The sequence below is a fragment of the Heterocephalus glaber genome, unplaced genomic scaffold (assembly GCF_053883595.1).
Source record: "Heterocephalus glaber isolate CG9 unplaced genomic scaffold, H.glaber_assembly_v1.0 deba00001461, whole genome shotgun sequence".
NCBI lineage: Eukaryota > Metazoa > Chordata > Mammalia > Rodentia > Bathyergidae > Heterocephalus > Heterocephalus glaber.
In genome coordinates, this window is record NW_028258308.1 from 30032103 (window position 1) to 30176281 (window position 144179).

The window sequence follows — 144179 nt, forward strand, 5'->3', positions numbered from 1 at the left end:
GTGCTATTTTAATTTGCAATTCTCTAATGCCAGTGATATTGAGTGTTTCTTCATGTATTTATTATCCATTTCTACTTACTCTTCTGTGAAGTGTCTATTCATTTCACCCACCTATTTTTTGATTGGCTTTTTTATTTGGGGGAGGGGTCTAATTTTCTTTGAGTTCTTCATACATTCTAGTTCTTAGTGCTCTCTCTGAGGAGTAGCTGGCAAAATTTTATCCCATTCTGTAGGTGGTCTTTGTACTCATTGGTTGTTTCTTTTGCTCTGCAGAAGCTTTCTAATTTCATATGATCCCATTTGTTGATTCTTGGTACTGTTTCCTATACAACCAGGGTTCTGTCCAGAAAGTTCTTGCCTACACCTATGACTTCAAGCCTTTTACTTGTTTTGTTTTCCAGCAGATTGTTTCTATTGCCTCTGTTTCTACCAAGGATTCTATGGAGCTCAGTGGTTTAAAAAATGATTTGTACATAAACTGCTGAGCTTATAGTTTCCTAGACTACATAGATAAATTTGAATTATCACCCAAGTAAGACATTGGCCTAGTGCTCCTATATTTTGGGGGAAGCTTTACTTCTCTACCATGAGTCTAGCCAGAAACAGAACTTTCTTACATCACCTTGGTATCAATGGGGCAATCTTTTTACCCTATTTTTAAACTGCAGAGGCAGCTCATTAAGATCCCAAGTTAATGCAGGAATTCCAGTTCATAGCTACACATGTCTATCAGGATCAAAGCCTTGTTGAGGTCCACTTGCAGCCTGCTTATGACCCAGTGCTGCCTAGATCTGTGTAGCCCCTAAACCAATAGCAGCAGCTGCTGCTGCATCTTGGTGGTTGTTACAATACAGACTCCCAGTCCCCCTTCTCTCACCAGATCTGCAGAATCAGAATTTCCATCTTAACAAGATCCCCAGGAGATTCATGCCCACATTAAATTTTCAAAAGTCTTGCCCTAAATTACATACTTAAAATGTTCATTCTTCTAAGCTCTCCCCAAGAGATGTTACAGCATCAGCTCATGTTTCTCCTAGGTTTTAAAAAAAATTTTCTTCTGCATTTTTTTTGGATCTGAGGATGTACTTTTCTGTCTTAGGATATCATCTATGAATTTTAAAACATTTTTGTTAAAATCTTATTGGTTGACTATATCAATTTGAAATGCCAGTCCTATTCATTCTTCAAAGTTAAGCTTTTGGTGTGTAGCTGTGTCATATGCCAGCCCCTAGCTTTGTGCATTGTGTTACAGACACTCATTAATTGTTTGTAGCTTTTATGTTCAAAAAATGAATTAAAAATGGTCTTTGGAAGTTGCATGGTTAAGTGTTACAGCTATACTTAGTCTCCGCCCCCCCCACCATGTTTGTTGTTGTTTTTCACCCAAACACCCTCTGCTCCTATCGTATACTTTAAAAAAAGCTGAGTCTAGCTCCTGGCTGGACTTCCTTCTTTCTTGTGCCATAGAATTCTGTAGTGAGATAGGAGAAATCAGTTGTGCCTTCAGAGTTACAGACACTGAACAACACAGCAGGGGCTGGCATACTGAGGGTTGCTTCCTTCCGAGTTCCTGTACTACAGTTGGTTATCTCAACCCACGCAGGGTTGGCCTGCACATGGAGCCCTTGGTAGGGAAAACTGCTATGGAAACTGCTGTCCCCAAATGCATTCAGTAGGCACTAACTGTACACTCATTCATACTGAATTTCAGTGTCCTGAACTTTAAGAGCACCTAAAAGGGAAGAGGAAGTGGCCTCTGCTTTGGGGAGCCGATAAGCATGTGTTACTGGGGCACCTCCAGCCAAAGGAAGAAAACCCCAAGATGTTGAATAAACAAGTGCCTCACATAGAGGTAAAGATTGTGCACAAAATTCCCAAGGAAAATCAAGGACAAAGCATGATCTCCACTGTGTGGGATGCAAAAACATCATTCTTTCAGTTTCACTAAATCTCCATCCCTGCCTGCTTCTGTGTTGGGACAAACCATTCTTCTTTTTTCTAGGGAAGGAAAGAGCTCCTCTGCTCTCCCCTGCCTGGGAAATCCATCATACCAACCACAGAGAACTTGGCTTTTTATGCCATTGTGGGGACTCTGCTTGGCATAAAAAAACATATCTTCCCCGTGTGAGGTGAGGAGGGTTTTCTGCTTTCTTCTCACCTCCTGTAGGGTACATCTGGCCCACAGTCCCTGATTACAGTTTGCAAAGCTTTAATTCAAATGTGTACATTGTTTTCTGAATGGTGAAGGACTTAGCCAACAATAACCTTAGGTCTTTCTCTGCTCTGTTCATCTGGAGGGCAAGGTTTTATATGAAGCTCCTCTCCAGCCAGTCTGCTTTGCTCTTTGTTTCCTGGGAAGCCAAGATCATTGCCTTTGAACCTTTGATCCCAGCACACCCACTCCTGGAATCCCTTACCACATTCCTTTCCAAACCCTACCCATTCTTAAATGTCCTCTTTCCCTAGTGACTTTGTATCTGAAATAATTATCTGAAACTTCACTTGTGCCCTTTATTTTTAGAAATTGTTTTCTTAATGTATTTCTGACTTATCTCCCCAGGTTTAAGTCCTTTGAAGGTACAAGGCTTATAGCACAAAGGTAGGGATATATGTATAGCACACCATGGTAGGGATAGAGCAACCTCTCACAGATGTGAAGACAGTCTGTTGGGTCTACATTCATATTATTATTAATTACTATGCAATTATGCACCTGCTTCAATGAAGGATTTCTCCATGATACCCAGAATGGTATAGAAATCACATCAAGGAGTGTCCAAGGATCTCGGGCTAGCTTGTTCATAAAGCTTATAAGAAACGAACCAGGCTTTCCTTTGTGAGGAAAGGTGAAAAGCTTCAAAACTGTACATGATATGGTGCATCCTTCTACCTGCTACCAGCACTCTACTTCCTGCCACCTTCTCACTCATGTAGAATAATCAAACATCACATACAACTTCCTAATTTTATGTTTTTGAAAGCTCTGTTATTAGGTGCATGCATATTTATGACTTTCTGATATGTTGATACAGTTAGCATTATAAAATGTCCTTTCTTCAAATTTCTGATAAGATTTCTAGTGTTGAAATCAACTTCACTGCCCCTGTAGCACCCGAGGGCCAGAGTCCCTGTGGAGGTAGAAGATGTGCACTTGTCTGAGTGTCAAGGAATCTGGCTCCAGGTGCTTATTTTTGTTAAGCCCCCATGTGATCTGGGGCCAGTCATGGTGCCTTTCTTGATCTCTACTTACTCATCAGTAAGTCAGGATGAACTTTGAGGTCTTTTCCTAAAATTACTTCACTTAATTCTAAGGTTTATTCTGGCCACCAAGAACTAGAAAGAAGTCTTTTGGCAAAATTTTGCTTATGGACAATGAATTTAACAGTATCTATGGTTTCATTGGTATCTTTCACCCTGGATCTTTCCAGTAATCAAACTCAAATAATTAACCTAGAATCTCTAGTTCTTAGCTTGGTATTCTTCCAATCTCTGACTCTAAAGCCCTTTCTCCTGTCCCTGGGTCGACACGTCCAGTCAGTTACTGGCCTGCCTGTGATTTCTTCAGCATGCCTCAATCCTGGCAGGGGTCACTTCTTTTGTTTGTAAGAGCACTATTTCCAATAAAGGGAGGAAACTTGAAGGTACAGTGGCCATTTATCATGGTAACTTGTCCTCTGGGGTTACTGGCTGACCTTCTCCATCTACAGAAAGAATCTACCTGCTAAATCTTCTGTCCAAGGCAGGAGAAAATGGTGTTCACATTTTTGATTCCCTGGCAGAACTCAGATTCCATGCATTTGTTCCAGTCACTGTGCTCAGCTTCAGACTCACAGCACAGTAGCTTGAATGCATGGCCCTTTCTCTAAATATTCATTGATCCACAAGTGAGCATTAGGTAAATGAAAGAATTAAAGTTCTGACTAATGCTTTCCTCATGCCAAAATCTTGTCAGTTTCTGGAATCTCCAAGGTCTACCTCTCCCCTTCTTTCCTCACTCCTACCTTGCATTTATTTTTGATTTTAAAAATAATTGTGCTGGAAAATCATCCTGCTTAGAAAAAAGGGAAAAGTACAGAAGGGGCATGGGGCCAGCTCAAGGTGCTGCAGCAACCTGGTTGAGAATGACAGACACCTTGGGCCTCTGCCAGGAGAAGACTTCACTTTCCTGATCTTCCCAGACATGGCTTTAGTATGAGCATAAACTACACTTTCCTTTTTATGTGCTGTGTTAGCATTGGGAAATGAATTTAACCCTTCTGTGGCCCAAGTGTGAATGATAGATGCCAAGGGGTTGTCTCCCATAATTTTGTGACAAGAACTCTGGAAATATTAGGAGACTCTTGAAAAAATAAAGTGACCTTGCAAAGGTGACACTTCTGGCCACTGTAAAAACTATAACAATATTTAAGATGGAGCTTTCTTTTTGGTCATAAATTTATGTCCTCAATTTATGCCGAAATTGAGCTCTTCGGTTAGTTCTGAGGATCTCTAAACTCTTGACTTCTTACAGTCTGTGCACTGGTGATGACAGGAGCCCAGTTTTCACACACAGGAAGATAGGTAGTCCCATCTTTGCTTCTGACTTCCATTTGCCCTCCTTCTCCTCACACTTTTCCTGTTGCTTGCAAGAATGGATCCACATTTGCTAATGTAGACTTTGTAAGAGTTAGTCACCAAATATGAAGAGAAGGCCCTTAGCTTGGCAAAACTTTGAAGTTTCCACTTTCTTATCTAAAGGGGGGAAATATTTATGCTTTGGAATAAAAATTCAAGTTTTCCCAGAAGTGTGGAAGTAAACACCAATGGAGAATAAAAAATCATCAGATTCTCAAAACAAGAATGTTCCAGAAGGGCAACAGGCAGTGGATGTCATGTTCATGACATAATTGAGCCTTGGTTTGCTCATATGTAAACTAAGGCAGCAGGAGTCCAAGGTGCTTTCCTGTTTTAACTGTCTGAGAATTTATTCTATTATTATTGTACGCAATTATTATAATAATCAAAGGCTATTATTGCCTGAAGTTATTCATTTTGGTTTTCTTATGAATAAAATAATTTCTGAGCTCTTCCTTTCAACCTCCTCATTTTACACAGTACCAAAAGCTCACGATTCTGTCATGCTGTAGCCCAGCAAAAGACAGGAAAGTTTTATAATCCCATAGATCCATTTCATTCTCATCAGTGGCTTGGATTTTCTCAGGTGTACAGAGCATCTTGGGAAGGTTTTGTTCTATTTTATGTTTCCACTTATCTATAGGGAATTTTCACTTGGGGAAATATCTCACCTTAGTCAACAGATATTTATGAGGAGATATTGTATGCTCAACATTATGGGTCATCGGGAAAAGTATTGGACATCACCCCAATCCTTAAGGACTTCAAATTGGAACTTGGGAGGAAAAAACTAATATGCATTCAGCCAACAAACACTTGCTGAGGGTACATTTGTGTGAGATGCCATAAAACCTGATAGAAAATGTAGCTATTGATTCCAATTGGCTAGAAGCTGTCCTATTTATGTCTATTGCATTGGCATAATTATTAATATCCATCCCTCTACCCTTTAAAAACATCCTAGTTTGGAGGTTGCCTTGGTGATAGAGACTAGAAGGGACTTTATATGCTCATCTAAGGGATTGAAGTCAACAGAGAAAATTATCAGAGCAACTAAGAATCATAACATATGCACAAAAAGATATTGTCATACCCTTGGTATAGTTCAATTTGGATGAGGAAATTCCTTCCATTACATGAGAGGTTTGTATGGGCTATACTTGTATTATTGGTTAATTTAATGTAAACAGTTCTTTTTCTCTAGGTTCAGATTTTGATCTCTGGGGTAGGCTTAGCCTATTCTGAGACATGTCAAATCTTTCATGTACAGAGAATGGATCAAGGAGCAGCCCATAAGGAATGAACAAAAAGCAAACTTTAGAGACTTGTGTAGTTCACAGGAGGAAAAGGAGCTCAATATCAGCTCGGGTCAACAACGAGGCCTGGGCATCTCTATTCCATTCTGGGCACTGAGCCTTTAGTCAACAGGGCAGAAGGAATTTTATGAGCATCAATCAGAGGTAAGAAGTATATAAAGTATAGAGCCCACCAAGCAATTTGACACTGGTGGAAACACACAAGGGTGAGCCAGTGGATGGCAGGAGATGTGACTGTGAGTCATAGACATCATGTTTTTTGTGTTTGGAAATGAAATGGTACCTCAGATGTAGCAGCATCTCGAGGTCTCTGATTGCCTGGCAGCCACCACATTTACCACAAGATGACCTGTTTTTCAGGGTCCTGCTGATCTCTGAAATCCTCTCTGCTCCTGCCAGTGCTCTTTCCAGATGAGACTATTCCTATTATCAGACTTAGCTGTGTTGATGAGACAGACTGTGGAGATCTAGTACAAACAGGGCCAGCTGGAAGAACCAGCCTTGGGTAGATAGCCCCATAATTATTGCTACCTCTAGGTGCTGCAGAAGAACTGAGGTAGCAAGGACAACTGATTCATGTAGGTCAAGGTTAGGCAGTTTGTGTTCTTCCCTCATGTGTGGCAGTTGCAGACAGTGCTGGGCTGGCACTCCCCACCCTGCGGTTCCTCCTGCCGGTGTGGACTTGGCTGCTCCTAAAGGTCATGGAACCTATGTTGGAGTGCCACCACCATGACACTGAATCTTGAGTCCCCGCCATTTTAGACTGCAATCCACAAAGCAGGTTATCTTATTTACCTTGGCTGTACAAGTTCTTGGCAACAGCAATAGAGCACTTTGAAATGAACAAATAGAGTCACCCCAAAAGGCAAAATGTAAAACTAGCAGGAAGAACTGTCTCCAGTCATGTGAGAAAGACATGCCAGCAAAGATTGTTTTCAAAGAAGAGAATTATTAAGAAATAGATGACTAAGAACTTTGAAAATCAAGTGCAGGTGTTTGTTTTCCAGTTTGCTAGACACAAGTGCTAAGCGTGATATCTGCAAGAAACATCTCCTTTAGGCCCAAGGGAAGTTTTTCTTAAAGTTGTGTGAAAATTTCCCCTTCACTGACTTATTTAAATGTGTTTCTTAAATTCTTACTTTTTTCTTCTCTCTTTCAAGAGTCTGAGCAGTGTTTATTTGGTGAAGAATCAGGAGAGTATCATGAGGCATTCTCCTCTTCTGATGACTGTAGAGACAGAGACTGTATTGGCCAAAAGACCATGAGGTTGCATCTCCTGTGCTGACTCAGATAGACATGAAACCCACCTCTTTCATCCAGTGTCTCAATGACTATGTGCTGGACTGGGCACTTGGAGGCCATACAATTTCAAATATCTTTAACTGTGACTCTCCCAGGAGACAACTTTCTCTTTCACTTCATATTTCTTTGGGATTTAAATGAGGGCTACTTTAAGTGTTGGTCTCTGATGACTTGAGTGATTTGGTCCAGAATGTAGATCAACACACTGCTTCTTTCATGGAGAAAGTCGGGGTCTGACAAACCTGCCAGCCAAACCACAGTGTGCTCAGGGAGGTGGTTCACATACAATGTGGGGTAAAGTCCCTCTCTTGAGGCAGTATGGTAACCATTGCCAACAGCCATCTGTCTGCAGGCTGCATTTTGAGAACCACTGACATACACATGACTGCCGCATATCTAATCCTTACAATCTGTATAACTATAATAATCTATCTTAATGTTAAAAAAGATTTATTTTGAGACAGTTCAAATTTATAGAAAAATGACAAGAATGGGACAAAGGACTCCTGTATGCCTTTCATTTAGAACCCTTTCAAGTTCTACCTGTAAGGTGCTTGCTGCCAAAGAGTTTAATTCATGATCATATTATCTAGTCTCTCTCCATCTGGAACTTTCTTGGAGTTTCACGCCCTTGACTTTTATGGAGATTGCACTTTGTAGAAGGACTCTTCACTTGGGCTAGCCCTATGCTTTCTCATGCTTAGACAGACCCAGTTCATGTATTTTGGGCAAGAATATCACAGAAATGATGCTCTGGTTCCCTCACTGCACCCCATCAAGTGCCCCCTGATGTCAATTTGTCCCATTACCCGTGATGTTAACTTTGATCCTGTAAGATAGTGTCTGCCCCCATCTCTGCTATCAAGTCATTCTTTTATTTTGCACTTAATGCTACTTGTTTTAGTGCAACCATTGATGGTTCTTGCTGGAATTATCATTGTGATGTTTACCAAATGGTAATTTTCTAATTATATCATTCTCTGCATATTTATTAGTTGTCTTTGTCTTGTAAAGGGGAATTTTCCTATCTTCCATTTAAAAACTTATTTGTTTAGAAACAATTCATTATAAACTATTATTTGATGGATTATAATCCTTTACTATCATGAATTATTTTGATGATCAAATTGACTCAGATTTTGACAGGTGGAGTCCTGTGAAGATAGCTTCCATGTCCGTTTAACATGTGGCTGTCATTCTTTGAGCAATTTCTTCACAAATCATCCCAAGCTCTTTTATATTTTTCCTCCCCTGGTTCTGGGCCAGCCTGTTATATAAGGGGCTTTGTTTCCCTTTTATAGAGAACAATATTTAGAAGCCAAGAACTGGTTCAAAGTGTGCTTCACCTGGAACTGTCAGTGCACAGAGCTAGGAAAATATATATTTACACGCATACATAGATGCACACTCACACAGGAATGCACAGGCACATACCTCTGATTCCATATTTCTGCCTGTTTCTCTGGGTCCCATTTTCTTTAGTATGCTTATTGGCTCAATCCTCTGTATGTAGCCATTCTCTAGACTACATGGGGCTGCCTAATGCCTATCAGGCCGAATTAGGATAGAGAGGAAGTAAGCAAAACTGTTGTTTCTTAATTAGAAGAAAAAGTCAGCAAAGGCTAAATTAGGATTACTTGCAAGAATTACTCATTTATTCACAGGTGTACTTCAGGATTTAAACTATGAGACAGCCTACCCACCAGTATGGTATGAATCTTAAAAGAAAATGGTCTTAAGTACTTCTAAGACTACTATAGGACTGTAATCATGGCCAAGAGGGTAGGAGGAGGGGGTACTTGTGCATTCTGCAATGCACTTCAGTCTTGGCTCTAGCAGGGCTGCCAGTGCTGGTTTTAACACTGCTAAGTCAGCAAACGCTTGTCAACTGGTCTAGACAGGCATCATGCCTAGTGAAAGAATAAGAAACCAACAAACAATTGAGCTTTCAGTTGTATCAAGAAGTTGCAATTCACTCCATCATACAAGACAGTCTTGCTTGGCTTGTCCCACTCAAATGCCCACGGAGGCCCCCTCCCCCATACAAATAGGTTTATCCACAGGGTTCAGTTTGTGATGCATTGATGTCATTATCACCATCATATTTGTAAAGGACCATATTCTCCAGTCTTCACACATGAAAGCAAAATAACTCTAACTCCCAGAAAGAGAAGTGGTTATGGCAGCTACTTCCACATCTTCTGGATGTCCGTTGTGTGCAGTCCCGAGAGAAACCCCAAGCCCAGGACCGACCCAGTGCTAGTGGGCATCACCACATTGTGATTAAATGCAAGGGAACAAGGGACCTTGCTTTGATCTATACTAAATGTAGCACCAGAAATATAAATGGGTTCCTATTGTCAGGCTGAGTTACCTAATCTTGAGCTCACATTTCCTGTCATATGGTCACCAAGTATTTGGTATTCCTTCCCAATCAAGTGCAAGCTGCTTGAAGGCAAGGGGCAAGATGGCACAGTTATGTAATCACCCACAGTAACTTGCATTAATAGTTGAGTAATAGCTGATGACTCAAGGTTTGTCTTTTTCCAGGTAGACCTTGAACTATAACTCTGGGTAAGGACTCCTGTCTATTTTCTAGGGTTTCAGTCAACTACTTTTATTTACATTTTAGCTAGGACTCAAATGTAGCAAGGGCAAAGAGGAAGGGCAAAGAAAGGGCAAAGAGGAAGTAGAGCCTATTTCTATTTCATCTTCTCTCCCTCTGTCCTTCCTTGACTCCTCCCTTGCCTCTAACTTACAGGCTGGCAGAAGGTGGTGCAAGAATGATCCTGATCTTGGTGCAAAATGAGCTTGATGCTGAACTGTGCTGCTTGAAGCTTGGAGCTGAGAAGCAGGCATTCAGATTCATGATCATAATCAGGCAAAGGTCAGCTTCTGGTGTGAATTTTCTGTTCAACTTTTTGCAAGTCCCCTAAAATCTCCGTTGTTTACATCTATAAAATGGGAAGCTAGGGTTCATGATTTCTTACCATCTGTGGTTTTACAGTTGTGCTACTTGGACCTTATGAAATGGTACAAATCACAGTCATATCCTAAATGAGAGGACAAAGGTAGCAAAGGAAACCTATGAAAGGAAAACAGCAAAAGCCCGTCCTGTGATAAGCATTCTCTGGATACTAAAATTCAAGCTTCCTTTTAGCCTTGGGTTTTAAAAATTTTAATTGCAGAAAAAGCAGGAGAAAGCACTGTGATAGCTGCTGCTTTCCTAACTAGGAGGATGAATCACACTGAGACTCTGATGGTGGAAGAGCTGGGCTGCTTATCTTTGTTTCACTTCTAGACCATGGAGGCTGGGGATGTAGCTCAGCAGCACCACACCTACCTGGTAGGTGCAAGGTCCTGAGTTTGATCCCCAGTACAGAAAAAAAAAAAGCAACTTCTAGACCATGGAAGTCCCACAATGACCCAAGACCCTTTTCTTTCCCCCATGAAGACCTGCAATAGTCTGACACTTCTACCCTCTCAACAACCTTTATTCTTTCAGATTCTGGTCTCCTTTACTTTTCTATTCCCATTCCTGGGAAATAGAAAAGCATTTTCTCCATGATTTTTCATGTGTCTTTTTTGCCTTAAAATTTTCTGCATGTGTTATAAACTTTTTAAAATCCTCTTTGGAAGTGCTGTCAGTGTTAATAGGCTTTGTGTTAGAGTCAAGGAAAAAGCAAGGGTCAAGGAGCCATAGCAGTATAGAATGCCCGAATTAGAATGGACAAGAGAGACTGTGTAAATGAACGTTTTTCAAATTGCAGTTGGAATACCTTAGTTGGTCCAGAAATGAATTTAATGAGTAATAACCCATATTTTAAAAAATAATATGGAATAGAATAGAAAATAACATAGTACCTTATACCTCATAAAGGTTTATTTAATGAAAGTTTTGTTTAGGCAAGTTCTTACATGCTTAAAATATCAAAGCTATTAAGCTATGAAAATAACAACTGTGCACAGAAGACAAGAGCATTATACTATACTAAGCAGGATTCTGTGTGATTGTTTACAGTGATGTCCTATTTAATCTAGAGGTAGACTTTGGAAAATCTACTGAGAAAATAATTTATTAAATATTTATTGAGTTCCTCAAATATGTAAGGGGAATGCAAGAATAGTTAAAGTATTAGTTATTAGGCCCTATAACCATTAAAGATATTCAAAATTTAAAATAACCTTAAAAAGAAATATCTAGACCCAGAAGGTTTTAATGGTGAATTTCACAAAACATTTTAAAGAAGAAATAACAAAAATTTTACATGATTCTTTTTTCTGAAAAGAGAAAGGGGGGGAAAATATATCATTTCCTTTCATGAGGCAGTACTAACATGGTACCCAAATCAGACCAATATGGCTAATGACTTTAAACACAAAAACCTTCAACAAGGTATTAGCAAATAAAATGTAGCAATGCATGAAAAGAATTGCTGGATGTGGTGGCACACATGCATAATCCCAGCCTCCGGAGTCTGAGGAAAGAAGTTTGCTGTGAGTTTGAGGACAGCCAGGGCTACATAGTGAATTCAAGCCCAGCCTGAACTACACAGAGAGAGGCCTTGTCTCAAAAACAAAGAAACAAACAACAAACAATATAAGCCAACATAAAGAAGAAAAATCACATGACCATATCAGTTGATAACAAAAAAGCATTTGACAAAATCCAATTCTCACTCATGACAAAAAACCAAAAATCAAAACAAACAAAAAACCAAAAAAAACCAAACAAATTTCAGCAAACCAGGACTAAAAGAAGTTTTTGATGAAAATTGATGAAGACTGGCTATAAAAAGTCTACAGGGAACCTTATATTTAATGGTGATAAAAGACTGTTTTCTTTTGAGATCAGGAACAAGGCAAAGATGATCGCTCTGAGCACTCACATTCAACATGGTACTAGAAATTCTAGGTACTATAAGAATGCAAGAAAAATAAATAATGGGCAAATAGTTTGGAAACGAAGAAATTAAACTTCCCTGTGACATAATTGTCTTCATTGACAATCCCAGGTGACCTACCAAAAAAACTCCTAGAACTAAGTGAGCTCAGCAAGTTTGAAGGGTAAAAGATTAATAGGCAAAAATCAGTTGCAGCTTTTTACATAAACAATGAACATGCAGAAACCAAGATTTAGAACACAATTCAATTTAAACTCACTCCAAAAAATAAAATACTTACATGTATGATCACTGTGCTAAAAATAACAATACTGAGGAAAGAAATCAAAATATACCTAGATAAAGAAATATACTATATTTATGGTCTAGAAGACTGAACATAGTAAAGATATCAATTCTTTCTAAATTGATTAATAGATTTAAGGAAATTTTGATCAAAATCCTAACAAGAATTTTTATAGACAAAGATTATTCTATGGTTTGTATGAAAAGATACAAATCCTAGAATAACAAAAAAAATTGAAATAGATTAAAATGCAAATAATTACTTATCTCATATTGGATCTTACTATATAGCCCAGTAATCAAAATAATGTGATCTTGTTCAGGGAGAGGCATGTACATTAATGGAACAAAATCAACCCAAGTAAGTATGTCCAACTGCTTCTTGACAGAGATGCAAATTCATGGAGGACAGACTTTTCAACAAATGGTGCTGAAGTAAGTGGACATCTGTAGGCAAATAGACCAAACCCCAACATAACCCTCTCAATTTATAAAAAATTAACTCAAAAGAATATATATATTTAAAATGTTACACTAAAAAGTTTTTTTAAAAAAGATGTGTGGGATTTATACCTAGGCAAAAAGTTCTTATACTTGACATGTTCTTATAAAAGGAAATTTTAATAAACAGTAAAAATGTTAACTCTAAGAAAGTCCATCCATGGAGGATAAAAATACAATACAGATGAAAAAAAATATTTTCAAACAAAACAGTGACAAAGGACTAGTACCTAGAATATATAAAGAACTCCCAAAACTCAACAGCGAAAAGCACTCCCCAAATAATCCAGTAAGAAAATTAATAAAAGACATGAAAAGACATTTCATCAAAGATTTATAGGTGGCAAATAAGCACATGAAAAAATGTTCAACATAATTAACTATTGGGGTAATAGAAATTAAAAACACAGTAAGAGTTTGCTACACACCTGTTGGAATTGCCAAAATAAAGATTAAGGATAATACCAAAATCTAACAAGGATGAAGAACAACTGAATACATTACTGATGGTATGGTAAAATTATATAATCACTCTGGAAAAGAGTTTGACAGTTTTTTATAAAACTAACTATGTGATTACCATATGACCGAGCAATTTCACCCTTGGAAATTCATTCCAGAGAAATGAAAACATTGCAGCAGCGCCCAGGAGGAGGCTCCCAGCCACCATTCCACCGCTCCTAGGGCAGAGGAGGTGAGTCACAAGGGCTCCAGCAGCACCACCCCTCCCCTGCAGAAATGAGAAGACACATAAATAAGCCTCAAAAACAGACTTCCAGATCACCTATATCAACCCCAAAAGGAAATGAGAAGGAACAATCTAATACTCAACCACCTGGACTCCCTGAACTGGCAACAAAAGAGGATCTGGAAAAAATGAAATCAGAAATAATTTCTCAGATAACAGCAAAGATTGTGCCCATAGTGTAAGACATGATTAATAAATCTAGAGAGGACACAGATAAAATAATAGAGGATCTAAGGAGCATGATGGAATCCCAACATAGGAAACAAATGGAATCCATAAAACAGATGCAAACAGATTTCCAGAAGATTAAAAACTCCACTGAAAGTCTACACAGCAGAACGAACCAATGTGAGGACAGAATTTCAGATATAGAAGATAAGATTACAATTAGTGACCAGGAAAAGAAAAAGTGCTTCAAAATTGTAAGGGACCATGAGAAATCAATCCAGCAGCTACTATATGATGCAAACAACAATAACATAAGACTGATTGGAGTCAATGAAGAAGCAAGAGAGAGTGCAGATGACATAAAAATCTGTTCACAGAAGTGATGGCAGAAAACTTCCCAAGGAGGGGAAAAGAACTTGACATACACATAAGTGAGGCATATAGGACTCCAACTAGCCTTGATCAAAAAAAAAATCTACACATAGGCATATAATAGTTAGGATTCCAGAAACCCAACAGAAGAGCAAAATTCTATAAGCAGTGAGAGAAAAGAAGCAAATCACATATAAGAAAGCCCATCAGAATCACAGCAGATTTCTCAGCACAAACCCTCAAGGCAAAAAGAGCTTGGAGTGATGTATTTCAAGCCCTAGAGGAAAACAGACTCCAACCCAGATTGATGTATCCTGCAAAACTATCTTTCAAAATTGATGGAGAAATAAGATACTTTCATGATAAAGAGCACCTCAGGAACTTCATGAATACCAAACCAGCACTCCAAAAAATTTTAGACAACATCCTAGGAAAAGACAATGAGGATCACACCCCAGGAAGCCCAGCAGAATGAATCTCTTGGGTGTGACAAATTAAACTCAAAGGGGGAGAATCCAACAAAAAGCAAAAGTCATGACAAGACTTTTAAAACTTTTAACTTCATCTCCCTAATAAGTGTACAATTCAATCTTGTTATTGTACTGATTAGTATTTTTCTGATTCTAGTGTTGCACACCATTCCTGGTGCTGTACTCGCTATTTATTATCTTCTTGTGTCTACTTTTTAATTAGGTTGTCTATTAATGAGCTGTAAGAGTTCTTTATATATTCTGGTCATAGGTTATATGCATTGTAACTATGGTCTGTTTAAGGACTACTTTTCATCATTTTCTTCTTTTTCTTTTTTTTTTTTTTTTCCATACTGGGGATCAAATGCAGGACCTTGTGCTTGCGAGGCCGGCACCGGAACCACTGAGCTAAATCCCCAGCAACTTTTCATTTTCTTAATGATGTCATTTAAAGTTCTAAATTTTGATGGAATCTCATTTGTCAATTTTTTTCTTTTATACATCATGTCTTTTGTATCCTAGGAAGTTCTTACCTACCCTAAATTCATAAACATTTTCCATTATAATTCCTTCTTAAAGTTTTATAGTTTTAGTCTTTCATATTTAGGTTCATAGATCCTTTCAAGTTATTTCTATGTATGGAAATAAAGGGTGGAGGTTAATTTTTTATATATGGATACCAGGTGTTCTAGTGCCATTTGCTGAAAACACTATCTTTTCCTCAGCTCTTGAATTGAGTTTATAGTCTATAAAATGTTAATGTTAAATAATCTTTCAAAACTCAGTGGACTAAATATGTGTGGCTCTATTTCTAGATTCTCTGTTTTATTCCAATGATCTATATGTCTTTCCTTACACTAACACTGCTTTGATTACTGTAGCTTTAGAAGAAGTTTTAAAATTAGATACTAAATGTCTTTCAACACTGTTCTTTTTTTTTCTTTTTACTTTTCTAGGTCCTTTGTACTCCTACATAACTTTTAAATTTCAATACCCAATTCTTTATTTATAGCAAGTATACATAGACCTGAATTTTTATATATACCTTGTGTTTTCTAATCCTGATAAGTTCAAATACAAGTTCTAGGGGCTTCTAGAGATTTCTTAGTATTTTCTCTGTAGATGATCATTTCATCTACATATAAAGATTTTGCTTCTACCTTGCCAATTCTATCCCAATTATGTCATTTTATTGCCAGACTATTTTGGTTTAGGCCCATGTTTCAAAGCTTAATAGACAGATGAAGAGTAGATATATCTGCCCTTATTCCCCACCTTAGGGAGAAAGCATTGTATCTTCTCCATTCATATAAGCCATTTTTGCTGAAAGTATGGAGTACGTGTTTTTAATCTGTTGAGAAGGTTCTGTTCTACTTCTAGTCTTCTGATAGCCTTTACCATGAAGAGTTGTGGAATTTAGTCCAATACTTTTTCTCCAACTAGTGACAGGATCATGTGGCTTTTTCCTTTCTTCTGTTAAAATGATGACTTTTGGGGGTGGATCTTCCAATGCTGAACCAACACTGCCATCCCTATAATAAAACCACTTTCTACATACTGCCAGATCTGACTTCTAATAGTTTGTTTTGTTAAACAATTTTTTATCCATGTTCATACTTTTTTTTCTATTATCTTTATCCTGTTTTGGTATTAGCACAATGGTGATTTCCTAAAATGAGGGGAGAAGTGTTCCTTCTTTTTTCTACTTTAAATGTTTGATATAATTTATCAGTTAAAATGTATACAAGCCTGTTGTTGTCATATAGGTAGGCTTTCAAGCTAGGAATATACTTTCTTTAATAGGTGCTATTCAAATTTTATATTTCCTCCAGAGTTAGTTTCATTAATTTGTCTTCCAAGGTACTTCTTAGAAGTTGTCAAATTTATTTCAAAACAGATTTTTGTAATATGCTTTCTATATTCTTTTAAAATCTGTAAAATGTGTGGTAATGTCTCCTAGATCTTGATAGTTTAAAAATGTATAATTGATATTGTGTAATAGGAAGAAAAGGTCTAAAGGAGCAGGGGAAGTGGGAGGGGTAGGGGAAAGGAAAGAAGGGAAAAGAAAAAATATGAGAAAAAGAAAAAAATGGAAACAAAGTCTTTGCAAATAGGGAAGGGTGGAGGGGGTGAAGGGAGGGCAGGGGAAGGAGAAAAAATAAGAACCAAGATGCTCATGTAATGGTACAAGATCCCAATGATGTATGTAACTGTATTTTATACCTAAAATATACCAATAAACTTAATGGGGGGAAAAGAAATGAAAACATTTGCAAAAAAATCTGTACATGAATATGAATAATAATATTATTCATAATAGTCCCAAAGTAGAAACAACTCAAATATCCTTTAGTATGTTACTTGTTAAACAAACTGGAACAACTATGCAGTAGCATAGTTCTCAACAATGAAAGGAACCAACCACTGATAGATGGAACAATGGGTAAATCTCTAGGAAAGCATGTTGACAGAAAATAGTGCCCTAAAATTGTACTCAGTATGATTCCATTCATAGAATGTTCTTGAAATGAAAAAATTATAAAGATGGAGAGCAGACTAGTGGTTGCTGAGAATCAGGAGCCATGCTGGGGGCTGGGGACTGGGGATGGGGAAGGAAAGAATGGATGAGGAGAGGTGGAGTGGTTACAAAAGGCCAGCATGGAAATGTTGTATATCTTGGGTGAATTAATGTCACATCCTGGTGGTGACATTACAGCTCTCATAGACGTAACTATTGGGGAAAACTGGGTAAATGGTAGTGCCTGGAGTCTCTCTGTATTATTTCTTACAATTGCGTGTAAGTCTATTATTATCTCAAAATCTCAATTTTGTTTAAAAAGAAATAGGAAGACTTTCTTTTTGGGATTAATTTGATGCAAGCAAGTGGAATAAAAATGTATAATTTTGAAAAAGAGTAAAATAACAATTGGAGGATTCTTAATAGCTCAATGATAGTGATATGTCTTTCTTTTTTGGGGGGGGGTACTGTGGACTGAAACACAGACTCGCACATGCTAGGGAAGCACTTTATGACTGACACATTCCTAGGCCTTTTTACTTTAAGACAAGGTCTTAGTAGGTTGCCCAGGCTGGGTTGAAACTTGCAATCCTCCTGCTTTAGCCCCTCCCTAAGTAGCCACAAATGTCTTTCTATATTCCCTTTAACAGTTGGCTAATAATAACCTAGTGCATAGAAGCACTCAATAATATATTTTTATGTGTCTTTATTAGTTACATTCACCAGAAGTTGCTTGTTAAGGAGTTTAACTTATAAATGTAAATGTAAGTCATACATGTACCACTACAGACAACTCAAATGCGATTCTGTGAAACATTTTTTGTGAAAGGAAGTGATAATTATCCTTGATAGCATAACTAAAACATAGGTGGAGACCTTTTTTGCATAATACAGTTAAATAGTTGTGTTTCCTCCCATGGCAGTTTTGCTTTTGTCTTATTTTCAGGATTTCCTTCAACTGCACTCGTGAACTTAGGAAGCAGGAGCTGTGTAACATGTGTGTTCTAAGAAAGATGCTCTTGCCCATATTTCTGAAGCTCAGGAAGTGCATCAGGGGTCTGAGGATGTGGTTTTTTGCTTCCTGCCATGTCCACTTTGGACAGTTCCTTTTTTGTGTGCTGGAGGTTGATCTTAGGGCCTTGCTCATGTGCTCTACCATTGGGCTTCCTCTCCATGGTCCAGAAGCTCCTTCTCTCTTTTGCACGTTTGTTCATGTATGGTTCGGTTTAAGTACGGATTCCAGCCACTCCAGTCGGAGTTCACTGTTGCTCAGGGCTGAGGTTTCAGCTGGGGTCATGCATCGGTGCAGTCCCTGTCTGGGGAGACAGTGGAGAGGCTGATAAGGGGAGTAGCAGTAGACAAGGTTCTGTGTCATGGTCTCCTGCTCCAGCCACTGCCAGCGCAATGTCACCCATTCACCATTCTTCCCTGGTAAGGACAATATGTGTGCTGCCTACAGAAGCTCTGAAGGAAAAAATGCCATTTTGAGGTAGAAAATGAACAAATAGAGAGGGACTTTGAGGAGGAAATACTTTTTCTTTGGTTTTTCTCCTCAGTGTCTCTTCTCTCCCTGTGCAATATAATGCATGAGTATTATAAGAGGTGAGGGTTCAAGGTGGTGATGTGATTGATCATTTAATGAGAAAATCACCTGCAGAATTCAAATTAACACAGGCTTATTGCATGAGTAAGTACACAAATCTGTTTCAAAGAACTTATGAAAATATATGGGTGATATCTCAATGTTTGGTGCAAGTCTATAATTGACTAATGGTAAATAAGAAATCAGTTCTTAATAAAATGTTGTTATGGTTATAAAATCAGTGAAATTTCCACCTGGCCAGTTTCCTAAAATGTCCCCTTAAAGTCAGTCAAGTAGATGGCTCCAGAAATGAGCCCAGTGGAAGCAGTAACCAATTTTACTTTGTCACTAACCAAGCAGTGAAGATTATGACATGCGGTGTTTCTAGTTTTTCTCAAAGAACTGAATGAGTGCTGTAATACTAGCCCTTCCTTGGTGGTGCAGAATTCTTCTTTGATACGTTGGTCTCTATACAAACTTTTGCAAGATCCCTCAGCACTAACATTGGAGTTCTCCCCACATGACAGATTCACCTTCAGCCCTGGATAATGATATTAAATACCTGCAGGAGGAAGTGACAGAGCACAAAAGATAGCACACATGGCCCACTATTCATGGTGGTCACTGCCAAGGGAGAAGGTGTTCTCAAGGCCAAGATCCAGAGCTATTTGGGATAAACTCCAATCTCCTTGCTCTGCTATGATGCTTCAGTATTCTTGAACTTGTTGGGCCAGAGAAAGAGGAGCTAAGACCCAGCAGTTGGCAAAATTCCCAGGGGCACTTGAGGGCTACTTCTTGGAGACTTGGGTTTGGCATACTGCTGGATTCAGCACAGTGTCTCTGTCCACAATGAGCATTGCCTACTTGTTGGGCATAAGGCTTGGGTGGGTGGGGGAAAAGGTAGTGGTAGGAAATAAGCCCAAACCAGTAATAACCCCTTTCCTTCTAAACAAACTACTGTTGAGAGTGAATGGACTATAATTTCCAGAGGGCTTTTGGCCATCAGAACTACAATTAGGGAACAGAAAACTCAACCAATAAAAACACATCTAAACCACAGACAAAATCACCACTCTGTTATAATCTACCCTTCCCAAAAGGCACTATTCAGCCAGAAATGATTACTGCATGAGACCATTCTGGGCTTTTTGAGCTCTCCAAAGGTCTAGGAAGATCTCAAAGGACTGATGGGGAATAGGTGAGTACTGGCAAGGTTCTAGCAGTTGGGTTTGCCCAGGTTACTCCTAGACACACTGAGAGCTCCAAGTAATTAATGATAGTAGCCTTATTCATTCCCCAAAGTGTCCCAGTTTTGACCGTATATTATATGGTCATTTAAAAATAGCAACTGAAAATAACCTCCTGCCTCCAAACCTCTGGAAGTTGCTTCTCAAGTCTCCTCCTAGATGACTTTTCATTTGGACAAACTACAGCTGGCAGGACAAATCAGCTCAGTCCTGTTCCTGTATGGGCCATGAGTGAAGAATGGTCTTTATATTTTCAAGCAAAATGAAGAATGAAAAGACTCCATGTAGCCCACAAAACATAAAATATTTACTATCCAATTCTTGGAGAAAAAAATTGCCAACCCCTGTTCTGGCTCTTTGGTCTTGTAGCTTTGGGGGAGGAGGATCAAAATGTACGATCATTACTGCTGCCTTTGGTGCCAAAGGAAGGTGACAGCTCTGTACCCCTGCCCTACCTTTGTTAAATGCAAGACCCAGCACCAGGCTGATGCTAGGAGGTATACCAGTGCCTGGGGAATGGCATCAACTCAGGTGTGGCACTTGACAGAGAGACCCTGAGGACAGCAAGCACATTTGCTGAGACATTCCTTCTCCCTTGCTCCCTCCGAGGGATGGTGACCAGAAGAATGAGGAATGAGGTTTGGTTAAAGCTGTCCTGTGCTGCACTACAACAGGGGTTCTATTTTGAGGAAGGGAATTCTCAGAGGCCAAGTACTCTGCCCCTTTCCGGGAACCCTTGTAACTTGTAGGAAATGGTTTCCTCCTGTCACACCCTGAGCTCCAGGGAGTCCCCAGAGACCCACCCCATTTCCTTCTGACTTTATGCTTACATGATCCTTGAACATGCTGAGGAAGCCCTTGGAAGGATCTGCCTTTCCTTACATAGTGATGACCCTGTCCTCCTGCCCTAGGAACTTTGTTGCTGCAGCATTAAATGGCTGCTTTTCAGAATCGCCTTTTTGGTCTCTCAGATCTGGAGAATGGATGCTGGTTCACGAGAACAGTTCTTGGAAAAACAAAACAAGATCTGTGTTGTCCTTCTGATGGGCCCCATGACTAGCAGAAACTCTCTCAGGACTGTCATCTCTTTCTCCATGAAAGTGAGCTCTCTCTCTTTAATATTCCATTCAGCACAAACACTGGCAATTCTAATGAAGTCCAAGTGATTGGAATGTTGTTCCGTCCTGTGACTCTCAGAAAGAATGCACATAGTACTCATGGAACTTTTTGTAGGCGTTTATGTTTAGAAGACTTTTAAAGATGTTGGCCAATCTCAGAAATACTCAGGGTTCCTACCATAAAGGATCCTATCTTTTCATTCCTGCTCAACATACTCAGGTCCCTTCAGGAAGGCATTTGTCAGGGAACATGGAGCTACAGTAGTCAGTGGCAGAGGGAAGGGTAAAGCACAGACTTCCCAGTGTTCTGTGCCTTTCTGCAGCTTCCACACTCACCAGGGGACCCCTGAAAATAGAGCTGGGTGGAAACAGCACGAGCCCCTCCCGACATGGTCAGTGAGCAGCAAGTGTGCAGCTGAGTGGTACAGAGCCAATCATTTGCCATTCTGGAGACACTGATCTAGGAAAATAGTTTGCATTTTCTTTTGATTTCTTACTCTAGCCCTCTCAGAGATCAGGTGATGACGTTACAGTCATGTGATGAGTATGAAAACTGTACTGAATCTTAGACATTGATAGAAGCCAGTGACATTTTCCCCCTACCCATTTGTATGAAGTGGGCAAACATTGTGGTCAGTGTTTAAAAATTTTGAGAAAGTTGTGTATGGCACTCACTTCTGCACCTGCACACCGGCTGCTAAGTGTCGGTGCACTCTGCACATCCACTACAGTGTGACGTGACACTCACCTTCCCAGGGTGGCAGGGGCTGAGGAATGCAACATGCCTCCACCCCTTCTCTAAACTTTGAAATACAAATCTTCCATAGGGTGAATGACTGGAAATCTCCCTTAGGGGAAAAGGGAGGTCCTGCCAGAAGCAGGTTCATTTTGGTGCTTAAGGTTTGATCACTGCAAAGCTATGCCAGTCACTGATAGTTTCCCCATATTCCCCTGAGTACATTTGTCTGCACTACACTTGAAGAGCAGGCAAGAGGGTAGGAAGACCAACGACCTCGGGTACAGAACACCCATGGCTCCACCTCCTCCCTGTACCTAGCTTTCCAGCTGTGCCCAGCTGTCACTGTGGAACAGTTTAAAAAGCCATGACTGCCTTCCCTCCTGCTGTCAGCTTTGGCTTTACTGCAGACACTGACTGGGATCGAAACCTTTAAAAACCCAAGATCTGTATGTGGAAAGATTGATTTAAAATATGGCTCCTTTTCCTCTGGCTCTAAGAATAGAAGGACAGTTTTGTTTTTTCTATCTTTTATTACTTGTTGCTTTTGGGATAGATACAAAAAAAATCACTCTCTTGTACCACACACAAAAAACCCAGCCATTCTTGTGATTTTTAAAGTGCATTTCCCCTTTAACTTTGTTTATAAAAATATTTATTTTTAAAAAACATGCAGAAATTTCTTGACAAGGCACTTTTAGGCATAAAATGAAGATGAGTCCCCAATTCTACATTCACATTGAGGTAAAAATGAAACATCATCACAGCTGCATTCCTCAAGGCCCCACACACCCAGCTATCTCTCCGAACCGATCAACACAACTGTAAAAACATTCACAACTTTGCAACTTACAACCATGCCCAGTATAAACTGCTTGTCCCTGATGTGTTGTCCCACTTCAGGAAAGTAAGATAAGCTGCCAAACAGTCTTCGGGTAACCCTGTGAGATCCCATGATAGGTAAGATCCCATTGTATCTGTAACTTCTTACCTCCAATTTCAGTAATCTTGTAGGGAGAGACAATTAGCTACAGCCCCCGCCCCCAGCAAAGAGCCACTGGGCCTGCATCCAGTGGAGGAATTTAAAAAGACAACCAAGGTTTACAATCACTGTCCTTTGGAAGAGAAGACCCACAAGATGGGTACCTCTGAAAAAGGGAGCACATAAAATCCATTCGTATCCAAATGACCACAAGTTATATTTGTTTTTAAAAAGCAAATGATATGTAAAGATCAAACACTACAAAGCAGTTCAAAACTTACATCTTTAAAAAAATATCATTTTTATCACCATTAAAATTAAATCTTAGAGATAAATTTCATCGACTCAGCTTAATTTCTGGAGAATTACATAGTGCCATTATTTCTCATTAGATCTCCTATAACAAGAATAGCTTTTTAAAAGCCTACCCTCATACTTCCAAGAAACATCTTTCAAGAAACATTGAAAGCTTATTTATTACATATTTTATATAGTTCAGCTTATTTATTGCACCCAATTTGCAAAAGTGCCCCAGGACATTTTGGGAAATAAATATGAAACAAAAGCAGAGTTGCTTCCCCACTCTCAAACCACAGCATTACTGCACAGTGACAGGAAGTTGGGACTTTTGGGCAAGTGAAAAGGACGTGAAGACTGGGGATTATCGTCATAACCAGGAGTGATGTGAAGTCAAAGGTACAGGTCAGGCTGCGGTCAGGACTCTAATTAGGGAGCCTGGCAGCCTCTGAAGTGTGGAGGCCTAGACAGACAGTGAACTAGGAACAAAGAAGAGGAGTCTATCAATGTGTCTCTCGAGGTCATCTGAGAGAATCACAGGCAGACTGGGCTGAACGGAGAAGGGGTGTCAGGGGCAGGGATAAACAGCAGAAAGGCAAGGTCTTTAGATCGCCAACAAGGGACAGTCTTCATCACTGAAGTCAGGCAAGTAGGTCCTTTCAAGGGTAAGCAGGATCTCTGCATGCAGGTGAGGACTTGCCTTCTGAATATGAGGGGCAGGGTGCTTACCCCAGGTGTGTTAGCTGGGGGTTTGCAACCAGTGCCCCCGGCAAAAAGGGTGGGGTGAGTTAGGAGAAGGAAGGGGGGAGGGCTCATGGTTGCTTTAGGAGAGATACTTATCACTGAATTACCATATTTCAAATTTTGACAGGGGAATGTCTCAGGATCATTCTTACACAAAACCAAAAGACTTTATTTTCAAGTCACTTGAGGACCTCTTCTTTGGAACACAGAAACATCCTTACTCTGGCAACTTGTAAATAACAGCACACCTTGTTCCTTTCTTTCACTGGAAGGGGGGCACTTCTTAACCCAAATAAAACTCATAACCTGTATGAGATCAATTTTGCCTCCATTTGATTTGGATTTATGTTATTAATAGTTATCTAACATTTAAAGTATCATCTGTGTACCTGGTGCTTGGATAAAACAGTCTTGCCCAATTTCAGCATAAAATACAAATGTGAATTCCCCATAAATTACATTATCATGTAATCCCAAAGTGCTACCCACTTGAGGTACAGAAAATAAAGCCCTAGATTGTGGACTAGTAACAGCCAGTTTTAGGAACGAAAATTACATCAAATACCACTTAGCATTTAAACAGTTAAAACTGAAAATATTCAAAATGAAAATAAAAGTTCAAAAATGAAAATGAAAAGAAAAATAATCCCCAGCTACCAAAGTCCAGGAGCCAAGGCACTCGATATCTGTCCGACACTGATGTCCAAAGCCACAGAAAGCAGATCTCTTGAATTAATCTGGAAAATTCAAGCACAAGACTCTGCTTGACAAGTCCAGCAGCTGTGCCTCCAAATTCAGGCAATGATGCATTCCTTCTCGCGCATGCCTAAGAAAACCTCACTTTTAGTAAGATCAGGCAAATACAGCCTTAAATAGTTCAACTAAACTCCAAAAACAAACAAGAAAAAAATCAAAATTTCTATGAATACACATGTAAAAATATTTTTCAAATACCCCTAAGTAAAAACCAATCTTGCTCAAGAAAAATCACAGGTTTGGAGGATCCATACAGGAGTCTCACAACAGTATTCTATTTTAGTCCAATATGGTTAAGAACAATTAACCACTGATATTTCAGAGTTGGCAAATATTTAAACACAAGAGAATGTGATGAGGGTCAGCTCCCCATCCTTTTACATACTAGCACACCATAAATAAGAACACCCAAGTAATGTCCCTGGGTGCTTGTAAAGTGTCCTGCATACTGCAGGCAAAATAAAACCAGACATGTTTTGAGGGCTTCATGAATCTGCTGGATCTGCAAATCAAATGTCCTAAACACAGAATCAAGATGACTTTCTGGGAAGAATGATCTATAATTCTTTGCTAAAGAATGAGGCTTGTGAACCAGCCAAGGAGGTGAAAACAAATTATGTCATTGAGCCTTCTAGTGATTCTGGTGATGGTGAGTTCTTAGAATACACTTCCAAAAAGGCAAGAGGTAAAGCTAAAAGAGTCCTCTACGCCGACTGCCCTGCCTCAACATGGCCCTGCAATCTGTGACCCCATACAGGATTTTCCATCAGCAGCCTGTGGGATCAGGAAGAGGGAGAGGAAATGCCTCTCTCAGTCACAGGCTATTTATTTGCCTTTATTGTCTTCTTCTGAACATCGAATGTGAAAAAAATGAATGGCAAAAAACAAAAATAAAAACAAAAACAAAACTTGCAGAGAAAGGAGCTGATTGTGTCTGTCCCCTGTAGCTGGGTCAGAAAGGGATCACAGCAATGGTCACATCACAGTACAGAGTTAAAGGTGGCCTGAGTAGCAGGAAAGGCCTGGGTAGTGGAGACCACCAAAGGTGGATGGATGAAGGGGTCCTAGGGGGCTGCAGAGGACTGAGCGGCATTCAGGTAATTGACTTTGTGCATCTGAATCTGAATGCAGGCTCCTCTGGGCTTGCCGGCACTGCCCACAGGCTTGGTTCCTTTCCACACCCTTCATGGCACCATCCTGTTCATTCTTGTGGCAGCTCCAGATGTCACAAGGGACCAGCGTGTCACCTCTGAGTGAGAAACCAGTTCTGTGAGCTAAACCTGGCTGGATTTGCTGGTTTCAGAAAAAAGTGAACAGGATCCTTTCTTTTCACAAACAGTGCCTAACGGCAGTTCAGCTTTGCTCTTCTCTTGGCTTCTCCAACCCAGAGTGACCAGAGCCACAACCTGTCAACTGCAGTCACTAATAATAAGGTCCTAGCTTTTCATATCCTAAGTAACTTGGCCACTCTGGAAACAGACCATAGGAACACCGAGGGCTTCCAAACTGGTCAAAGGATATTCCAAAATCTGGTCCATTTTGTGGCTCGACCTGAGTGGACTTTAATTCGGCCTGGATGATCCGGTAGTTTTTGCCTTTGTTGCTGTCCCAGTATGTCTGGCCATTGCACTCATAGCACACAGCAAACTCCATCTTTTCATAAGACTGGATCTTTTCAGGTAAGCTAATGTCAAAGGAGAATGTGTCCCTGTCTGAACCTGCATAAGTGTCCTTCACGTACCAGCAAGGAAAGTCTGTGAAGCTCTTCCAAGTGTCAAATGTCATTCTGATTTTCACGATCTTCTCAAATGCGAGGTTCTGAACCTTCACGGTGCCTGTGATGGCTTTGTCCTTTAGCACACAGTTTTCAAGGCAGACATGGTTGGCCTGAAGTCGATTTCTAAAGTCTAAGTAATCTGTGGAGGGTTGTGAAAAGTCCAAGACAAAGCTCTCGCTCTCTGCTGTCGTCAGACTCACAATGTTGTCTAGGAGCTCGGTGATGTTAAACGGAATATCTAATGGGTCATCAAATTCTGAGAACACTTTGACCATTGTCAGGGCCAGCCCTTGGTTGTCTGCGAAGGACACCCGCTTTTTCACCTTTTTCTCCTGGACCGCGGGGGCCACCATCCCACTGGCTTCATTCTTGCTGCCCAGCTGAATGCAAGGCCTCAGTGGCTTGCTTGGCTTTGGTGAGGCCTTGAAGGTGAACCGCTCTCGGCGCAAGGAGGGGGCCATGCAGTTGTATCTGTACTCAATGTCTACTGCCATCGCGGAGTGGGAGGAATAGGCCAGCACCCTGGTAGAAGGGAAAAAGACAGAAAATGGGAAGAAGATCAGATAGATGTTTAAATGCCTCATTCCAGCAGAGACGGCTGAACAATATCTCCTTTCACCTGGGCCCACATGGGTCAGTGTTAACTACAGGGTGGTCTCACAGGATGTGGGTTTCAGTGAAGAGGAAGTGTGTGTGTGTGTGTGTGTGTGTGTGTGTGTGTGTTGGAAGAAGAGTGTTGGAAGTTGAAAACACAGGAAAATATGAAACCCACTCATTTTAAAGCTATGTTCATAGGTTTTTCTGTCAGGATGTCTTGAGCCCTTCAGTATGCTAATGACTACTGTGACTAAAGAAAAAGCCACACTGTTTGCAGAATCTGTCAGACTCATTTGACTAAAGAGCCCCTTTTTGGGTAGGGTATATTCCACAGCTGTCCAGAGGAGCATAGTTTGGTAAAGACTATTTTGATTTATTAATTAGCAAGCAGTATTGTATATATTTATGATATATAATACAGTGTAGTGGCAAATAAACTATTAACATATGCATTATCTCACATATCATTGTGTGTGTGTTGATAACACTTAAAATATACCCTCTTGGCAATTTTCAAGTACAGTATATGTTTTTATTAACTCTAGTCACTCTGATATACAGTAGCTCTCTTGAATTTACTACTCCTATTGAAACAAGATTTTGTGTCCTTTGGTTAAGATTTCCCCAGTTCCCTCAATGGCCAGGCCCTGGTAAATAGCATTCTACTCTATTTCTGTTTTAGATTCCACATGTAAGTGAGAACATGTGGTATTTATCTTTCTGTGCCTGGCTTTTTGCATTTTATGCCCTCCAGGCTCATCCACCTTGCTTCAAATGAAAGGATTTCATTCTTTTTGTTTGTTTGTTTGTTTTGGTATGGGGGATTGAACTCAGGACCTTGTGCTTGTGAGACAGGTGGCAGCACGATTGAGCTAAATCCCTAGCAGGATTTCATTCTTTTTTATTCATATATATATATATATATATATATTCCACCATATATGTATATATATGGTATATAAATATGGTATATAAATATGGTATATATATGGTATATAAATATATATTTTTTATTCTGCCATATATATATATTCCACTATATATATATATATATGGCTTGATTCCATACCTTGGCTATTATGAAGGTGTGGTATGTCTCTTCAACATATTTATTTCATCTCCTTTGAATCTACCCCCTGTAATGGGAATGCTGGGCCATCTGGTAATTTTAGGTTTTGAGGAGACCCCATGCTGTTTTCTGTAATGGCTGTACTGACATCCCACCAACTGTACAGGGTGCCCTCTTCTCCACATCATCTTCGACTCTGTTATCTTTCATCTTTTTGATAGCAACCATTCTAAGAGATGTGAGGTAGCATCTCATTGTAGTTTTAAGAATCAATAATGGTTTTTATTTAATAAAAAGAAATGGATTCCTCATACAAATATTGATTTGGTGTTACTGTATGTCAAGCATTATGCTACACACTGGGATTGAATTGTGAAGACACACAAATTTCTTTTCATGAAAGTAATGGTAGGCTTTTATATTACAACATACTTAAAAAAAAAGAATGAGCAATTTAATATTTTTAAACTTTTCATATAGGTGAACTTTCACCTTTTATATAGGTGAAAATAGCTGCTATGAGAACAAAAAGCAAAGAGAATCATGCTAAAAGAGATTAAATCTGACTTCATAAAATTTCATTTTTCTATAATTAACAAACACCCATAAAATCCAAAAGATTAAATATAAACTGGAAAAATATTTTACAAAAAGCATGGCAGCAGTTAGTACCTTAATATACAAAAAGCTCTTACAAAGCAATGACAAAATCAAATACTCCACATAGAAAAATGAGCAAAAGTATGAATAAAAAATTCTTGGAAGAAATTTAAAAGTGGCCCACAAATATGCAATGTCTAACCTTAAAATTAGAAATTTAGATTAGAAAAGATGCCCATTTCTAACAATTGAATTTGGAAAGAACTTTAAAAGATAGCAAAAATGTTATTATTCTTAATTGATACAACCTTTTAAAATGTTATTGTTTTTGTTCCAGTATCACATACAAGTATTCATCTTAAGTAAATAGTTAAAAATGAGTGGCAGTAGGGCCGGGGATTTAGCTCAGTGGTTCCTCTGCCTGCTTTGTAAGTGCAAGGTCCAGGGTTCTATTCCCAGTACCCGCTCCCCCCAAAAAAGAGTGGAAGTAAATGTACTAAAATGTTCAGTGCAACATTATGGGGAAGAAAGAATGATAAAAAGAGTGAGCACTAACAGGTACTTAGTTAAATCAGCTGTGCTGCATCTATGCTATTTAATTTTATACCATCACTGAACTCATTTATAGAGATGATTTAAATGGTATGGGAAATATTATAATATATTGTTAATGTGAAAATCAGAGAAGATAAAGTTGTACATGAAGACCAGACATGCAGGGAGAAAATGTTACATAGGTATATGCAAAAACAATCAGCAATACAGTGTTCCCTTATTCTGTGCTTTTGCATTCCATGGTTTCAGTTCCCTGTGCTCAGCTATGGTACAAAAATATTACATGGACAACTCCAGAAGTAAACAATTCACATATTTTTAATTGTGTGCCATTGTGAATAGTGTGAAGAAATCTGTAGCATCCTGCTTAGTCCCATTTCTTCCTGGGACGTGAGCAAGCTTTGGTCCTGTGTGTCCACCATATATAAATACTATCTGCCCTTTAGTGACTTAGTCACCTTCCAGGGTATCAGCTAGACTGTTGCAGTGTCACAGTGCTTGTGTTCAATTTACATGTATTTTACTTAATGGTGGCCCCAAAGCACTAGAGTAGTGATGCAAACGGGGCACCTGGGCGTCTAACATGGAAGGGCATGTTAACTCTGGTCCTTTGCAGTCGTGCTATAGGACATAGAGGAAAAACACGGCACATGTAGAGGCCAGTTTTGGAATGTGTTCCCTGTGGAGGAGGAGGCACTAAGTATACTTAAAATTGTCAGAATATTCAGGTGACAGGATTTCAGAAAAGCTTTTTTTCTCTGTATTTTCTTATATCTTCTAAAATAATATTGTTTCTACAATCAGAAAAAAACCTTAAAAAAAGAAATTGCAAATATTTTAGTTTGCCAAATCTCATCCTGACACTATTACTTCACTAAACTTATAATTCTGATTATACATAGCAGATTTATATTCTGATTCAACAGTCACAGTGGGCTAAATTAAAGATGTCAGTAACAAAACCAGGATTACAATGTCAAATCTGAGAGTTACAGAATGCAGGAGCTGCATTAATTCCCCCACATACATCTCTTTCTTATGGCAAAGGCATAGTAGGTAGTGGTATGTGGGATACCTGTCCTCAGGTGTCCACCACTGCCCATGAAACATGACAGGCAAAATGGAGAATGGTCCCCAGCTCTCTTGACAAGAAGTGGGGTACAACTGGTTTGGCTCAATAAATAACATCTTATTTTCACCTTCTGATTTGAATTAGCACAAACACCCAATGAAAAAGAAAAAGGACAAAGACATATCAGGAGTGATTCCATTTTTTGAAAAGTATAGCACTTTCCTAGGCTGCGAGAACAGCACTTAGCCATGACCAACTGGAGAAACACAAATTCAGAGACAAAACAGAATAATTTATGACCATAATGCAGGTATGAAACATTCATTTTAAAGGATATTTGTCTTACTGTTTCCTCTGTAACCAGTCAATTTTGGGAGGAGAAATTTGCCTGCTATTTTTTTTTTTTTTTTTTTTTTTTTGAGACAGGGGTTTGCTATGCAGTTCAGGCTGGCCTTGAACACACTATTTGGCCCTGGCAGGCCTCAAACTCATTGCGATCCTCCAGCCTCAGCCTCCTAAATTCTGGGATCACAGGCATGTGCCACCATGCCTGGCTATTATCTGTTCTTATATCCATGCAATTTTTCTGGAAAGGAAAGTTCTTACTAAATTGGGGCAAGGTGTCTTTACAGAGAATCAATGGGGTGACTAGTATGTTAAAAAAGAAAAAGACCCTATTCTTATAAATTACTTGAATTTTAGTTTTTCCCCTGGATTCTAAAATTTTTACGTTAGAATATATTGGAAATACATCTTCAGCTCTAACTTTATCTATTTTTTTACTTTTTTTATTTATGGACAGGGTCTCACTATTGCAGGCTGGCCTTGAACTTGCAGCAGTCCTCCTGCCTTAGCCTCCTGGGTGCTGAAATTACAGATATGCGCCACCATGCCTAGCTTTACCTCTAATATAACACAGGCATTTCCTGTTTTGCTTTCAAATATGCATTAAAACCAGATAATTAACCACACAACAGCCACACCTTGCATCCCATTGAAGCATCCCACTTAGCCCACCCATGAAGTCCTGGGTGTGGACAGGGGAGCCTTCCCCAGGTAGTCTCTTCCTCCTGGTGTCAGTCAGCACAGGGTCAACTGCAAGTTCTCTCTGGGCTTCCAATAAACCAACCTCAGCTGTGCCTTCCTGCACACCTTTGAAGACATTCATTAGAAAAAGATGGAGAAACTCTCAAGATACTATGAAAACAGAACTGCAAAGTAAAGGAATCCAGACTGAACACTTCCAGCTCACTAACAGGTCTCCCAAGTGCCGAGGGCACGTGGCGCACACTCCAGAAACTGGGAGACCTTGGTCAGGTTGTACTGTTGGGGCCTAGTGGTGTACACTTGCTCCCAGGATCCCTCTTATCACCAAGCTGTAAGAACAAGCAGGACTGGAGGTGGGGAGGATAGACTGGTCAGAGCCAGAGCTGACTAAACATTCCACTGGCATTTTCAAGAGCCAAACTGTTCTTGCAAGATTCTTCCATGAAAGGCAAAAGTAAGGCTTTGATGGCCCAAAAGTCACCACTGGCAGGACTACTGCTCAGGGAATTGCACAAGCAACCCTGGCCTGGAGTCTCTTTGCTTTTTCAGTGTGTCACCACGACTGCAGGTGAGACCCCCCCCCCCCCCCCCCCGCCGCCATGGTCTTCAGTCCTCTGCCTTGCCTGACCTTGCGGTGGTTTCTGGCTTTCACTGACCTATCCTGCAAGAATGGGTGCAAGAAAGGTTCTGGTTTGGGGTAGGGTTTTCTGACCATTCTGCCCAGGAAGTCCCCAGTAGATTATGCAGGGATGGCAGCCACCCAGAATTACGAACAACTGAAATGTCCAAAGTAATACTTTCTTAAGTCTCTGAAAGGAAGACACCTGGACAGGTGCTTCATGTGCAAATGGCATGAAAATGATCAGTTGCCAGGCAGGATGTTCCAGGATGTACCTCAGGCCTCCTTTCCTGCAGACTCTCTGGCTGCTCCAGGCAGGGCCCTTTCCTAGGGTAAAAACCAGAACCAGAATATGGACACATACTGGAATCGGCAAAGCATGACATGGGATCCCGACACCAGTTGCAGCGCTGGAACACTGGAGCTGAAGTATTTGCTCCCCAGGCCAATAGGGATCTCATCCACTTTGTGTCTATACTGAAGCCTCAGAGGTCCACTGTGCTGGCTGAGGGACTGGGCTGGGCTGAGAGAAAGGTCAGTGTTCCTGGCCCACACTGCACAAACTCTGTCATTCCTAAAAGCCAGAGAGCACAAGGATGGTTTTGCAGAAATGCCCTTTCTGTTCCACTAGCAACAACACACTTCCTCAAGACAGCTAGTTAGTCTTAGACCTCATGGTGGGTTTTTTTATGAAAATACCAGACCTGTTCAGAAAATAATCCCATGACCTTTCCAGTTTAAGGCACCTGAGCTAATGACTTTTGTCTGTCCTTTTATAGAACCCAAATCTTTTGTTTGTTTGTTTGTTTGTATTGGGGCCAAGGACTTCTCCTCCATTCTTCTGATAAGACAGGAAAATCAGATGTACAAACAACCTGCCAGCAACACTGAAAACCACCACAGTATATTGGAAAAATGTTCATAACCAGTTTATAAGACATGGCCATCAACTCCCCTGTAGCAATTCTTTATTCCCTCACCAAAGGTTCTGCTGATACATTATAAAGTTGACATCTTTTCCTGTTTGTACTCAGACTGTGGGAACTTTATTTACAGCCTTAAAAGTTATTTGTACCCTTCAATCCTGTCATCAGCATCCAAAGCATCTTGGAGATAAATATTTGTGAATAAGTTTAAGTGGTACAGCCCCTTGCCATCTGAACTGTCCCAGGGTAAACAGAGGCCTAGCCTAAGAACAATACCTCCACCGAGCTCTGCTCCTGGGCTCAAGTTCTCCCCGCTCCAGGATTCTTCCCGAGGTTCCTGCAAGCTCTGTAACTCTGTGTTCATAACAATACTTCATGGTTCTCTCTGCACTCATTTTTCCTAAATATCTCAACTACTTTTGTGGTGAGTCCTCGAGCTGCCTTCACTTTAGCCTTGGCTCCTGAACAACTCTGCCAAGGGAACCATTTCCTCTCCTCTTCCCCCAGCCCGAAGCCCTGAGTTCCTTCTCAGACCAGAGTCTCTGGCCACCCACCCAGCCCACAGGCTCCGCCAACTTCCAGCAACTCTCCAGTTCCCACTTTGTCCTCTTCTTCAGGCAACAATACCCTTCCAGGCCCAAATCTTCTCCTGTTTCATTCTGGGATCTCACCCCCTCTTTTAAGCTACTGTCCCGTCCACACCCCTTTCTCCGAGTTCCAAAGAGCGTCTGGGGCAGGCGGGTGCACCCAGGCTGGGGATCCCACCCGTCCGTCCCCTCGTCCCCTCGACCCTGCCCCGGTCCCTCTAGCCGGCAGGGCCGCACCGCCCCTTCTTCCCCGGAGCCGCCCGCGCCCTGCGCCAGACCCACCTCTCGGGCCGCGGAGAAGCCCCCGCCCCGGCTCGCTCGCCTCATCGGAGAGCCGCTGCCACCCGACTACGTGAGCTTCAGTGTGTCCCGAGTCCGGGAGGCGGGACGTGGGGAAGGTTCCCGGGGCGAAAAGGAGGAGCCCAAGTTATCGCCTCAGGAGGGAGAGGGGGCGGGGCGGGGCGGGGCGGGGCGGGGGAGCTGGGGATCCGAGCTCAGTGGCGCGGCTCGAGCACCCCCGCGCGGGCCACCGCCCCCAAGTCCCCTAGCCCTCGCCCGAGTGACTACCAAGCGTGTGATTAAAAGGTGATCTGAACCAGACTGGAAAGGAGTTGGGACAAGCAAGCAAATACAACTTCATAGCAATAGGGTTTGGAATCTCTCTCCCCTTCCCTCCCTCCTTCCCTTCTCTCTCTCTCTCTCTCTCTCTCTCTCTCTCTCTCTCTCTCTCTCTCTCTCTCTCTCTCTCTCTCTGTCTCTCTCTCTCTGTCTCTCTCTCTCTCTCTCTGTCTCTCTCTCTCTCTCTCTCTCTCTCTCTCTCTCTCTCTCTCTCTCTCTCTCTCTCTCTCATTAAACATAGAAGTTTTGCACTAACCGATATTCAACTGCTTTTTCAATGTCTTTATTTTGTGACAGGTTCTCGCTAAATTGCTAAATTGCCCAGGCTGGGCTTGAATTTGCCCCACTCCTACCTCAGCTTCCCAAAGTGCTGGGATTACAAGCCACAAGCCCCACCCCGAAGCTCTGGAAGCAGGGCTGTTTTTTTTTTTTTTTCTTCCACTTTTTAATTAGGAAACCAAGGCAGAAAGATGAGAGACAGAGAGACAGAGACAGAGACAAAGACAGACAGACAGAGACAGAGACAGAGACAGAGACAGAGACAGAGACAGAGACAGAGAGATCGAGAGAACGCTTGTCCTTGTGCTGCAGACCCCACCACTCAATTCCAGGGCATCCGCAAGTGTGAGGTCCCAGGCTGGAAACCGGTGCCAGTCTGAACCGGGGACCACGGGGCTTAAGGTTATCTGGGGTCCCAGCCCCAGCCCCGGGGCAGCTGGCGGGAACACGTGGGTCCGGTCAGGCTCGGTCCCACTGGGGTCCCTGGACTGTCCTCTCCTTGCGTTCGAACTTTCGAATTCCTGCACGGTGTGGCGACACCGCGTGCCACAGCAAGTTCGATGGCGAATGCGAGGGCGGCAGGAACCCGGGGGCTTCTGGTGCGCCCCTCGCCTGCCGGGACTCGAGGCTGGGGTCAGGGGTACATACCGGGCACCGTCGCGAGTCCCGAGGGCGGCCGCGCTGGGTCCGGGTTCAGCCGTGGCATCCACGCGCGACTCGGGCTCTCGCAGCCGCGCTGCCCCCTTTAACTTTCCGGCCACCACTCGGAACGGCAGCCCAGACCCTTTTTCACGTGAACGCCCCCCGTACCCGCCGACCAATAGCGGCGGCCGCGGGGAGCAGTGCTCCGCCTCGTGCTAGGCAGCGTGCCTGGAGTGACAGGGCTGCAGTCCAGGGGCATAGGCAGGGTGACTCCTTCCTGGAGGACGTCCCGTTACCCCGAAAGGACCGGCTGCCGGCAGCGTGCAAAGTTCTCCAGCCTAAGCGAGGTTCTAGCCAGCCAAGGCGTTGGGAAAGACGGGGCAATTGTGCACTCCCTGCCTTCCTGAGACTCTAGCCTAGCCCGGGGCTTACAGGTGACAGTTACCTCCCCAGCACGTGCAGAGCTGAAGGGTCCTTGAGATAACAGCAGGTACGTTTCGCTGGGCTTCAGGAGAGTCAGCCCCTACGACAGTGCCCAGAGTCACGTGCCCATCATGCTCAGGTGTTAGCTATGGAAATTAGAGTAACGTGTTTTACAGTACATAGAGTTAGTATTCGGGAGAGGACCGCCGCCCACCGCACACAGCACGACGGTTTCTCAGGTAGGTATATTTCCGAGATTTGCTGACTTGAACCTGTTATACTAATAACCAGCCAGGTCTGCAGGGCCTCTCTGTTCCCTCTGAACCACCTGGAGGTCAATAGAGAATGAAGACTTTAGTAGTCTTTCAACCAGAGGCTCCGCCTCTCATGAGATCAATTTACCTATCAGCCATCTGAGCTACCCACTTTGGGGAAGGGCTCTCAGGTTCCTAGTTTTAATGACCAGTAAAATTTTAGAATGTTGTTAATTGATACAGGAATGCCAACTGTCTTAGTCACTTTCTGGACCTTTGCTGGGACAAATTACCCAACACCCACAACTTAAAGGGGGAGAAGTTTATTTTGGTTCAAGGCCTCAGGCCATGGTTGGCTGGCTCCAAGGCAGAAATGGCTTGGTGGAAGGGCCTGGGCAGAGGACAGCAGCCCATTCCATGGCCGCCAGGAAGCAGAGAGAAAGGAGGAGTCTGGGAGGGAACCCTTCCAGGTCGCCCACAGTGACCTGCCTCCAGCTAGGCCCACCTCATACCAGCACACTTAGCTGTGAACTCCTCCCTGGAGGGATCCACTACTGAGTAGAGTCTCACGATCCAGTCACCTTTCACACACATGAAAATACATCTAAAACATAACGCCAACTTTTTATTTTTATTTGTACATGTTTGCAGTTCATAATGTCTATATTTCTTGTGTAAAGTTGGTACACATACATAACATATTTTAATTCCTGTTAATATCTCCTTTTTCTGTCTTCCCTCTCTCTCCCTCCATCTCTTCATCCCCTCCCATTTGAGAAAGATCTCTCTTCCTACCTCCTATTATATATCTTTTATTTTTCTCTTTATAATTTGGGTTTCTCACATAAGAGAAACCATGCCATATTTAAGCTTACATGACACCAACTTCTTAAAGTGTCAAGACATTAAAATAAACCCTACCATCATTTTAAAAAGTACTCTCTAACAACAGTAACAACAAAAGTGCAGGAAGGGCATATTAGTCCTTGACATGGGATATATTTAACATTATGAAAATTTATTATATTGAATATGGCATCTGGGGATTTCTACTTTAAGGGATATAGGAGCAGCTTCCAATTTTACTAGTCATGCAAAACTGAAACATTAATCCATTACAATAATCCAAGCAATCTTTCAGTTCTACAGAGAGATTCCCCAGATGCAGTTTCCTGGTCTGAAGGGTAAATGGTGATTAGTACTCTTCCTTCTCTTCTGATGGGCAAATTGGATAAAGGATCACCTGGAAAATCTGCTCTTAGTGGGTGGTTGTCATACTCCCTTTGCCAACTCTTAGTTCCCCTTTTGTTAGCTGATGAGTAGGCTGAAGATTTATTAAGCCAAGTGCTGGCCATGTCTCTCAAGCGTAGTGAGTGTGTAAGAGGAGTGAGCAAAGATAAAGAGTCAACAGGTATTGCAAAATGTATGCAAAAGGGTGATCTGATCCAAATCGGGAAGGAGTTAGGACAAGTAAATACAGCTTTATAGCATTTGAAAGCACATTTCTTACATAGATCTAGGAAATGAGGGGTAATAATTTCCCCTGTGGTTGAGATGACTATTTCAGACCCTGAAAGTGGGGCTAAACTTAGTTGTGGCACACCACAGTCTTGGTAGGTAGGAGTGTGGCATCTGTGAGTTTGAAAAGAGTGCAGGTTTTTTTTTTCTTTCAATCAGAAGACAGCCAGGATGCGAACTCAGCAGGCCCAGAGCCGCAGAACCTGAGAGCTGGACCCATCTTTGGACATGATCTTGTCCCACTCTCTCTCTGAAAGACAAAAAAGAGGGAAATTGAACATGGAAAATTTCAACCCTCAGTCAATGCACACCAAGTGCCTTTTATAATAGCTGGCATTGAATTCTAGTCTTAATTTCATTTATTAAAAACCACTCCCTAAGAAAAATAAACCAAAAAACTTAGCAGCAGCTAACCATAGCTAATTATTATTCTTCTGTAAACTGTTTGTTACATTTTTTCCAAGACCGTCAGTGGTAGCATTGTTTTATTTCTTCCTTAAACTAAGGCTCATCTGATTGCATCAGTCCTCATTCATTCATTCATTTACTCATTCAGCAACATGTTATCGAGCAGTTGCTGTAAGCCAGGATGCTGGAAATAGAAAAATGAATAACATATAAAATTATCCCCCCCATACACACACAAGACTCATAGGACAGTAAATAATGGTGTGGAACAAATGGATGGAGGGTGAGTCTCTGTGTTTGGGAAGCTGAGAGGAAGCCTCCTGTGTGTGTGCATGCATGTGTGTGTGTGCGTGTGTGTGTGTGTGTGTGGCAGCAGAGGGGTGGGAGTGGAGAAGGCCGGAGAAGGCTCCCTGAGAAGTCACACCTGGCAGGATTTTGAGGGAGGAGGTGGAGTTGAGTAATTGGGAGGGAGCATGGCAGGAATTGGCAAAAGCACAGAATTCTATATTTCCCACCAGAATTTCCACCCTGTTGATTACCCATTAGGTCCCCCATCTGGTTAAAGATTAGACTACAGTATGTTCCTTTTATGCATGTGTTGGCATTGCTTTCTGCTCATGCAGAAAGTTTTAAGAAATATTGTTGATGCTTTATCTCCTCAACTAATGCATTTAACAAATCTCATCTAAGATTTTGGAAGAGAAATCTATTTTTTTTGTTCTGATATGCTTCACTTTGAATGAAAATTATTACAAAAGGAATTCAAATAAAAGTAACCAGCATCAAGAATCAGTACTAAGGGAGAGAACATACTTTTGCTTGATCAGAATAGACAGTGGGGAAAGACTGTTTCCAAACTGCCCAAGTCTATATTTAGATGAGTGGAGTTATTTGCACCTGTCAGAGCTGCAGATGTGTTCTGGGGGCATTATGTTACCTGGGGCCCTCTGTCCCTTGTTCAGGTTCCACTGACACTGACTTTCGAGGTCATGTTTTGTGGGGACAGGCAGATGAATATTATGCTATAAGCCTCTGTCTGTGGAGAATGTGTCCTTTGCCTGTGAGAAGACCTAGAGTGGATTGCATACTGAGTCTTCTAGAGTTGGTTAGAACATTTTCCTCACTCTTGAGGGGTAATATTGGTATAGGGGTGGCTTTTTAAAATGCTACATGGCTGCAGAACTACTTATAGCTCACATCTTCATCCCTTGTGCCAGTGCTTTGCATGAGTTTCATATCATTTCTTTAATTTGTATCACTGTTATTTAAAATCAGGATCATAGTGTGTGTGTATGCATAGCTTTTTAAATTCCTGACTACTAATTTTGAGTATATTAGTATTATAATTTTTCTCTTATGACATACTCTTAAAGTGAAAATTATTAGTGCATATTCATTGTGTAATTGTGACATTTACATACATGGATACATGCATGGTGCTTTGTTCCTGTCCACCTTCCCTTCTGACATATATTTTTCAGTGGTAATAAAATATTCTTTCATATAATTTATTCAACTCTCTTATTGTGAGACACTTATTTTTTCAAATTTTCTCTGTTCTAAATACACTTGGAGAAGCATTTTCATATTTAAATCTTTGTCCATGTCCATTCCCTATTTACCACAGAGTAGACATTTTTCATACTTGATTCATTTTGCCAAATTGTTTTGAGAAAAGATTAGTATTGACTTTTCAATTGCCACTAGGGAAAAGTAAGTTAAATGATTCTAATAAGGTCTTGGTTTGTAGACTTTGGGCAAATTATACTTCATTTTACAAAAAAAGGAATTTTTACTAATGAATCCTATGCTCTGCATGTGGGTGAAAATAGCTGCACACCTCATCTTTTGCTGTAGCTTTGACTCTCAAAGTGCATAGCCAACTTGTGCTCTGAATGGAGACTTCACAACCCACATTATTGACTTAAATGGCATTAAGTAGTGGCTGGTCAGGGAGAAGGTGGAGAGGCTGGGAACCAGGGAGTACCACCTTTCCACAGACTTATAAAGCATCGGCCAAAACCCAGTATATATTTATATCTTTGCTCATTCATCCCCTGGTCATGACTGTTGTGATCATAAATTATATTTGAGCATATAATTCTGTATACACATGGTACAACATAGAGCAGAACTACATCGAGAGTTTCATGACAAGTGGCATGCATTTTTGTGAGGAGAAAAATGTGCCAAGCTGCTTTTAGGACTATCAGGCCACTTGGCTATTGCGTGCCTTGCACCTTAGATCTGGGATGTTTCTGTTGCATGCCTCCAGAGTCAAATGACTCAGATAGTGAGAGCAGTCAGATTTTGTATAAGCAATGACATTTCAGCAGGTTCAGCCTGGAATTTACAAGATCACCTGGATCCCACTGTTGGGAACATGCAATGAGATATACTGATATTAAGAAACAATGACTCACTTGAGAGATGAAGGCAAACAGACTAAGTATTTCTGTACAATGATCCCTCAATGTGCACCATGTTTTCCAGCAGGCTTTAATTTTCTATCACTCCTTTTTCTTTCAAATTTAGTTAGAAGTGAATGGACTTCATGGTGTTCCTCATGATTATTTGATATCCTCCAGAGAATTGCAGCTTAAAGACTGCATTTTCCCCTCTTGAATCCTGTGCTAAAGGTTTCTCTGGACAGAACCACAGGCTATTTTGGAACTAGAAATGGAATAGTTGAAACTAGGACATCACATGTGTTGAGACTGCTTTCCCCCTGCCACTTGACCTGGTCGTGCTCCAGAGGAAGCAGGAATCTCAGTCTCAGGGCCAGAGGAGAAGCCATGATGGTCTAACAAGGTTATTTCACCTACCATATAATAAAATGCAGAGGACAATAGCACACTTGTTATAGAGGCTACTTAAATTTCTTTTAAAATTACACTTCACCAAAAACAACACAATAACAATTAGTATGAGTCTTTTTTGGTGAATAGCCAAGATTATAAAATATACAAAACCAAACTTTACCATTGTTTCCATCTAAACCTTTGAGGTTGCTACAACAATATATTAAACCTTAACAAAAATATTTGGCATTATTCCCATTTTCCTTCTGTTAATTCCTTGGTCATTTTCAAATGCAAAGTCTTCCCAAATATAGGGTTCTTTGTGTCTTATTTTTCTCATTGCTTAATTGCTCTGAAAAGGCCAATAACTTATCCTTTCATCCCTGATTTTGAGTTTTCTTCTCCCTCTCCCCTTCCTCCTCATTCTCTTACTTTTCCTCCTCCTCCTCTTTCTTTTCATATTGCTTCTTAGTTTACAAAAATTTAGAAGTTCTCTTTCCGAAGAATAGGAAACCAATTCTGTTTCTTTTGCCCCCTTATAACATCAGCGTCATCCATCAACTTTTAGGACCTATCCCAAGACATAGTTTATGAGAAGAAGAAACATTATAAAACATGTGAGAAAGTTTAAATTCCTGCTAAAATTCCAGGGAAGATAGATAAAAAGATGAAGACTCATAAACCTCTGTTCCAGTGAGCTGTGGACCTTGGGAAAATGACTTATCAACATTGTACCTCTGTTTCCTGACCTGTAAAATAGAAGTAATTGTTTTCCTGGTAGGGCTATTCTGAGGATTTCCTGGAATACTTCATATCATAACCACATGGCTTGTTAAAAAAAACACCCAAATGCAAGAAAAGTTACATTTCTTGATTATTCTAAATACAGCAAAATCTGGATCTGAAGCCTCCACTTACTAAAGCTAAAAAGAACCTTGATCTCAATTGGCTTATTTCACTCACAAAAATTGGGAACAGGACCTTTATTCTTAGACCATGGTCACTCCCCTTAATACTGCTCTTCTGCATCCTGGTCTCTCTGGAGGTGACATCCTTGTTGTTCACTGGGGCTGCTGCTCAGAGTGGGCTTCGGTGATGCCCTTTGCATGTCTCATGTGAAGCTCATGTACCCCAGATCTAAGACCCTCCCAGGATGCTGCACTTGGACAAGGTGTTAATTTTTACCACCCAAAGTACAAACTTTGTTCCCACAGTTCAGTAGCAGTGAAGTATCATCTATTCTTAGAAAGTTCTGAACTCTCTTGAAAGGACCTCAAATTCCCAAAGTCTTGTGGGAGGTAACTTTTCAAAGGCTCCCTGAAGGAGCTATTCTAGAACCTCCTTGGGGATAAAAAAAAGCCAAGACTGTAGAAAACAAAGACTTGGCTTTCCCTCCAGTGTAAGGTGTTGGAGTGTATTAGAAAAAGGCACAGATTTATATGTTGACATATTGGTAAATGATTACAGGCAAGTTAAATATTCTGAGGGCATCACTAGTTTGCCAAATATGCCTTCTTTGAGGGTGGGTGAACAGAAACAATTAAGATATAGCTCATTTCAAAAGGAAAAAGGATCTTTCTAAAGACTTGAAAAAGAGTAGACCAGTGAAACAGGTTTACTACAGGAAGCAAAAGAGAAATTTTAAAAAAACAGATTGCAAGATGACATGGTCAGTGAATTATAAAAACTATACACAGAGAAGAAACTTAGATGAAAAATTGGGAAGATGAGATATGAAGAGAGATGGGATAAGAATGGATGACAAAAATTCAATCAAAGAATTAAAATCCATCATGGAGAGAGAAATAAGCAAAAATGGCAGTGTAGTAAATAGAATCATTGATTTTGAAGTATGGGAAAAGAATATAGAGTTAGAAATAAAATATTTACTGAGAAAAATGATAGATGGTCCCACTCTGCTAGAACTCACCTAGCTAATGACCTTATCAATATATTGGTAAATATATTGGTTCATGAATTTCTTTTGTTTTGTAACTCTTAAAGTCCATGTGACCTCTTCCACAGTGGAGAACATTATTCAGGTGAGCTGAATCCTATGTTCCCAGGCCATGGTCACTCATATTTGGTTGAGAACAACTATTTTCTAATTTTCTTAAAAAAGATGCTGATAGATAAAGAGAAGAATCCAATTTAAGAATTATAGTATTGCTAATGAAGAAACCAGAATTAAAACAATTGTAAAAATTGTAAAAAAGAAAACATCTCCAAGTGGAAAAAGGCAAAAGTACAATAAATTTAGTGTGCTCACATCTCTTAGGTACTGTGCTAGTTTTTCGTGATGGTGGCAAAATTCCCGAGAAAATCAACTTGAGAAAAGGATTATTTTGGCTCATGGTTTCAGAGGTTTCAGTCTTTGGTTATTGCTTGGGGCCTGAGGTAAGGCAGAGCATCCTGGCAGAAGGGGAAGGGCATGGTGGAGCAAAGCTGCTCACTGCATGGCTGCTAGAAAGCAGAGAAGGAATAAAAGAGCCAGAGGAAGGGGCTGGGGATCATACATAGTTCCCAGGGTTGCACTGGCATGGTCCACTTTCTTCCATGAAGCCCCACCTCCTGTTTCCATCACCTCCATTAATCCCTTCAATTATAAACTCATCAATGGATTAATCCATTGGTAAAGTTAATCCATTGATAAAACCCATCAACCTTCCTTTGGGGGACAGTTCAGAACCAGACCATAATGATCACTTTAAAAAGACCCACATTTAGTTACATGCTGATATGGGCTGGGGATTTAGCTCAGTGGTTTCGCCGCCTGCTGTGCAAGCACAAGGACCTGAGTTCAATCTCTGGTACCAAAAAAAAAAAAATTAGTTACATGCTGACAATATTTTTGAATTACAAACACACGCAGACATGCACACGCATGCACACACAAGTGCTACAAGTATACAGGCAGACAATAACTGTCCCTCACCCAAAATAATCTATTGATGAGAGAACAAATCTAGACTGACTTCTGACCTCTATAGTGTAGAACTAATTATCAGCAAATCATGGAGAAGCAGCTAAATGAATTTTATGTTCAGCCAAGTTGATTTTCTTGTGTACATGACCTTGCTTCCTGACATTTCCCAACTTTCTTACCCCGTATTTCTCCATGTTATGAAATATAGCAGTGAGACTGCTTAGTGCTATAATAGTCATGAAGTCTTATCCACCATGGTGATTTAGTTCCCTGATAAGGTTCTAAAGTTGCATGTCAAAGCCTATTTTATGGCTCACCCTTTCTCCGTGTTGAACACCTTGGTTTTAACAATCCTCTAAACTGGCAGTGGGAGGATGATTTGCTGCTGAGAAAAGAGCCCTCCCTCCCCATGGCTTCCTTAACCTCATCTCTTCCACTCTTGGGGTGGTCCTATTGTTTACCTTACCAATGGGAATTTGTACTTTGTGGGCGTAGTGTTTGCTCAGGTGGAGAAGCTCAACACATCAGGTCTTTGCTCCTTAATTTCACTCCACATGCCAAGAATTTAGTTTATAAATCATATTTGAAAAAATCATAAATTAATAGAGTTTAAAGACCTCTGTGTCTTCTCGTCTAGCATCCTCTATGTACAGGTAAGGAAACTGGATGGAGAAAAGTGTCATCACCTGTTCAGAGTCACAGATTTAGATACAGTAGTCCCCCTCTTATCTGTGGTTTCACTTTCCATGGTTTCTGTTACCTACATTTAGGAGAAAGAAAGGTGAATACAGTATAGTAAGATATTTTGACAGAGATGGGAGAAAGAATACATTCACAAAATTTTTGTAATAGTATATCAATATAATGGTCCTAATCTATTATTAGTTATTATTAATTTCTTACTGTAATTAATAAATTGAATCTATCATAGATCCATAAGTATAGAAAATATAGCATATATAAGGTTTAGTACTGTATAGAGTTTTAGGCATACAATCAGGGCCATTGGAATGTATTCCCAGAGATAAGGAGGGACTGCTCTGCTATTGGAAGTGGGACCTAACTAGGCTCCCAGTTTATCTGCATCCACCACCAGGCCAACACTAACAGGCGATATCTGTTGACAGGCCCAGGGGAGCCTGTTTCTATCTTGAGGAAGAGGCTCATAAGTGTCAGTGCCTAGAACCCATTTCAAAATCAAATGCAAAGCTAATTCTTCCTAACCCAACGGTCAACCAATTTCCAACAAGAGGTGAAGACACACTTCAGCATGGCCTGACCCTCAAAACAACTGAAAACTCAAGGTATTTATTCATTATCAAAGAGCCCAAGCACATAGTAGATATATCTCTAGCCTGTTCTTCAGAGTTCTTTAAGATTTGAAAGTTATAGGACCCTAGTAACAAATATATTTCTTTCTAAGTGAGCAGACTTGACTGGTGGTACCTGGCAGCCTTCCATCAATATTGACCTAAATTCAGGAATCAAGGTCACCTCCTACATTTGCAGCTCCCATAGCTTTTCCTCTTGGTTCTAGGGGTGTCTGCCACCCCAACTAGCTCCATCAAACCATAAAGAAAAATGAATGGGTTCATAACCAATACTAGGGTGGCAGGGGCTGGATTTGTATTAGGATTAACTTCTTCACCTTGCAAGGAATATAGTTGCTCCCTTCTGTGCATCAACATCAACCCCACTTAGAGCAGAGAAGCGAAGGTATGGTCACCTATTGACAGAAGACAGAATACCCAGGAGGGACACCAATGGACTAATAATGGTGGTCATGGAGATGACCCAGAATGCCTTCATGCTCACCTCTGTTTTATTTTTTTATCCCCAGATTATAAAAGAGGGCTGAAAATGGACACAACAGATATAAACAACATCCCCATTATCTGTAGTAGGTTTCAGTTAGTGTGTAGTTTGCTCGGTTCCTATGGTTTCTGCCACCTTGAATTTCCAAGAAGAGAGAAAAGAAATTAATAATTCCCCCATTTTGCCTTCCCCATGGCCATCACCTTGCTCACCTCTGGAAAGGACAGGATGCTCTCTAGCCTGCCTCCTACTCAGGACTGACTGCTGTACAGCACAAGTACTTAGGAAGCTGGAGAATAAGTAGCTGAGAGCCCCCAGTGCTTTGTGGAGGATCTCCTTTCTCACAGAGCCTCTTCCAAGAGACTTGGTGTCTCTTTCTTCTACCCCTAGATAAGAGTCACTAGCAGGGAGGCAGGATGGTGTATGCAGGGCTTAGAGAACAGGTTCACTTGGTACTAGGCCAGACATTTACCATGAGGTCGTAACAGAGGAGGAGGACATGCCTAAGTCCAAGTCTCCAGATGGCAACTCAGTTGGGTGGGCAGTAGGCACACGAATCGACCTCAGAAAATGCAGCTGTGTGCTATGTTGGCCACCCAAGTTGGACCTTCAGTCCATCATCACCCAGCTGGCTGGTGCAACTTAGGAGCAAACTGGGAGCTGTGACATCAGTGCCTTATTACTGTTTTTGTTTTCCACAGGCACAATCTAAACACTAAGGATGATCATTTATCAAGCATTTACTCTGTACCCAGCATTTTACATATTCTATACCAATATTTGGAAAGGTAGCTATTTTTACTAGCTCCCCTTTTTATAGGCAAGGAAACAGAGTCTCGGAGAAGTTTCAGCAACTCAGCTAAGATCACACAGCAGCAAATGGCAGTCTTGTTTCAAAGTTAAATCTATGTAACCCCAGAGCCCAGGCTATTTCCACCATACCAGGCTGCAGCTCCCAGCAACCAGATGAAAAAGGGCGATAGTCCCACTTCAGGGACTCCTTATCTTGTTTCCCTAGTCTGCTAAATTGAATTTGGGGCCTTTGCTAGGGCCCCAGCAGAATAAATTTTGAATTTTGCAAACATAAGCCCTAATTCGATTTGACTGCTGGGACAACCACCTCATTCACAGGCAGGCCACACTGAAAGGATAATTAGGTTATTTGGGTGTAGATCCAAGGAGGAGAGGCCTGCAGCCTCCCTGGCTGGCTACAGCAGAGTGGGCAGGAAGGAAGTCAGAGGAGGTGGAGAAGAAGCCTAGGGCCAGAGGCAGGGGAGGAAGGTAGGGGATTCTCAGGGGAGGCAGGTGTCTGAGCCCTGTTACAAGTAAAGGGAAAGGCCGCACAGTTGAGGGACAGATACCAAATGCCTCTGTTTTCAGGAGGAATCCAGACATGGAAAAAAGTCCTCCTGCCTTAAACAATTCTCAAATATACCCCACATCATTGAGACAGCATAAAAAAATAAATGAACAAAACAAATCTGGCATGGGGCAGGAAATTCTATAGGTATTCATTTGATTCCAAATTGCTTTGGGAAAGTTGTTCAGGGTGGGGAATACCTGGAGGCCAGGGCAGCTGGAAGTTGCTGGTGTCTGGCTTTGTCACATCCTGGGGGCACACAGATGAGATGTGCAGAAGGTGTGCCACACACACAAGGACGTGTGGTTTTTGTGAGGAGAGGAGGCTACTGGGTGGCTGAGCCCCATTCTCTTATCTCTGAGCCTTTCTTCATGTGCCCCAAGAGGCGTTATACTTGTCACATGGCACATGAAGCGACTTGCAGTTAGTTGGGGGGGTCATCATGGATGGAAATCCTGGGTCCCACTTGCATTTGTACCTCGAAGACTCCAGAGATCTTTAAGTACATTTTCTCCAAGGTGCATAGCATTCTAAAATTTATCCTGCCAAAACAAAAATTAACTTTAATTCCAATTTGCTGCAATTTAAAATATGTATATATGCCATCTGGTAATTTTATAAGTAAGAAGTTATGTTAAAGGAGCAAGCAGTAAAGATTTCAAGGCTCCAAAATCCACTGGAAGGTCATAGGTTTAGAATTATAAGCATTTGATAAAAATTCTTAATGAAATGGGCTTCTAGTGATTTTTGAGGTCACAACTAGTTATACAGCAATGACTCTATGTCTATGCTGCCTGCTGCCAGGGAAAGCCACCTCACCTTTTTCTGAGGAAGGCAAACATGGGCTGTGACCCCCCACTTTATAGAAGAACTCAGGGGCCCTGCAAGTCTTGCTCTGTATGCTAAAACCTTTTTTATTCGCCCTTGCTCCCCAATACTGGGGATTGAACTCAGGGCCATTGCATTGAGCTATATCCCCAGACATTTTTGTATTTTTTATATTGTATTTTTATAGATTTTTTATATTTAGTGTTTAGTTATATTTTGTATTTGTATATTGCATTTTTATATTTGCATTTATATTATATAGTGACTTACTTGTGCTCTTCCTGCCACTGCCTCTCAGAATGCTGGGAATACAGGTACATGCTACCATGCCCATCTTAGAGACCTTTTAAAGATATATTTAACATCTATTGGTTTAAACTAGTCCTTTGGATTAAGGGACAGCCAAAATTGGATAAAGAAAAAACCCCAGCAAATCATCTTGTATTTATAGAAACATTGGAAAAAAGATGTGATCATTCAAAGAAACAAGGAACTATAACAAATGAACAGTATGCTATTGTTTTCCCAAAGTACCCTGGGTAGAACACTAGTCCAAGAGAAGTCCATCATTAAAAAGTTTTCGGGATCAAATTCATCTGGGGACTCTGGCATACTGTATCTGCATTTGAAGAGTCACGGTGGTGAGGTGTATTTAATCCAACACTACCCAAGCTGACCCAAGGACTGTTTCCAGTACTGCTGTGTTTTACCATATGGAAAGGAGAACAAAGTGAGTACATATTTTAGTTCCTTCAGGCTGCTATAATAAAATACCACAAACTGCATGGCTAATAAACAATGCACATTTATTTCTGGCAGTTCTGGAGGCTGAAAAATCCAAGAACCAGGTGCTAGTAGACCCAATGTCAGGTGAGAGCTTGCTCCCTCTTGCTGCATCCTCAGACAGTGGAAAGGGAAAGGGTTCTCTCAGCTTCTTTCATAAGGACAGTAACTCCATTCTGAGAGTTCTGCCATCTCTTGATCTAATCACCTCCCAGTGGCTCCACCTTCTAACATCATCATCCAGGGTTAGGATGACAACACAGGAATTTGGTGGAGGGGAGGGATACAATCATTCAGACCATAGCTATGAGCACAACTAAAATTTTAGAACAGAACTTCTAACAGAATGAGGAAATACATCATGCAATTCTTAATTCTGTGCAATTTTAAACATCAACAAAGCACAAGTAAGGCCATAATTCCAACAGATTATATGCACTTAGACATATTTCTACAACCAGGCAATCAGAATCAAGTCACAGTGGAAGAAATAGAACCAAAAGAATGAGATTAAACTGATCAGTTTAAAGTTTATCAGTAAGGAGCAAAAACACACAAAAATAGTCAATCCTTGTCCAAACACAGACACATAAGAATAAGACACAAGTGCTTAACTTAACCAGCCTTAGTACTAGAAATAGACACATTTACAGAAACAATTTTTGAAGAGTTTAAAGAGGAAAATTCTTACTTTTAAAAATGCAGTTTTTAATCATTGTAGAATCAGTATTTCTTCTTTCATTGATTTAATACAATCCAATACAATTTGTTAATTGTACAGATGTGTCAGATGCTCTGTCAAGGCAAAAAATGCACGAGGACAACTGAGGATAGCTATAGTGTTGGTGATCATCCTCCACTGGATGGAGGAGCCATTGTAAATAAATAACTACTGGGAAACAAGATAGAATCTTTAGTGATAGAGTGACTAGAATCCCTGGACCAAACCCCAAATGCAGTTGCCCAAATGTACCATATTCATTTTGATCTGGAGAGCAATTAAACTGTGCTTTCTCAGTTGCTGAATCATAGCAACAGCTGGTTGTTTAATTGCTTGTTAACTAAACTACTGGGCTTGGCAATATATCTCCTCCTGACACTTCTTAAAGCAGATATCAGGCAAAACTTTGGAAGACACCAAAAACCATCAAAAGATGAAGAGTAAAAATTCAGAGTTTAACTCTGCCACAGACCTGCTTTCTAACTTCTGTCAAACACTAGAGATAGGAGGAGAATTTATGTATTTTACAGCAGTACTGGCTGCAGGGACTAATGGCTTTCAGTCACCTTTGATATAAGTGGTGGAATAGAAGATTGCTCATGAAATTTCTTTCTAAGTAATGAAGAGTCAATGTTAAGTTACAAAATTGGCCAAAGATAAGTTTAGGAACTTTGACCTCTTCATAAAAGGAATATGTAGTCCTTCTTCTTGGACACATTCTAATGTTGCTCTCAATTTTAACTTATGAGGCTTCAGACTCTATAAATGCTGTCCATTTTGATATAATGTTAGTTGAAGTCATGGGCAGGGCACTTATGTCTTTAGTATTCACGTCACATCAATAGTCTTAATCCTGAAAATAGACTACAAGTTATTACCAAACCATAAAATTTGCAAACTGGTTATGCTGAACTGACCTCCAGACAATGAGAAGCAGCCCAAGAGTCACCAAACATGCCTTACTGTCCAGCTGTCACCAGCATTCTCCAAGATCCCAGCTTCAAAGGTCACTATGTCCATCCACCAACCTCTTGTCAGTGCTGCTGTTGATAACCAAGGGGGCTGGACGCTCAGCCTGTTTCTGAATGATCCAGCTTAAAGGTTTTATTGTAGTTTTAGCAAGGTATCTTCTGATGAATATTGTGAACAGAGCCTTGGCCACTTTCCTTACCCTTTCCATGTGAAACAAAGCCCACTGAAGTCTCTGTCTTTGACCAGCCTCTTGTCCTCCTGGGTTCACGTCAATGTCACTTGCTCAGAGAGGTCCTCTGACCACCTTCACTAATTTAGGTCCCTTTTATTTCTTTCCTTTATACCAGTTTCACAGTCTATGATCATTGTATTTTCTGCTGTGGTTTGTCCACCCAACTAGAATGTAAGCTTCAGGAGGGAAGCAACAATGTTTGCTTGCTTCATCTCTGTACATTCATCCCTCTTGTGTCCATGAATCCGACCAATTGCAGGGTGAAAAATGTTAGATAAAAATTATGTCTGTACTGAACATATACAGACTTTTCCTTGTCATTATTCCCTAAACATAGCATTTGCATTAGGTATTATAATAAATCTAGAGATGATTTTAAAGTACACAGGAGGACTGTGTAAGTTTTATGTAAATATTTTGCCACTTCAAACAAGGGACTTGAGCATCTGCAGATTTGGTATCTATGGAGAATACTGGAACCAATCTCCCTCAAATACCAAATGATGGCTATATTCTCCAATACCCAGAGAGAGCCTGTTGATTGAATAAAAGAAGAACGATATAATAAAAACATCAGAGACAATGAAAAACAAAGGAAGATTGTACATGATGGTTCAAAACAGACTAAAGAGTAATAAAGACTAAAGACGAGCAAAGGAGACCAGTGGGAGAAGGGAGCGGGGAGGGAGAGAGAGAGAGAGAGAGTCTCACAATTCCCTTCAAGAACATGCCCCAAATGACCTAAGACCTCCCATTAGGCCTTGTCTCTTAAGGGTTCTACCTCTCTTCAATAGCACCATGGGCTGGAGACCAGCATTCCAGATTTAAACTATAGCAATAGTTAAGGTCTTAAAACTGAAAATGTCCATTTGGCCATATTTAGCCAAAGGTGTATCTAGGTAGGAGTCATATCAGTGGAAGACAGAGAATCCACAGCTACTGATGAGCAAATACTTAAATACCTTAAGAAAAACTGCAAGTTGAGGAAATTAGATTAACATCTATCTATCTATCCATCCCTCATTTAACTATTTATCCAGTTGGCATATTGTAATGGAGGTCCAGGCTACCATGATTAACTCTTGGATACAGAAGAAAAAACAAAACTCAACACCGCTTCTCAGGAGTTAGTAGTGCACAATTGGGAGGAGCTGCAGGCATCTAAACAGATAAATACAACACAGTGATCTCTGCTTCCTGTAAGGGAATCTGTTCTCTCCCAAGATAGAGTTCAAATGAGCCTTGAAGGAGAACAAGGAGTTTTCCAGATGGAGAAAGTAAGGTGGACCAGTTTAGACAAAGAAATGGAAACAGAGAAATGTGAGCGAACCTGGAAAGTTAGGAGATTGTGATGATTTTATGTGTCAACCTGATTGGGTTAAGAAATGACTGGATAGCTAGTAAAACATTATTTCCAGATGTGTCTGTGAAGCTGATTCCAAAAAGAGCTGAATCAGTAGACTGAGTAAAGATTCACTCTCACCAGCGTGGATAGACATTATCCAATGTATTGAGACCTGAATATGACAAAATATAGAAAGATGTATTTCCATGCCTCCTCCCATGATTGGGACCTTGGGATATTTGTTTCTTTCTGCCTTTGGACATCAGAGCTCCTGGTTCTTGGCTTTTAGACTCCAAGACTTACACCAGCAACCACACTACCCCTCCCTATCCTCAGGCCTTAGCCTTGGACTGAAAGCTACAGGATCAGCTCCCCTGGTATCTGGGCTTTTGAACTAGGACAGAATTATACCACTGGCTTTTCTGGTTCTCCAGGATCACATGGCATGTCATAGAAGTTGTTTCCATAATTGTGAGAGCCAATTTCTATAGTAAATCTGTTATATCTAAGTATCTATTAGCTCTGTTCCTCTGCAGAGCCTTGACTAATACAGGGATCGCAGACATTTTCACGTAGATGCAATCTGAGGGATGCAGAGAGCTGTGGGAGGCTGAAAGAGGATTTACCAGATAGTTGGGGTCCTTGTTTACATTTTCAAGTGGCTCAAACCTGATCTTTTGGCTAGTGGAAATTTGCTGGAAAAAAACTACATGATTGGCATTTTGTCTGTTTTACACACACACACACACACACACACACACAGATGAATTAGAAGCAGATGAATATCTGGGTTGAAGACAGTATCAACAGGGAGTCAATATCAAATTAAAAGTTTCTGTACAACAAAGAAAACAACTACCACAGTGAAGAGACAACCTATAGAATGGGAAAATGTTTTGCCAGCTAGTCCTTGAACAGAAGATTAATATATAGAATATATTTAAAAATCCAAAAGAATTAGAGTCCCCCCAAAAAGACTCACTGAAAAAAATAGGTAACTAAAATGAATAGACACTTCTCAGAAGACATACAAATGGCCAATAAATACATGAAGACGCGTTCAACATTCCTTGCCATTAGGTAAACGAAAACTGAATCAACACTGAGATACTCTCTTACCCCAGACAGAATGACTATCATCAAAAAATCAAATAATAACAAATGCTAGTGAGGCTGCAAGGGGAAAAAGGAATCCTTCTACATTATTAATGGGAATGTAAACCAGTACAACCACTATGGAAATCAGTACGGAGATTCCTCAAAGAACCAAAAATTGAAATTCCATTCATTTCAGCTACTTCCTTTCTGGATATCTTCTCCAAAGAGTTAAAAATATCATATTATAGTGATATATGGATATCTATATTTAGGTATTATGAGCAGCACAACTTATAATAGCTAAATCTTGAAAGCAGCCTGTATATCCATGAAATGGATGAATGGATAAAGAAAATTCAGTATTTATATATAATGGAGTACTACTCTGATACAAAGAAGGATAAATTTGAGTTATTTGTAGGAAAATGGATGCACCTCAAGATCATAATGGTAAGTGAAGTAAATCAGACCCATAAGTTGAAATTTTGCATAGTTTCTCTTACATGATAAACCCAAAGTATAAATCAGTGAGACAGTGAAATAAAGGATAGCCAATAAGAAACAAGGAGATAGATCTTTTGCAAATAGGAAAAGGATCTAAAGATGGAGGGATAGGGAGGGAGAGGGAAATGGGAAGTAAAAAGAATTAAGATGTGACATGTGCATGTACCCAATGCCTCACAACGAATATAATACCAGAGACTACAAATATGTACTAATAAAAAAGAAAAATGGGGAGTAGGGGGATTATTGATAAGGGGATTGTAGCAGGCTGTGTTATTGCTCTTGGCCCAGACCCTAGGGGTTCTCCATGAAGGTCACCTGTAGACAACTGCCCACAAGCTGATGGCTTCTTGCAGCTCTCCTGCTCTCTGATAGCAGCCCCTACCAAGAAGTAGGTGAGAAATGTCAGGACATTACTGCTCCAGGAGGTGCTGGATAAACAGCCCAACTTCCTTGTTTCTTGCTGAGTGAATGCTGAGGTCTGTGCAGTTTATCAAAGCATTCCCAGAGGAATTGAGCCTTAGTTGCCCACAGCAGCATCTTAGTTATTAATACAACTTTATTCATTATCTCTGGAGGGTTGAGTGAAGAACACATCATACCATAGAGAATTGCATACAGGAAGATTATTGAGAAATCCATTTGAGATCAACACTTATGTGGGAAAAAGGAAGCAGTATTAGATAGGAGTTGAACTGTTGAAGGCTCAGAGGATCCACAAGAAGCTCTAGAGCTACGATAACCCTTCAGAGATGACCCATTTGAGACTAAGGTGGGGGACAGACCTTTATATCTGCTTACTGACTAGCCAATACATGTGTCTGACCTCATGTAGGGAACCAGGGGTAAAGCTGCTCTCTTATGCTGAGAGCAATTCCTGGTGAGAGACTCAGATCTGAGTCAACACCCACCAATACTCTTAGCAGCTGGGAGAGTGACAGGAAATCCCAATACCCTGGCTTTTCTCCCTTCTCTATCATGCTTTAACTCCTCACTACTCAGGTTATTTTCCAAATGCAGTACGTGCACCCAGATTCTTGAATCAGGGTCTCCTTTTGGGGAAATCCAAGCAAAGGCAGGACTCATGAGGTGTGTACTTTTGTTTAAGAAAAAATAATTTGGAAGCAGTGAATACAATAGATGGAAGACTGAGAGACTACCTAAATAGGTTAAAGATAATGCCACCTTTTTTGGTGAAAATGCTTAAATTAAGAAGATATGTAAGGGAAAAGAAGAAATGGGGATGAAGATGAAATTATCATTTATGTAAATAAGGCATGCAAAAGAGAGGACTGAAATGCAGATGAGAGGTCAATTTGATTTTAGAAATTTTGTGAGGTCCTGGTGTGTTGTGCAAATGGAGTTATCTATCAGCGTGGACCTTAAGGTCAAGAGATATAAATTTAAGAGCTAGGTACATGGCAGTGACATATTGATATAATGGGAGTGATTATAAATGATTGTAAAGAGGAGAGTATAGAAATTTAGAAATTACCAATCTCTGAGCATATACCAGATACTGTGCTAGGTCTTTGAAAAAGACCAGAATTTACAGTATTAAAAAGGTGGCGGGGAGCCAGGGATGTAGCTCAGTGGTGTTGCACCTGCCTGGCAAGCACTAGGTTCGATCCCTGGTACCACTCAAAAAAAAAAAGGTGGCAGAGGGGAGACAATTGAGAACATGGAAAATACCAGATCCTCCAGCTCCTACTCTTCCTTGGCCTCCCTACTGTAGACCTCACTAGTTGTATTGATCGCAGTCCATTACTGAGACAAAGTATGACACACCCAAAATTTAAAGGAGGAGCTTGTTTTGCCTCATGGTTTAGAGGGTTTAGTCCATGGTTGGCTGAATCCAAGGCAGAAATGGCATGGTGGAAAGCCATGATGAAGGAAAGCTGTTCACCTCAGTGGCAGCCAGGAAGCGGACAAAGAAGGGGAGGAGTCAGGGATAAGAATGCACTCTTCCAGGTCATGTCCCCAGTGACCCACCTCCAACCAAGTCCCACCTTCTGACAACATATTCAGCCATGAATTCATCAATGGATTAATCAATGGAGTATGACACTTCTGTGATCCAACATCCTTTCAAGAGTCCCACCTCTGAACACATGAGACTTCTGAGAAACATTTTAGATCTAAACCATAAGACTAATCAGTCATGACAATTTTCTCCACAGAGCTTGGACTTGCCTCAGAATCTTTCCCAATACCATGCTCCAGGAAATGATTCTAATTCATCAGATTAATCTTATGAGAGAAATACTCTTTGCTATCCTTATCCCATGGCAGCCAAGAGAAGAAAGATTTACTTACAGGAGAAGGTGAGTGGAAGCCATTTTTCAATACTGAAGAGGCAGAAGAGAAGAAAGTCTAAAAAGCCATTCTGGGCTAAGAAAATAGGACATTTTGTGGACTCAGGAGAAGTTTTAGGAGAGCTTCAGGGAGCAATCAAGAGTGCAGGGTTGCCTGTAAAGGCTGCTACTCAGAGCTGCCTCCCATAGTGGGAGCCAGGAAGTTTGGGCTATAATTGTTGTGTTTCTAGTTACACACCGTGATGCTGTAACCTGAGAGACAAAAATAATTAGATTTTGAGAAGCTGTTTACATTCTCTCTGTAGATAAAATTTTACTTTGTTTTCCTAACTTGATTTAAGGATACAATAGGCACTTAATTTGTAAGATGCATTGGATTGGACAATATATATAATGAATTTTATTTGCCTATTCCACAACTGTGCTTGGTAGACATTGGGAAAGATTTAAAAAACACTTCCTGAAAAGTAAGGGACTTCTACTATTGGAAAAGCACTCATCAACACAGACCAATATTTCTTCCCTTCTGTATTCTTGATGTTTGGCATGAGACACATAAGATAAAACCAGAGATGGCCTGGAGAGAGCTGGGCAGGGGGACATCAACACTGTTCAGCCTCAGGAATCATATTGGCCCTGGCTGTAGCTTGAATTTGACCTTGGGTTCATTGTTTAATCTCTGGAGCCTTTTGTTTCTTCATCTGGGAAATAGGAGTCTTGGCTCTGGAAACTCTAGTTGAAAGTCTATGAATCAGTCAATCCACCTTCAATCTCGAATTAATTTGGATGAGTCCTCATCAATAATTTATATACACCTGCAGACCAGCTCTGCAAGGAATCAAGTTACCTTAACTTGTTCTGCCTCCAGTTGAATTAAAACCCTCTGGTTCCTGCCTTCTGATGACACCACCCAGAGTCTGTAAGTTGCAGTTGATGATATCTAAGGTACTTTCAACATCCAAAATTTCTAGGAAGGAGACCATCAATATTCATTCAATATTGGCAGCTTTCAGGATACCTTAGTATTCTGAAAAATGTGCAAGCTGGCTGGGCCTGGGTGCCCCCAAGGAATTTAAATATACTTGTGGGTCTGGTTACTGTATCAACTGGGCCATATCCAGAGGCTACAACGTTCTGCTTCTTACATTGTATGTTCTCACTGAAAATTCTGATGAATACCTAAAGACTTAAGGGAACTCCTGTTCAAAACCATTAAAGTCAGTGGGTAATTCTGAAAAATGTAACAATTACTGCCTCATGTAATACCCAGAAATCAATGTCTCACATTGGCCCATGCATTTCAGCAAATGTTGAGCTTGCATAGCTGGGGCAGAACAGGGAATAAGTCAAAGGGGATATGTCTGGATGCCACCCAGAGATGAGCTCCTTTCTGAGCTGAATCCTGAGGTCAGTGACTTGTAAGCTCTGGGTCTGTGCACTAATGAGCTTGTCTTCTACTCCTGGGATCTTTCCACTCTTTCTTCCCATGTCTACTTATTCATTCCATTCCTCAAAGAGTGGTATTTCCCTGGATTCTGTCACTGCCCTCTTCCTTCATCACTGTATTTATTCTTCCTAGGTGCATCCATCTTCTGGATGTTGCTAATGAGACACTACATCCTTCTGGTACCTGAGGATCCCCATTGGGTGAACACGACTTCATCTGCCCTGCTTGGTACATGCTATCTTTGCTCTCAAGCTTGGTATATGGCACTATCACCCATCTGTTCCCTGAGCTACAAGCCTGGAACCACCTCAGACTTCTCTTTCTTCCCAGCAGTTGCCAAGTCCTTTCCAAGCCACTTCTCTTCTCCCTGCTACTACTTTCTGTCCATCTCAACTCCTGTTGACTCAATTTGGAATCTTATCATCTCTCACCAAACTACTCTGTAGCATTACTGATCTTGCCACCTCCACTTTATCCTTCCCACTGGAGTCAGAATGATTTTTTCTCAAATGGAAGTCATGTCCTGTTTCCTCTTGCCTGTGTACTTCCTTGGTTCAGCAGGCAAAGTCATTACTTCTGCTCCCAGGAAATCCTTGCATCTTTTCATGGCTGTTCCCCATCTCATACATAGCATCACATGCCTTTGTTTTTGTACAGATAGCTTCTTTTTTGTTCATCTGGCGGACTTTTGTTCATTCCTCAAGACCCAGTTCAACTTCTTCCTCCTTTGAGAAGACATCTTTTTGCCCAGACCTTCTGCTATGGTTTGGATATGATATGTCAACCAAGACTCATGTGTTGGGGCTTGGTCCTCAGTGGAGCAGTATTCAGAAGTGGGGTTTGTGGGAAGTGATTGGATTAATCCATTGTTGAATTTATTGCTGAATGGGCTATTAGAAGGTAGGGCTCAGTTGGTCACTGGGGCCATGCTTTTGAAGGGCATGTCTTATCTCCAGCCCCTTCCTTTCTCTGGCTCCTCTCTCTGCCTCCTGTACATCATGAGGTGAGCACCTTTCCTCTGCTATGCTCCTCTATCATGATGTGCTGCTTCACCACAGGTCCAGAAACAGTGGAACCAGCTAACCATTGACTGAATCCTCTGAAATTATGAGCCAAAATAAATCTTTCCTCTTCTAAATTATTTTTCTCAGGTATTTGGTCATAGCGACATAAAGCTGATTAATCCCCCACCCCATTTACTCCACAAACCACACTGTGCCTTGTTCTTACCTCCAACACTTACTTACTGGTGTTTCTCATGTGATCACAGTCAGTTAGCAGCTGGGCTTGGAATCATCCAAATACTTGCTCACTTGTATGTCTGGCAACTGGGCTGGGATAGCCTAACAGTTGGTATGAGCTGTCTCTATCTTTCTGTCTATCTATCTATCTTTCTGGTAGGAGCTATCTCTATCTTTCTGTCTCCACACTCAGAGCTTCAAAGTCTCGTGTGTGTGTGTGTGGGGGGGTAAGAACCATTGTACTTTTTCTGCCCACACCCAGAAATCATACAGCATCATTTCTGTGACACTCCCTTGGGCCAGACTGCCACAAAGACCCAACCAGGTAAATGGAGAGAACATAGATGCTACCTATTGATAGATAGATTCTAGAATAGCAGGCTCTGGAAACACTGTAAGCATTCTGGAAAATCTAGTGTGTCCTGCCTTTGATAAGGAGACTTTGTCTTACGTGAGTTCTTGGTTATCAGCATTTCACTTAAAAAACACTTGGTCACCCGGACTTCTGCATATCTAGGACAGATAACCTCTAGGCTGGAAATGGCCATCTCAAGTCACCATGAGATGCCTGAACACCTGGTTATCCTCCAGAGAGCCTGAGGTTTTCTAGGCTCCCCTAGGGATGGTATCTAGTCACTTGCTACTTGGGAATTAAGGGAATGAACTAGGGAGGCTTTGGGTTTCCTGTCACTGCTGCCACACACCAGCTCTGTGGCCTCAGCCAACCTGTGAGCTGCAGGTTTGCCACATAAAAAACAGATCTGACTCAATCATGCCTAGGGTCATTCTGTGGTTCAAGTGGGATAAACAAGATTTTGCAGAAGTGCCCACAGGCATGTCAATAGTGCAGCTCCTAACCTGCATTGTTTGTGACCATTTGTTCTTGGTGGGACCTGTGGAAGAGTCCCCCAGATGCTAACCTCCAGGAGCAGGCCTAGGCTGAGGCAGGGGGAATTAAGCAAAGGCAGAAGAGTAGATAGAGGAAATGTATGTGAAGAAAGGACAATGTGACAGGCAGAGAAAGGGGAAACCAACCACAAATGTCCTGAAGTTGGCTTTGGCTGTGTATTGCCAAGGCAGGGAATCAATTTCTCTCTCTCTCTTTTTTTTTAGCAAGATGAGAAAACTTTAATAAACGCAGTGTCAGCTTGTCTCCCTCCACCCTACCAAGACAGGTATTTCTCCTGTTCTCAGGCCACAGTGTTTAACATAACTACACAAGATTCACCAGGCCAAAGTTACGCCCCCATAGGGGACCCTGGAGTGGGGACCCTGGAGTGGTTGCAATTAAGTCCATTTCTTATGTTACTGAGTTAACTTAGGTTAATATTTGCCCTATCTGGTTGAAATGAGAGGCATAGTTTTCTACTATACAAATGATTATAATAATAAAGTGGAAGAATTAAAAGTCAACTTTACATTAGAACCCAGGTAGTTTAACATTTCCTATATATTCTAAGAATTTAATATCCTTATTTTGATTGATTATTATTGCTATTATTATCATTATTATTATTATTAATAGTTGTAGTAGTATTTGGGTTTTTGAGACAGGATCTCACTCTGTAATTCAGGTTAGACTTGAGCTCACTATATACCCCAGGCTGGCCTTGAACTTGTGACAATCCTCATGCCTCAGCTTCCTGAGTGCTGGGCTTACAGCTGTGCACCATCACATCTGATCTCATTGCTATTTTAAACCGTCATGGTGTATTCTCTGTTTTTATCTTTTTACTGGACATACGCAAATGACCAGGAATATACTAATGATACAGCAAAAAAATTCTAATGCAAATCATATAAGGAAAATAGCAGTTGTCTTTTACCAACTATGTGTTACAGCCTCACTTGATTCTACTAAGTGCTAATGAGAAGACCAATGCAGTATTCTCACTGTAACTTATAGATTATTCATTTCAAACAGTGCATATTGGATGCTTCCCTGTTGGTCAGTCATTATGGATAAAACCACTAATAAAGTGCCCCCCACCCCATTTATGATATCTCTTTTATATTATAAAGCAGTACCAGGGGTGGGGGTGTAACTCAGCGCTTAACATGTGCTTAACATGTGTGAGGCTCTGAGTTCCATCCCTAGCACCAAAAACAAGCGATCAAATGTATATATAGAAAACACTTGGAAAAACCCACCATTCTAATATAGTTGCTTTTAGTATTAGTTTTATTATTATGTTGCTAGAATTTAGATATATTTTCTTCTTGGGTACATAAAATATGTAGTTATAATAACAAATATAAATATTTAATTTTAAAATTTCTTATTAATATAAAAATTTTATCTCGCTTTTTCTGAATATGTCCCTCTGATCAATGCTACTGGCAGCTAGGATGCTAAGAGGCAGAGCTAGGATTTTCTCAAAATATTCCAAAACCCAAAGCATGTTCATACTTCTATATAAATAAAGTCCTTGGGTTTTGAGAAATCCCCTTTCAAGTTCTGTTTCTTTGTTCTTCTAAGACTTTCTTCAGCCCTTTTCCCTCCTTCCCTAAGGCACAATCTCAGTGCAGTATCTTCCACAGTGGAAGCTAATGATAAGTTAGAGTCTTTTACCAGCATCTTGAACCTAATGTCTATGGAACCTACTTCCCAGCTGAGCTCCCCTCATCCTCCTGAGGCCAAGGGAGGCCTTGGGGATGGCAGGCAAGGGACACTTGGCTGTTGAGGGTACTGTCTATCTTTTCTTATTTGTTTTCTATTACATATTTTATTACTATTATTTATTGACTTATTGATTGTGGTGCTGAGATGGAATCCAGGGCCTTGGGCATCCTAAGTGCTTGTTTTACCACTGAGCTGTGCCCCCAGCCTGCAGGTGTTCACAAAGGCCCCAGTCCTACACTGTTATGTCTTTCAGGATGGCCTGAAAGAGGTATTGCACTTGGTCCTAGAGAAGACTTTTTCTGCTTTGTTCGGATATCACCATTGACAAATAAAATCAGGAAAATTTTTAAAAACTTCTTGCTGTGTTAGCATTTGCACAAAAACAACTTTAAACACTTAAAACCATACCAAACCTTCCAGGAGAAAGTAAAACTTTGTAGGAACCAGACCCCAATGTTTCTGCCCCATTTGTCCTTTGAGACTCTCATTGGATTTTTACAGTCACCAGTAGTGGATCCAGGTTTGTAGGGTGTATTCGTCAGCTTTCCCAGTGCTGAGACACAATACCTGACACCTGAAATTAAAAGGAGGAGAGATTTAATTTAGCACATGATTTCAGAGGATTCAGTCCATGGTTGACTGGCTCCAGGGCAGGAACATCATCACAGATGGGCATGGTAGAGCAAAGATGTTTAGTTCATGGTGACAAAGAAGTAGAGCAGTGTGAGACAGGAGGGGATTGGGGAACCATATATATACTCAAGGTCATGCCTGATGACCCATCCAGACACAGAAGTGTTCAATCACTTAGGCAACTTCCAAGTCAATCAAGTTGACACAATTAAGCTTAGCCACCACATAGGGCCTGGAATTTATGCAGTTTGGGGAACCTATCTAAAGAAAACTGAACACATTGTATGCAGGTGGGAGTGGGGTGGGGACACACTTCCCCCCTTCTAAAATCTGCTGGAAGCCAGAGGGTATGAGGATAGGCTGGAGAGCAGCCTTGGATGAGGTCTTCAGTGCTAAACACTCTTTTCCAGATATACCAACATTTCCAATGAGCATAAGCCAAAGTGATGGAAAAAGAATTAGAAAAAACAAAGATGAGGTAAAAGATGTTAGAAAACTGCCTGAGAAGCACAGAAGGAGTTTAAACATTAGCCCTGAGACCTCCAAATTACAGAGAATATATCACGGCCCTGAAGAGCTGATCTAACTTTTTGTGTCTTTTCCTTCAGAGTTTCCTGACCCCACATGACCAGTATCCCCTGACCCCATGACCTGATGGAGGAGGCCTGATATTTTATCCCATCTGGCATTGCTACAGAAGTCCTGTCTGTACTTAAACCTCACAGAGGTTCTGCCTGCACAATTGAGTTCCTCGTGCAGGGCTCATGTGTTCTTTGTGTTGGTGTGAGTCATGTCTTTATAACAGTGCCTGGCACCCAGAAAATGCTGTGTATGCATTTGTCATTGTCCTTACTTCTTGTCAGGGTAGGGAGACAGCCTTGGTAATAAATATAAGACTTTCAAGTTTAGGTTTTTTCAGCAGCCCTGGGTTTCCTTTTCCAGTTGGAGTGAACCAGGCTTTGAAGTATTCAAGATCTGAAGGTACAGATCTTGAGGAGGCTGAAACCAATTGGCAGCAAACAGGACAAGCCATCCAAACACATGATTGGGAAAGAAGGCAAGATTTTTCAGAATTTCTGTGCCTGCTAACACAAGCTAGGTTCTGTTTTAACAAAGGGGCTCTTGTAGGGCTTAGTTGGTGGTGTAACATTTTAGATTTCTCTTCTGAAATGCCAGGCTGCCACCAAGTCTCCCACAACTCATTAATTGCATCCTTTATCCAGCCCCTAATCTGTGCAAGGAAGGGGGCTGGAGTTGTGTCAGGTATACAGCATCATGGTAACAAGACTGAAGTACTGTACAACTGGGAAGTGTCAGGTCATGTGCATAAGCTGTGGGTCCATTTTATACTCATTTTATACTTATAAGTAGTAATCTTTAAGGTAGGAATAGTTAGTCTATCTGATAAAAACAAAGAAAGAATCACAGAAGTTAAGTAATTTTCTTAAGGGCACATATAAATGGCTACTGGAGATAGAATTTGCACCTTCAACCCTCTACTTTAAACTTACTTTTTTTCTTGATCAAACTACTATAGATAGTTTCCTTGTCCTTGTCAGGAGTTCACAGCCTTTGAGAAACAATCAACTCTTACCTTGTTGCTTTAATCTCCTGAAGAAGATTTTGGATCAAAGTAAGCAACTGCAGTAGATGGTAGTATATCCTGGATTGAAAAACAGCTGAGATTATAGAGTGTTTCATTATTTACAATTCATTTTTAATGGCAATTCATACTCATTGAAGAGTCCAGACTCATTTTCAAATCCAGACATTTATTAATACAAAAATAATGAATTAGCTGTAAGTATACTGTCTGGAGATAATTGTTAAAGTTTTTGGTGTATAACTTTTCAGCTTATTTATATCTGATAATTCATTCATAAACTTGGGATCATATTGCCTTTCTGGATTTATAACTTTAAAAAATTTTTAATTTGTATAGATGTTTGCAATACACAATGATTACATTCATTGTAGGGAACTGGTACATGTACATGACACATCTCAATTCTTTTTTTTCCCCTTTCCTTCCACCTGCTTTTTAATTTTTTTGCCAGTATCGGATGCATTTATCTTGTAAGTCCTTATAAATTTAATTAGGCTTTATGATCTACTTTTATAGCAGCATTATATCATGCATATTTTCCTTGTGGTATATCTAAAGATATTTTAAATGCTTAAATACCTTTTAAAATACTTTTTTAATAACTTTCAAATCTTCCATCATATGGATATATCATAATTTATTGTTCTGTTCCTTAATTTTTTCTACTGACCGGGGTGCCACAGAGGAGAGTTCATGTTGTGTACTGCACAAAGGTTCTGAAGAGGCTTTAAGGTTGAAACCCAGATGGCATCCTGCTCCCTAGACTGTGTCTGGTCAGAGGAACGTTATTTTCTAATTGGTACAAGGCTCTGGGAAAGCCCAGCAGCATCCTTGATGACAGAGATAATATTCTGCTGGATTGAATAGAGGAAGTTCTCAAGTATTATCTGTTACTCGTAATTTCTTCTAGCAGAACTACTATCATCTGAATTAACTTCTATGCTTTTCTTTCAAGTTAAAAAAATTGAATGCTTAGATTACTGTAATTAATATTTTCCCTATTTATTCCATTGCCCTATTTTAAAATAGCACCACACTGCAAGTCATGAGAAAAATTTTCCAATTTCTTTTTATTTCCACAATGCAATGTCATGGGCATTTTAAGTATAGTTAAAAATATACAACCATTGAAGATTATTTGTAGTTAGGGCAATTCTTATTGGTCACATGTATGCAAAAGTCTGCACAATTTTGTCAAATCTTCAGGTTTATGTAATCCCAGGGAAATGCTACCTTATAATTTGGAGGAATGTGACTGTAATATTGAGCAGGTGTGACACTTGCCCCAAAGATGGTGCAGCATGGACAGGAGGGTCACCACAGTGCTGTGGAGTCCTGCTCCATGATAAATGATAATGCAGAACTTCAAATGGGGAAACTAGTGGTGGCTCTACTGATTCTTTTTAGATTAAGAATTAAAATGACTTTCATTTTGGAAATGTTTCTCTAGCTGCCTTCACCACAGGAAACTCATTGGACCATAAATTACCTAGTGCATTTTGCATGTCCGAGTTTGGGCTAATGTAGCAATCTCTTTATTAGAATAACCATTTGCATGATATGAATCTGCTCTGTGCACAGGCAAAAGACCAGGCACCCTGGTTGGGAGTTACTGCTGCTGGTCTGGCCAGCGTCAATAGCACACAGAGCTGGATCCCAATGGGCTGCCTCAAAGGCTTGTGATCTTTTTTGGAGCAGAGAGGCTACAAATGTGCACATCACTGCGTGCTGCCTGCATGGGCAACCCAGAAATGACAGGGAAATTGAGATGATCCATAAAATAAAAGAAAAGTCAATCTACAGACATTTGCCAGTAGACTATGGTGGAGATAGCAACTTGATCTTGTCTTCCACCAGGAAGTGGAAGTTTTAGATATTCCTAAAAATTAATGAAACTCCTAGAGTTAACAATTGTCTATGGATCAGGATGGAATCGTGTTGTTCCTTGAAGAATCTCACTTTAATTTCTATTCAAAGTTTATTACAGTATGTGTTGGTCTTCAGATGGAAAATTGATATTAGACAGAATTCTAAATACTATTAGATTGTTTCATCAGGTAAGTGAAAAAGTGTGTTTGCTGCTGTGGGAAGTCTTACTATCCTGGTAGATAAACATTACCTATATCCTCTTATATATAAGGACATTTCTACTTGTTTTCCTTTGCTCCTTTTTTTGTGGTGGTACTGAGTATTGAACCCAGGGTCTTTGCAAGCTAAATCCCCAGGCTTTTAACATTTTTTCATTCTAAGACAAAGTCTCACTGTGTCACTAGGTTGCCCAGATTGGGCACAAACTTGCAATCCTCCTGTGTCAACCTCCCAGAGCACTGGGATTTTAGGCATGTGCCACTATGCCTGGCTTCTTTCGGTCTTTTAAATTTTTATAAGATTTGTGTGTATACATAATAAGTGGACCTGTGCCCTGGGTCCAGTTTTGAAATGGACCCAGCAGGAATAGACAGAGCAGGAAAGGGGAGCAGCAGAGTAAAATTTAGACTCATTTCTGAGCTAGATGACTTTGACAAGTCACTTTAGATCTTAGGTTTTCCATTTCTGCATCTGTGAAATAGAGATACCGGGTTATCAGAAAGATTAAATCATGAAAGTGCTATAGCAGTGTTGACCACTATTAATATAAAATAATATAATGTAATATAATTCTTACAGCTTTCATCTAGATGTGTCCCCAAAGCCTCATGCCCTCATAGGTGGGGCTTTTTGGAGATGGCTGGATCTAGGGTGTGTGATACTATAACTAAGGTTATATGGTACTAAATTAGTCCACTGATTGGAATTAACGTAGTCTGGGTGGCACCACCCAAAAGGCTGTCAGATTGGACGGGATAAAAGGGAAAGGCAGGTTGGCTGCTTACTGCTGCTGCTCATTTCCTTCTGCCTGCACTGCCATGGACTGTTTCTCCTCTACAATATTCCTCTGCCATGCCATGCTGGTTTGGAGCCAGCCAACTATGGACCAAAACCTCTATAAACTGTGAGCCAAACTAAACTTTTCCTCCTTTAACTTGTGGGTGTTGGGTATTTAGTTTCAGCAACAAGAAGTGTAGCTAAGGCAATAATATAATACAGTCCAATAATATACCATATGTCACTTGCCCCATAACCACCACAAGACAAGACTAGAAATCATTCTTTGCCTCCAAAATCTCATCTCCCTCTGTATTTATGAACCATCCATATTGAATGCCAGGAAACTTGAGCTGTGTTACTTAATTACCACCTGTTAAGACTCTGAGAAATCCATAGAAACTTTAAAGCTTACTTTGGACTCAGCATTCTCAATAATAAAATAAGAGAGAAATTAGAGATTGTTCAGGGCCCTTTTAGAGACCAATTTTTATGATCCTGGGAATAAATGCAAGGAGTTAATGAACAGGATTCTCTTTCTTCACCTTTGGGAATCCAAAGAGCTAACAACTTACCACTTAGCACTTTGGCCAGTTCTGCTTGGTTTTTCCCTAGCCAGTCTTCCTTCTATGGTTTTGACCTCTTGATTTTGAGCTGCCAGGAAATTGATCAATAATGCACTTTATATGGCTCATTTTGTCAATATAAGATGCTAAAGAACCACTTTTTCTTTGCCTATAAACAATCACTTGCTTATGAGCCCAAAGGGAATTGAGAGATAGCACTGATTTTTCTTGCAATACACACACACACACACACACACACACACTCCTCAATAATGGTGATGCACTTTGTCTAAGAAGGAGGTGAGTTTTACCTAGTCAAACTTTCCTCTCCAATTCTTTCCTTGGGCAGGGTCACTGGAGCTGTAATTCCAGGCTCAGAGTGACTACCTGGAGTGCTGTACCATACTCTTTCCTAAATAACATTAAAATTCAAGATCAAATTTTCTGACTTTGATGGTATCCAAGAGGCATATGTGAGGCTTTAGGAGTGTGATCTCTTTTCACACTCATGGTGCCCACAGCATCTGAGTTGTCGTTGTCCAGCCTTTCTCAGGGTGGCAGGGAAGCATTCTAAGCACTGTCACATTGTTTTAAGAGTTAAGGGGATACATACGTATGTACATTTGTTCTGTCATTTGAATGTCAGAAGTTCATGTTTAGAAACTTACTCCCCAAAGTTTGGAGATGGGTCTTTGGGAGGTAAATAGGATTAGGTGAGGCCATTAGATGGGCCCTATGGTGGCATTAGTGACTTTGAAAGAAAAGACTAACCTAACATGCTTGCTCTTCTCACCATGTAGCCCCTTCACCATGTTATGATGAAACAAATAGGCACTTGCTGGGTGTCATCACCAGGCTTTTGAACTTTGCACTTCCCAAAACTGTAAGCCAAATAAAATTCTATTTTTTAATTTAGTAGCACATATTTGTAGTACATAATGCTTACATTCCTTGTGGGGAGTTGACATGTACATAAAACATCTTAATTCATTTTTTCTATTCTTCATAAATCACCCAACTGCAGGTACTTGTTATAGTGACAGAAAAGAGTCTAAATGTATGTTTCTAATCATGGAAAGTGGAGGAAAAAAACTTAACTTGATTTTGTTCTAAAGTGAAGACTATTTACTCATATTACAAGAGCAGAAGAAAATCCTTTCTTTGTGCTGCCCCCCACCACCCTCCATGTGCATGGTCAAGGTTGTCATCTGATAGAACACCAGTAGAGTTTGTATATAGGTAGCTACTGCTCTAACTCTGTCCCATCCACTCCTGAATCGAGACAGCAAAACTATATTTCTGGGAAGCTGTCAGGTCCAATATCCTACTTTCAAGCTGCTTTCAGTTATGCGAGTTCAATGGCCCCGTGAGCAGAGGTGCCACTATCTTTTCTTATCACCTACTGCCATACTGAATGAAAACTTGTGTTCTTGAGGTGAGGGTTTGGAAGAAAATATTTTTTCCTAATGCCCAGAGTACGTCTAATATCTCTAAGCATTTATAGTCAAGGGTATGGATAAACATCAATGTAAATACTATGTCTCTGATCAAGCTAAACAAGAGCAACAGCACCTCCCCAACAAGAAAGGACAAAGAGATAAAAGATGAGAGGATCTTTCTACACGATAACCATTTCTCTAGAACAAAAGCTGTTTGAAAAATAATACAAAAAAGACAAGATTGAACCAGATAACTTCAAATCCAAGATTTGATCTGGAAAATTAATAGTTAATTTTCCCAGGAACCATAAGTTACCCTCTTTAATAAAACTCATTAACCTCACATGCCCCTCTGTTCCTGATAGTAGCATTTACAATAAGATCCTTTATAACAATTATGAACATAGGATACTGGAAAATATCTTATATTTGGAAGGCCAAGCTGTAATACTGTACTCAGGAATTCTCTTATTAAAATGCATGCACATTTATACTTGAGATTTATTGGTATTTTGTCTTGTTGTGTTAAGTTCTTAAGCTGATTTTTGATATTACTCTTGTGGCATTTTAAAGCTTTTGTGCTTGAACTGCACATTCCTCTACAAGCATAGATATTTCAAGATGAAGTAGGTAGCATTTTATAGAATTTCAAAGAGATGAGGTGGCTAAATAATGAATGAATGTATTTACCATGTAACAGAGAAGTAAAAATGGGCCAAGGTTTTCCTCTTGGGATGATGCTTTTTTTATATTTTAATGTACATTTTAATATTTTCTCTTGTGACAGTGTATGTGTCTAGCAGACTTTATTTCCCTCCTTATTTTTCTTAGTTTATTCTTGGAATGACAAGCTGTACTGACAGTGTCATATAATGGCTGTTTTATTCCAGCAAGCCTTTCTTATCTGTTGAGGTCTGCTACAGTTTGGATCTTAAGTGTCCCTCAAAGGCCCAGATGCCAAAGGCTTGGTGCCCAGGGCAACCGTATTGTGAGGTGGTGGAGCCATTAGGAGGTGGGGTCTCCTAGGAAATCTTTAGGCCATTAGAGGACGTGTCTTTGAAGGGGATCATGGGATGCCTGTCTCTTTCTCTTCCTCTTTTACTTCTAGCCATGAAGTGCATACTTTTCTTTTCCCATGTGCTGCCACAGACTCAAAACTACTGGGCTAGCCAAATATAGACCTCTAAAGCTGTGAGCCAAAATAAATCTTTTCTCTTTATAAGTTACTTAGGTTAGGTGTTTGTTATAGTAATGGAAAGCTAACACTACATGTTTTTATATTGCTTTTGAGGACATTCCAATGGCTTTCTTGAGGCTTTTTCTTTTTCTCCTTTCTATTCAATTTCCTTCCCTTAGCGAAGTTCAGTAATGGCCTATAAATCTTGGTGTTATTTGTTCTTATTTCTTGACCGATCAGTAATGTTTCCAGAGGTATCTGAAAAATAAGCTTGAATAGCTCAATTTGGACAATAGCTAACAGGCAGAGAAAGTGATGGGTGTGAATAACGGAGGTGGCTGAGTCCCTTCTTTAAATCAATATACATACAGTCCACCAAGAAAATATATACACACTTTGGCAGTTTACCATACTAATAAATGTCTGGGAGCTAATGGCCATGACTTCAAGCATCTCTTGTAATTGTAGAGGCCAAAGGAAACTTGTATTACTTACACGATGCCTCGATAAATTTAGTATTAAGATACTTACACAAATTTTTCTTTTTCTGATATATACATTTTTTGGCAGACTCTGTATTTAGGTCGGGGAGAGTCAGGAAACAGAGGCTACAAGGACTAGGATCACTTCTTATTAAGTGCTGGCATTCTTAGAATGGAAGAGGAATCCATTTTGCCTTCTTCAGCAACTTGAGGGTAGGGAATTATCTGTTTATTGTTTCGCTGATAAAGTATGCTGTGTGTACTGAGCTACTCCATCAAACTAACACTGGGCTGAGTCCCAGCTGTGGGTCATGAGGTGAAGTGCAGATGGAGCTGGGTCCTGGAGGGCACTGGACGTGAGCAGGAGAGGTTCAAACAGCAGATGAAAACAACAACGGGATTTCTAACACCATGCGGCCTGTCATTAACTATCTCATGCTTTTCTTAATGTTTTACTTTGAAGTTCATACAGAAGATGTCTAGCAATAATATACACCCTTTATCCAGATTCTGCAAACATTAGCATTTTAACATATTGGTTTTCTCATTCCTTTTCTCATTATTTACATATATGTTTATATAGGTGTGTGTATACACACTGCAGCTGTATCAATATCCTATATTAGCTTTTTGTTCACCTATCTATATCATTTATTTTTCTTTTCATTTATTTAAAATATTTTATTAGTATATATTTGTAGTATGTATTGGTTACATTCATTATGGGACATACGTACAGGTAGATAACATCTTAATACCTTTTGTTCCTCTTTCTCACCCTCCCTCCATCACAAGATCCCCTTTCCATTTACCAGATATCTACTCCCTGTTTCCTAACATCTATCATTTCTTTCACTGTTTTTTTGGGGAGGGGATCAAACTCAGGACCTTACAATTGTGAGGCAGGCGGCAGAACCACTGAGCTAAATCCCCAGCGCCTTTCACTCTTTAAATTGTTTGTACTTTGAGTTTTTCATATAAGAGAAGCTATGTGATATTTAAGCTTATGTGCCTGATTTATTTCATGGAGACCATAAAGCCTGACACTCTAGACCTTGAATATGCTTTCTGAGTAATGTGAGTGAGGAGGGAACGGGAACTGGGATCTTAAGAATGGAAGATGTTGATGATGGAGAAGAGAATTGGAATATTCTAGACAAGTAAGGAACAGCAGTAAAGTGGGAAGAGCCCTATCCAGGAGTTAGGAGACACAGCTTTTCACCTCTGGTCTGTCCCTGTGCTCCAGCTTCTTGGGTGGCATGGGGCAAGCTACGTCACCATTCTCAGTTTTCATTTCCTTCATAGGACTTAGTTTTTTAATCTCTAAAATGGAATGATAATGACATGTGTTACATAAATCCATTAGTGGTAAGGACTCAATAAGATGATGTATGTAAAACTCCCCACATAGCATCTGGATTGTGGTAATCCCTTAGTAAATATTAATTGTTGTATATTATTATTACTGTACCTTCTATGCCCTGGGGACCCGATGAGTCACCACGCTCTTTGCCACCACTAGCAGGACACACCTCTGCCAGCCACTGGGGCTCATTGAGAAGATTAAGGTCTCCATGATGTAAGCTTTCTAAGAAATTGCTATGAGTTTCATTTGTGAGGAGTTCTTTCCTCTGACTGAGCTTTCTTTCCTATTTCTAGGGTTATTACTTTAGGTTCATTCATCCCCCCCAATTCTCTCCCCCATATTATTATATATACTAATTTCTTATGTGGAATGCAAATAAAATATTAGCATATATAGTTCTACCTCTATAGTATATGTGCTGCCAAAGCAATCACTAGTTCTACCTCTATAAATGATATGGTTTTCTATTTCTATTGTTCTGACACAATGATTAATGGATAATTAGGATGACTGAGAAGACTTGGAAAAACAAAGTACTTTCTATGTTTAAAAATTATTTTTGTTATCATATTTCTCTTTGATATTAAGGATAAAGTTATACCCTTATCCTCTATTCTTTCCTCAAGAATAACTCTAAGAGTGTAGGAGATGGGAAACATTAATTTATCCTTTAACTGTGTTCTTTCAATTCTTTAGTTATAGTATAAATAAGTTCTAAAACTATCCTATCAGAAAAATTCAGTATTCTAAAAATGTGCTTTATTCTGTTCAGGCCACATCCCATGTATTTGTTGAAAAATTGGCAGAGTTTTTAATGGAGTATATACATTTTAAGGAACTACAAACTTACTGTAAGTGTTGGCAGTTTTAAGACTAATTGTATCTAAAATTTAAGGATTCTCAAAGATGTGTTCTTTTTCCCCCTGCCCTCCCTCCCTGCCTTTCCCATCATACCTGATTTTGAATGCTTCTTACTTTCCTGTTGAACCAGAACCCAGTTGCAGCTGATATTATAGAATGCTGCAGTAGCAAAAGGGATTACATCTGTTTGTGCTTTTCACCAGTGACTTGAAGAGTATTAATTCAGAGTAATGTACTGTGCTTTAGTAATGCAGATCTAAAGGAGGTGGGAATTGAGATAGAATGATTAATTGGGGCCTTGTGGTTTAGTCTAGAATTAAGATGTACACATAATTTCTTTAAACATGGAATCCATGGTGTTAACAGAATTGGCACTTTCTCCTCCACCCATCTCGTGGCCTTGTAAATGACAGCAGTGAAGCATAATCTACTAATCCTTCAATGAGAAAAAAAAAAGCCATGGAAAATCTCGCAACATGAATCATATGTGAGTCAATGCTTGCACTATTGGCAGCAGAAGATGTGCAGAAATAAGAAACTCATCTCTACCAAATAGAGAGCACTGACTGAACTCATCAAGAAAGTGCCTCTTTTGCATTTTTCTTTTTGATAAGTGTCAGAGGTATTAAAATAAATAGTATAAATTATTCCCACTGATGGTGATGCTAAAACCCTCACCAGTTTAATCAAGATAAAAGCCCATGGATGGGTTGTTCTCTCAGAACTAGTGCTAGTGGGATCCGGGGAGGGGATACAGGGCTGGGGCCTTTGCAAAAAACAGGAGTCCTCAGTTGGAACTAATGTTTCCTTTATGGTGCAGTTCTCCTGTGCCAGTCCCTATTGCATTGCCCCATCTCTGTCCTGAGATCTTCCTCTTTTAGCAGCTCAGTTGCTTGCGGTAGGTCCTGCACCTCAGATCAGTGGCGCTTCATCGTGTCTAGGCAAATGTGTCTAGGAAGTGGTATACTTAGCTTTCCTTTGTTTCCAGTTCCCATTTGATGGAAAACTGGTCATGTTTTCACTGTCAAAGAACAAATAAAACCATAGACCACGTGTTATAAACTGTCATGGTGTTTTAATCATGTTTTGTAAAGATATACTTTTTTCTTTTGAGCATTAGAATGGGCACTAAAACATGATATGCACAAATCCTTCCGCCTGACCTATGCTCTTAGTCCATTTCTACCCACTTCCTACAAGTCTACCTCTTTAACTCTATTCCAAGTGCCCCAACAGTGTCTCCTAGGAATTAGTCTCATTTGTAGCCAATTGTGCCTCTGTGTTGGAATGAACATTTAAAAGTTCACCTTTTAAATTGGAGCTACAGTACTGAATTACTCATTTTATATTGTACTCAGCCTTGCAAGGCAGCTCTTTAGAAGAATGAATGTCTTCTTAGACAGATTTCTTACTCCTTAGAAGATTGTTATTTTAAAACATTATATCAGGAATCCAATCTGGAGATTCTGATTCAGTGGGTCTGGGATGAGGCCCGGGAATCTGCAGTTTCAACAAGTATCCTGGGTGATTGTTATCATGAGGGGAGTCTGGAAAACAGGGCCTTATTGTTTACTCTACTTTCTGGTTCACTCCCTGCCCCATTCACATAAACATAGACCTCTCGTTTGGAAGAGTTTGAATATGATATAACAATTCTAAATAGAGCCTTACCAAATCAATTATCCTATATTGGTGCATTTAATTAATCACTTGCTCCTTTATGAACTTCTAGTTGTGAAACAACTATAGTGTATTATTTTAAAATCTGGAATTTAATTTATTAGGGTTCTTAGCAGCTCTTCTGAGTAGTAATTGAAATTTTTGGTTCTTTATTTGTTATTTTCAGTTAAAAAGTTTTAAAGAAAGGAGAAATGGGGAATTGTTTCATGGGTATAGAGTTTCAATTCTGTAAGATGAGAAGAGTTCTGGAGATTGGTTGTACATTATTGCAAATATACTTTAACCCTACCAAACTATACCCTTGAAAATGCTTGATATGGCGAATTTTATCAGAATTTAAAACAAAATTTGGGGGAAGTGTCCACTGGTTTCCAGTGTCCAGATAAAGGTCAGAAAGTAAATGTGTACCTATTATGTAGTCCAGTTTTAAAACCTTTCCAAATTTATTAGGTTAGTTAGGTTTTCCAGCAATTCCATTTGTGTTACACAGATAAGGAAGAAGGTCACTTAACTCACAGGCCAATTGTTATGGTCTGAATTGTCCTCCCCTGCCCTAATGCATGCATTGAAACCATACCCCTCAATATGGTGGTATCAGGAGAAGAGGATTTGAAAAGTGGTCAGGTTTAAATGAGGTCATGAGACTGAGGCCCGCAAGATGAGATTAGTGCCCTTATACGAAGAGATACCAGGGAACTGGCTCCTCTCTCCACCTGCGTGAACTGAGGAAAAGCCAGTTGAATACACACTAAGAAGGTAGATATCTGCAACCCAAGAAGGGAGTCCTCACCAGACAACTTTTTTTGTTTTTGGCGGGGGCGGAGGTGGTGGTCCGGGGATCAATCTCAGGACCTTGTAAGGCAGGCGCCAGAACCACTGAGCTAAATCCCTGGCCCACCAGACACCTTTTGTGGCCTCCAGAACTGTGAGAAATGTTCCTGTTGTTTAAGTCAACCATCTCTGGTATTTTTCTAATAGCAGCCCAAACTGACTAAAACACCACCTTGTCTTCCTTGGCATGGGTCACTCTGTGAGAGAGCTCAGGATTCTGATGCACATTCTTGTTTTTTCTGGATACAAACTTCTGTCCTGTCATGTTTTCCTGACTCCTTCTAGAGAGTTTGGATCTGGAGTGTGCCCCCAGAGACTTGTATGTTGAAGGCTTAGTCTCCAGCTTGGTACTGTGAGGAAGTGGTGGACTTTCAGTGGGACCTAGTAGAAGGCCTTCAGGCCATTGGAGGCTTGCCTTGAAGGAGACTGTGGGGCCCTGGTATCTTGTGTGCATGTGCTCTGTCTCTTCCTCTCTCTCTCTCCTTTCTGGCCATGAGGTGAGCGGTTTTGCTCTACCAAGTGTTCCCACCATGATGTGCTGCCTTGCCTCAGGCCTGAAGCAGCAGAGCCAATCAATCATGGGTCAGAGCCTCTGAAACTGAGCCACAATAAACCTTCTCTCTCTAGAAGTCCATTGTCTCAGGTATTTATTATACTGATAGAAATCTAACACAGCCTCCTTTCTCTTTGTGCTGCAGTAGTACGAGGGCACTCTGTTATCTTTTCCCTCTACTCCTTTCCTGCAAAGAGTGCAACTTTCAGGCTGAGGACCTCCTGAAGAATCCATCCCATTCGAAGAAAGAAAGTACTCATTTTTTAAAGTGAAGCCTCACCTTCCAGCCCAAGCATTTTAAGATGGCACAAATTTTCCACTCTTTCCAAATTCAGCAGCCCTGGGAGTACTTCTTCCCTGAGGTCTAGCCATAGAGGACACATGTTCCTCTGCACTGCCGGTACAGGCTCTCCCTTGGCCTCTCCTGCCAGGGCTAGAATACTGCTTCATGAGGGCATAGGTGACTGCAGCTGTCTTGAGGGAGGTGAGGCTGAAGCTTCTGTTTAGTTAAGTGGCTCAGGAAAATCTGTTACTCTCTTCCCATTGAATAGTACTGTAGGGGCCTTGCACTACCTGCCCCAACATCCTTATTCTCACCCCTTATCCAGTCTGGACTTCTAAAAGGAAGTTAAAATTATAAACATCTCAATTTGCTTTCACATAGCTTCTCTCATCTCTGACTATCAAAACTTTCTTAAACAGCTTTTTATTTCTTTCAGTTTCAGCTGACTTTTGAAGAGAAATGTTTTTGCCTCAGAGTTTTCGGAAACATCTCCTTGATAAAGGTGTGCCTTAGTTACTTTTCTCATTGCTGATTCAAAATACCCAACAGCCAAAGTCAAAGGCTCACAGTTTGTCAAGATTTCAGTCCATAGTCCAAACCAGCATGGCATGGCAGAGGGACATCACAAAGGAGAACCAGCTTACAGCAAGCCAGCAGGAGACAATGAAGCAGCAAGCAGTGAAACAGCAGAAGCAGCCTTCTTGCGGCCCCTTTATATTCTATCCAGGCTGTAAACCCAGGGTGGGGCAGCCTTAATCCCAGCATCACATCCTTAATCTCAGTATCACACACTCTAGATCCAGCCACCTTCAAAAAGCCCCACCTATCACTTTATGAGTTTTGGGGGGAACATCGAGATATAAGCCATAACAAGGTGGAATAAGAAAGTATAGGAAATGTTCTCTTTCACTAACTGATTCCGAAATTATTCATTTAGAAACATTTGAAAATCAAGTGGAAGCTTCAGAACTAGGTGACTCCAATGTGATCAAAACCGAAAACAGCTGGAACTAACCGTCCTTAAACTGGCATGCTGGAGATGGGTGTGGCTACACTACAGGTAATAGTCATGGGAAAGATCAAGGCGGAGTCACCTTCAGGTACAGAATTTCACAGACTGCTCAGTCTCTAGATGAGGGGAGTACCTTCAGGAAAGAGCTTTAAAATCTAATTTTCCATTAAGGTACATATTGATTGATTTTATATTGATTTATTGATTGTGGATTTCATTCATTCGTGTATTTGTTTATTCATTCAAAAACCATATCTGAGTGCCTGTCTGCCATGTATCAGGCCTGGGCAAGACTTTGGTATTAGCACAGTAACCAAGCCAGGCAGGATCTCTGACCTCCGGGAGCATGTATTTGAGAGAAAGCCAATAAAACAACCAATAAATAAATAAGTAGACTGTGATAAATGCCATAAAGCAGATGGATAACATGGTATGGTGTTAATAATCAAGCTAGGCATCCTGAAATAACAAGTTGCCCAGCTTTGGTTTTCTAATGCTTTACTTTCTGTACCTTCCCTAACTCACCTTTAAAATAAGTCATCAGACAATCACTGTATTTGTGCTTTTGTTATTGCAAATAAACTGGCCCCCTCACTATCTTATTTTAAAGTGTCTCTTGCATGTTAGAGTTCTTTAAAGTAGATCGCACTTTACAAATAAATCATAGGATCATTTCTTTTAAACTTTTTATATGTATAAAATATGTTTCAAGATCATTAAAAAGGTGTTGGCTGCATTCAAATGAGTGATGTTAATTCCTTGAAATAGTATTGGTAGAAAAGATGGGAAATAAAATCAGCCAACAACTAAGTTATGGACTATGGGAGAATGTCATAACCTCATCTTCGCCCAGGACATCTTGCTTTGCGGCAGCCAGCACTCTGACCCTCCTTCAGGTCTGGCTTTCCAGGACTGATTCAAGGTTACAAGGAGTTCACCTTGGGATCTTATCTCTAATTTTTTTTTTTTTTGGTATCAGGGATGAACCCCATCTTATCTCTAATTTGCCTCATTCATATAAATGTTGCCTGGCTGAGATGAGTCAGACCTTTAAAATGATATTTATATGGGTTTTTATGAGTTCTTTGTCTTAGAATATAAGTTAAATTGCTTGTCTATGTAAATGCTGTCTTCAATTTTTGTTTTTACTGCAACATAAATGAGATTTATATGAATTAAAGTCAACAAGAAGGCTCCCCACCCAAAGCCCATGCCCAAACAATAAATTATAACTAGTATTTAAAACAACCAGTCTGGTGTTGAAGAAACTGAGTGGCTTTTTCCAAGTAGAAGAAAGACAGGAGAAGTTTTCAATATTAATGAGCAGTTCTGCTTTAATTCTGCTGGGAGGCATGCTGACGGCACACAAGGCTGTGTTATATTGGGTTGCAACATCTGTCACTGGCTAACATAGAAGCTAATCTTTTATTTCATATTTAGATTTATCAATATGCATTAAAAACCCTCCATTTTTGCAAGTCTTTCTGGGAAAGATGTACTTTATCTTGGTTTTTTAGTTTTTTCTCTTTCTAAAAATAAAAGTTCAATTTAAAACACATTTGTCACTGGGTAGCAGGCAACATCTGGCAGCAGGTGGTAAGAACTTGTTATACATGCAGATGACCAAACAGCTTTTCTCCAAGGGAAGCTTAGAGTTGGTGAGAGAGGGGCTCGGAATTTAAATTTAAATTCACCAATTCCCATTTTGAGCCACCCCCACCTACAAGAACATTTAGAAGATAGTGCTCTGTCATTCCATTAGGATAGCTGCTCAGTCTTTGTATATTTCCCTGGGAGGGGCTATAAAGCCTGATCCCCAGAGTCTAGGCCTTTAAACCAGGATCTCATTGCCTGACCTGCTTAGGAGTCCAGGCACATGCACAGTGTCTAAAGGTCTAAGCAAAATGATAGGAGGCCTGGCCCCAGCGAAAATCTAATGATTTCGTCTATCTGTAGCAGAAAATGAATACAGAAGGGATTTCTTCCTCCAGATCCACTTTGAGGTTCCTGTGTATATTGAAAGTGTAAGAAATGTGCAGTGTCACCCATTGCTGCTTATTTCACATTTATAAAACATGAATATTCCCAATGTGAACTTTATAACAACTGACATATTTTATCATACTCAGTCTCTCAGTGATTCACAAGGGAATTAGTGTACCTTTCATTTTTTTTTTTCATGTAGGCAAGGAAATTAGAATGAATCTATCAGATTTAATTCAATTGAGCCCATAGCCAAAAGAAGTCAAAGAAAAAAAATCAAATACTGGGTCTAAATTAAAACTATTTTCATCTAGATGGAATGGTATTACCAGCTCTTCTGCCTCCAAGAAATAGAAATATAAAGAATAAACTTCTGAAATCTCTGAATCCCAGCAGAAATACAGGCTGGCAGAACACATACAGTGTCCTGCTCCCTCGGCATGAATTTGCTGCTGACTGAAGGTTGCAGTGAAGGTGAGCAACTGCTCAGAAACCAGGACTGGTTTTATCCTTTCCTAGTGGCCAGGTTCTTGGTCTTTTGGAGAACACCTAAGGGTTTACTACCTGTTGGACCACAGACTTCAAGCCAGCAAACATTTTCCAGTAAGGAATGGAGTCTGAGAGCCACATCCTGTCCCCAAGTCCCACTATTTTCAAAGTTTCAACTAATGGCTCGAATCTAATCCCATAGGCACATATTTTGTCAACCTGTATTTTGAAGACAGTGGAACTCATCAGCTATAACCTAAAGCTGAATGTAGCCAGAAAACAGTAAGAAAACAGGCAAGAATTTTTCTTGTCCCTTTTGTCTATGTTTCCAACTTTTCTTTCCACAGTCTCATCTACTTCTGAGTTCTTTTAATTGCCTTTTGACTATGACTGTGTCCACTGTGTATCAAGGAATTTAATCACTTAGTCTGGACTTTGCTTCTGGGAGCCTAAAGACACTATTAGAAATATATTATAAAGCGTGGTAATATCACAACCAAAACAAATTGCCAAACTCAAAATCACAGGAAAGGACACATGGACATAATCTCTACTCATAAAAAGTATTATTGCTTGGGAAATTTTTTCTTTATTAACTTTGTATTTTGACATCATTTTAGGCTTTAAAAATTTAAAAAATGTAGATTGTATATCTTTTACCTAGATTCCCCAAATTTTAATGTTTTATACAATCACAGTGATGTGAATAAAATTATCAAAATCAGGAAATTAACTTGATACAATGCAATTATCTAATCTTCAGACACTCAAAGTTTGTCCATTGTCCCATTAAAGTTCTTTTTATGGCCCAGAATTCAATCAAGAATTTCATGTTATATTTAATTATACTTGTTCATAGTTTCCTTTAATTTTTTTTTTCTTTTTGTACCTGGGATTGAACTCAGAACCTTGCACTTGCGAGGCAGGCACAGCACCACTGAGCTAAATCCCAGCCCTATAGTTTCCTTTAATTTACAATGCTTCTTTAGTCTTCCTTTGCCTTTCATGACCTTGACACTTTCAAAGGGAAGTGCCCCTCAATTTGGGCCCATCTGATGGTTCTTGGTGGTTAGATTCAGTTGTACATTTTGATGCAGGTTTTAGGACATTGATATATCCTGTTACTGGTGAGATTAACTCTAATTCTTTGGTTAAGGTTGAGCAGTGGTTACCACTATGGTTACCTTTTCCTCTTTGCAAATACTAAGTATCCTATAAAGAGATATTTTGAGACTATCCTGTTCCTCATCATACATTCACCCATTACTTTCAGCATCATTTGATGATTCTTATCTGAAACAATAATGACTGTGATGTTTTCCATAAGGTGATTTTCTAATTTCATTATTTCTTTTTATGTATATTTATTGGAATTATATGAACAGGGAGAACTCTTTCTCCTCTATTTATTTATTTATTTATTTCATGTCAAACATTTCAATGTACTTTGAACTGTCTGTAAGGATACCTGACACATGAGTACCACCATCCTTGTAAGATTAGACACTAAAATCGATGTTCCTCAGCACAGGAGAGAGGCCTAACATGACCTCACTGACCCCATGTACCTCACTGCACCTGATCACCCCACACAGCTGGTTTCTCACCTGATCATTCCTGCTTACACTGTACCCTCCCCAACTTGCCTACAACCTCTTGTCTTCTGTTTTTTGGTTTTGGTTTTGGTTTTGGTTTGAGACCAGGTCTCCCTAAGTGGTCTAGGCTGGCCTGGAATTTACAATTATCCTTCCTCAGCCTCTCAAATGCTGAGATTATAGACCTGCACCATGATGCCTGCCTCCCTACTATTTCTTCCCTAGGTCGGCAGATCAAAGGCATCTCACCAGGAGGTTATTCCTTGGCCCTTAGACATTCCCAACCTGGCTACCTGAGTGTCCTTCTAAGTCCTTTCATGATATTATTTTTAAATTCTTCTGCTGCTCTTACATACTGTCCTATACTGGTCTGTTTATGTGAATCTCCTCAAAGAGGCTCTAAAGTTCCAGAGGACATAGATTATCTTAGACTCCACAAGAAAGATGGAAGCAACCCTATGGCATTTGTGGTTCTGCCAACAGGAATATTCTTTAGCCTGCATGGTCTGTGTACAGAAATTTTTGGAAGCAAAGGGATATGGTCTTCTGTCCCTTTTTTTTCTTCCCTCATCCATTATAATTTGATTCTCAGGTGCCGGGGATTTAGCTCAGTGGTTCCACCACCTTCCTGGAAAGCACAAGGTCCCGAGTTTGATCCCCAGTACCAAAAAACAGAAACAACAACAATAATTTGGTTCTCAAATTGCCATGGCAATCAACAGTCGTGGAGCACAGATTTATGTATTCACTTAGCCATGAAGACACAAAATTTGAAGGATTTGTCATATCTCCTGATCGTGCCTCAGAAGTTGAGGGCTTATCTTTCAGGTGAGCAGCCATCAGGGTAGGCTACAGACTGGGAATGTGTGTGTGTGTGTGTGTGTGTGTGTGTGTCTGACCACATGCTCTTCCAACCTTACATAATAGCTAAAGCAGTATGGCAAAATGTAGATTAAATATGCCATGAGTTGGTGGGGTGATGGCCATATAAGTGATATAAGCTCTCTGGAAAATAATTTGGTGTGCACTAAAATAAGATTCAAATATATTTCTGAACTTATGTCCATAGTTTCAACATATAAAAAAAGAATGACGGCCAGAGATTTAGGTGGTTTCCCCACCTGCTGCTCAAGCGCAAGGACCAGAGTTCGATCCTCAGTACCAAAAAAAAAAAAAAAAGAATGACACATGTAGCCAGATATTTATGGAAAAGCAAATGGATTTATTGCAGATTTATACCTAATGGTCATTCATAGGACCACGTTTAATGGTCTTAATACTCTAATGGTCATTAATCACCTAACCTAATGGTCATAAATATGTGATCAATGAAGAGTCAATAAAAGAATAGCAAATAATTACTGAGTAGCCCTGTATGATTACCATAGGCTATATCATAAAATTTAATCTCAGTTTCTCTTCATGTGACATATACATACATATGGATACGTCTATATATATAAGTAAAAAGCAAAGATTATTTTAAAATCCACAAAACTGCATTAGTGATGGTTATCCTTATCCCTGGATAGTGAGATCATAGGCATAACTGGTTTCATCTTTATACTTTCCGGTGTTTTTCAAGTTCTGTGCAAGTATCGTTTTCTTTCATTATGCAAATTCTTTCAACTGTCATATGATAAAAGATGAGAGGAATCTGGTCATGTTTGTTAGAGAGGATTATTATACAATGATACAAGCTTTTAAAGAGAAACTGCCTCTTCTGCCCTTTTCAGGAGAGGGTTGTATAGGATGCACTTTTATCTGAATGGGACAATTCAGTGTAGAAAAGGGAAACGTACCCTAGTAATACTTAAGTACATGACTCTGTTCTTCTCCCCAACATCATTTCTTAGTTTGTTTCTTCTGAAGCCTCAAGGCCTAATGGAGTCTGAAGGTACAGCCGTACAATTTCATGGCATCTCAATCTTGAGCAGTGATTGCTTGATTGCTCAGACTCAGAGGAGTCCTATTTGAGAGTCAGCTTGGAGAGCCTATCAGGGGGTGATCTCCCTTCTTCCCATACCTTTTCCAAGGAGATCAAAACCTCCTTCAAAGGTTATGCCTGCCACAATGAGATGACAACCTTCTCTGAAGGAAATGTTTTAGGCTCTTCGGCCAACAACCTCCCTACCATTGAAGAACCTGAGGAAATAGAGTCTAAGAAGATGCATCAACAGGAGATATGAAACTCAGGACAATACAAGCCAAGTTTGCAAATCAAGCCTCAACTTCAGACTCTGATGATGAAGTCTCAGCAGCTGATCAGAATGTCACTGGCAACAACCAGCAAATGGATAAGAATCCAAAACTCAGAGGGCACAGAATGAACCTCATGAATAGCTGGCCAGAAATACAGCTTGTCCTTCCTGAGTCTGCTGAGAAAAGTAAAAATGATGACAGTGAAAATCAGAAGGACAATGAAGAAATTGAGAGCAGTGATGAAGAATATCAAGAACCTGATGAACATATTCAGAAATATGACAAAGACAATAGCCTCTAGCTCCAGGAATCACTCGAGGAAGATTTCCAGCAGGGCAGCACCTCCCCTCCACATCCAGCTCAGGTCCCTCATGAAGACCCCACCCAAGTCCCAGAGATGCCGCCTATGCTCAAGGAAGATGAAGTTGCTGAGGTGAGCAAAGAGCTGCCTCCTGGGAGACTGGGAGATGAGGGGACAGGCCCAGTGGAGGTGCTAGGTTGGACAGCATGGGGGTCACTACCTCTGTGAACCAGGGATGGGCCAGCATGCTGACAGGATGCACAGGGCAAAGGACAGGAGGGAAAAGAGTCAGGGAGGAGATGTAGGGAAAATACCAAGGAACTCTGAAATACATGGAGGGTGAGAGAAAGAAAAGGACTAATCATTATGCAAAAAAAAAAAAAAAAAGGATTTTTTTGGAAGGTCTCTGTGCTTCAGTATTGATATTGGGCATTTATAATTGGGCTATTTCTAGTAAAAGGATTTGAGTTCCATAAATGGGTAAATACTGGCTCCACTGCTGGGATGTTACATTTATCTAACTCATCCTTCTTTTCACAGGAGATGGTAAGTGAAAGACCAACAGTCAAAAGACCACCATAAAGATTCCTCCTCAGTCCCTCAGTACAGTCAGAGGAGGAGGACGACACTGGCCTGACACACAAACCATAACCTATATGAACTATAGGCAGGCTTTCTGCTGGCTCCGGAAAAGAGTTCTTGCTTGTTTGGGAGGAGAGTGATGGTCAGCAGCCCACCAGCAATCCCAACCAAGAAAAGAAGTAAGTCTTTGCAGCTCTGAAAAAATCCACCCTGAAGAAACCCTCACCATATTAACATAACCCGAATCCCCAGATTTTTAAACAATTTGCTGGCCCCAGTTCTATAATTCCTATAGGTTCATTTTTCTCAATAAAATAAATGCTCTTGTTCACCGGGTCTGCTTCTCCCAGGATATCTTCTTGACGCAGGCTGAAAGCAGACATACTGCATAGAAGACTGAAATGCATTCTCAGGAAGTTGCAGGTAGCATGGTGCTTGCTAAAGAGAAGGTGTGCTGCTTCTCTCTTTTCACTCCTGCTTCCCAGATTTTATTCAACTTTATTGACTTTATCCATTTCAGTATTTCATTCTGTTTTGTCACTAACTCATATCGCCATTTTTTTAAGACAAGGTCTTTCTGGCTTCAAACTCTCCACAATCCTCTGACCTCAGCCTCCCAGTGCTGGGATTACAGACATGTGCTACCATGTTTGGCACATCCCCATATCTAGAAGGAAGCAGCACAACCATTAGACTCTCGTGCGCTTTGGGGTGAACTTTCTGGGCTTGAGCAAGCAACAGTGCAGACCACCCTGGGCTACATGGTGAGACTCATGAAGAAATTTTTAAAGGACACCCGAAGTGAGCAGAGTAACTCCTAGTAAGAAGCAAAGCACCTTTAGGTGGGGCAAAGCGAGCCTCTTTCACATCAGCTGTCAGTGGTCACACAAGCAATCACATCTGAGGGGCAGGCAGAGCCGAAGAAATCCTAACACAGACTGCCCAGTCCTCATGCTTCCTTCAGTTTGCTCCCCAGGTCTATGCTGAGCTAACAGGTGCAGCTGCACTGGAGGCTCTGGTGGGCCTAGCACATCCCAAGTCTCCAGCTGAGGAGAGCAGGGGCAGGGATGTCTAAGTTGTGGTCCCCACAGGCTCCTCTGTGTTCTCCCAGCCTCTCTCTTTTATTTTAAAATTATTTATTTATAACAGTATAACTCACAGATTACTTTACTCTACTAATAACATTATTAGAGTTATTATCCTGTGCTCAAATTATCCCCAATTTGGTCCTTGGAAGCCACTTCAAAGAATGTCTGTGTCCCTGACATAGCTCTGTCTTTCCTTCAGCCCTTTCCTTCTTTATGACATATCAAATGTTCCTGGATCATCTTGTTCCTTCTCTGCTGCAGATCTAGGGTTAGCCCTTTAAGGAGCTCTTTTCTTGGAGAATAGTATTTAGAATATTCTGTGAGCTAGTTGATCTCATTGGTATTGGGGTGACATTACTTCTGGGTCCTCTTTGTAAGCAGAGATAAGAAATAAATGTAGTATACACACATCTCTTTCTGTTTTCCTCTGTATAAATATAAAAAAAACTGTAGGTGATCACAAGTTCAAATCCAGCCTGGACAACTGAGCCTCTTAGGGAGAGCCTGTCTCAAAATAAAAAATAAGAAAGGACTGGGAATGTAGTTCAGTGTAAGCCACTGGGTTCAATCACCAGTACTTCAAAAAACAAAAGCAAACAAAGCTATAAGTGCACAATAACTCTATCCCCAATCCAAACCCATTCTTCCTTGTTTGCAATTCTCTCACTGTGAGAAGCCTAGTAATCAGATATTTACTTACCTGCTCAGTCCAGGGATATACATAAAAGTTCAAAATCTTTCCTCCTTAAATGCATGGACATACAAGTAGTTACAAACTTGAGCAATTACATATAAACTTAAAAATGTGATTGCAAAAATCCTTACCTTTCCTTCTTATATGATCCATAGTAATTCTCTATAGCAAAGCAAATTTTCACCCTTTTATTGTTTCAAAGACCTTTAAAGGTTATCTTATTTCTTACCTAGGGTTTCATATTATTATAGGCTCTTTTTTAGTAATGTTCATAGAGGAAGAGTTGGGAGTGGAATCCAATGTATTATTCTTTCTTCTTCTCATTTTAATTAGAATAACCAAAACAGACTTGAAGAGGACTATCACTTAATCCATTTATTTTCTTTCTGTACCATTATGAGTATTTGTCTTTTCACATAGTTTAATTTTGAAATTAATAGAATAGGGAACCATTGGTGCTTCCAATATGCAAAGTGTGGACTACTCTCCAGTTTCTGAGAGAGGAGAATGAAAAATGCAAAGGGTTTCTGGAGATTTGTTGAGGTTACCCCAGGCAAAGACATTATCCACATGTTAAAGAAATGATAGAATCGGGCAAATGCAGTTTTATTTGTATTTCTTTGTATTTAATACCCTAAAATTGTTGGGTCGGGCCTTTAAACAGGCTTGTGAGCAGCACTGCTGCCATGCCCATCATCACTGCAGAGGATCTCAGGTGTGCTGAGATGTTGTTGATGTAGGTTTTGTATGCAGAAAACAGTCCATGAGATTGTTCTCTGCACTCTACCTCATTGAAGCCTAGGGTGTCAGTCAGAGGTCTGAGCAGAGGCCATCAACAACCTAGTTTGTTTGCTCCAAGAAATTTACCAAGGTCTTATGTTTATTCAGAACAGAGTGGATGCTCTTCTGCAAGACCAGCTCTGTATCACATAGGAATGAATGAGAAAAACTGTTCATAGAATTTATGATCTCAGCACCTTGGATATGTCGAAGGCATTTACACTGCATTTCTAAGAGTAAGCCCAAGTAAGTAAAACTGTTAAAATTGCTCCCAGAACAAAGATTCTTTAAGTGTTTCAGAGAACAGTTTAGTTGCCTGTTATAAGATTGCACTTAAAAATTGAGGAAGTTACAGTAAGGTTTAATATGAAAAGATGAGAAAAGAGATACGAGAAAAGCATAAAAAATACAGCAGGATGGGAAAGATTGTCACACAAAGTAAAATTAAAAACAAAAGGTATAAAATGATATTAAAAACAATAAAAAGTACAAAAAAACAAAACTCAAGTAGTTGTTCCTCTGAATCTATGGGAAATAGGCCAGAACCCCTGCAGATATAAATATTTCTGAGTACCCAAGTTCCTTATATACAAGGGACCTTGTAAAATGGTATAATGTTTGCATACAAGGTACACACAGCCTCTTGTATACTTTAATTCATCTCTTTTTTTTATTAAACTCTTTTATTGGTACATTGTAGGTATACAACACAATTACATTTCTCATTGGGAATTGTACCTTTACATGATGCATCTTGGTTCTTATTTTTCCCCATTCCTAGCCCTCCCTTCACCCCCTCCACCCTTCCCTATTTACAAAGACTTTATTTCCATTTTTTCCATTTCTCAGCATTTTTCCTTTCCCTTCTTTCCTTTGCCCTGCCCCTCCTACTACCCCTACCCCTTTGGACCTTTTCTTCCTATTTTACATTATCGATTATTCATTCTAATCACTGGTACATTTTAGGTATACAATATAATGACATTCATCATTGGAAATTTGCACCTTTACATAGTCTCTCTTGGTTCTTATATTGCACCCTTGCCCAGCCCTCCCTTCAACCCCTCCAGTCCTCCCTATTTACAAAGATTTTGTTCCTATTTTTCCATGTTCTCATATGAATCCCATTCCCTTCTATCCTTTCCCCTAGCCCTCCCACTTCCTTCCCCTTTGCCCCTTTTCTTCCTATTTCACATGACCTATTATACATTTAGTCCTTATTTACACTTTCAGTTTCTCACACCAGAGAAACTATTCGGTATTTACACGTGTGTCCTATTTATTTCACTTAAGAGTATCGCCTCAATGTGCATCCACTTAGCTATAAATGTCTCTAATTTCTCATTTTTTATGGCTGAGTAGTACTCCATTTTATTAAAAAAAATTTTTTCTTTATCCAGTCTCCAGTTGATGGGCATTTGGGCTGTTTCCAAGTTTTAGCTATTACAAACTGTGCTGCTATGAACATGGGCACACATATATCACTGTGGTATGATTCCTTTAGTTCTTTGGGGAAGATCCCTAGCAGTGGAATAGCGGGGTCAAATGGGACTTCCAGTCCTAGATCTTTGAGGTATCTCCATACTGATTTCCACAGTGCTTGCACCAGTCTACACTCCCACCAGCAGTGCAGTAGGGTTCCTCTTTCCTCACAGCCCCACCAACATTTTTTATTGGTTGATTTCATGATAGCAGCCATTCTTTCTGGAGTGAAGTGGAATCTCAGTGTTGTTTTCATTTGCATCTCTCAAATGACCAGTGATGTTGAACATTTTTTCATGTATTTATTTGCTATTTCTACTTCTTTGCCTGAGAAATGTCTGTTCATTTCAGATGCCCATTTTTGGATTGGGTCTTTCAGTTTGGGAGGTCTGATCTTTTTCACTTCTTTATAGATTCAAGATAGTAGGCCTTTGTCTGAGGAAGAGCAGGTGAAGATTTTTTCCCACATTGTGGGTTGTCTCTTCACACTGCTGGTGGTTTCTCTTGCTATGCAGAAGCATTTTAATAAGAAGAGATCTCACTTGTTGACTGTTTGTGCTAGTTCACAGGCAACTGAGGTTTTGTTCATAAAATCTTTTCCTACACCGATGTCTTCAAGGGTTCTACCTAACCTCTGTTCCAACTGGTTCAGAGTTTCTGTTTTAATATTTAGATCTTTAATCCATTTTGATTTTAGTTTAGTGCATGGTGAGAGATACAGGTCTAGTTTTAATCTTTGGCAAGTTGAAGCCCAATTTTTCCAGCACCATTTATTAAAGAGGCTATCTTTCCTCCAGTGAGGGTGGTTGACTCCTTTATTGAAGATGAGATGGCTGAGTGTGTCTGGCATTGTTTCTGCATCTTCTAATCTGTTCCACTGGTCCTCAGGTCTGTTTCTTTGCCAGTACCATGCTGTTTTTATCACAATAGTTTTGTAGTAGAGTTGCAGGTTGGGGATTGTGATACCCCTGCCATGTCTCTGTTACCTAGAATTGCTTTTGCTATTCTGGGTCTCTTCTTGTTCCAAATGAATTTTTGGATTGTTTTCTCAAGGTCTATGAAGTATGCTGCTGGGATCTCAATTGGAATTGCATTCAATCTATATAGCAGTTTTGGAAGTATGGCCATTTTCACTGTATTAATCCTTCCTACCCAGGAGCAGGGGATGTCTGTCCATTTTCTGATATCATCTTCAATCTCTCTTTTCAGAGTGCCGTAGTTTTCAGAGAAGAGGTCTTTGATTTCTTTTGTTAGGTTGATTCCTAGGTATTTCAGTTTTTTGGATGGATGCTATTGAGAAAGGAATTATTTGCCCTATTTCTCTCTCAGTGAGTCTGTCATTGGTGTAGAGGAAAGCTATTGATTTTTTTTTTGACCTTGTAACCAGCTACTTGACTGAATTTGGTTATTAAGTCTAGAAGAATTTTGGTGGAGCTCTTGGGGTCCTCTATATAGAGTATCATGTCATCTGCAAATAATGACAATTTGACTTCTTCATTTCCTATCTTTATTCCTTTTATTTCTTTCTCTTGTCTAATTGCCATGGCTAATGTTTCCAGAACTATATTGAACAAGAGTGGTGATAGTGGACATCCTTGTCTTGTTCCTGATTTGAGTGTGAAGGATTTCAGTTTTTGACCATTTAATATGATATTGGCTGTTTGTTTTTCATAGAAGGCTTCTATCAGTTTGAGGTAGAGACCATCTATTCCAATTTTTTGTAGGGTTTTTATCATAAATGCAGGTTGGACTTGGTCAAATGATTTTTTTGCATCTATGGAGATAATCATATGGTTTTTGTCCTTGGCTCTATTGATATAGTGTATTACATTGATTGATTTGTATATGTTGAACCATCCCTGCATTCCTGGGATGAATCCCACTTGATCAGGTTGATCAGGTTGTAAGATCTTCTTGATGATCTTCTGCATTCTGTTTGCCAGTATCTTATTAAGGATTTTTGCATCTATGTTCATTAGTGAGATTGGCCTATAGTTCTTCTTTTTGGTTGGGTCTTTCTTTGCTTTGGGGATCAAGGTGATGCTTGCATCCAGGAATGAATTTGGGAGTATTGCTTCCCTTTCAATTTCATTGAAGAGTTTAAACAGTAGTGGCAGCAGTTCCTCTCTAAATGTCTTGTAGAATTCAGCAGTGAAGTCATCAGGGTCCGGGCTTTCCTTAGTTGATAAGTTTTTAATTACATTTTCAATTTCAATGGTTGATATTGGGTTGTTCAGAATTTTTAGGTCTTCTTTGTTCAACTTTGGTAATTCATATGTATCTAGGAATCTGTCCATTTCTTCAGTGTTGTCCATCTTATTGGCATATAGGTTCTGGAAATAGGTATTGATGATCCTCTGCATTTCTCCTGGGTACATTTTTAGTTCACCCTTTTCATTCCTAATTGCTTGGATTTGGACCTTTTCTTTCCTTTTTCTGACAAGGTTGGCTAAAGTTTTGCCAATTTTGTTGATTCTTTTGAAGAACCAACTCTTGGTTTCGTTGATTTTTTGTATCATTCTCTTAGTCTCCATTACATTGATTTTTCCTCTGATCTTTATAATTTCCTCCCTTGTATGAGCTCTGGGGTTGTCCTGTTCTTCTTTTTCTAGAAGCTTGAGGTTCAGCCTCAGGTTGTTTAATTGAGCTCGTTCTGTTTTCCTAATATGCATATTCACTGCTATGAATTTCCCTCATAAGACTGCTTTCATTGTGTCCCATAGATTCCGATATGTTGTATTGTCATTGTCATTTAATTGAAGGAACTGTCTGATTTCTTCTTTAATTTCCTCTGTGACCCATTGGTTATTCAGAAATGTGTTGTTCAATTTCCACATGTTTATGAAATTTTTTGAGTTTCTTTTGCTATGGATCTTCAATTTCATTGCACTATGGTCTGATAATATACAGGGGATAACTTCAATTCCTTTGCACTTACTTAAACATGTTCTATGAGTGAGTATGTGGTCTATTTTGGAGAATGACCCATGTGCAGCTGAGAAGAATATGTATTCTGATTTTGTGGGGTGGAACACTCTGTAAACATCTGTTAAGTTCTTTTGTTCAAGAGTTTGATTGAGTTCTAGTATTTCATTACTTATTTTTTGTCTAGTTGATCTATCTATTTGTGACAGTGGGGTGTTGAAGTCCCCCACTACAATTGTATTAGTGCATATATGACTTTTCATGTCCGTCAGTATTTGTTTTATATAGTTGGGTGCACTAGTGTTTGGTGCATAGATATTTATGATTGTCATCTCTTCCTCTTGGATTCTTCCCTTTACAAGGATGTAGTGTCCTTGTTTCTCTCTCTTAATCAGTGTTGGTTTGAAATCTACTTGATCTGCAAAGAGGATAGCTACTCCTGCTTTTTTGGGGTTTCCTGTCACATGGAGTATTGTTTTCCACCCTTTAACTTTCAGTCTATGAGTTTCCTTTTGAATTAAGTGTGTTTCTTGTATGCAGCATATTGTTGAATATTGCTTCTTGACCCATTCTGCCAGTCTATTTCTTTTGATTGGTGAATTGAGACCATTAATGTTGATGGTTATAACTGAAACTTATTGACTTGTCATTGCCATGACTTTTTCTTTTTGTTGGGTTCTCTCCCTTTACATTTAATTTCTTGTCATGCCAGATGGGTTCATTCTGCTTTGCTTCCTGGGGTTGTGATCCTCAATATCTCTTCCTAGGCTAGAATTGTGTAAAATTCTTTGGAGTGCTGGTTTGGTATTCACGAAGTTCCTAAGGTGCTCTTTGTCATGAAAGTATCTTATTTCTCCATCCATTTTGAAAGATAGTTTTTCAGGGTACATCAATCTGGGTTGGAGGCTGTTTTCGTTTAGGGCTTGGAATATGTCACTCCAAAGTCTTCTTGCCTTGATGGTTTGTGTTGAGAAGTTTGGTGTGATTCTGATGGGCTTTCCTTTGTATATGATTTGTTTCTTTTCTCTAACTGCTTGTAGAACTATGTTCTTCTGTTGAGTTTCTGGAATCTTAACAATTATATGTCTATGTGTAGATTTTTTTTGATCAAGGCTATTTGAAGTCCTATATGCCTCACTTATCTGTATGTCAAGCTCTTTTCCCCTGCTTGGGAAGTTTTCTGCCATTATTTCTGTGAAGAGATTTTTTATGTCATCTGCACTCTCTCCTGTTTCTTCATTGACTCCAATCAGTCTTATGTTATTCTTCTTTGCATCATCTAGCAGCTGCTGGATTGATTTCTCATGTTCCCTTATAATTTTGAAGCAATTTTTCTTTTCCTGGTCACTAATTGCAATTTTATCTTGTACATCTGAAATTCTGTCCTCACATTGGCTCATTCTGCTGTGTAGACTTTCAATGGAGTTTTTCATGTCCTGGAAATCTATTTGCATCTGTTTTATGGATTCCATTTGTTTCCTATGTTGGGATTCCATCATGTTCCTCAGCTCCTCTCTAGATTTATTAATCATGTCTTGCACTAGGGGCACAATTTCTCCTTTTATCTGAGAAATTATTTCTGATTTCCTTTTTTCCAGATCCCCTTTTGTTGCCAGTTCATTGGGTTCAGGTGGTTGAGTATCAGGGTGTTCCATCTCATTTCCCTTTGGGGTTGCTGTAGGTGATCTGGGAGTCTGATTTTTAGACTTATTTACATGTTTTCTCATTTCAACTGGGGTGGGGGGTTATGGTGCCACACAGATTACCTCCTCTGAGCTGGGAGAGGTGGGACAGGGGACGGGAGCAGTGGTAGGGATGGTGGCCCAAAAGCCCTTTCCTGTGGGCTGGGAGCAGCGGGAGGGATGGTGGCTGGGAAGCCCCTTCCTCTAGTCCAGGAGCAGTGGGATGGTGGCTCAGCAGCACCTACCTCTGGGCCGGGAGTGGTGGGAGGGATGGTGGCTTGGAAGCCCCTTCCTCTGGGCCAGGAGCAGTGGGACAGAAGGTGGCCCCAAATCGCTATCCTCTGGGCTGGGAGCGGTGGGTGGGATGGTGGATGGGAAGCCCCTTCCTCTTGACCAGGAGCAGTGTGACAGTGGCTCACTAGCCCCTACCTCGGGGCCAGGAGCAGCGGGACTCAGCACCGTGGTCTGGTGGTCCAGTGTCCTCTGCGTCTTTGTAGTGTGGAACCAGGTGGCTGTACAGAGGAGCAGGGGTGGGGGTCCAGTGGATTGTTGCCGGGGCGCGGGCTGATTCTGCATGTTCCACATGACTCGGGACCTCAGTAGGGTATGCACAGACCTACCTGTCTGCAGCGGGCTGATTCGGCATCTTCCATGTGATTGGGGACCTCGGTAGGGCGTGCCTCATCTCTTGATTATTTATAATACCTAATACATTGAAAATGCAATGTAAGTAATTACACTGTATTATTTTTTATTTGTAATTTTTTTATTATTGTGCTGTTATTTTCTATTTTTAAAAATATTTTTGATTCAAGGTTTGTTGAACCTGCAAATTTGGAACTCACAGATGCAGAAGGTTGATGGTAATAATCATAAAACTTTATACACAGACTAACATAGAAAAAAATAAATGTGTATATATGAAAATAAAATAGAAAGTTATGACACTATGGCAGATCTCAATTTTAATGGTAGATTTTAATATTATATTTTCAATATTAAACAAATTGTATAGTTTAAAAATAAATTATTAGCTGGACCTGGTGGCACATGCCTGTAACCCCAGCACTCAGGAGGCTGACTTTGAGGCCAGCCTGAGCCACATAGTGAGTTCAAAGACACCCCAGACTACATAACAAGACCCTAACTCAAAAATGCCACAAAATAAAATAAAAATAAATGTTTATAAATATTTTGTATATACAAAATTATTTTGATATTGAATATTTTGATATAATACATAATAATATATTTGAATAAACAATATATTTAATATGTAAATATGATGGTCCCTAAGTAGTGACCATATAATTTATCCTTCAAATATGGCCAGTTTTAAGAGTGAGCAGGGGAGTTACTATAAATCATCCATGAACAATAGTCATTCAGGATTTTGCCAGGCAAGTGAGAGGTATGCTCACCCCATAAGGCCTGACATCTGTCCCACACCTTGCTGTCTATCAGCTCTCACCACCTATCTGCATATCACTCTCATTATCTCTGTTCCTCCCAAACAGACTTCTTTGCTAGTCCTTGAATATTTAAAGCATGTCCCCTACCTCAGGGCCTTTACTTTTGCTCTTCCTTCTACTTGGTATGCTCTTTCCTGATACATGATGTTCCATACTGTTTACAGTCTGTTTTTTTTCTTATAAGAATGTGAGCTCTACAAGAGAAAGGCCTTGGTTTGTGCTTGATTATGTATCCAGCCCCCAGAACAGTGTCTATCATATGGGAAGCTCTAAATAAATATCGATTGAAGGAATACAGAGTGGTAAGGTGAAGAGACATGTGAGAGTCATGGTATCCCTTATGATCATAAAATATTTATATTTAATCCCATCTAATAAAATAAGAATAATTTATCAGCAGAAAGGGCTACTGTATTTATTATCTTTGTCATATAAAGTCATAGACACATCTGTTCACAAGCAACATCATCAAAAAAACAAAACCCAGCACACTATTAAACTAAGAATGGTGGGCTATGGGCAGGTTTTTCATGTTCATATTTGTTTGCACTTTGTTGGTTTCTTTTGTTCTCCTTTTCCTCTTACAAGAACTAAAGGTTTTAGGGAAAAAATTGTTGTACAAAAGCATATAATTTTGAATATTCTCTCCATTAATGTCACTGTTTCTGTACAAAGAAAGTTATTGCTAGAGTTTAGTCACAAAACAGCCAAGAGAGTTCTGCTGACCTGAAGTTTAGAAGTGTAATAAATCACAACCCACTGAACGTAGAGGGCCCTCAGAGGCCTTCTTCTGAGTTATGCAGACAAGGACCTTGGGATCCAGAGTGGTTGTGTCTTGTCCGAGTTTTAGGAACAGTGAGCCAATAAACCCTTTTATACCATATCAGAACACGCCTAAATCTTACACTTTGGCCACCATTGCAACTTGTATAAAATATTAGTCAATTTAATAAGGAGAAACTGGCATCTTATTGTTAGAATTGTGTTATAAGTTATCATTATGAGTTTGATCTATTATCATTTTAATTTTTAACTTATTAGAGAGAATGAATTTCTTTCTATATATTTAACCATTTTCTCTTTCTTTCGTGAATTTCTTCTATCCATCTCTTGAGCCAATTTAGCTATTTATTAGTCTTTTTATTCTTCAACTACCAATTTATTCTTCAACTTCCTATATATTAAAGCTCTTATAATGTTGTAGATGGTCATCTGTTTATGCTCTGATTAGTTTTTGACACATAGAAAATGAACACAAATAATCTAGATAATTTGCCTTTATAATATTTCATAATTATTTGCTTTTGGGTTTTTATATATAAAGCTTCCTATGTGTGTGCAGGAGGAGGGTAGTTATATGTGTTTATGTGTCTATGTGTCTTTGTTGCTCTTGTTGTCATTAGGTGGGGGCAAAGGTCATATGTGTAACAGTCTGTTACACACATAGCAACTTTTGTCTCTCATTCATTAGAGCGTTAATGATCTTGGCTTTCATCCTGTGTGATTGGCCTAAAATGAATGAGGTGACCTCAATGCATCCTGCTGTGGCAGTCCTAGTCCTCTCTGCAGGCAAATACCAGAAACAAGAAAGATGAAGTTCATCACCGCATGCTTTCTTACTTTTCTTTTTACTGATTACTTCCATCTTCTCATTCCAGCTTTCTGTCTTTTCCAAACTTCTATTGCTGAATAAGTTTACAGGAAGTGGGATGGATTTATCTTCAAAAAAGGCAGTTACAAACTCTACTGTATGCTTCCCAAAAGTGAGATTGTATTTTATTCATTTTTAATTAATAAAGCCTAGAACATCATATATAGTCTGTAAACTGTTGAATAATGTAACATGATTTCAAACTGGAAGCAGATAAGGACTTTCTTTGAGAGTACTGACAAGTATATGCATGACTTTTTGTGTATACTTGACCCAATTTTAATCAAAGTTGAGAGCTTTAAATCAGACACAAACAAGAGTAGAAAATAAACAGTAGAATTAGTTACAGAGGGAAGTTTTGGAATTTCTTTTCCTAAAAAAACATCACAGGAAATGCCCATTTGAAGCATTTCTGTTTTCATTATTGGCCAGTAGGTGGGACACAGATCATCAGCTCACCCTGCTGGATTCTTAGGAATTTCTGGTACTGATAAATTTGAGGGCAGAAACTGAGGGTCATTTAGTCTTTGCAACTTCATTTTTCACCTGAGCATGTGGACTGCACTCATGGGTTTGGTCCTCCTGCTCCTGTTCTTCTCTTGGCAAAGGCCTTGACAATAGATAATAGAGATAGAAGGTCTTATGGTTACATCAAATCCATTTTGCTGGTAACTTTGCCTTCCATTGTGCCTATGTCTGATGAATGGTTTTTGTCCCTTTTTGTTTTCTCCCCATCATTATTTGACAGAACCTGTATTCTGTTGTAAGTGGGACACCATGTAGCTCTCATCAGCCTTCAGGAGACCTGGACTCTATTTCCTCCTCAATTCAAGGGTTGAGCCATTGCCTATCTAAAGTCAGCTATCTGCCACTGCCATCGACAACCCTATTACTATGGAAGGGACACCCATGCCTGCATGTCCATTGTAGTCAGCCCCAACACCAGACACTATGCTGCACTGCATTGGACTTTAACCTGGTTGATCATAATCATTCTACCACATGAGACTGTTTCCCCTCTGGTCATGTCCAGGCTGCTCCAAGTGGCCATGTGTTATGCCAGATCCTGCTTCTTCCTGCCCACAATAGTTTAAGAACGTTGCCTCCTTTTCAGACACAAGGGAAAGTGAGATGAGACAGAATATCATAGATTGAGTAAATTTAAAGACAATCTTTCCACTAGAACATTGAGATTTTGGAGATCATGGTCATAAAATGGTCAGTTATTAGATGGAAAACTACAGGAATTTTTTTCTTTCACCTTGCCTCTGAAATCCACCCAAAATATCAAAAGTTTAGCATTAAAATTCCATCTTCAACTAAAAAGAAACAAGAAGTAAAAGGTTAAAAAAATCTCATTCTCACCTAGACCAAGTTTAAGTCATATGCTGGTGCAATTAGTAATAGTACTAATTATTTACTAATACTAAGCTTTTTAACATTATAAAATATTAATAAGTATAAAAGGACAGAAGTTAATTAAGGTATTTTGTTTAATACAGATTGCATATAGGAGAACCAGAACTCAGACCCAGGCCATTAGGCTCCACAGCTTGAGCTCTCTACCCTCTCTGTGCTGCTCCTCTGGTACACATCTCCTTGGACTGGAACATTCCAGAGATGTCTAGATCACAACCTGAAGTGGGACATATTCAGCGACCATTTAATTAGATGGCCAATCCCAGGATAGATAGGGTTCATCACTATAAAGAACAGTTGAAGATGCCCCTCAACAGAAGGAAGAGGAGGAAAAGCTGGTGTGCTGGTGGCCAATCTCTTTGTTCCCTGACCAAGTCTCCTTGTGAGCCAAAGTGGCAGGGCAGCCATAGCCAGATCACAACACAGAGTTCTTCATGGAGACCTGTACTATTTACCTGATCTGGAACCCGGAAGAGGGGTGTATCCCCAGTGAAAAGGAGACTGTAGAGGGTGAAGGAATCTGAGATGGCCGTTTAGAGCTGAAGCTCTCTGCTGACCATCCAATCTCCTTCACTTTAAATTTTTTAAAAAACTTTTTAATTGAGGTATGATGGACATACAAAAAGCTGTATATATTTAATGACTAAAACTCAATGGGTTTTCCCTTTTTTAAAAAAAGTGTCAGATGTAAGACGAAGCCATGGCCTTTAAGCCAGGTGTTCATGGGGCTACAGTGTAGCTTAGTGGTAGAGTGTATGTATGCACAAAGCTCCGGGTTTCATTCCCAGCACACAAAAAAAGTAAAATCAGTTGTCTAATTCCAAATTCTACAATAAGTCAACTGATTCAAGGAGCTTCTCAGTGTATTTTTTTTTTTTTTCTTACAGGAAAGAACCATGGTGAAAAAATGTTCATAAACTATCTTGGAATTATCCTTCTCCAGCTTGTTCAAATTCATCTTCTTCTTAATTTCAGGTTCTCAAGAACTTGTTCCTAAGTTCCATGAACTTTTCAAATCACACCAGGATGCTGCTGCTCCTGTCTTTACAAAGAAGGGGAAGGTGACAGAAGTGTTGCAAGTGGTAATTGACTGAGGCGGGAGGCCTCATGTGCGTAGATTTCTTGGCATGAATTGAGTTCATGTGAGAAATGGATATCTCACACCAAGAGAGTTCCTGAAAGTTGTGAAGATGCAATAAGCAGGCCTCTGGCTACCCTGATCCTTTCCAGAGCATTATAGACGCCTCTGAGGCCATTAGGCTCTGGAGTTTGCTAGCTTTCTTCTGCTTTTGGAAATACTGCCTTGGCTGCCTGATTAACTGGGAGAAACAACCTGCACACTAAGTCCATTGTTCTGAGAGATTCCTATAGGATGTGTTCCTTGGCCAAAGCCATATCCCAAGGGGAATGGCTGTTGGCTTTTTGGCAGGAGAATAAGGTCATGCTGCGATAAGGTGAGCCTTTAATCCAATATGATTAATATTCTGATGTAAAGGGGACCCTTGGACATGGACTCTCACACTAAGAGAAGATCTTGTGAAGATGGGATTTGTGTTACAACAGGTCAAGAAACTTCCAGAATCTGGCAGAGAGAACTAGAAGAGGTCTTTCCCAAAGATCATAGGGAGCACGGCCATGCTGACACCTTGATCTTGGGCTTCTAACCTTCAGAGAAATGAGACAATACATTTCTTTGCTTCAGACACCAGTATACTGGACTTTGTAATGTCAGCCCTAGCAACCCGACAAAGGTTTGTTGCAGAGAATGACGAACAGTTGGTTGAATGAGAGTATAAAGAATTGTGTCCCTTACTAACTGCAGGATCTTGATGCATGAATTTTACTCCATAGTTTGAGATGAAAGAAATGGACACTGTAGAGTCCAGTTTGACATTACTACAGCTTCCTTGGTCATAACCACCTTCTGCCCACCAGGTGGTCCTGGCAAGTATCCCAAACCCTATAGGATAGACAAAGTCATTAGGACAGTCACCTGAAAAATTTGTGCTGGACAGTGATACCTTGACTGTTAACTTTTGCTAGACATGTTGATAAGTCAGAGGAAATTTGTACCTTGCAGCTGACCACAGGCCTCCTTTCTCTGCCTTAGTGTATAAACCCCTTACTCTGACAGGTTTAGGGATTCTTCCAAACAACACTGTCTTGCTGGTGCCCAACATATACGTCTGTCCATTCCTTGCAATACTGGATTTTCCCACCCTTTCATTCAGTCTCTCAGCACCTTCTGCCTCTGCTGGTGGATTCTTGTTTACCATGTTTCCCCAAATCACTCACTTATTTTATTTCTTTAAATCAAATACATTCCCATCTCAAGAAGTTAGCAGAAACTTTAATTTTGGGATGGTTTGGCTCTGCTCACAGCCCAGGGTATTGTGATGTTCCTGGACTCTTCCACTATCTAGTGTCTTTGAGGAAAGCTTGTGTTCTTTGAGTACATGAAGAATCAATCCCTCACCAAGCTGGACTTGTCACCAGGCTGGAAGCATGTTTCATGAAGTCTTGCTACATTTGTAAGATTACAAGTTACAGCTGATTTTTGCAATTCTTGGGACAACCACATCAGAAAAATCCTGTTCTTTTTTTTTAAATAAAATGCCTCTCCTCTGCCTTTTCCTTCTTCTCTCTTCAAGGTTCTCACATCTCTTTTCATCCCCTCTGGAGACATCCCAACCAGCTTAGCTTTTCAAAAATCAAAACCGCCAAGCTATGCTTTTACCTTGGCAACACATATTCCCCTGTGGGATCAGAATACACCAGGGATAACAAAACTCAGTGTGAATGAAACACAAATATAGTTTCTTTTTCTTTTGTACCAGGGATCGAACTTAGGTCCTTCCTCTTGCAAGGCAGGTGGCAGAACCACTGAGCTAAATCCCCAGCCCCACAAATAGTAGATCTCAGTGATTTACTCCTTTCTTCTACAAGAGCATTTGATGACCCTGCTGATTTTAAGTGATTTTCTGTGCTCCCCTGTAGGAAAATATCTGTTCTCCTCATCACTGATGTTGGGTTATTCCCGTGACTTGCTTTGGCCCATGGTATGTGAGCAATCATGATGTGATGCACCAGCTAACCACAAGCTTTCAGGACTACTTTATTTCCATAATCTCCCTATGGTCTTTCTTCTCCGCCAAGAGAAGAGTATGCTCCTGATGGAGACCACTGTTTCTGCCTGGGTTCTAGAATGAGGAAGGTAGGTGGGAGGGACCAACAGCCAAATTGCGGTTGTACAGAACTGCAACCCAAAGCCAACCCACAGCCAGTGTGTAGCAAGAGTGAGAAATATATCTTTATTATAAACTCCTGAGATGACTGGGGTTGGGATTGTTTGTAGTCATAGTACAATGCAGTGTAAGTATCCTATTAAGATATCTTAAAAATTATTCTTTCACATTAGAAAGATCACATCCCTTCTCTGAGGTTCAATTCCATTGCATGCAAAGTGGGCTGGTCAGCCCACTGATATTGTAGTTTTTTACAGATTAAATCTAGGATTCTAAATCAATACCTGTATGCCCAGCTTTCTTTCCTATGCTCAGTCCATAATGTTTACCAGTGAAGGCATCAGTTAAACTCCTGCTTTCTTCTCCTCATTGCAACTTTTATTCTACCCTAAGTATCTATAGTAAAATAAGGATCCAACATAATAGAGTGGAAAGAACTATGATTTAAGATATAGGCAGACTCAATTCTATTCCCAGGGACCAATTTCTATCTTTTTGACCATTAATAAATTTACTTAATCTCTCTGTGTTTTTTTTTTCCTCTTCCATAAAATGAGGATGATGATAGAGTTGTAAGAACAAAGTAAGAGAAACAAAAGTATGTTAGCTTTCTGTTACTGGGACAAAATACCTGAGATAACAAATTTATAAGGAAGAAAGGTTTATTTTGGCTCACAGTCTTGGATATTTTAGTCCATGGCTTTTCTTCACTCTACTTAAACTATCATTCCCATTAGCACAAGTGATTCCTTGTCATCATCAGAGACAGATTATCACTGATCAAATATCAGTTGTCCCATTGCTTTTGGGACATAGTGAGGCAGCATCTTATAGTGGGAGCATGTGGCAAAGGAAACTGCTCACCTCATGGCATACAGGAAACAGAGAAAAAGGAGAGGCCGTGGTCCCCATATTCCCTCTAAGGGCATGCCTCATATGACCAGAGGACTTCCAGTTAGGCCCCATTTCCTGAAGTTTTCATCATCTTCCAGTAGCACCACAAAGTGGGGACCAAGTCTTTAACACATGGGCTTTTGTGGAACACATCCAAACCACAGCAACATGTGACATTTCTAACGCAGGACTTGCTATGTATTATGTATTTAATAAATGCCAATTGCTTTCTTTTAAATATCTAACCTGTTTCTTTACCCAGGAAGATTTGCAACTTAATAGAAATTAGTATCATAAGACATATAGAAGAAATTTTAAAACTTCAATTCTGATCACAACAGTAGAGAGAGAGAGATGAAGTCAGGGATTCCTGTGAATGAAACAGAAGTAGCCTCCATGTCCTAGGTAGAGAGCTGTTCAGTATTGCATAATTCTACTTGGGACAAGCCAATTAGATGTCTACCTGAAAAATTGCACCTTATTAACTTTTCAAATTATTTTTTAGGTTCAGACAGGCATTTCCAACAAAGGAATATTATTCTGACGACCAGGTGGCTTTGCCACACCCTCGTCACTTCTTACTTTTCTCCTAATAAACTGAACATTTCCTTTGTCTACAAAAGGCACATACAGATTTTAAGGCTTCTATATTTTTGTCTCCTAGCTCAAGCAACCTCAGGACATCAATTACTGCTCCCTAGGCTATAGGAAAACATAAATGGAATCTCAAAATGTGACTCATAGATTCTAAGTGGGTTCCAAGTGATAATTCCAGTTCAGATGATTAATCCAAAGAATAGATGACCTGAGTGTTTGGGTCAGAAATGGAAAAGGAGTGATGAAGTATGCTCTCTAACTGATCAATTTCAATTTCATTGCAAAGGCATGGAAGGACTCTCTGAGGAAAACAATGGAAAACAACTCTAAATGATGTGAACAAGCAGCCATGTGAAAGTTGAGGAGGAGAATAACCCAGGCACCTCTGAGATGGTGCGATCCTAGTGTGTTAGAGGGACAGAAGGCAGCCCAGAGGGACCGCAGTGTGAAGGGTAAGAGATAAGTGTGAGAAGATGTAGGTGGAAGGATGAGATCAGGGATGAGATCACCGGGAGGCCCAGAGGCCATGGAGAATGGGAAGCCATTGCTGGCCTTTTACAGGCAAGTTCTGCCACCCGATAGGCACTCTGAGAAGGTCATTCTGGCTGCGGTACATGAAAAAAAATGGGGATGGGCAGCAAGAGCCCACTTAAGAGAACACAATGGTTCCAGACAAGAGATGATGGTGGCTTGGACTGGGATTTTAACAGGGGAGGTGCTATAAAGCCATGTGGTTTAGAATTTATTTTACAGGAGAATCAACAAAAAGACTGATAGACTGCAGGTGGGTGTGAAAGAGAGAGGACGTATGGCTGACTTCTATCTCAGCTTGTTAACTTAAGCAGCTGTGAAGTAGAAATGTCATTTACTAAAAAGGGGGGATAATGAGGGAGAAACAAATTTTGGCGATGGAATGTCAAAGTTTTGTTTGGGGTAAACTACATTTGAAATATGTATAAAGATAGAATAGGAGGTGGTCAAACTTTTCCCATCGGGGATCATACAGTCTAGGTATACACGTCTTTTTTTTTTTCCCCATCTTTTTATTTTTGGATAATGGGGATCGAACTCAGGTCCTTGCTCTTGTGCAGCAGCCATGGAACCACTGAGCTAAACCCACCCCACCTTCCTCTGTCTTTTAAAAGTGTAAAAGCCATTCCTAGCTTTAGGACCACACCAAAACAGACCACACACATTTGATCTGAGGGCCACAGCTTGCTAAACCCTGCCTGGAGAAGGCAGGGTTAGAGACCTGGGTACCCTCAGTGCTGGCAGAAGACAAGAGGAGGTGAGGAGAGGCTTCCTTTAGAAAGCAGGAGAGGTGCAGCCAGAACACGGGGGCTGGAGGAAAGTGGAGGGTGGTGCATTATTCACTGCTGCCGTGTCAACAAACCATCCCACATCTCAATACCTTATAAGAAAACACAAGGATTTCTCATTCAAGCGACATGTTAGCTACAGTTTTGCTATGGCTGTATTCCACATCTTCTTCCTTCCCAACCCTGACTGTAGACGTGCCTAACAAGGCACGCTGCAGTGGAGGGGAAGGCACGATGGCAGAAACTTTTGAGGGCCCTTAGAGATTCTCCCAGAATGACTAGGGCCGGGAGGTGTCATCCTCTAACAAGAATAAGCAGTGAATACGTGGAAAAAATAATGCAATTACCCCAAAAGGCATGGTGTCCAGGAGGTCTAGAGCACGGAGTAACTCAAGAAATAGGATGTGGTCAGCTGGATCAAAAGCTGTTTAGAGGGTGTGTAAGATGAGGTTGAGGTGACTATTGGGTTTGGAAAGATAGAGGTCTTTTGTTTCATCGGCTAATCTAGCAATATTAATGTTCCTATCTGTGCTAGAATCACATAGTGGCAATAGTGCTGTCAGTTTGCTCCCCGAAGGACAATTTCCCTACCTCTATACTCTTAAAATGGAGCTGATTAAAAACTGCTGAAGTACTGGATTATTTTGTGGGTTCAATAGTTCAACATATTTAGCTACAAAAGTAGAAGGTGACCTGACTTGTGATTTTCCCAGTTATAATTATATATGCATTATCATAAAGGAGTCTTTGGATTAAAAACAGCAACTATTATACTTTCTGATACAATTATTTCAAGGGCATTTTCTAAAGATGGGAAGCATTGTACCATAAGTTTGCACTCTCAAGAAGATTGTCGATACTTCTTCCAATCAGTTGGACTTTCCTGGCCCAAATCTCACACATTCCCAGGATCTAACTGCTGGTTGTAGAGGAATCTGCATGTGAGTTTGCAAAATCGGGGCTGAAGAGTGCATAGGTGAAGCAGTCACAGTGATGTTCAGCAGAAACACTGACTCCGTGTATTTTTCCTCTCAGCCTGCCTGGGGCCGATGACAGTAACAGGGCTCATTTTGGCATTTGACAAGGTACCTGAAAAACCTGAAATTTCTCCCTGTAATCTGCATCTACTATGACTTTTTAAAAGTTGTTCTTTTAATATGTCAATCCTAACCCTTTGAGTTTTTTTCACATTTTATTATCTTTTTTATATTTTAGACTATTGGAGTAAGGAGATCTAGCCTTCTACTATGCATATTGTCATACTAACCAAGGGACAAAGTCAACTTGCAAGCCAGTTAGGGACCCTCAGTTCTGACTCAGATGTGTGTTCAGCAAGCTCAGCCCTCACTGCAATGAGTTTATCAGAAAGTGTCACATTCAACTAAGAGTTCTGATAAATGACATTTCTTCCTGCTTCTTGAACATCCAGTAATATTGGGCATCTTATAGTGGAGGTCTGGACATCTGCTTGGCAGAACACCTCTTAATCCAGCCCTGGATCTGACCAATTACTTCCTGTGTTCTAGATTATTCTCTGCACTGTGTCAATTTTTAAAAATCCACTCCCAGTGCAGTTCTTCTTAGATTGTGGTTAACTTAAAAGCAGATTTTTTTTCACATGAATTATCAAGACAGTCTCCCTCATTTAATATTTATATGATTGACTTTGAGAGTCTAAATAAAGAATTTTACATTTAGTCTAATTGACTTTCAGTCTGCCAGATTCAATGATCCGTTTTAATTTGTCAAAAACATTTTGAATTTTTATTTAAAAATGCCAGTATGAGATATATTAGGCAAAATGTATTGTCTGAGTGACAAAGACTTTGACATGGAAATTTGATCAGTATATTACAAAAATTTCTCTCTTCATACTCTCAAGCTATGTTACCCAAACAGTGGTCATATGGCTTTTGAACACTTCAGATGTGCTGTAATCACTGGATTTCAAGACTGCACACAAAACAAAAAGAATGTAAAATATTTCCTAAAAACTTTAAAAAATATAATACTACATGATTTGGGGAACATAGGGTTAAATAAAATATATTATTACAAATAATTTTGCCTGTTTCTTCATACATGTTAAAACGTGGTGAGGAGAAATTTTTAAATTATATCTGTGGCTGAAATAATATTTTTATTGGACAGCATTGCTCTAGAAGTTGAAGAGACTCCTCTCTTGTAATTAGATAATTGAGTCAGTTTGAGCTAGGCTGGAGACTGTGGAGATTTTAATAGGAGGCCCAGTGTGTCGGGTGCGTGGATGGAAGTGGGAGGGGACGGTAGCACTGGGTAGCCAGAGAGCAGCATGATATTAAATGTGCAGGATGCCTTGTGTTGGAGTGAGCTGGAGAAGAGAGAGAGGGTTTAGGAAGGGAAGGGACAGATCATATCCAAACTGGACAGCAGTTTTCTACAGTTCCCATATAATATGTTTCCCCTGATGATCTGGGTTGAATGGTAGTTTATCCTTACAGCACACTCAGCAGCTTTCTCCTAGACCTGTCCCCCTTGCTCCAAAGTCTAGTCTGTCCCAGTCCACCCTGGGTTTTCTTAGCTAGGCCCATCCCTCCTTTCCCAGCAGAGGGAGAAAAGAGTGTGATCCATGTTCTGCCCTGTACTCTCCTCTCTCTGCCATGCTGCGCTGAGACCTTCTGTCCTCTTAGCACTAGTGACATATTTGCCAAAAATCAGGAAGTCTTTTGCTGGGGTTTTGCCAGTTTTGTAATTTCTGTTCCAGAAGTACTATTTATCATGCAAATGCAGAAACAACATTTTTCAAGATTCTTTTCCTGGCTTAACTCTATCCTTGGCTTTGATGTGGGGAGGGATTACAGTCAACCCTCCCTACCCTCAGGTTGTACATTCATGGATTAAACCAACCAGGGATCAAAAATATTAGAAACAAATTTGAGAAAGTTCCAAAAGGCAAACCTGAATTTGCTGTATGTCAAGCCCTGAGCTGAATCCATGCAAATGAAGCGCTGTGCGGCACACCCTGCCGTAGCCTCTGGCCACTTCACGGATCCTTAGGCTCATCCTAGCAAGTGTTATTTGAGCATGGTTTGTCTCCTGTCTTGTTCCTATAGCTTGCAGTCATGCCTGTAATGGTGTGTCTAAGTTGAACATGCACAGATTGTTTTCCCTGTCATTATTCCCAAGCAATACAGATAGGAACTATTTACATTGTATTAAGTATTGTAACTCAGAATGATTTAACTTAAATGTGAGGATGTACCTGAGTTATATGGCAATATGCTATTTCATAAAAGGGGTTTGAGCACCTGAGGATTTGGGCATCCATGGCAGGAAGTCCTAGAACAAATCCCCTATGCATACAGAGGGCGAGTTGTAAACACCCTAGGTCCTTACATTGAGGGGCAGCTGGACATTCGCCATTAGTGTGCTGAGGAGGTGGCTGAGCATGCTTTTTCACCTACAAATGCAGAAGTTACTATACCTAACTCAAGTACTCATACCTCTGTGTTAAATTTCTAAAGCATAAAGGCAACCAGGTAGATATCCATACAAATGGCCCATGTGTTTTCATTTGCCTAATTCCCTTGTAAACAGCAGGTATTCATGTCATTCAAGGTGGGAGCCATGAGCACAACAAAGCTTTTACTTGGCAGCCTGGAGGTTGATGCAACCTCAGACATAGTTTACTTGGCTCTCACAGTGTTTTAAGCAATTAAGCCAGCCCTGGAAAATCAGAACATCCCACAGCAAACTCTAGAGCTAGAGCTTTCCTTGAAACCTCTCATTCAGTCTGTGTCCCCCAGGGCATCAGTGGGCAGCGACAGGGGCCCCATCACCTCAGAATGTGCTCTCTGCTGCTTGTCCCTGGTCACAAGCATGGTGACCAGCAAATCTACACACTGGAGTCACCTCACTGGTTCACAGGTCACCTGTGTCCACCACTGTAGGTCTTCCTGATTGAGAAACTAGAAAGAAGTATATTCACCAGAAAGTGGAATGACGCAGATGTGTTTTTAAATGATGCTTACATCCTCAGGGAAGCATAAGAGGTAGAAGTGATATTTTATATCTAAAATGTATCAATAAACTTAATGGAAAAAAAAGAGGCAGAAGTGGAGGTTCTAGAAGGGAGACATTAAGGTCCTAGGTGCTGCACCTACCTGGCTATGTTTCCAAGAGGTGGAGCCAAAGGAGGAGGAGGACAAAATATACAAATGGGGAGCCAGCCTCCCACATATTCCAAGTTTATCTTTGCTTCACCTCTGTTGCCCACACAATAGAGTTTAAAACAAGGAAATCTAGTCAGCACTAGCCAAAGCTATGCATTTTTTTCAGCTTATTTACAATAGTGGACTTAATTTACAATTTAAAAAAACATGTAGCAACAGCACAAGGTCTGAGTGAGAATGAAGGGATGCCATCTCTCCCAGCAAAAAAGGAAAACTGGGTCATGGCTGCACACGGGTTCTAAGATCCAAAGAGCTGTGAGCACTATGCCCTGTGTAAGGCAAACTAGGTAGAAGAAGAAAGGAAAAATAACTTCCTTGTTTAAAAACTGTTATCTCCTATGGCATCTATTAGTTTTCTGTTGCTGTAGCAAAGTACCTGAGGCTATATAATTTGTAAAGAAAAGAGGTTTATTTAGCTCATAGCTTTGGGGGCTGAAAGCCCATGTAGCTCTGGTACAGACCTCATGGCAGATGGTGTCATGGTGAGAATGTGTATGACAGAAAGAACTCACATCACAATACAGAGAGTGAGTCACAGAGCAGGCGCAGGCTTTTCTAACAATTTGCTCTTGCAAGAAGTAACCCAGGGATCCCACAAGAACCAGTTAATTCCTTTGGAGGACAGCACCCCCTAAACCTAAGGAGTTGCTCCTTGTCCTCACGTCTTGAAGCCCCCATCTCTTAAGACTGCCACATAGGAGACCAGGTCTCCAACACAAGAACCCCTGGGGACACATTTAACCATGCTCAAAGCACAGATTATACCATATTTTTGGCTTTTATTTTAATATAACACAATTATTTTTTAAAATTATAGAAAAGGGACAGTGACTCAAACACAACAGTGAATTTATCTTTTTAAAAAGCAAATTGAATAAAAAGATATTACTTAAGAAAGGACTGAGTATCCTTCACATTCCTGGGGTAGAATCTAGATAGCTTTTATAAATTTGAGTCTACTCTGGCTGCTGTTTTTGGCCTGGTTTTCTTGTAGAGCAAGAAAAGACTTTTGAAAGTCCCTTGGCCCAGAGTGTTTTTCCTTCTGGACAGTTTCTAATTCAGGAGACCAGCTTTGGCCACTCTGGGCAGGTTCCTGAAGGAGGGTCAGGTCTCACATGTGCTATAATGACCAGTTTTTATTGACGACCAAACTGGCCCCTTTGAAACTGCTGTGTGCCCAGCCAAGATCTAGTTTCCCACTCACAGTGATCACAGTGTGAGCTGGTCATGAAGTCATGTGTTTGTTTCCCTGTTGGTTTGGAGTAGGAATGGGGCTGAAAGAAAGGCCTGTTAGAAATAGAGATTGACTTGCATTTTATTATAAATGTGCTCAGTGATTTCTGTCCTGAATCCCATATCTGATAAATGCAATCTAAAACAAACTGGTGAAAAACTAACAAACAAAAATGACTGGATCTGTTTCATCATGAAAACTATACTAATCCTTCCATGCTTGAAGTTTCTCATCTCTGGTTTCCTTGTCCTGAGTCCAGTCTACAGAGATGGCCATGAATTTATATCTCTTATTATTCATATCTCTCAGATCCCTAGATATGAGATGATTTAGCATTTTTCCATTAGGCACTATGTGGGCATTTATATACTGTAACCCCAGCTTAGACTTTGGATTGCTCTATGTTTCATGGTGGTGTTCATATTAGAACTTGTGTATTGACAAAGATTCTGTCCTTGACCAACCTCTAGCCAGGCTTCCCTGAGCCCTGTTTTTGGCTAGGCCTCACCTTTGGCTGACAAAGACTTAGACACTAACACAGTTTGTAACACGAGGCTTCGTTCCTGCTATGACCCTAGTCTCCCCTTAAATACCTGCATGAGAATATTCAAGGCCACAGAATGAATTTGCTGCCTGTTCTACAATGAAGATGGAATCCATTTTCCAGGCTTTATGGGAGAATGGGAGCTTAACTTCAGTGAGTGCTGATTAGCAAATCCATGTGGATTCGTGTGGTCCAATCCCTGCTTTCCACTTTTTGTAATTTTTTACTTTTCTGACTCTATTAAGTCCCCCTTATTCCTGTCCCTAGCCCTCATCCTCCCTTTTAAACTTTGGTCATCTCTGTATAAATCGAGGTGAGCTCAGTTCATGCTGGACTCTTTTCCCTATTGCCATAGTATATCACAGACTAAAATCAGTATTTACCACTACTAACTCGTAGCCAGCTTTGATTATCTCTAACAGCATGCGTCGTCCTCCAAATAAAGCTCTAAGCTCACGGAGACTAGTAAAAATATCTTGCACCTTGGTGAGTTGGCCACAGCTCCTGCAGTGCTATGCACATTTTAGGTTCTTAGAAATCATCTGCTGGAAGAGTGGAACAGTGATGGATTTGAGAATAGATTACACAAATGGTAATCACCTTTGCCCTTGTTGCAAGTGGAGTCAGAATTTGGAAGACTTATTCACAAGCTCTAAATAGCAACTCTCTCTAGACAAGTCTTTTAAATCCACAAGACTTTCTTGCTACAGCCTAGATTTGGCTTCTTTTCATTCTACATTTTCTTATCTGTGTACCCATACATGTACCACACGTAAAAAAATTCTACACACACACACACACACACACACACACACACACAGACTTTGCAATTTCCCTCTCTGATTTGTTTCCATATTTTTCTTTCCCTGCCCTTCTCCGGAAACATTCAATTTTATAAAAGCTAAACTTAAGTGTGTAAATTCAAATCCATTGAAATGATTTCTACCAGGAAGTATATGTTAATTTATTTATTTTGGAACTTTGATTGAAGTTTTATTAAATTTATAGAGCACATTTTAGATGACTTGGCAGGTTCATATCATTAAGATTGTGTTGGAATATCATGCTTTGCTATATTTCCAATTGTTCTTTTAAAGTCTTCAATAAAATTATTATATTTTCTGTTTCTTTTTAATTTTTGTTTGTACATTTTTGTACTACATGATTATCACCTTTCATGTGGGGAGCTGCTATATGTACATAAAACATCTTATTTTTTATTATTCTTTTCCTCACTCCTCTCTCCCCCTACCCGTATCTCTTGGTCCCCTTCCCATTTGCAAAAGATTTATCTCCCTATTCCCTATTATACATCTGTTATTTTTCTTTTATTTATATTTTGGGCTTCTCATATAAGAGAAACCTTGCATTATTTCAGTTTGTACGTCTGAATTATTTCACTTACTGTGATCTCAAGGTACATCCATTTGCCTACAAATGGCCCAGGTTTATTCTTCTTTATGGCAGAGTAGTACTCCAACGTATATAAACTTCATATTTTCTTTTTTTTCTTTTTTTTTTTTGTTACCGGGGATTGAACTCCAGTCCTTGTGCTTGCGCAGCAGGGGCGAAACCACTGAGCTAAATCCCCGACATGTTTTCTCTATTCTTTTTTTGATGTTGTTAAATTCTTTTCTTGGTACATTTTAGGTATACAACACAATTACATTTCTCACTGGGTATTGTACCTTTACATAATGCATCTTGGTTCTTATATTTTCCCTATTCCTAGCCCTCCCTTCACCCCCTCCACCCTTCCCTATTTACAAAGACTTTATTTCCATTTTTTCCATTTCTCAGCATTTTTCCTTTCCCTTCTTTCCTTTCCCCTGCCTCTCCCACTACCCCTACCCCTTTGGACCTTTTCTTCCTATTTTGCATAATCAATTATTCATTCTAATCATTGGTACATTTTAGGTATACAATATAATGACATTCATCATTGGAAATTTGTACCTTTACATAGTCTCTCTTGGTTCTTATTTTTCACCTTTGCCCAGCCCTCCCTTCAACCCCTCCACTCCTCCCTATTTACAAAGATTTTTTTTCTTTTTTCCATTTTCTCATATTAATCCCATTCCCTTCTATCCTTTCCTCTAGCCCTCCCACTTCCTTCCCCTTTGCCCCTTTTCTTCCTATTTCACATTACCTATTATACGTTTTAGTCCTTATTTACTCTTTCAGTTTCTCACACCAGAGAAACTATTCAGTATTTATACATGTGTGTCCTATTTATTTCACTTAAGAGTATCGCCTCAATGTGCATCCACTTAGCTATAAATGTCTCTAATTTCTCATTTTTTATGGCTGAGTAGGACTCCATTTTATTAAAAAAAATCATTTTCTTTATCCAGTCTCCAGTTGATGGGCACCTGGGCTGTTTCCAAGTTTGAGCTATTACAAATTGTGCTGCTATGAACATGGGCACACATATATCACTGTGGTATGATTCCTTTAATTCTTTGGGGAAGATCCCTAGCAGTGGAATAGCGGGGTCAAATGGGACTTCCAGTCCTAGATCTTTGAGGTATCTCCATACTGATTTCCACAGTGCTTGCACCAGTCTACACTCCCACCAGCAGTGGAGCAGGGTTCCTCTTTCCTCACAGCCCCACCAACATTTTTTATTGGTTGATTTCATGATAGCAGCCATTCTTTCTGGAGTGAAGTGGAATCTCAGTGTTGTTTTCATTTGCATCTCTCAAATGACCAGTGATGTTGAACATTTTTTCATGTATTTATTTGCTATTTCTACTTCTTTGCCTGAGAAATGTCTGTTCATTTCAGATGCCCATTTTTGGATTGGGTCTTTAAATTTGGGAGGTCTGATCTTTTTAAGTTCTTTATAGATTCGAGATAGTAGACCTTTGTCTGAGGAACAGCAGGTGAAGATTTTTTTCCCACATTGGAGGTTGTCTCTTCACACTGCTGGTGGTTTCTCTTGCTATACAGAAGCTTCTAAATAAGAAGAGATCCCACTTGTTGATTATTTGTGCTAGTTCCTAGGCAACTGAGGTTTTGTTCATAAAATCTTTTCCTACACCGATGTCTTCAAGGGTTCTACCTAACCTCTGTTCCAACTGGTTCAGAGTTTCTGTTTTAATATTTAGATCTTTAATCCATTTTGATTTTAGTTTAGTGCATGGTGAGAGATATAGGTCTAGTTTTAATCTTTGGCAAGTTGAAGCCCAATTTTTCCAGCACCATTTATTAAAGAGGCTATCTTTCCTCCAGTGAGGGTGTTTGACACCTTTGTCAAAGATGAGATGGCTGAGTGTGTCTGGCATTGTTTCTGCATCTTCTAATCTGTTCCACTGGTCCTCAGGTCTGTTTCTTTGCCAGTACCATGCTGTTTTTATCACAGTAGTTTTGTAGTAGAGTTGCAGGTTGGGGATTGGGATACCCCCTGCCATGTCTCTCTTACCTAGAAATGCTTTTGCTATTCTGGGTCTCTTCTTGTTCCAAATGAATTTTTGGATTGTTTTCACAAGGTCCAGGAAGTATGTTGCTGGGATCTCAATTGGAATTGCAGTGAATCTATATAGCAGTTTTGGAAGTATGGCCATTTTCACTACATTAATCCTTCCTACCCAGGAGCAGGGGATGTCTGTCCATTTTCGGATATCATCTTCAATCTCTCTTTTCAGAGTGCTATACTTTTCAGGGAAGAGATCTTTGATTTCTTTTGTTAGGTTGAATCCTAAGTATTTCAGTTTTTTGGATTCTATTGAGAAAGGAATTATTTGCCCTATTTCTCTCTCAGTGAGTCTGTCATTGGTGTAGAGGAAAGCTATTGATTTTTGTATGTTGACCTTGTAACCAGCTACTTGACTGAATTTGGTTATTAAGTCTAGAAGAATTTTGGTGAAGTTCTTGGAGTCTTCTATATAGAGTATCATGTCATCTGCAAATAATGACAATTTGATTTCTTCATTTCCTATCTTTATTCCTTTTATTTCTTTCTCTTGTCTAATTGGTGTGGCTAATATTTCCAAAACTATATTGAACAGTGGTGATAGTCAACATCCTTGTCTTGTTCCTGATTTGAGTGTGAAGGATTTCAGTTTTTGACCAATTAATATGATATTAGCTGTTTGTTTTTCATAGATGGCTTTTATTAGTTTGAGGTAGAGACCATCTATTCCAATTTTTTGTAGGGTTTTTATCATAAATGCATGTTAGATTTTGTCAAGTGCTTTTTCTGCTTCTACGGAGACAATCACATGGTTTTTGTCCTTGGCTCTATTGATATAGTGCATTACATTGATTGATTTGAGTATGTTGAACCATCCCTGCATCCCTGGGGTGAATCCCACTTGATCAGGGTGTATGATCTTCTTGATGATCTTCTGCATTCTATTTGCCAGTACCTTATTAAGGATTTTTGCATCTATGTTCATTAGTGAGATTGGCCTATAGTTCTCTTTTTCAGTTGGGTCTTTCTCTGCTTTGGGGATCAAGGTGATGCTTGCTTCCAGGAATGAATTTGGGAGTATTGCTTCCCTTTCAATTTCATTGAAGAATTTAAACAGTAGTGGCAGCAGTTCCTCTCTAAATGTCTGGTAGAATTCAGCAGTGAAGCCATCAGGGCCCAGGCTTTTCTTAGTTGATAAGTTTTTCATTACATTTTCAATTTCATTGGTTGATATTGGGTTGTTCAGAATTTTTAGGTCTTCTTTGTTCAATTTTGGTAATTCATATGTATCTAGGAATCTGTCCATTTCTTCTGTGTTGTCCATCTTATTGGCGTATAGGTTCTGGAAGTAGGTATTGATGATCCTCTGGATTTCTGCTGGGTCTGTTGTAATTTCACCCTTTTCATTCTTAATTGCATGGATTTGGGCCTTCTCTTTCTTTCCTTTTTCTGATAAGGTTGGCTAAGGGTTTGTCAATTTTGTTGATTCTTTCAAAGAACCAACTCTTGGCTTCATTGATTTTTTGTATTTTTCTCCTAGTTTCCATTGCATTGATTTCTCCTCTGATCTTTATAATTTCCTCCCTTGTATGAGCTCTGGGGTTGTCCTGCTCTTCTTTTTCTAGAACCTTGAGGTTCAGCATCAGGTTGTTTAATTGGGCTCATTCTGTTTTCCTAATATGAGTATTTACTGCCATGAATTTCCCTTATAAGACTGCTTTCATTGTGTGCCATAGATTCCGATATGTTGTATTGTCATTGTCATTTAATTGAAGGAACTGTCTGATTTCTTCTTTAATTTCCTCTGTGACCCATTAGTTATCCAGAAGTATGTTGTTCAGTTTCCATGTTTTTATGAAATTCTTGCAGTTTCTTTTGCTATTGATTTCCAATTTCATCACACTACAGTCTGATAATATATAGGGGATAACTTTAATTCCTTTGCACTTCCTTACGCATGTTCTATGAGTGAGTATGTGGTCTATTTTGGAGAATGACACATATGCAGCTAAAAAGAATGTGTATTCTGATTTTGTGGGGGTGAAACACTCTGTAAATATGTTAAGTTCATTTGTTCAAGACTTTTATTGAGTTCTAGTATTTTGTTGCTTATTTTTTGTCTGGTTGATCTATCTTTTTGTGACAGTGGGGCATTGAGGTCCTCCACTGCTATTGTATTAGTGCTTATTTGATTTTTCACATCTGTTAGTATTTGTTTTATATAATTGGGTGCACTAGTGTTTGGTGCATATTGTCATCTCTTCTTCTTGGATTATTCCCTTTACAAGAATGTAGTGTCCTTCTTTGTCTCTGTTAATCAGTGTTGGTTTGAAATCCACTTGATCTGCAAAGAGGATAGCTACTCCTACTTTTTGGGGGGTTCCCATCACATGGAGTATTGTTTTCCACCCTTTAACTTTAAGTCTATAGTTTATTTTTGAATTAGGTGTGTTTCTTGTATAGAGCATATTGTTGGATCTTGCTCCTTGACCCATTCTGCCAGGTGTATTTCTTTTGATTGGTGAATTGAGACCATTAACATTGATGGTTATAACTGATACCTATTGACTTGTCATTGTCATTTTTTTCTTTTTGTTGGATTCTCCCCCTTTGCATTTAATTTCTTGTCATGCTAGATGGATTCTTTCTGCTGGGCTTCCTGGGGTTGTGATCCTCATTGTCTAGGATATTGTCCAAAATGTTTTGGAGTGCTAGTTTGGTATTCATGAAGTTCGTAGAGTGCTCTTTGTCATGAAATTATCTTATTTCTCCATCAATTTTGAAAGACAGTTTTTCAGGGTCCATCAATCTGGGTTGGAGGCTGTTTTATTTTAGGGCCTGAAATACATCACTCCAAGCTCTTCTTACCTTTAGGGTTTGCATTGAGAAGTCTGCTGTGACTTTGATGGGCTTTCCTTTGTATGCGATTTGCTTCTTTTCTCTAACTGCTTGTAGAATTTTGTTCTTCTGTTGGGTTTCTGGAATCTTAACTCTTATATGCCTATGTGTAGATTTTTTTTTATCAAGGCTAGTTGGAGTCCTATATGCCTCACTTATCTGTATGTCAAGTTCTTTTCCCCTTCTTGGGAAGTTTTCTGCCATCACTTCTGTGAAGAGTTTTTTTATGTCATCTTCACTCTCTCCTGTTTCTTCATTGACCCCAATCAGTCTTATGTTATTCTTCTTTGCATCATCTAGCAGCTGCTGGATTGATTTCTCTTCCTTCTTAGGTTTCTCTGTCCAGTCTGTTCCCTTCCTGAGGCTGCCTCCTATGGCTGTCTCCCTAGTCACTGGGAGAGGACCACTCTGGGAACCTTGCAATGATGCTGTCCCCCAGCTGTTCTGAGTCCCATACTCCCATTTTCAACCTTGTCCTGAAATGGACCTGATCAAGTACAGCTGGGCTCCTTCTCTGGCTCTTGGCTCCCCTGAAGCAAAACCTGCCTTTCCAAAAACTGCCTTTGCAGTTCTGAACAGCCATGTGCTCCTCTTGGTGCCCATACTACTGGCCCAGGGTGCCATTGCTCCCTGGTGCTCCTGGCCCCGGGTACTTACCCTGCATCTCTGGAGCCATGTTTCCCTCATGCGTTCTTTTCTCTGTGTCGTGGTCCATCTCTCCAGTTTCTCTGGTCCATCTCTGTAACTTCTCTGCAACTTCTAATTTTCCTGTCAGTTCCCTCTTGACTCCTGGAAATCTACTTCTCTTTTTCTCCTCACCAAGTTGCTATTATCCAGGTTTGGATTCAGATCTTGGAGAGGCTGAATTTTGCTGCCAATCATTACTCTGACTTTTTGTATTTAGAGGAATGATTACTAGGGTGAAAATATTGACTTTTTTGTATTTTAACAAATATCTAGAAAAGGAAAGCCTAGACTTCACATATGGGACATACTGCTTTATCTTTTAAAATAATATAAATTTTATGAGCCAACAAAGCAGAGCTCTCTTGGAAAAGAAAAGTCTATTACACCATGGTATTAATGCATATGGGGCTGTCTAGGTGTTCTGAACAATGGAGGCGATTGACAGCTGCATGAGTAGGTGAGCAGTTACATCTTTACAAGGCATCTCTTGAAATACCCAGCTCTGGAGCTTCAGTGGGTCCTGAGAGAGACTTCCTTCCTCTGGCACCATCTCCCATCATGATGGGCCACAGTTCAAGATCTTTATATCATACATGCCCAGGCAACTTGGAGTTTATTCTCAGTGTCTTTTTTAAAAAATAAACTTTCCTAAAATGAAACACTTTCCCCCACCCCACATACTACCACTAAAGAAAAAATATCTACTATGACTTCAAAGGGCCTGGTATGGGCTGAATTCTGTGTTCCCCTGCCCTCAAATTCATATGTTGACATACCACCTCGAGTACCTCAGAATGGGACTATTTTTGGAGACAGGGTCTCTAATGAGGTCACTGATGTAAAATGAGGCCATGATTCAAATATGACTGGTGTCTTCATGAGGTGAGGAGATCAGGACAGAGGCCCACAGAGAGAAGATTGTGTGAGAACAGGAGGAGAAGATGACCTTCTGCAAGGCCTCAGGGAAAACAACACTGAAAACCCCTTGATCTTGGACTCGCAGGCTTCAGAATGGTGAGAAAAATGAATTTCAGTTGTTGAAACCACCCAGGCTGCAGTACTGCAGTACAACAGTCTCAACACAGATAAAGAACCCTTGCTCAGTTGCTCAGCATCTCTGAAAATAAATCATTTGCAGATAAAAACTGCTCCAGGAATGGATATTTTCTAAGCCATGAAGCCAACCAGGGGGATTATAAGAATGAAGTTTTCAGAGTTCTATAGAATAATTTTTCCCGTTATGCACTTGTAAAAATTATTTAAAACAACTCCTGTTTCTGTGGAACAATAATTCTCAACCAAGCTTCACTTACTGCAATCAACCAAAGACATGAAGTGAAAGGGGGATTACTGATTTCTTGGCTTCAGCCCAGAGCTGCTGAGTGACACTCATGTGTTGGACAGCAGTTCTCCACCCCAGGGAATACTAGTGTACAGCTAGGAGTGAGAAAAACTGTTTTGGAAACCAGTTGACCAGAAAAACCCTGAGAATTAGAAGTTTAAAATACAAGATCAGATTTCATAAATCACCGCATATTGCTGCACCAATACAAACCACATTTCTCATTCCAAATATATTTCCACCCTTTTCAGTTTCCCGGTTGTTAGGGAGTTGATATTACACCATGTGGTAAGAACAGAAGCTGCTTAGCAATTTCATCTCACTAATCAAGGCAAGTTACAAAATGGCACCAAGAGTTTTGGGGAGCATTTAGAACTTTTTGGGTTTCAGAGAAATACCCATGTAGAGAGGAAACTGTATTTGGATAGGGGTGCTCTGCAGTTCACAGAACCCTAATTAGCAACTTAGCAACACAAGCCCTGGCCTAATTTGGTAGAGCTGGGTTGAGAGCCAGTTCCCTGGAACTTGGCAGTGAGTGAAAGCCTATGGGTGCCAATTAGCTGCAGTTGCCTTCAACTCCTCACTACTTAGTGGCAGCTTTTTAATGTTTGTTGGTTTTTCATTAAAGATTGATCTGACTCTGTGGATTTCTAATGTCTCTTTATTTGGTAAGTCAATCTCATCCTGGCAGTGTTGCACAGCACACAATGTTAAATAAGTCTTGGCTGAAAGTGACTTTCAAAACTTAGCTTTCTGGTTCCACAAGAAAAAAGGAAAAAAAGCAGAGGGTAATGGGGTGAGGTGTAATTTCTTTCCTCCTGGCTGTGGAACATGTGAGGGGCTGAGAGGCACTGCAAGAAAAGGAAGAGAGCAGTGAGTGATGATCTGATCTATCTCACAGAAAGGACAAAACCCTTTATGCCATTCTTTTTTTTCTACAATAGCTTTGGGATTATCTCAGGCCTTTAAAGAAGGTAAAGCAAGGAAGAAGGTAGCCTGGCAGCAGGAGAAAGAAAGAGGTGTTATAATAGTAGATTCAAGCTTCATTTCCACCTTTATTGCCAGAAGACACTGCAGCAGACAAACTAGACAAAATTGCTTGCCAGGCTTCTTGAATATTCTGATTGGCTAGACCATGCAACTTGCTTAACCAGTCAGATGGAGCTGCTTTGAGGCCACTCCAAGGATTTGGAAACCAATTCTCATCACTGGCAAGTTTCCCACTACCAATTTATTTTGCTTCTAACAAGGTATCCTGATTATGATTTCTGGCAGGAGGTAATAAGGGAAGTACTTGTAAATCCTCACTGATAATTTGCCCCAAGTGGGACTTGTCCTAGGTAGTTTTGGCTGTGACCAGCTGGACTGCCAGTAGACAAATAATCTAAGTAGTTCTACCACCAGGAGAAATGACCAAGGGCACGGAAACATTTAAGACCCACAGACTAATCTTCTAAGGGCTTGGTAGTGTGTTGGTTAATACAGTTTATGTTCTTATAAGGTATAAGAGTGCAAAGTGTTGCTCCCAACAGGATTTGTTAATGCCAGTTTGAGAAGCATACTATATATCCCAGAGATTATAGATGTTTATTAAAACACAGCAAATATTAAAACACACAGAAACACTTGAAGAATCAACAACAGTGTTTGTTAATACCAACCTCATTATGCAATGTATGCACAGACATAAATCCCACCAACTTGAAAAGCCCTGCTCCCAAGGACTCAACAGTAGCACCTAGTAAGTTCCACTTAACTAGGATTCTTGAATAGGGAGAGACATTGTTAGATTTTCTGGTTAGCTCTAGATTCACTCAAAAATGCCTGTTAATTCAGCCTGACTATTTCCATATGTGTGAGATAGCTGTATCTCTCTGTCTTCTTGCCCTCTAAAGCATAGCTCTAAATATAAAACTGAATCTTCATTTGTTTTGCCAAGATTTTTTGGCCCCTCCACTTAACTGTGCTGAACAGTTCTTAGGACAGGAATAAAGAATGTCAAAAGTTGAAAGATAGAGCCTGGAAGTTACTTTTTGTCCTAGAATCCTGATAAAGGTTTGCTTTCTAGTTATTTTTCTCATTCTTCCACAATAAGAACACCACAAAACAAAATATGAACCTCAATCACAGCCACAGGCAAGTAAGTACCATGAGCAGCTGAGCTACCGTAATCTGAGGATTCCTGCATCTGTCTCCCTCCATAGCTTTTGCCACTGAGTTGCTGGATTGTCTTCTGGCTTGTCATTTTTTCACATCCCATGGTGTGGACTCAGGTATGTTCATGTTAAAGCAGACTGACTTCCTGAAGAACCGGCTTTGCCACCAGTCTATGATTTTTTTCTATCTCTGGAGAAGGAGGAAGGAGGCAGGAGTCTGAAAGTCTCTTCATAGCTGTGAGCACACTTTTCCTCAATGATCTCACCCCATCTTGTTATTTATCTGCATGCCAAAAGACAGCAGCATCATGGGCTCAGGAATAAAAGTTCCTTTCAATTTTTGACTGTTGGAGGAACTCAAAAGAGACCAGAAAGACGTGACTGATGCCACAGTTAGCTGTAGTCTAGAAGATGATGAAGGCATGGCATTTACATAAAGGGACAGGATGATCACTGAACCTCCAATAACAATTGATGGACACCAAATACACAGCTTTAAAATAGAATGTAGACATAAATATACCATTTTGTAAGATTTGTAGCAAAAATTAATATGAATGCAAGTTAATAGTTCTATGGGAGTGATGGAAGCAAGAGCCATTTCAGTGCTACCAAATGGCAAAATTCACAGCATCTAAATTGTTCTGTAAAAGCATTGGTGCCTAATGTCTAAAGAAAACATTATACTCAGCCATCCAAGCATTTGAGTGCCACAGCAATTAAGCAAAAAGAAAAACTTCAGGTGCTCCTTTACTTTGACTTTGTTTAAGCAGTCTTTATTTTTCAGTTTAAAATGTCTTATAGACCTCAAAGTACAGAGAAGGAATCTTCCATTCAAAGGCAGTTTATCTTTTTTTTAAGTATGGCTTTTTTATTAGTACATATTTGCAGTAGAAAATGTTTCCATCCCTTGTGTGGAATTGGTACATGTATATAATACATCCTAATTCATTTTTTCATCCCCCATTCCTCCCTCTCTTCCCTCCTCACTCCCTTCATCTCTTGAGTCCTTTCCCATTTTAGAAAGATCTATCTCCCTACTTCCTCTTAACTATCTTCTATTTTGCTCTTTATTTGTAATTTGGGTTTTTCAAAGGAGAGAAACCATGCGATATTTAAGCTTGTGTGTCTGATTTATTTCACTTGACATTATAGTCTCAAGGTGCATCCATTTTCCTACAAATGACTCAAGTTTATCTTTCTTTATGGCAGAGCAGTACTCTACTGTGTGCAAATACCACACTTCTTTTATCCATTCATCTGTTGATGGACATATAGGCTGCTTCCAGATTGACCTATTATGAACTGTGCTGCTGTAAACATAGGTATGCATGTATGACTGTAATACAATGTATTTAGCTCTTTTAAGAAGATACCTAGAAGGGAAATAGCTGAGTCAAATGATATTATTTCTTGTTTTCATTTTTTGAGGAATCACCATACTGATTTACATCCCTATCAGCAATATAGGAAGGTTCCTTTTTCCCCCTGCAGCCTCACCAGCATTTATAATTATTTGATTTCTTCATGATATCTATTCTTTCTGGGGCAAGATGGAATGTCAGTGTTGTTTTAATTTGCATTTCTCAATGACCAGAGATGTTGAGCATTTCTTCATGTATTTATTGGCCACTTGTACTTCTGTGAAGAAACTATTCATTTCATTTGTTAATTTTTTATTAGATCTTTTGTTTTGGGGGAGCTAATTTTTTTAGGTTTCTTTATAGATTCTAGATATTAGTTATCAGTCTGCGGAATCAGTGTCATAAATTCTTTTCCTATCTGTAAGTTGTCTTTGCACTCTGTTGGTTGTAAAAGTAAAGGACTGTGCAGAAGCTTTTTAATTTGGTATGATACCATTTGTTGATTCTTGGTATTATTTCCTGTGCAACCAGGATTCTGTTCAGAAAGTCCTTGCCTATGCCTATGACTTCAAGAGTTTTACTTATTTTGTCTCCCAGTGGGTTAAGTGTTTCTACTTTAACATTTAGTTCTTTGATCCATTTAGATTTTAGTGTAGTATGTGGAGAGATATGGGTCTAGATTCAATGTTCTGCATGTGAATATCCCAATATTCCCAGCCTTTCCTAAAGGCCGTCTTTCTGTCAGTGTATGTTTTTGGCCTCAAAGGCAATTTATCTTAAGATACTTTAAATTATATTAATTTTTACCCATTTGAAATGTGTGTTGTATTATGACAAAAAAAGAAAATCAGTAAAGGCATACTGTTAAAAGAAAAACTTTAGACAAATAAAATTTAACAGAGCATGAGCAAAGATCAATTTGTGAATTGAGTAGTACTCCAAACCAGAAGAAATTCTGGCAGCTCTTACAATAGGAACAGCACACTTTTAAAGGCTTTTTTTTAAAGTAACTTACAATGAACATTTCCAAATTATGTTCCAGGTTAGTTACACAAGAGCTCTGGTTGAGAGACAGTCTCAGGCTAACAGACTTCTTATTTGTTTTAACAATTCCCCTTTTGGGTTAGCCTCAGTCTTGAAATTTGATTCAGACATGGGCCATTAATGGCACTATCTGAGACCATTGGAGTCATAGGATTTGGTCACTCATTGGGTCTTACTATGGAATTCCTAAGTCATGACATCCAGCTCACTGAGTGGTTCTTTTTGTTCACATTTTTTTTGTCATTCTGCTTTGGATGAGACCATTTCATACACATAGATGTCTGAATATAGTAAACACTGAGCTACATCCTCTATTTTATTTTATTTTATTTATTTTATTTTTAAATTTTGAGACAGAGTCTTGCTAAGTCACTAAGTTGTCCAGGTTTGGCATAAACTTGAGATCCTCCTGCCTCAGCCTCCCAGAGTGCTGTGATTACAGGTGTGCATCACCACAGCTGGATACATTTAAGACTCTTTAAATAATACAGTGCACCAGGGAAGACTATCATGATGATTTTCAGGATGATAATACCAAGCAGCACAATACGCTTCTCAACCAAGGAGCTCCATAACAAAGGCACCATGCACCAAAACAACTAAAATTAAATAAATCAAAGAAAGAGCCAGAAGAGTACTCTAATTGTTTTAACCATAGCCTGCTTGCTGATTTCTTGCAACAGTTTCTGTAACAATGGATCTATGGCTACAAGGGCAGCAGGAGGTTACTCACACTCCCCTCATTCAGCCAACTTGGGTTCAAAGAAATCTTGTCACCTACAGCAACGTTAGCAAAAGAGTAAAGAAGCTTGTTACGCAATCATAAGCTTTGTAGCAGAGTCAGTTACAGTAATTAATGTTTAAGAGATTTCTAATCATTACCATATTTATATTCATAGCAAACCAGGGAGGAAGTATTCTGTGAAAAGGTGCCCATTTGGAATGATTTATTCCTTCTGGCAAATTCTTTAATCTTTAGTTTATAGACATGTGGACCAATGATCAGTTTCCAATTGGCTCTGGAATGATAGTGGTTCTATTTGAAGCCCCATGTTGGCCTCTTATTGGACATGCGGTTGCCCATGTATATGGCTGTTCACTAAATCCTCCCAGATGAAAACATCTCTTTGAAGGGCACAGAGGCTCCCTTTGGAACACCTTGTGTGTAAGGTCATGAAAGGAGAAGCACTAGTCATATTATCCCAGGCTTCATTATTGTCTGTATGGTGACAGGCTGCTGACAATATTGAGGCTTATGAATTTTTCTTCAAACTGCCACAGTTTCTTTCTCTTTGGTTTTCTTGTTCAGTTGTAGCATAATATAACTGCAAAACCCTCTTTGTATGATTTACCTATTAGATTTATAAAAGGAATTGGAAATGTGGATCCCAATGCCTAATCTATAGAGAGGATCAAGTGTGCAATCTGGCTAAATTGTCGTACATGGACTATAAGTGAAATCTGTTATAGGATGAGGTAGATCTCTAAGCTCATACAGGGATTTGGGTTTAATGTGGCATATCAAACATTCAGGTAGGTTTCCTCCAAAAGTTATCAATTGTGAAATCGTAATCATAGCATTATTTTTCCCTGCATAAACAGAAGACACAGGGAAAAGAAGAGTGACAGAAGTTTTATGATGATAGAGAAGTTCTAATCTGTGATTTTTGGGAAAGCTAACCATGTCTAGGCTGTCATCTGCTTCTGGATGTTTTATGCTGAAGTCTCCAACAGGTTATATTTCCATGGGCTTGGAGGTCTGTTTTTGGCTAAGATATGTGGATCAAGGCTCAAGGCCTTGAAGCGTTGACACAGTGTGGATGGTGAGAATTTGGTATGATTCCTTTCAACAGATTCAAGGCCATTCTTTCTCTGGCATTGTCTTCAAAAGAGCCACTCTCCAGGTTCCAGATTGCAAAAGGTCTAATTGACATCAGTTGGTGGATCATGAAGGGCTTTTTTTAATTTTATCTGGTGAAAATATTCTTTGGCATAATGCATTAAAGTTTTGTGGCACTGAGTCATGTCAGAGTTTATAAGAATAGAATGTATATAAGGTTCTGTTATGAGGGGCACAGATCTTTCAAAGACTGTTTCATAACTGCTTCTGGAGCATGTTAGTTTGTGTTTCGAGTAGAGGTAAATCTAATTGTCATAAAGGTCAATGGTAACCTTTGCCCAAGGCAATTCAGCTGACTTAGCATTGTCAATTTCAGTTTTTTTAAAATGTCATCTCAATCTTTGCAGAAGACTGAGGATGACTGGGGAAATGATACTGTCATTGTGTTTATAATACCTTATTTAACTGTTTTATAACTAATCTGGTGACATGAATGCCTCTACCACTGGTGATTTCTCCAGGAATAACCCACAAAGGACACACATTTTCTAATACCATTTTAGCTATAACTGTTGTATATTGGCCTTCTTCGATGGGAAACATTCAGCGCAGAGAACACACACTGTTACAAGACTATACTAATTTTCTATTGAGAACTTCATGATAACAGTCCAGTCACTGGTTTGGTGAAAGAAGTTGCTGCTGGAGAGGAACTAACAAAAAGAAAACGCTGTAACTTGGAGAAAACTATGCCTGCTATAGTTTGGACCTGGAATGTTCCCAAGAGCCCCATATGTTAAAAGAGTGGTGCTAAGCTTGCTGCTATTGGTATGTGAAGACTTTAAGAGATGGGGCATTGGGGCTGGGGATTTAGCTCAGTGGTTCCGGCGCCTGCCTCGCAAGTGGAAGGTCCTGAGGTTGATCCCCGGTACCAAAAAACAAACAAACAAACAAAACAAAACAAAAAAAGAGATGAGGTATAGAGGGAGGAAGTTAGGTCATCTGGTGTGTGCTCATGAAGGAGATATCATGCCCACAGCCCCTTCGGGTTTCTCTCTTTCACTTCCTGGGCACCATGAGGTGAATAGCTTTACTTCGCTATGTGCTTCCTGCAGTGCTGTTCTGCTTTGCCATAGACCCAAGAGAAGTGGCACCAATGATGAACCAAAACAAATCATTCTTTTTTTTTGGTTATTGCAAGTATTTTGCCAAGGTATCAGGAAGCTGAGTAACACAGACACCAAGGGTACTCTTGAGTCCAGTGTTTATTATCTGTGACAATCTGGCACAGAGAACCACTGAGGTTACCATCAGGTTTCCTTCCTGCTGAACTCAGCCAAGTTTGCAGTTGAACAGAGAAGATGAGGAAATACAGATTTGCTTCAAGAAGACTGATGATATCTGTCATCACCATCATCACTGGGGAGCATTACTTGGCACTGATGTTTGGCTTGGCACATGTTTATTACTTTTGTACAACATATGAGCACAGGGGAGGAAAAGTTCCTGTCTTTATAGGGCTTATATTCAGGGACAGACATATTGCAGTGGATTTCTCACCAACAGGACAATGACAAGGTTATTGACAAAATTCAACATATTTGATTTAACTGCCAAGGAACAACACCTAAATTATTACCTACCATCAGAATGAACCACCATAACAAAGAGATCCAAAACACCATGGCTCAGACAGAGGTGAATTTCTCTCTCACCTAGTAGCTCAGGCTGTGTGTGTGTGTGTGTGTGTGTGTGTGTGTGTGTGCTGTGTGTTACAGATTTGCAGGAGGCTTTGCCCATACAGCGATTCAGGAACCCAGCTTTCTTCTTCTATCTTGTTTTTTCTCCAGCGCTCAATTTTCCTTGTGTGTATAGGTTTTTTGTCCAGATTGCAGCTAGCAGAAAAGGGGAGGAATGTGGAGGTGCATGCTTCTAAGGCATTGCAGGCTTTTCTAGAAGTCGCACACGTCCCTTCCAGTGGCCAGAATATGGCCACTCGACTGACCTATCACTACGAGGGTTAATGCTGATGTGGTGCTTGTTTGGGCAGTGCACCAAGTACGTCTTTATCACCGTGGAAAAATAGGGTATTATGAGTCTCATGTGCTCGTAACAGGGGTTTGGAGGGTGATTTAATTGTGAGGCCCTATAGCTGACTTGTTGCTAGGAGGTGGGACCTGGTTGTAGGCAGTCACTGGGGTTGTGACCTGATAGGGTCCACTTCTCTCCTGGCTCCTTCCTTCTTTCTCTGCTTCCAGGCTACCACGATGTAAGCAGTTTTTCCTCCACTGTGTCCTTCTGCCACACTGTTCCATCTTAGGAACTGGGCAACCATGGACTGACATGTGAGCCAAAATAAACCTCTGCTCTTTTAATTTGTAGCTGTCAGGTATTGTGTCTCAATGATGAGACAGTGCCTAAACCACAGTAGGTAGATTCTGATGAACAACCATCACATTGTGCTATCTCTTACATTTTGATATAGTGTCTTTTTCTGTTTTCCAGTTTGTTTTTCAATCTAACAATAAGTTTGTAGAATTCAATGATTTCCAGTCTATTTATAGTGGTTGTGTGTTAACTTTGTTTAGTTTTCTAAACTTCTATATCCTTTCTTAAGCCCCTCCCTCAGCCTTCAATATTTGAAAGAAAAAAATTATTTTTCTTTAATTTGAATAAATGAGGATTTCTGGGAGAAGTTTCTAAGACAGTTCCTTAAGATGGTTGGTGTTGCAAATCTAGGCTTGGGGGTTTCAGGTTTGAAGGCTTGATTGAGGGAAGAGTGACCTATGGGGATGGAAAGAAGTTTAGAAGCTGAGGAGGACTGGGGTTGAAAGATGAGGGGCTTAGACAGTGACAGTACAAACTCCTCACAATGTGGAAGCCCTACAGAGATCTAAGATTTATTCTTCATTGTCTGCTTTTGTCAGACAAAACTCTTCTTTGCCCCCAAAATGGGCACTAGCTGTTTAGTTATAAAAATAACATTGGCAACACAAACTCAGCTGAAAATCTGTGGGAGAAATGCCAAGGTTTATGTCTAGTTCCAACAGTTTCAACTACACACACATTAATATTATGACATATACTTAATAAAGATGGTAGTAGGGGACCCCTCCAGGATAAATCCTATCCCTTCTTCTACAGATTTGGAATCTCAATTAGAAAAAATTAGATTTTGAAAAAAATAGCTTACCAAAAATATTTAAATTCCCAGTTAACAGAGGATTTCTTTCCTTGTTTTTCTGGACTCTTGACCTCATGAGATACAAGATATTCTATCTGGAACCAGTAAGTCTTGCATCCCAAAAGATTCTCTCTGCTTTTTGGTGGGCTTTACAAACCTTTGGGTTACTTAAACCTTACAATTAATCCCTGTTGTGCAAGGTGTAACCATTCTGGGAGATACTTTCAATGGAAATACAGTGGTGCCTCTGTTTACAAACTTAATTTGTTTTAGGATTTTGAGGAAGATGGCTGCATTTGTGTTTGTGTGGGGAAGATGGCCATGGTCATGTTTGTCATCCAATGCGGAGTTTGTGAACAGAAGCAAAATTTTCCCAAATGCTTTCTTTTGCAAACCAAATTGCTTACAGACAGAGCATTCATGAACAGTTGTATTACTTTTTGTGGGAATTGATTTACAGTTTTCCTTTTTTAATACAATACAATTCATTTGTACCTCTTAAGATATATTCTTTCAAATGAGTACCTCCAAATCAGCCATTTACCAGTGAGCAAATGTTTCTCATCCTGTATTTTTGTTTCTATTGCATTAGACACTAAACTTGCTCAGAAAGGCATAACTAATATTCTGACTCTGCCTTGTTGTCCTGTACATGAGGTAAATTTGGTTGTAAAAGATGAATTACAAGGTAATAGCTGAGTGAAGCCAAAATGGACAGTGCAGTTACACTTTGATGCACTTTGGGGATAATGATATTTAAATCAATTTGACTGAAAAAGAAAAATAAATGTCAACCTAAATACCAAAGAGAAAGTAACCTATTTCAAGATTGTTAGAATCATAAGCAGTTCCCTTTCCTCTTAATATTGTTCTGAGAACTATGTCAATACACTAGTCTCAAGGTAATTAAAAAATCTAAAAAGCCAATACCTATTTTGTCAAGAGCACATATGTAAATACAACTTGGCCTATGAAGAAATTAACACAAGGTTCTGACTGTATCCAAGCTATAATCGTTAACTGCTAGCTACAAGTACTTAGCAGTTATTCTTACTATTTCTTTAAAGAACTTTCTTCTAAAAAACTCAAAGTATGATAGAATCATAAAGGTTGTAAAGAACTTGGAGAACTGACTCCTTCATTCTACAAATTTGGAAGCCGTGGGTCACAGAGGTTAAGTGATTTGTCCATAGCACACTGCTAGCCTGGGTCTCCTAACAAGCTCAGTGATGAGCTGGTGTCCTTGTCTTGGGTCATCCCAATTCTCTTTCTATTTATTATGAAACTACTCCTTCCTTAAAAACTACTGTGAAGTTTGGAGAGAAAGGAGTCCTATACTACAAAGTAAATAAATGTTGACTAGAAGTCACCTTGACTCCATCACGTAAAACCTACAGACAGACAGTCCAGCTTTTCAGGGTGGCCAGATTGGCAGAAGAACTTCAGTAGGAGCTTCAGAAGATCTCACAGATATAGAATAAGAAAGACACAAGCCAACACTGGTGGTGACTGAAAGCAGGAACACTCATCCTAGGCAGGAAAAAACAAACCAAGAAAAAATAGTGTCTACCATCCATTAAAAAAGAAAGCGAGGCACGTGACGGGCGCGCGAGTCCCCGTTGGCTGTGGACTGTGAGGCCGAGGAGAAAAGGCTGCGCGGTGGCGGCGGCCGTGGCTGAGCACAGAGAATGAACCAGCAGTGGAAGAAAAATGCTGCCAGCTAGCTGACTGCTATTGAAGAAGATGCTTTGTCTTTGTGGGAGACCTGTGAGATCTGCAACACAAATGATGGCTGGCTGTGGTGAAATCGATCACTCAATAAACATGCTTCCTACAAACAGGAAAGCAAAGGAGTCCTGTTCTAACGCCGCACCTTCTCAGACCGTTCCTGAATGTGCCATTTGTCAGGAAACATGTGTTCACCCAGTCAGTCTGCCCTGTAAGCATGTTTTCTGCTATCTGTGTGTAAAGGGAGCTTTGTGGCTTGGAAAACGATGTGCCCTTTGTCGTCAAGAAATTCCTGAGGATTTCCTTGACAAATGAACCTTCTTGTCGCCAGAAGAACTCAAGGCCCCAAGCAGAGGGAGTGGCAAATAGGCATGGTATTAGGAAGGAAGAAATGGGTGGGGGCAGTATGATGAGCACACTAGTAGAGAGCTGGAAGATGTTTTTGCCAAAGGTAAAAAGAACACTGATATGTTAATTGCTGGGTTTCTGTATGTTGCTGATCTTGAAAATATGGTTCAATATAGGAGAAACAAACATAGATGTCGCAGGAAGATTAAGCGAGATATACCAAAGAAGGGAGTAGTTGGACTTAGGCTGGACTGTGATGCAAATTCTGTAAACCTAGCAAGAGGGAGCTCTGCCGACAGCGCGGACAGCATGTCAGCACAGAGCAGAGCGTCTGTCCAGCCTCCAGTGTCGTCTGCTGTGAGGTCCCTGACATCAGTGGATGGGCAGTTGACCAGCCCTGCCACACCATCCTCTGATGCAGGCACTTCTCTGGAAGACTCTTTCACTCATTTGCAACTGAGTGGAGACATCATAAATGAGAGGAGTCATAGGGGAGAAGGAGAAGAAGACCATGAATCCCCATCTGCAGGCAGGGCGCCAGACACCTCCACGGAAGAAGCCGCTTCAGATGCCAGTAGTGATAGTGAGGATGTATCTGCAGTTATTGCACAGCATTCCTTGACCCAACAGAAACTACTGGGGCCCAATGCAAACCAGACAGTAGCTGATTGATCAGGAACTGACCGCTCTGTAGCAGGGGGTGGAACAGTGAGCATCAGATCCAGAAGACCTGATGGGCAGTTCACAGTAACAAAAGTTTAAATAGGTGCTTCCGGTCTGTGTCCACAGTTGGATGGCTATCTGTAAATTTCTCCCCACATAACATTATACTCATGCCTAGTAGTGCATTTTGGGAAATGGGTGGGAATGGATCTGGGAAGGATAAATCTGAAAAACTAAATGTCTAACATGTCTCTGTTGAGAAATAATTATTTAATGTAAGGAACTTGGTTAATAGTTGAGACTGTTTAGTAATAACCCAGTTTTCTTGACGTCTGCTTTCTTTGTAGTTTGTTTTAAAATTTCTTTAGTTTTTGCCAGTGTGTGTATATTATCTGTGCATTAATGGTCCTCACCTGACTGGCATTGTTATTTTTCTGCATGGATTGGCATAAAAGTATTACTAAAATTTGGCACCTGTGAGATGTTGGTATCATTATGAGCAAGAAGCTTAAAGTAATGTGGAGATAGATATGAGTTTGGTTTAAAAATAGATGAGTAACACCAATTTTATGGTAAAGTTATTGAAATGGAAATGTAAAGAAAACAGCTAATAATTTTTGATTCAGAATCTTTGTAACACATTTCATGGCATTCCTTCCCATAAGCTTTGCTGTCTAGCCCTTGTAGTCTGAGATTTCTCTTGTCTGCATTTTTCTTTTGGATTAAAAAATATATAATTTAATAAATAATAGTTTATAAAAAAAGAAAGAAAGCCCACTTCAGAAGCCAGAGAATAGAGATGGAAGAAATTGGATTCCAAAGACAGGAAAATGGAGAAGAAAACAAGCAAAATGAGTGACTGGATTAGGTCAAGTGGCTGGAAGTGGCTGGCAGACACTTAAAGCCAAGAAAGTTAAATAATGAAGTGGGCCAGGTGGTAAATGTTTTAATTCCAAAACTATATGTAGGGCCCAGTGGAGAAATACTGGTCCCAAAGTGGAATTCCAACTCTAGCTATGATTTGCTTCATCTAATGTTTATGAACAACAACTGCTAGCCATGGTACTAGGGAAGAAAAGAATAAGGCAGAGGTAGTTCCTTTTTTCACAGACCTCCCAGTCTATCAGGGACAGACACCAAATAAATCATTACACAAATGACAATTTCTTTATCTCTGAAGCCAAAGTTGTGAAGGGAAAGCAAAACATACAATGAGAATTCATAAAAACAGCATTGATTTTAAGTTGAAGACAAGGGAAAGAATCGTGATATCAGTATATAAAAGCTAATAAGTAGAGAATGGAAATCAATTAATTTGTATTTTGCACCTATACCATTTATTACTAGTTAGGAACATCAGACAACAATGTGCTCCTGAACAGGTCATGCGTAATAATCTCAGTGATGAGGGTGAGAGCAAGGGATCTCATTGGTAAAGCCAGAGAACATAGGAGAATTTGAGTCCCGCATGCTACTGGAAAACAAAGACAAGGCCCTCTCACTTTCTCTTGCTCTGAAGCTAAGACCACAGCCTGTAAGAAATAAGTTGCTCAAAGCTGAAGTTCAATCTCTGACCTTAGTGCTCCACATCTGACTCCTGACTTGCGTTTGGTTTTCCCATGACTGAAGACTGCTATCCACGCTACATTCTTAATTTTTAGCTCCCAGAACCGAGTCTCTCTGTACTATTCCCAGTATTCTGGATATTTTGTACCTATGTGTTAAGATCTTTGCTGGCAAATATCTGCACCAAAGAAGGTTTGAGTTCTTCCAAGGTAATAAGTGTGCCTTGCTTATTATCTAACATGTAGATTAATGCTTTGGTTTTTAATTATCTTCTCTGGCCAAAAACCATAGTGCTGCAGAATTTTCAGTGATGCCCATATCTCTCATCAGATGCTAGAATATAGCCCTGCCAACTAGCCTGGATTTCTGGATTTGGTCCCCAGTCACTGAACTCTACTCTAAGAATGAGGTCTTGATGGAGCCCCAGCTTCTATCTAATGTTAGCAGCATCAGAACTGGTTGACCAGAGTCCATCAGGGTGCACATGGAACTAACTCTATGGTATCAAATCCTCCCCAAATGTTCCTTGACTCTAAAGTTGCCATGTACGACAGGGAGGGTGTTGATAAAAACAAGAATTTCACTTAACTGTAAATATTGCAAGAGATACTCATGCCACATGGTTACCCAAATGTCTAGAGCTGCTCTAAAAGAAATATAGGAAGAGAGTTTTAACCCCAAACTGTTTAATACAGCATGTACCACCTATCAGATCATTTCTGGAGTGCTGCAAACCATTCTGAGCACAGCATTTTAAAAAATGATTTAAACTAACTAGTGTTAAGTTTTGCCTAAAGTTGCCCCCACACATATTTTAAGTTCGACCTAAAGGTTTCTCTGCACGTAATGAACTACAACCTAACTTGATGTGTACATAGACTGGACCCTAGTAGTGTAAGAAGTAGCAGAGTCTCAGACAATCATAAGCAGCCAAACTTTCAAACCATAGTCAAACAAAACAGACATGAGTGATAACCAATCAGGTTTCCATTTTCTGTATATCACTTTCTCTTCTCTGCCTGTACAACCCTGTGTGTGTTAGGGCAGAGCAATTCTGAGCTATTTTTTGGTGCAGACTAATTCCTAATTCTAGAATCATAAATAAATCTAATTAAAATCTGCAAAACTAGACTTGTTGTAATTTTGTCCTTCAACACTAGAAAGAGGGATCCAGCTAGTGCAAGGACCCAAGATCATTCATGTAAGAGAAATTAAACCTGAAAGAAATTGGGGTTTAAACTGAAGGAAAGACTGAGAGCCACATTCAGATGTTGAAAGAACAGTGGGTGGAGGAATTTCACTTGCTCTGAATTGCCAAAAACGCCAATAAAAAGCAAACATGTGAGACAGATTTTCAAATCACTATGAGCAGAGTTTTCTAACACAAATTCTAATAGACCTGCAAAGACCACAGGCTGCTGCAGAGGCAGAGCTTCCCTGCCATGCAGGGACCAGAGATGAGGGAGAAGGTGGTGAACATCAAGCCAGAGTTAGCAGCTGTATGTACGATGGGGCTTGAAAAGGAAAAAGACTCTTTATCTTCTCTTAAGTTAAATGTGGATAAGTCTCCTGGAGCCTTTCTCCCATGTCCACCAAAGATGTATGCACCCTTAGCTCCTCATCAGTTGATGCTTGGGCTGAAGGGAGGAGCAACTGGTCACTCTAGGAGACCCTGTGACCCACCATTGGCAGAGTCAGGACTTAGTGTGGCTTTAAAGAAAACTGTGACTATGCAAAATCTGTCCAGCTGATACTGATAACAGTGATGCTACTATTTATCAAGGGCTACTGTGTGTCAGACACTTTGCTAAACATTGTGTCTCATGAAATCAAATGAAATAGATGCCATAGTCCTCATTTTCCAGTAAAAGTAGCAGCAATTCAGGGAATTGAAGTTTCCTGCATGGTCACTCAGCTGATGAGTGGTGGTAGCCCAACTCTGAGCTGCTCACCCTGGTGGCTCCCAGTTCTTCTCCACTGCAAAGACCAAGCAGGCCTTGTTCCATGGCTGTTTGCTGAAATGCTTCTTCCCTATCCCGTGCTACCTACCATTCTTGAACTCTCAACTCCGAGGGCTCCCTGGCCCAGTGGGACCAGCCTGTGAGTTAAATTCAGACAGGGCTGGGTTTAAAATCCAACTTACTATTTGTAGCTATGTGATTGTGGGAAAATTATGTATTTTCTTTAGCTTTCAATTTCTTCATCTTTTATATGGCAGACCTATCCCTCTTCCCTCTGGAGTCAGGTTGTGAAATAGGCAAAGAAGCAAAAAATAGAAATACAGTTAGTCATGTCCTTGATACATCCCTCAGGAGTCCCCTGTGTATGTCAGGCAACTTTCTTTTTTTTTTTTCATTAAGTTTATCGGTACATTTTAGGTATCCAATACAGTTACATTCATCATTGGGATCTTGTACCCTTACATGATGTATCTTGGTTCTTATTTTTCCCCATTCCCCTGCCCTCCCTGCACCCCCTCCACCCTTGCCTATTTACATATACTTTGTTTCCATTTTTTTTCCTTTTCTCCTATTTTTTCTTTTCCCTTCTTTCCTTTCCCCTTCCCCTCCCACCACCCCTACCCCTTTGGACCTTTTCTTCCTATTTCAAATTATCAATTATTTGTTTTAATCATTTTAATCCTTATTTACACTTTCAGTTTCTCACACCAGAGAAACGATTCGGTATTTACACGTGTGTCCTATTTATTTAATTCACTTAAGTGAAATAGTATTATTCACTATTATTCACTTAAGTGAAATAAATAGGACACAGATGTGTAAATACCGAATCGTTTCTCTGGTGTGAGAAACTGAAAGTGTAAATAAGGACTAAATGTATAATAGGTCATGTGAAATAGGAAGAAAAGGGGCAAAGGGGAAGGAAGTGGGAGGACTAGGGAAAGGATAGATGGGAATGGGATTAATATGAGAAAATGGAAAAACAGGAACAAAATTTTTGTAAATAGGGAGGACTGGAGGGGTTGAAGGGAGGACTGGGCAAGGGTGAAAAACAAGAACCAAGAGAGACTATGTAAAGGTGCAAATTTCCGATGATGAATGTCATTATATTGTATACCTAAAATGTACCAATGATTAGAATGAATAATCGATAATGCAAAATAGGAAGAAAAGGTCCAAAGGGGTAGGGGTAGTGGGAGGCACAGGGGAAAGGAAAGAAGGGAAAGGAAAAAATGCTGAGAAATGGAAAAAATGGAAATAAAGTCTTTGTAAATAGGGAAGGGTGGAGGGTGTGAAGGGAGGGCTAGGAATGGGGAAAAAATAAGAACCAAGATGCATTATGTAAAAGTACAATTCCCAATGAGAAATGTAATTGTGTTGTATACCTACAATGTACCAATAAAAGAATTTAATACAAAAAAAGAGTATTGCCTCAATGTGCATCCATTTAGCTATAAATGTCTCTAGTTTCTTGTTCTTTATGGCTGAGTAGTACTCCATTTTATAGAAAAACCACATCTTCTTCATCCAGTTTCCAGTTGATGGGAACTTGGGCTGTTTCGAAGCTTTAGCTATTACAAACTGTGCCATTATAAACATGGGTGCATGTATATCACTGTGTTAGGATTCTTTTAATTCTTTTGGAAAGATACCTAGCAGAGGGATAGTTTCTTTACTGGAGCTACAGATGTGGTTGAGAGAGGCAAAGTTCATGTTCTTAAGGGGCTTGGCATTCGGTGGTGGGAGACAGTCATCACATATCAGTGAGTATTAAGCACTATTCAAAGACTTAAGAAGGGTCAGGGAAGGATAAAGCCTTCTCCAAAGAGGTGGCATTTCACTGAGTTCTAAGTGACAAGCAGCCTCCATGCAAGGATTAAAGGAAAGAGGATCCAGGCAGAAAGAATAATGAGGTAAAGAGAATGGGTCAGAATGAGGAAGCCTGAGGGAGGGTGGTCCAAGAAGAGGCCAGGAATGCAGGCAGGGAATTTGATCCCTTAGGGCTTGTTTGCTCTCCAAGTGTGCTGTGAGAATACTAAGTAAAGTCAGGTCATAAGCTATATCCCCTTTCTAGATCTTCCTGACAGCTATAAGGAAAATAAGCTTCAGCTATAGGGTGAAAGGAGGGGAAGCAGGGAGATCACTTAGAATGTTTTGCAACACTGCAGCATGAGATCCTGGAAGCTTGGACTTAGGGTGGTGGAGGAGGTGGGAAGCAGTGACAAAATCAGTTCACATTATGGAAGGATAATTGGCAGGGATCACTGTGGATTGGACTTGAGGTATGGGGAAAAGTGAGAAATCAAGAACAACTCAAGGCTAACACAGCTAGTTTTTGTCTCCAGTGCCTGTAATATTTCTTTATTTGAATTCCTAATGTAGTAGTTGTCTTCCAACTGGAGGTCATATTGTAGGAAAATAATGTGTCTTTAAACACTAGAATCATTTTCAGTTTGCAAAGATGCTCTTAGACTGTGAGAAGCACACAGGGTATATGCCTGTTTAGTGGGACAGCCAAGATCTCATGGTAACCATGCTATATGAGTTTAAGTTTATTCTCAATCTCTTCTTTCTGTCAGATTGAAATCAGATTAATTAAATATGCCTATACAGTGAGTCCACGATAATGACGACCATGCATTATGTTAGATCATGTTTTTATTAGAATTCCTAGTTTGTATTTTGTTAACTCTGTAAGATGTGGTCTGTTCATCTCATGTGTGTGATGGGAATACTAACACCTTTCTCCTGTGATTGCTGTGAGACTTATGAGGTTTCACTCAGTGATGGCTTCTTCAGAGGACCCAAAAATGTTGGATCCCTGCTCCCCCACTAAAGAATCTTTGAATACTTTCTAATAATTAATTTATTCAACAGTGATTGCTTCTACTATGATGTGCCTCCTCACCATTGGCACAGAACCAAGTGATCATAGACTTATACCTCTAATACTGTGAGCCAAAAGAATATCTTTTCTCTTTATAAGCTCATTATCTTAGGGTTTTGGTATAGTTATGGAAAACTGACTAACACATAACCCTCATAATTACATTGAACCCATATGTGTAATTCTGTCATCATCTTATTTGAAGATATTTAATTTTGTTACCTTTTCCAAATCCCTTCTGTTCTTTTTGCATGTGAGGTAGCATAAGTCACAGGTTCTGAGGATTAAATTGTGGACATTTCTGATGGTGGTGGTGAGGACGTTATCTGTCTACCACAACAACTGTTCGTCCAAGGGAAATCTGTTAACTGAGGACCTGGTCAAGGTTACATCCATGCCTACTTGTGCTAAGCCAACATACTAGAGTTTGCCATAAGTGATCACAGAGGTACGTGTAGTGGTGAGTTATTCAGGACAGACTCATTGCCAGACCTGTTCCAGGTGATAGGTACTAATTTGGGGTTGGAAACTTTAATGTCTGGATCCAAGTTGCACTGCCTGATTAGGCCCATCAGAGGGCTCATGTGTAACTCAAAATCTTAGTAGAGCCTGAAGTCCTCAAGACCACATGAGGTTAAACTCAGGACCAGGGAAGGTGAAGGAAGCTGTTTCTGGGTGGCCAGCAAGGTCTTTGCATAGTCTTATATAGAAAACCAGAAGTTAAAACTTACATCTATAATTCCTTAGATCTCTGGAGCCAATGGAGCCTACCCAGAACTGTGTCTTATTACAGCCTGTGAGCCGCGCTGAGGCAAGACAGAGCAGCTCTCCAGTTCCTGGGAAGCCTGGATTTTCTCCACCTGCAGCCAGCAAGGGCGGGCCTGTCAGCTCTACAGCCTTGGGCAAAGGGCCACATGCCATGCTGGCATGTTTTATGTGTATATGTGAATGGACCTTATTTTAGGGATGAAAAAATACCTCTTCTTATCTTTTAGATAAGAATGGCCATGTGATTTGTTATTTGGGCCAAAGTCTCTGCTCCGTTTTCCTTATATAGTCAAATCAAATACAGTTTAATCCTGAAACTAGGAAAGAGGTAATTAGCTAGGGAATGCTTTGACCGGCTCTCACCTTTGGGATGAACTTTTTAAAAACAAACAAACAAACCAACCAATTTTTAGTCTTTTCTCTCATACAGAAATCTTAAGTTCCCTCCCTAAAAGCAGCCTTTCTAAGATTATAATTTCTTTGAGCAGTTCTAGTTTGTGTCCCCCACAAATATATTTACTCACAGACTTTTAAAAAATTTTATTGACTGGCTCATATGTTTATAATGGCTTGAGGTTGTGGAGCATGGCTCCTGGTCTTACTGGGCTTATGGATTAGAAACAGAGACCAAACTGATTTTCATTTGCAGAGGCATGAGCTACTGGAGTTGACCCTTGGATACTTTTGCTGCATAAAGGAAACCCCATGAGACAGGTCAGTGTGTGGGAGAGCAAAGAACAAGTGTCTGCCGGGAGAAAAAACAAGAGCACTTGTTGGGCCCAGTGGAGAAGCCTTGAGCCAGATGGTTCAGTGAGAAGGTTCAGCAGTGTGGTGTAGAGGAGCAAAGAGCTCCTGGGAGGCAGAGGCCTGCATTCCACATCCGTTCCAGGCAGTGCTCAGCAGGGCACTAATCATACAGCATCCTCTGGACCTCCACTGTCACCTAAGAGCTAGGGATGCAGGTGTCGAGCTAGGGTATTGTGCTCTTCTGCTCTTTGGCTGTGCTCACAGTGGAGTCAGAGCCTAACTCACTGCTTCAAATAAACACCACCATCCAACTGGTGAGAAATAAATTGTTCTAATCTGAAAAATGCTGCAACTGATTGAATGATGCCATCTATCCCTTAAACAGAGAATAGTTTAGACAGAAGAGAAAAAAAATTTATGCGATTTCTAAAACTATAAGAATGTAACATATTTTCTTTGGATTCATGTGGTATTTTGAGGCCTAATAGGTGCTTTGATTTACACGTATTTATTAATGGAGACCCAGCAGCAAGTCATTCTTATACTTAAACCTTTTCTCCCTACCAGTGTCCCATGATCATCTAAGCCCAGGTGAAGAAAAAACTGGAAGCAGCATTTGCAGGCCAACCCATCCCCCTCGTCTCAGGATCTTTCTGCACCTTGCAGCTCCTCACAACCTTCCCACAGACAAATGTTATGTCCTGCCATGGCCTGCCACTGCTGCGGGTGCTGCAAATAGAACAGTGGGTGAGCAGCCCAGGGCTCTGCTTTCAGGGAGCTTCCATCCTTGTGAGGAAGACAGAAAAAAAACCAAACAAGATTATTCAGGTGGCCACAGGTGCTATGAAGAAAGCAAATCATAGCAACAGGATAAAAAATGATGGGGCAGATGATTGGGCGGGTGTGGATAGTTCGTTTTTTGTTTAATGCTGGGGAGCAAACCAAGGGGCTTCACCAGTGAGCCACATCCCATCCTCTATTTGTTAATGTCAGATTTGTATAATGTTCTTGCATGTGATGTTAGTTTATTTACTTTTTTTTTTCAGTGCTGGAGACTGAGCCCAAGCTTTGTGTGTGAGAGGAATATCCTCTACACTGAGCCACATCCCCAGCCTGCAGGGTTGGTAGTGTCAAAATGGAAGGCAGAGAGGCCTCTCCAAGGAGAAGCTCTTCAGCTGTGTTCACGGGCAACGTCACAGCCTGACTCAGAAGTCACTGGAGGAAACATAGCACTGTCCAACACCAGTAGCAAACGTTGTTCTAATCTATCAGGTGTTGAGTGTTGTGAGTTTTCAAGATAGCATTTGAATAGAGGCCTGAATGATGAAAAGGAGCCAACCATATGGATATCTGCGGAAGAGTTTTCCAGCCAGAGGGAACAGCAAGAGAAGGACTCAGAAGGGAGAACAACTGAAAGATAAAGTCAGTGTGTATCAATTTTGGGAACAAGAAAGAGAGCGGCATATGATATGGTCAGAAATGTTAGCAGAGTCCAGAATTGAAGATCCCCACAAGCTACAGTAAAGGGCTTGATTTTCATTTTATGTGTAGTAGGAAGGTGTTGGAGGACACCCCACAGAGGGTAGTCCTGGGATCTAATATGTTCTTTAGATATTGCTCTGGCTGTTGTGTTGAGAGTGTTTTGCAGGGGGACAGGGTGGAATAGAGGCGCCTGTTAGGAGACTAACAGGATACCGCAGGTGAGGATGGTGACAGACAGGGAAGCACAAAGGGAGATGAACAGAAAAAATTGGAATACACTGTAGAATTTGTGGCAACTGGACCTGCTTATGGAATGTGAAGGACAAGGAGAAATCAAGGAAGTCAGGAGCTACAAAGACCAGAGACAAACAGATGCTTAGGAGGGAATAAGTTCAGTTTTAGACAGTTCAGGAGTCTCTGATTTAGTTTAACATTTGCCCTTATTTGTCTGAAATAAATGAGGTTTCCTGTGTCATACTCTGAGAACTTAAGTTCCTGCCTATGATTCTTGAATAAGTAACTAGTTGTTCTTTCATAGTAAGAGTGATGTAATATACTAGAATATGCCCCAATTTCTCCTCTTAAAATAGCTCTCCTGGTCTCTGGCTGTTTCCAGTATTTTTCTTTCATTTGTAGAAAACCACATGGCATCCACCTCTAAGATGGGAAAGGCAGTGGGACCAAGGCCCAGAAACATTTATAGACAACTGTCCATGACATGTAATATTCAGAAGCTGAGACTGACTGAATGATCAGCATTTGGCGTTTTTTCTAATTATGTTGGGACAAATACTGGGAGATTGAAGAAAAGAGTACATGAGGTGAGATATTTGTCTGAAAAACTTGGAGAGGAGAGAGCCAGCAGCCATTTGTCTACCGAGAGAGAGAGGAGGGAATCAGTATTGCCCAGGAATCTGATGAAAAGAATCCCTAGAAGAGAGGCTCAAAGAACAAAGCACATCAGCACATTTATCCAGGGGCCAGGAACCTGGAGTGAGGGGGAGTTCCATCTTGAGTTGATGAAAAATACAGTTTGCAACTGCAAAGTGATGTGAGCTTCCAAGATAAGCAGGCAGAAGAAGACTTGGGAGTGTAGAGAGAGGATATCAAGGGCTATACAAAGAGGATTTGGTATAATTTGGATCTAGCATGTCCCACTAAAGCTCTGTGTGTTAAAGGCTTGGCCCCTGTTCCTTGATGCTATTGGGAGGTGAGCAAGTTTAAGAGGTTGGACCTAGCAGGAGGGGTTTTTTTCTTTTTGGTACTGGGGATCAAACTCGGGACCTTGCACTTTCGAGGCAGGTGCTGGAACCACTGAGCTAAATCCCCGGCTCTAGCAGGAGATTTTTAGGTCATTGGTAGTTTGCCCGCAAAAGGGGTTGTGGGATACTGCACTCTTCCTCTTTCTCTCTTCCCTCCAAAAATATGGTACATGATCCTGGCCATCACAAGATGCCTCATCATAAACCTAAAAGCAATAGACATGCCCAACCATGAACTGCAGCTTCCAAAGCAGGGAGCCAAAACAAACCTTTCCTCTTTATAAGTTGATTATTTCAGGTGTTTTGTTACAGTAAAGGTAAGCTGACTAACATGGAATATAAGCTAAAGCACTCTCTAAAAGCCACATATCTGGATATTCAACACTATGTATAGTCAAAATTCCCTATCTTCAGGTTCTGTACCTATATTCAACCAACTACAAAAGGAAAAATAGTTATGTCTGTACTGCACATATACAGACATTTTTCCTATAACTCTTCCCTAAATAATACAGCATAACAACTATTTGCATAGCATTTACAGGACATTAGGAGTTATAGTGATCTAGAGATGATTTAAAGTACATGAGAGAATATGCATAGGTTATATAAAAATACTACACCATTTTATATAAAAGACTTGAGCATCTGCAGGTTTGGATTTCCATGGGAGTCCTAGAATCAATCCCTTGTGAATTCTGAGGGATAAATGTACATGTTCTTTCTCTAGGACCTTTATACCATGGATAGCCCCAGTACCACCACACAGCTGGAATTTAGTCTCTACTGACTAGTAGGCAATTTGTGATATGTCTAAGAGGATGGGCACTGGCATTTGATAGTCTGGATTTGATCCTAACTCTGCCATCAGCTAGTTGTGAATTTGGACATGTTACTTAAATGTTCTGTGTCTCAACTACTTCATCTTTAAAACAGGGACAATGATAGGACTTATGCTATAGAGTTATTGTGAGAATAAAAGGAATTAATATATATTAAGCCTTTGAAGCAATTCCAGTAAAATATTAAGCCCATTAAAATACCATTTCCTGGTGGAACCTCACGGGTAGAGCTGTGTGGGGAGCAGAGCGCCCAGGACTGACTGAGCCCAGCTCTGTCAGGCTGGCTATGCCTACTTGCAACCAAGATCTGGTAAGGACCCCCTGGGCACACCCACCAGCTGCCTGTGGAGCTGCGCGGGTGCCTACAACAACGGTGCCAGCCCCTAACCCACCCCTGGCTCTGGCCTCTTGGCTGTGCAGCTACCTGGTTCCACACTACAGAAGCACAGGGGGACAAAAAGGCCATTGCCCTGAACTGCAGAAGTGAACAAGAGAGACAGGGCCTCTCCCAGGCTCCCTGATGATAACTGAAGCCCACTGGAAAAGTGAAGAGAATCTCTGCAGTAAAGGCGCACCAGACGACCATACTTGGTAAGTTAGAGGGATCATCATCTCCCATCAGAACCTGGACTATCTTCAGGGGAAAGGCAACTGGAACCTGGAATAGAACCTTGCACAGTTCAACCCTGCAAGAGGACAGGGAGCTCATCTTGGGACTTGCAGCCAGAAATCTGCCTGAATCTCACAAGTCTGTGACTGGCTTGCTGAGACTCATTGACTTATATCTGCACACTTCTGCCCACGTTGTCTATTGTGACAGAAGAGACATACCCTGAAGGAGTCCCTACATTTTTATCTTTTATTTCTTATTTTCAAGATCATCACTATTTTTTTCTCTTATTTTTAATTTTTTTCCTACTTTTTCTACTCTTTTAAATTTTTTATTTTTCTTTTTTATTCTTTTTTCTTTTCGCCCTCTCTCTCTGTCTCTCTCCCTCCCTCCCTCCCTCCCTCTCACTCACTCCCTTGCTGTCCCACATTGTTCTTCATCTCCCTTTGTGTTCCTTTTCAGGCCCTAATTCATGTTTCTGCTTTATTTTTATTTTCTTCTCTTTCCTTCTCTCACCTGTGTCCTCTGGCCTCACTTCTAACCTTTGCCTATACTTCTACCTACTTATCCCTCCCTCCCCAACTACTTCTAACTCCTCTTTCCAAAGGGTAAAGTTGCTATATTGAAGAGTTTACTCACTATAAATGTATGTTGGGTTGGTCCTTGATTTTGATTCAATTCACACACTTAAAGGTGATAGCTTAATAACTACTACAAATTGTCATTTTCTAAGATGTACTCGGTGCTATGGTGTGGCTGATTGTATCATTTAGGCTAAGGTATTGTGATTGATCTAATCAGTTGTCCCTCCTGGTACAATGAAAATGAGACAGCCTCAGAGCCATTAGAGACTCAAAACCTAAAGACTAGCTATATCTTGAAGACACCTCTGAGAAGCAATAATTCCATAAGGGTTCTAAATACATCAACAGAAATACTTACAATAAGCAACTTCAAAATATCAACCCAGGAACTAAACCAAAGACAGTACCAAAAACAAAAATGAGAAGACATTTAAGTAAGGCGACTTCCACCCCACAAAAGGCAAATTCTGGGGGAAACGAGGTGGAAAAGTCCACTAACCAACCACCTGGACACCCTGAACTGATAGCACAGGAAGTAACAAAACAGATGAATGAGGCTCTAGAAAAATTCAAAACAGAAATAATCTCCCAGATAACTACAGAGATGGTGAGCAGAGTAAAAGACATTATTAGAGGCCCTAGAACAGAAACAGAAAAAAAAATAGATGAGCTCAGAAACATGCTGGAAGCCATAAATGCCCAGCATAAGAAAGAAATGGAAACCATGATCGCCCAACATAAGAAAGAAATGGAATCCATGAAACAGATTCAAGCAGATATTCAGGAGATTAAAAACTCCATTGAAAGCATACAGAACAGATTAAGGGAATCTGAAGATAGAATATCAGATATAGAAGACAGGACTGTGGTGAAGGGCCATAAAAACAGAGATTTCTTAAAAATAGTAAGAGACCATGAGAAATCAATCCAGAAGCTGCCAGATGAAGCAAAGAAGAACAACATAAGACTGATGACAGTCCACAAATAACAGGAGAAAGTACAATTGACATAAAAAACTGTTCACAGAAGTAACAATAGAAAATTTCCCAGGCAGAGGTGGAGAATTGGACATATAGATAAGTGAGGCATATAGAACTCCAATGAGCCATGATCAAAAAAAATCTACACATGGACATATAATAGTCAAGATCCCAGAAACCCAACAGAAGAAATAAGAAATAAGAAATAAAAGAGCCAACATCAGTAAAACATCATGACAAGAATGAGTCAATAGCTATCAATTTTAACTATCAATATTAATGGCCTCAGTTCACCAATCAAAAGAAATAGACTGACAGAATGGATTAAGAAGCAAAATCCAGCAATATCTGTATACAAGAAACACATCTAACTCAAAAGGAAATTCATAGACTGAAAGTAAAAGGATGGAAAACAGTTCTCCACACAACAGGAACCCAGAAAAAAGCAGGGGTAGCAATCTTACTTGCAGACAAAGTACATTTCAAACCAAAACTAATTAAGAGAGACAAAGATAGTTACAACATCCTTGTGAAGGGAACAATCCAAGAGGAAGAGATGACAATCCTAAATATATATGCACCAGATATGAATGCCCCCAACTATACAAAATAAATATTAATGGGCATGAAAAACCAAATAAGCACTAATACAATTGTAGTGGGGGACCTCAATACCCCACTATCACAAATAGACAAATCTAGACAAAAAATTAACAATGAAACTCAAGAACTGAACAAACCTATTGAACAAATGGACTTAATAGATGTTTACAGAATGTTCCACCCCATAAAATCAGAATACACATTCTTTTCAGCTACATGGGTCATTCTCCAAAATAGACCACATGATAGCCCACAGGACATGTCTAAGTCAATGTAAAAGAATTGAAGTTATCCCCTGTATATTATCATACCATAGTGCAATAAAATTGGAGGTCAATAACATAAGAAACCTCAAAATCCCACAAACACATGGAAATTGAATGACACCATCCTGAACAACCAATGGGTCATAGAGGGAATTAAAGAAGAAATTAGACAGTTTCTACAAGTAAATGATAATGCCAGTACAACATACAGGAATCTATGGGACACAATGAAAGCAGTTCTATGAGGGAAATTGATAGCACTGAATGCCCATATTAGGAAAACAGAGAGAACTCAGATAAATAACCTAGTGCAGAACCTCAAGCTCCTAGAAAAAAAGAGCATAACAAACCCAAAGCTCGTACAAGAAAGGAAATTATAAAGATCAGAGCAGAAATCAATGCAGTGGACACTAAGAGAACAATACAAAAAATTAGTGAATCAAAGAGTTGGTTTTTTTGAAAAAACAAATAAAATCAATAAACCTTTAGCCAGCTTTATCAAAAGAAGGAAAGAAAAGGCTCAAATCCATGCAATTAAGAATGAAAA

The 144179-nt window shown here is 40.1% G+C and overlaps 1 protein-coding gene, 2 long non-coding RNA genes and 1 pseudogene across 8 annotated transcripts; 3 read left to right on the forward strand and 1 right to left on the reverse strand.

Annotated features, from left to right (window-relative positions):
- Positions 1-22419: 22419 nt before the first annotated feature.
- Positions 22420-35211, reverse strand: Ppp1r3b (protein phosphatase 1 regulatory subunit 3B). 2 transcript variants are annotated; one of them, XM_004867649.4, is made up of 2 exons: positions 35055-35211; positions 22420-26959 (listed from the first exon to the last, which is right to left on the reverse strand). In XM_004867649.4, exon 2 carries the CDS (start codon positions 26929-26931, stop codon positions 26083-26085), a length of 849 nt encoding a protein of 282 aa, XP_004867706.2. In that variant the 5' UTR covers positions 26932-26959; positions 35055-35211; the 3' UTR covers positions 22420-26082. The 2 variants fall into 2 exon arrangements, with proteins under 2 accessions (XP_004867706.2, XP_004867707.2); XM_004867650.4 differs by lacking the exon at positions 35055-35211 and adding an exon at positions 33792-33970.
- Positions 35212-35292: 81 nt separating this feature from the next.
- LOC101718670 (uncharacterized) lies at positions 35293-109392 on the forward strand. Of its 5 annotated transcripts, XR_015453470.1 has the most exons (9): positions 35293-35710; positions 75441-75506; positions 75942-76064; positions 78314-78473; positions 80676-80911; positions 81940-82718; positions 83127-83347; positions 85839-85976; positions 97337-109392. It is a non-coding gene; the product is annotated as an uncharacterized LOC101718670 (long non-coding RNA). The 5 variants fall into 5 exon arrangements; XR_015453469.1 differs by lacking the exon at positions 85839-85976; XR_015453468.1 differs by lacking the exons at positions 85839-85976; positions 97337-109392 and having other exon boundaries at positions 83127-83499.
- Positions 109393-127365: 17973 nt separating this feature from the next.
- On the forward strand, positions 127366-129173 carry LOC101718892 (E3 ubiquitin-protein ligase RNF146-B pseudogene; annotated as a pseudogene).
- A 7449-nt stretch (positions 129174-136622) lies between these two features.
- Positions 136623-138976, forward strand: LOC147826776 (uncharacterized). The gene is made up of 2 exons (XR_015453472.1): positions 136623-136970; positions 138050-138976. It is a non-coding gene; the product is annotated as an uncharacterized LOC147826776 (long non-coding RNA).
- The last annotated feature ends 5203 nt before the right edge of the window (positions 138977-144179 follow it).

Coding starts and splice junctions, on each gene's coding strand:
- Ppp1r3b (XM_004867649.4), bottom strand. CDS start 26,931: ATGGCAGTAGACATTGAGTACAGATACAACTGCATGGCCCCCTCCTTG.